This window comes from Salmo salar, chromosome ssa17, assembly GCF_905237065.1.
Source record: "Salmo salar chromosome ssa17, Ssal_v3.1, whole genome shotgun sequence".
Classification (NCBI taxonomy): Eukaryota; Metazoa; Chordata; class Actinopteri; order Salmoniformes; family Salmonidae; genus Salmo; species Salmo salar.
In genome coordinates, this window is record NC_059458.1 from 14,641,633 (window position 1) to 14,763,528 (window position 121,896).

General features: G+C 42.1%; 5 protein-coding genes and 1 long non-coding RNA gene across 8 annotated transcripts; 5 read left to right on the forward strand and 1 right to left on the reverse strand.

Moving 5' to 3' along the window:
- The first annotated feature begins 50,817 nt into the window (after positions 1–50,817).
- Positions 50,818–56,584, forward strand: LOC106575254 (oocyte zinc finger protein XlCOF8.4). The gene is made up of 2 exons (XM_045698872.1): positions 50,818–51,285; positions 55,345–56,584. Exons 1-2 carry the CDS (start codon positions 50,985–50,987, stop codon positions 56,190–56,192), a joined length of 1,149 nt encoding a protein of 382 aa, XP_045554828.1. The 5' UTR covers positions 50,818–50,984; the 3' UTR covers positions 56,193–56,584.
- Positions 56,585–64,952: 8,368 nt separating this feature from the next.
- Positions 64,953–75,860, forward strand: LOC123728155 (zinc finger protein 239). Of its 2 annotated transcripts, none has more exons than XM_045698873.1 (2): positions 64,953–65,221; positions 73,795–75,860. In XM_045698873.1, exons 1-2 carry the CDS (start codon positions 65,029–65,031, stop codon positions 74,691–74,693), a joined length of 1,092 nt encoding a protein of 363 aa, XP_045554829.1. In that variant the 5' UTR covers positions 64,953–65,028; the 3' UTR covers positions 74,694–75,860. The 2 variants fall into 2 exon arrangements, with proteins under 2 accessions (XP_045554829.1, XP_045554830.1); XM_045698874.1 differs by lacking the exon at positions 64,953–65,221 and adding an exon at positions 72,574–72,678.
- LOC123728156 (uncharacterized) lies at positions 65,228–67,063 on the forward strand. Its single transcript, XR_006759980.1, has 3 exons — positions 65,228–66,294; positions 66,551–66,689; positions 66,939–67,063. It is a non-coding gene; the product is annotated as an uncharacterized lncRNA (long non-coding RNA).
- An 8,766-nt stretch (positions 75,861–84,626) lies between the features above and the next one.
- On the forward strand, positions 84,627–101,283 carry LOC106575255 (zinc finger protein 181). Its single transcript, XM_014151648.2, has 3 exons — positions 84,627–85,094; positions 91,942–92,697; positions 100,106–101,283. Exons 1-3 carry the CDS (start codon positions 84,812–84,814, stop codon positions 100,309–100,311), a joined length of 1,245 nt encoding a protein of 414 aa, XP_014007123.1. The 5' UTR covers positions 84,627–84,811; the 3' UTR covers positions 100,312–101,283.
- A 332-nt stretch (positions 101,284–101,615) lies between these two features.
- Positions 101,616–112,383, reverse strand: LOC106575256 (oxysterol-binding protein-related protein 11). 2 transcript variants are annotated; one of them, XM_014151653.2, is made up of 13 exons: positions 112,180–112,383; positions 111,192–111,260; positions 110,691–110,866; positions 110,147–110,226; positions 108,876–109,070; positions 108,300–108,501; positions 106,993–107,135; positions 106,529–106,663; positions 105,364–105,841; positions 104,948–105,134; positions 104,378–104,560; positions 104,024–104,177; positions 101,616–103,627 (listed from the first exon to the last, which is right to left on the reverse strand). In XM_014151653.2, exons 1-13 carry the CDS (start codon positions 112,212–112,214, stop codon positions 103,571–103,573), a joined length of 2,094 nt encoding a protein of 697 aa, XP_014007128.2. In that variant the 5' UTR covers positions 112,215–112,383; the 3' UTR covers positions 101,616–103,570. The 2 variants fall into 2 exon arrangements, with proteins under 2 accessions (XP_014007128.2, XP_014007127.2); XM_014151652.2 differs by lacking the exon at positions 112,180–112,383 and adding an exon at positions 111,612–112,092.
- Positions 112,384–112,401: 18 nt separating this feature from the next.
- On the forward strand, positions 112,402–117,047 carry LOC106575257 (glycerol-3-phosphate dehydrogenase [NAD(+)], cytoplasmic). The gene is made up of 8 exons (XM_014151654.2): positions 112,402–112,581; positions 112,891–113,068; positions 114,478–114,618; positions 114,914–115,052; positions 115,175–115,287; positions 115,512–115,745; positions 115,932–116,038; positions 116,443–117,047. Exons 1-8 carry the CDS (start codon positions 112,541–112,543, stop codon positions 116,537–116,539), a joined length of 1,050 nt encoding a protein of 349 aa, XP_014007129.1. The 5' UTR covers positions 112,402–112,540; the 3' UTR covers positions 116,540–117,047.
- Positions 117,048–121,896: the final 4,849 nt, after the last annotated feature.

The following is a 121,896-nucleotide window of genomic DNA, read 5'->3' on the forward strand; positions in this document are numbered from 1 at the left end:
CATCACACCTCCTTCTCCATGCTTCATGGTGGGAAATAAACATGAGGAGATCATTAGTTTACCTACTCAGCGTCTCACAAAGACACGGCGGTTGGAACCAAAAATCTCAAATTTGGACTCATCAGACCAAAGGACAGATTTGCACCGGTCTAATGTCCATCGCTCGTGTTTCTTGGCCCAAGGAAGTCTCTTCTTCTTATTGGTGTCCTTTACTAGTGGTTTCTTTGCAGCAATTTGACCATGAAGGCCTGATTCACACAGTCTCCTCTGAACAGTGGAGACTGAGATATGTCTGTTACTTGAACATTTATTTGGGCTGCAATTTCTGAGCCTGGTAACTCTAATGAACTTATCCTCTGCGGCAGACGTAACTCTGTGTCTTCCTTTCCTGTGGCGGTCCTCATGAGAGCCAGCTTCCTCATAGGGTTTGATGTTTTTTTGCGTCTGCACTTGAAGAAACCTTCAAACTTCTTGACGTTTTCCGGATTGACTGACCTTCATGTCTTAAAGTAATGATGGACTGTTGTTTCTCTTTGCTTATTTGAGCTGTTCTTGCCATAATATGGAATTGGTATTTTACCAAATAGGGCTATCTTCTGTATACCAACTCTACCATGTCACAGCACAACCGTTTGGCTCAAACACATTAGGAAGGAAAGAAATTCCACAAATTAACTTTTAACAAGGGACACCGTTATAGAAGGTATAGTAAAAACCCAAACCGGTCTGTGCATCAATACAGGTATATAGTAAAACACGGTATACCGCCCAGCCCTAGTGTGATGGTGTGCGGGTGCTTTGCTGGTGACACTGTCAGTAATTTACTTAGAATTCAAGGCACACTTAACCAGCATGGCTACCACAGCATTCTGCAGTGATATGCCATTCCATCTGGTTTGTGCTTAGTGGGACTATAATTTGTATTTCAACAGGACAATGACACAAAACACACCTCCAGGCTGTGTAAGGGCTATTTGACCAAAAAGGATAGTGATCGAGTGCTGCATCAGATGACCTGCCCTCCACAATCACCCAACCTCAACCCAATTGAGATGGTTTGGGATGAGTTGTACAGAAAAGCAGCCAACAAGTGCTCAGCATATGTGGGAACTCCTACCAGACTGTTGGAACAGCATTCCAGGTTAAGCTGGCTGAGAGAATGCCAAGAGTGTGCAAAGCTTTCATCAAGGCAAAGGGTAGCTAAAATCTAAAATATACTTTGATTCGTTTAACACTTTTTTTGGTTACTACTTGATTCAATATGTGTTATTTCATAGATTTGATGTCTTCGCTATTATTCTACAATGTAGAAAATAGTCAAAATAAAGAGAAACCCTTGAATGAGTAGGTGTGTCCAAACTTTTGACTGGTACTGCTAATATAAAATTATATTCATATTGGTAGATTCATTGATTTCTACTGGATGCCATTTATGAAGATTATCGATTGTGTTTTTATTAGGGCTGTCAGAGTTAATCATTTAACTCGAGTTAACTTTGTATCATTTTAGTGCACTTTTTTTCTCCCTAATAATTTGCATTGTCTGAAAGCACTCAAAACACACTGAAAACATCAACATGCATAATCTGTACAGCTAAACACAACAATGCGCTGTCAAAACAAGTTGACATTGAGAATAAAGAAAGTGTGCTTTATCAATCCACCAGATTTTGCTTACCGTTACTTTGGACAGAATCAAGACTTCAATATTCTTGTAAAGCCTGGAGAAGTGTAACCACTATCAAATTATAGACAGAGCTATGGAGGCAAGAACTAACCATCCATAAGCATGTTTTGAGGCTATACAGTGTTTGTTTAAATTGACTTGTTTCGAAACATTGGAGTAAAAATAAGCTTATATTTGGGGTTCTGATAGGCTACAACAGTTTAACTAAGATCATGAGGCATTGATTTGAGTCAATGGGTACATATCATTACATTATAATTCTTCAAATTGATGTGGAAACTGCAGATTGTTCCTTTAAATTACAGCTCAATTTGAGAAAATTCGGAATTTGTGATTAATCATGATTAATCTCATCTTATCCTGCGATTAACTCGATTATTTTTTGAATCGTTGACAGCACTAGTTTTTATTTTTGTGCGTGTTGCGCTTGAAAAGCATTAAAAAAAAGTCTAAACGGAAATGGTCACACTTTTCCATCGTGTATCCTTCAGTTCTGAAAAATCTTCATCATGATTCTGAAGGATGGTCATCAGATGTATAAGCCTTCTGTTATGCTGGTGGGCTGAATCCAGAGCCCATTCCTCACTCAGGAGGGTGTACCATGCCAATGTCTAATGTAGTAAGCTGTCATCATCCCTCATCTACCCCCTCCAACAATTTTCATGTAGCTCTGCTCTCTGCAGCATTCTCTCTCTCCTCTTTCATCTTATTTAAGCTTCTATCTCTCTCTCGCCCTCTCTCTCGCACCATCAGCCAGGAATGTGAGGAACAGAACACAAAATCTCCCATCTTCGAATAACCTTGCAGCAGCTCAGTCCGAGCCATCCTTCCATCTCCTCTTTGCTGTGGGAGGCAGAAAATTACACCCTTCAGCTCTCCAGCCTACTCTGCCAATTACCTGTGACCTGTATTCATCTGTCCCTCCAGGGCGCCCAGCCGTCCTCCTCCAAATGGGTCGGAACTGAGCTTAGCATGGTGCCCAGTACTCTCCAGCTGTCTCTCACTCGCAACAAGGGCTGCGGAAGACAAGTTTCTCTCTCCATCGCAGTCTGAAAGCTCTCTGGGCCCATTAGTTTAGTGGGTGGGAGCTGTGTGCTACTTTGTGTGTGTGTGTGTGTGTGTGTGTGTGTGTGTGTGTGTGTGTGTGTGTGTGTGTGTGTGTGTGCAAGCCTACTTCTGCACTACTTCTCTCGATTTATTTGAAACCATACTATTATGATAATACCTTCTCATCCCCCGCTGTCTCTCAGAGAGCCCTTGTAAGTGACATGTTGTTGTCTGTCAGCACACAAATTCCATACAAAAAGCTCCTGTGAATAAAAGGGAGAGTATTGTTTCTGTCACACCCTGGCCATAGAGAGGTTTTTGTTCTCTATTTTGGTTAGGCCAGGGTGTGACTAGGGTGGGCATTCTATGTTCCGTTTTCTATGTTTTGTATATTTCTTTGTTTTGGCCGGGTATGGCTCTCAATCAGGGACAGCTGTCTATCGTTGTCTCTGATTGGGAGCCATACTTAGGCAGCCTGTTTTCCTTTGGGTTTTTGTGGGTAGTTGTTTTCTGTCTTGTGTTTTTCACCTGACAGAGCTGTTGTGTTTTGTTCCACTTTGTTTTTGATTTAGTGTTCAGATATAATAAATTCCATCATGAACACGTACCACGCTGCACCTTGGTCCTCTCCTTGCAACAACCGTTACAGAACCACCCACCAAAGAAGGACCAAGCAGCGTGGTAAGAAGGACTCCTGGACATGGGAGGATATCCTGAACGGCAAGGGATCCTACACATGGGAGGAGATCCTGGCTGGAAGGGAATCGCCTCCCATGGGAACAGGTGGAGGCAGTCAGGAGAGCGGAGGCAGCAGGAAAAGGGAGCGAACGTTATGCTGGAACACGGCTGGCAAAGAAGCCTGAGAGGCAGCCCCCAAAAATGTTTTGGGGGGGGGGGGCACACGGGGAGATTGGCGGAGTCAGGCAATAGACCTGAGCCAACTCCCCGTGCTTACAGTGGGGAGCGGTTGACGTGGAGAGCACCGTGCTACGCGGAAGTGCGCATGGTCTCGCCCATCCGGTGCGGTCGATACCAGCCCCCCGCAAGTGCCGTGCTAGAGTGGGCATCCAGCCAGGGTGGATTGTGCCAGCTCAGCGCATCTGGTCCCCAGTGCGCAGTTTCGGCCCAGGGTTTCCTGTGCCTGCACCTGCGACGGGCTACAGTGACAATTCAGCCAGGACGGGTTGTGCAGGCCGTGCGCTCCAGACCTCCAGTGCGTTTCCAAGACCCAGTGTGTCCATTGCCTGCTCCCAGAGCCAGGCCTCCTGCATGTCTCCCCAGCCTGGTGAGTCCTGTGCCTGCTCCCAGAGCCAGGCCTCCTGCATGTCTCCCCAGCCTGATGAATCCTGTGCCTGCTCCCAGTGCCAGGCCTCCTGCATGTCTCCCCAGTCTGGTGAGTCCTATGCCTGCTCCCAGAGCCAGGCCTCCTGCATGTCTCCCCAGCCTGGTGCGTCCTGTGCCTGAGTCGCCCGCCTGTCCGGAGCTGCCAGAGTCGCCCGCCTGTCCGGAGCTGCCAGAGTCGCCCGCCTGTCCGGAGCTGCCAGAGTCGCCCACATGTCCGGAGCTGCCAGAGTCGCCCACCTGTCCGGAGCTGCCAGAGTCGCCCACCTGTCCGGGGCCCGCTGCGAGGGTCCCCACTCCAGAGGCGCCACCTAAGTGGGCCAAGCCGAAGGTGGAGCGGGGTCCACATCCCGCACCAGGGCCGCCGCCGTAAGGAAGGCCCACCCGGACCCTCCCCTTTAGAGTCAGGTTTTGTGGCCGGAGTCCGCACCTTTGGGGGGGGGGTACTGTCACGCCCTGGCCATAGAGAGGTTTTTGTTCTCTATTTTGGTTAGGCCAGGGTGTGACTAGGGTGGACATTCTATGTTTTCTATGTTTTGTGTATTTCTTTGTTTTGGCCGGATATGGCTCTCAATCAGGGACAGCTGTCTATCGTTGTCTCTGATTGGGAGCCATACTTAGGTAGCCTTTTCCCACAGGGTTTTTGTGGGTAGTTGTTTTCTGTCTTGTGTTTTTCACCTGACAGAGCTGTTGCGTTTTGTTCCACTTTGTTTTTGATTCAGTGTTCAGATATAATAAATTCCATCATGAACACGTACCACACTGAACCTTGGTCCTCTCCTTGCAACATCTGTTAGTTTCTTTATGCATGTGTCAAATAAAAGAAACCTGCAGGACTGGATGGGCGACTGATAATTGGTCCAATGATTAGATCATGTTGACGACAAAGACTAAAGTGTTTTGTTTCATCGGGTGGAAACATTTTAAGTAAGAGTAAGTAGACAACAGCAGTCTCCTTCTCTCTCAAACACACACCCTCACACACTCTCCACCCACTCTGATGGGGCATTTAATTCAGTCAAACATATTCTATGCTCATTCTGCTGACTGAGGTGGGGCTTCTGCTGCCGCCCCTGTGTGCTGCAACTCAGAATATACATGAGTAGAAAGTAGTCTCACTGTACATTTCTGAAATGGAATTGCATTGTTAGGTGAAGAAATTATGCAGTCACTCGTGCATGAGCGTGTGCACATACATTATATACAAATATTTGTTATGCAAAAACGCACTGCAGAGAACACCAGAAGAAAAATGATCACTGTATTATCACATTTAATTATTGTAATGTTTTTTTACGTGTCAATTAATCCCATAAGGGATGGTTTGCCAACTGGCAATTTGTCATTCATTCATTCATTCATTCATTCATTCATTCATTCATTCATTCATTCATTCAAAAATGTAATTCATACACATTGCCCTCTATACACAGTACTGTCTGTCTTGCATGCTGCTGACACACAAACATCACAGCAAGTCATGGTTTACTTACCATGCAACACTCAAATTTATGAAATCCTCTTTGCTAACAGATGACAAAGATGTCAAACAGAATAACTCCTTTCCTCAAACACGTCAGCCTATTTTCCCAACACACACATGATGACGACAAAGTCTAATCCTTTGTCTTTCGCTTCTGCAGCATAGATTTACAAACTGGAGATTAACAAAGAAAATTGGCTACAGATTGTTTTTCTTCCTGTTTTAATATGATGTTTATTCCACCATACAAACTGTACAGTGCAGTACGCACAGATATGCAGGGACAGATTGCAGTTAGTCCGTGTCTCTGTGACAAGACAAGAAGTGACAGCTGGTGGGATTGTGAAAGAGGAGAGGAGGTTCAGTAGGAATGAACTGAGTCAGGCTGTTTGACTGACCGATCATCTGGAATAAACAGGAAGCATTCAATTTACAGTAGGAGCCGAAAAGTAAACTAGGCTACCCTGAGACGTTAGCTCAGTCAAGAACCCTCTGGGTGCATTGATCCTCACAAAATGGACTATGGCCTTATTACTATATCTTACTATATCTCAATGGGTTTGTTAACCTACAGTGGATGGGCACAGCAAAGCAGAAGTAAGTTCTACTTTACAAGAACTTACTGTATGCTCTGATAGTCACCTGTATTCTGCCATAGATAAGAGCTATACAGAGTCTGAATGTACAGAGCAGGAAGGGTTTAAGGGACAGGTAAATACAGTTGAAGTCGGAAGTTTACATACGCTTAGGTTGGAGTCATTAAAACTCATTTTTCAACCACTCCACAAATTTCTTGTTAACAAACTATGGTTTTGGCAAGTCGGTTAGGACATCTACTTTGTGCATGTGTAACCGATGTGAAATGGCTAGTTAGTTAGCGGTGGTGCGCGCTAATAGCGTTTCAATCAGTGACGTCACTCGCTCTGAGACCTGAAGTGGTTGTTCCCCTTGCGTTGCAAGAGCCGTGGCTTTTGTGGCGCGATGGGTAACGATGCTTCGTGGGTGTCAGTTGTTGATGTGCGCAGAGGGTCCCTGGTTCGAGCCCAGGTTGGGGCGAGGAGAGGGACAGAAGCTATACTGTTACACATGACACAAGTAATTTTTTCAAAAATTGTTTAAGGACAGATTATTTCACATTTAATTTACTGTATAACAATTCCAGTGGGTCAGAAATTTACATACACTAAGTTGACTGTGCCTTTAAACAGCTTGGAAAATTCCAGAAAATTATGTCATGGCTTTAAAAGCTACTGATAGGCTAATCATTTGAGTCAATTGGATGTGAACCTGTGGATGTATTTCAAGGCCTGCATTCAAACTCAGTGCCTCTTTGCTTGACATCATGGGGAAATCGAAAGAAATCAGCCAAGACCTCAGAAAAAATATTGTAGACCTCCACAACACTGGTTCTTGGGAGCAGTTTCTAAACGCCTGAAGGTACCACGTTAATCTGTACAAACAATAGTACACAGGTGTCACGCCCTGACCAGAGACTGCCCTTGGTTCTCTATGGTGTTTAGGTCAGAGCATGACTAGGGGGTTGTTCTAGTCATTCTATTTCTATGTTGGTGAGTTGTATGGTTCCAAATTAGAGGCAGCTGGTAATCATTGCCTCAGCTGGTAATCGTTGCCTCTAATCCCATTCCCACGGGGGACCAGTACGGAGAAAAAATGTATGAAATGTATGCATTCACTACTGTAAGTCGCTCTGGATAAGAGCGTCTGATAAATGACTAAAATGTAAATGTAAATCATATTTAAAAAGCCCTTTCTCCCACCTGCTTTGTGGGATATTGTTTTGTTGAGTGCTGATGTGCGCGCTTTGTTCACGGTCGGTTTATTGTAGTTTCACTTTGGATTAAAAGGATGTGGAACTCAAATCACACTGCGCCTTGGTCCGTCTTTCCTCACGACCGTGACAACAGGTATAAACCCCAATGGTACAACGCAGGCCTTGTACCGCTCATGAAGGAGACGCGTTCTGTCTCCTAGAGATGAATGTCTTTTGGTGCGAAAAGTGCCAATTAATCCCAGAACAACAGCAAAGGACCTTGTGAAGATGCTGGAGGAAACGGGTACAAAAGTATCTATATCCACAGTAAAACGAGTCCAATATCGACATAACCTGAAAGGCCGCTCAGAAAGGAAGAAGCCACTGCTCCAAAACCGCCATAAAAAGCCAGACTACGGTTTGCAACTGCACATGGGGACAAAAATCGTACTTTTTGGAGAAATGTCCTCCGGTCTGATGAAACAAAAATAGAACTGTTTGGCCATAATGATCATTGTTATGTTTGGAGGAAGAAGGGGGAGGCTTCCAAGCCGAAGAACACCATCCCGACCGTGAAGCACAGGGGTGGCAGTATCATGTTGTGGGGGTGCTTTGCTGCAGGAGGGACTGGTGCACTTCACAAAATAGATGGCATCATGAGGCAGGAAAATTATGTGGATATATTGAAGCAACATCTCAAGACATCAGTCAGAAAGTGAAAGCTTGGTCGCAAATGGGTCTTCCAAATGGACATTGACCCCAAGCATACTTCCAAAGTTGTGGCAAAATGGCTTAAGGACAACAAAGTCAAGGTATTGGTGTGGCCATCACAAAGCCCTGACCTCAATCCTACAGAACATTTGTGGGCAGAACTGAAAAAGCATGTGGGAGCAAGGAGGCCTACAAACCTGACTCAGTTACACCAGCTCTGTCAGGAGGAATGGGCCAGAATTCACCCAACTTATTGTGGGAAGCTTGTGGAAGGCTTCCCGAAACGTTTGACCCAAGTTAAACAATTTAAAGGCAATGCTACCAAATACTAATTGAGCCACTGGGAATGTGATGAAAGAAATAAAAGCTGAAATAAATCATTCTCTCCACTATTATTCTGACATTTCACATTCTTAAAATAAAGTGGTGATCCCAACTGACCTAAAACAGGGAATTTTTACTAGAATTAAATGTCAGGAATTGTGAAAACTGAGTTTGAATGTATTTGGCTAAGGTGTATGTAAACTTCCAACTTCAACTGTATGTAGTCTCAGATATCCCAGACCTTGGACCATTGTGAGCTAGGCAATGACCAGATCATTGGAATATTGAGGTAGGCAACATGTCTGTCTCTAGAGAGACTAGTAAATATGTGTAAAAGGAGTGAACGGATGCTCCAATGGAGACACAGTAGGAACTGATTTCCTGCCAAACACCTGCCATCTTGTTTGGAGGACAGGGATATTCATTACTCAATATTGAACCAATGTCTTATCTGTAGGAGAACAGACTAGCCTGGAAAGATTATATAGATCAACAACCTGTTTGTGTCTCCACATCCTTCTCTTTGTACTTCAGAGCGGAGATGATGGGAGAATGTAAACTGATTGATTACGGTCTGCCCCTTGGTCATAATAAGGATATTTGTGAGAGATGGAAGACAAAACTTACATAAAAAAAGCTTTCAAGCTGAATACCCAGGCAGGAATAGACAACTGGCACCAAGAAAAACCATCCAGATGACATGTTGTGTATACTCTGGGTAGATGCATTACAGTGTGGTCTATGTGATAACCATTCCACATATTTCCCTGTGATTCCTTTGCCTGTCCAGGGGTGAAGGTCAACATGAGAATACTAGATCTGATTGGACGGCTTTGACGTGACCTCCAGGAAGTAGAGTGATTTTCCCCAGAATCTCAGGCAGGGAGGGAAGGGTTGAGGGAGGAGAGAGAGTGTGGATAAAGGAAAAGGGTTGGTGAAAGACTGTATAATATTCTGCATGTAACCCTGTCTGTGTTGCAGATTAATATCATAGTTTGGATTCCATGAACAAAAGGAAGTTAGAGGAATTATTATTATTCCTCTACAGTGTTGGTGTGTACTACATGTAGTTGTAGTTTAGAAAGTAATTTAAGTACATTTTACAGTATCTTGGTGGTAAACTAAATTCTAATCTTGGTAATGTTTTAGTAGTTGATGACTTTTTTTGTTGCCATACAGCGGTATTGCTAATCAATGGAACTACACACAACTTTTTTTTTGCAAAAAATGTATAAAGAAATGATTAAGTTGAAGAAAACAAATGATTAAGAATTTCCTTTCTTTTTCTGCAGCAGACCCGTTTTAATTCTCAATTGAAATATAGTCGTTGTGTTTAATAGGCTAAATAACACATTCTGACTGCAGAGTGATCTGTTTTCTTGCAATTTGTAGTCTATGAAGTTTCAGATTTAGATATAATAGTTTTTCACAAAGTAGTTTGGATGTAGGGAACTACTTTTTCAAAGTAACTATAGTTAAATAAACTATATTTTTCTTAAGGGTAGCTGTAGTGGAGTTTAACTTCTTCCAGTGTGAAGTAATTGATAACTTGGTGAATTATGTTTTCAGAGTCAGTTCCCCAACACTTTTCCTAGGCTAGAACCTACTAACTGCTTATTATCGGAAACTGACAACAGGCTCCTCCTCCTTCTCCTCCTAGCTCACTAGTGATGTGAGGAAATGGTGATTGTGTAATAACACAGGGCTGAGGACCTTCTCAGAGTATGTAAGTGGCCAAGAAGCCCTGCTGTGTCTTCCAGCCGGCTTGTGTCAGAGCGCCAGACGGACTGATAGTAGCTGCCAACCTCAAATGAATGTAATATATCGACCGTCGGAGGCCGAGATTATAAATGGCTTCTATTGATTTACAGTCTGAGACAGAGATCACGTCTGTGTGTCTCTGTGGTTTTGAAAGACAGAAAGAGAGTGAAAGATGCTTCATCTGTGTCTCTGTATTGGAACGGGAGAGATGGAGAAAAATACTTCTAATGTCTCTCTCGGTATTGGGGGGGGGGTTGGGGGTAGAAGGCGAGAGAGAGAGACAGTATCGAGTGGCACATAGATCCCTCTACAAACACCTTCTCTCTCTGCCAGCCAGGCCTCAGCGGGTGTGTTTGGCACTGAAGGTCAGATGACATGCCAGTATAGCTTCAGAAAGAAGAGTAGCCACTCAGAACCGCAGAAAAAACAAACTCGTTTCTCCCTCAAAAGGATCATTTTCATTAGTTACACAGCAAAGTAATTAAGATATTGGGATTTAATATCTCTGCTCTGTTGAGCTAACAGCTTGAGTTGAGATAAGCTGGTGGATGAACATTAAATAACACGGAAGCGTGACATAGGACAGTCAAAAACACACTCTCCAGAATAGATTACCATCTTAGATATTGAGAAAAACGTATTAACAGAATGGACATAATGTTCAAGTGGACCATCTCCCAGCACCACAACCATACCCAGGGAAGATAGTAGTAGCCTACCCACCAAAGTTGGGGTCAATTCCATTCCCTGTCAGGTGGAACATGGAACCCTTCAAATAGAGAATAATCTAATTCCGTCTGAATTAACTTCAGATTGATAGAGTTGACATTCACTCTGTTGTTCACTTCAAACACACATGGCTAAAGGATTCCCATAGGAATTTGGGAGAAAAGAGACATCCTACATATATATATACAGTTGAAGTCAGAAGTTTACATACACCTTAGCCAAATACATTTCAACTCAGTTTTTCACAATTCCTGACATTTAATCCTAGTAAATATTCACTGTCTTAGGTCAGTTAGATCACCACTTTATTTTAAGAATGTGAAATGTCAGAATAATTGTAGAGAGAATGATTTATTTCAGCTTTTATTTCTTTCATCACATTCCCAGTGGGTCAGAAGTTTACATACACTCAATTAGTGTTTGGTAGCATTGTCTTTAAATTGTTTAACTTGGGTCAAACATTTCGGGTAGCCTTCCACAAGCTTCCTACAATAAGTTGGGTGAATTTTGGCCCATTCCTCCTGACAGAGCTGGTGTAACTGAGTCAGGTTTGTAGGCCTCCTTGCTCGCACATGCTTTTTCAGTTCTGCCCACACATTTTCTATAGGATTGAGGTCAGTGCTTTGTGAAGCCACACCAATACCTTGACTTTGTTGTCCTTAAGCCATTTTGCCACAACTTTGGAAGTATGCTTGAGGTCATTGTCCATTTGGAAGACCCATTTGTGACCAAGCTTTAACTTCCTGACTGATGTCTTGAGATGTTGCTTCAATACATCCACATAATTGTCCTTCCTCATGATGCCATCTATTTTGTGAAGTGCACCAGTCCCTCCTGCAGCAAAGCACCCCCACAACATGATGCTGCCCCCCCGTGCTTGGGATGGTGTTCTTCGGCTTGCAAGCCTCCCCCTTTTTCCTCCAAACATAACGGTGGTCATTGTGGCCAAACAGTTCTATTTTTGTTTCATCAGACCAGAGGACATTTCTCCAAAAAATGACGATCTTTGTCCCCATGTGCAGTTGCAAACCGTAGTCTGGATTTTTTATGGCGGTTTTGGAGCAGTGGCTTCTTCCTTGCTGAGCAGGCTTTCAGGTTATGTCAATATAGAACTCGTTTTACTGTGGATATAGATACTTTTGTACCAAAGTACGTTCATGTCTAGGAGACAGAACGCATCTCCTTCCTGAGCGGTATGACGGCTGTGTGGTCCCATGGTGTTTATACTTGCTTACTATTGTTTGTACAGATGAACGGGGTACCTTCAGGCGTTTTGAAATTACTCCCAAGGATGAACCAGACTTGTAGAGGTCTACATTTGGTTTTTTTCGGAGGTCTTGGCTGTTTTCTTTTGATTTCCCCATGATGTCAAGCAAAGAGGCACTGAGTTTGAAGGTAGGCCTTGAAATACATCCACAGGTACACCTCCAATTGACTGAAATTATGTCAATTAGTCTATCAGAAGCTTCTAAAGCCATGACATAATTTTCTGGAATTTTCCAAGCTGTTTAATGGCACAGTCAACTTCGTGTATGTAAACGTCTGACCCACTGGAATTGTGACACAGTGAATTAAAAGTGAAATAATCTATCTGTAAACAATTGTTGGAAAAATGACTTGTGTCACACACAAAGTAGATGTCCTAACCGACTTGCCAAAACTATAGTTTGTTAAAAAGAAATTTCTAGAGTGATTGAAAAACTAGTTTTAATGACTCCAACCTAAGTGTATGTAAACTTCCGACTTCAACTCCTCTGTCACGGCTGTCAGAATGATCGGACCAACTCGCAGCGTGTTTGTAGTTCCACATCTTTTTATTTATAGTGAAACGTTGCAATACACCAAATACTAGAAATAAAACAACAAACCGTGACGCAGAGAGGAAAACACACTACTCAAAATTATAATCACCCACAAAAACAGGTGGGACAAACGTCAACTTAAATATGACCTCCAATTAGAGTCAACGACGACCAGCTGCCTCTAATTGGAGATCATACCAAACAAAACAACATAGAAATACAAAACTAGAAACTGAACATAGAAATACAAAACATAGACAAACACCCCCGTCACGCCCTGACCTACTCTACCATAGAAAATATCCACTTACATTTACATTTACATTTAAGTCATTTAGCAGACTTAAATGCATCCACTTACTATGGTCAGGACGTGACATTCTCTCTCTCTCTCTCTCTCTCTCTATATATATATATATGTCTCTATCTATCTCTCTCTATCTATCTCATATATATATAATCCAATTAATGAGGAGATGGCAGCTGGTGTAATTACACATGGTCATGAAAGGCCCACAAAACTGCCAGACGAACAAGGATAGGACATAATCAGAGTGCATTGTACATTTTCATTGCGTTCATTTAGCACTCTAAGCCACAGTCCATTAAAAATGTGAACAACAGCACCGAGAGCGAAACGAGCATCTGAAGGAAACAGCTTCGAAGTACTGTAGCAAGTGGGAGAAAACAATTATAGGGCTGAAAATAGAATCAAATCAAGTCCAGAATTCAATCTCCACAACACAAACCTCAAGGTGCCTTTAACACTGGCAATACAGTATATTGTGTTCCTATATGAGATAGTAATACACTATTAGCTCAGTGATCCACTCTCCTGTTACACATACTGTAGTATTAGGACATGGCTTCAGCAGTTTGGAACTGTAATGTCCTTGAACATTCTATATAATGGAAAGCATTCATTCTCTGCTACCTCTCTCCTCACGTCTGCCCCCTCTGCCCCCCCGAATTCAATGGACTGTTCCTTCCAATTCCCTCGCTCTCTCCACCATGGCAAACTAAATCACTCCATTTCCTCGGCAAATTGAGCATTGACCACTTAAAGAGGTGCGAATGATGTACCTATTTTCTCCACGCACCGCATATAGATGTCAGACAGGCTCATTCGTTCCATCCCACTCCTCTCCTCTGAGTCTATCTATAGGACTTTGAAGGACGTGGAAGAATCGTGCGATCAAGGTAGTGGAAGGGTTAAACGGAGCTAGATTGTCCTCTAGGGTGGTGCTTTAGTAATTGAGTGTGAGGGAGACGGTGATGGAGGTGTTTACGGTGGGACTGGGACAGGTTAATAATAAAAGATCAGCCTGGCTGGATGGAATGAGAAGCCTGCAGCGAAAGAGAGAGAGAGAGGAAAACAAGTTGTGGAAAGGAATGAGAGGAAGAATCATGCTAAGCTGTTAACCCTTTCACTTCATGTTGGTTTCTCAGGCTACTCTGTGTGGTGGGATTGAGATACAGATGATATTTATTTGCTTCGATAATCAATGCTAGACAATTGTAGAGCCAAACACATGATATGCAAATATGGTGTTATCCTGAGTGCAACATCTTTAGCATGTTTATTGTGACAATACAATACTTTAGCTGCATGTTTGTAATATGTCTGAAACTTTGGCAAGCTGAGTTGCTGATTAACCCAGTGAACGGTTACAGGGTAGACCCCAGAGAGGCTAGATAGGGTCGACACTAGGAGCTCTGACTGTATTTCAATTTGGAAACTAACTGTGGGAACAGATGAGGATGACCCCAACACATGCGCTCTCTCTTCCTGGAGCCAGACTTTCCAGTGGGGGACAGGGAACACACACACACACACACACACACACACACACACACACACACACACACACACACACACACACACACACACACACACACACACACACACACACACACACACACGCACACACGCACACACGCACACACTGATCAGCACTGGGCTAGTGGCTGAAACACAGGAACAGTAACTAAAGTTAAAATCGGCCTCTCTGAGATTGACTGTACTCTGCAGTCAGGCTGCTCCCATCCTAGACAAGTGTTTGTTTGCTCATAATGATAGATGATTCAGCAGGAACGTGTTTGGCATGGCAGAATGATCATCTTTGTATGGAACACAGAGAGCTCTTAGTGCGGTAGCTAGACTAGTGGTTAGAGCGTTGGGCCAGTAACTGAAAGGTTGCTGGATTGAATCCCCAAGCTGACAAGGTAACACATCTGTCGTTCTGCCCCTGAACAAGGCAGTTAACCCACTGTAGGCCGTCATTGTAAATAAGAATTTGTTCTTAACTGACTTGCCTAGTTAAATAAAAGGTTAACAAATTAAATTTAAAAAAACATCTATTAGGGGTACTTGAGTCATGCAGCTCTACCATAATCACACCAAACATCACCCACTCTCTCTGTTCTGTACATCCTGCTGTGGTGACTCATACTCATAGATGCTGAGTGACCAGGCTTCTCCACCAGGATTCAATTCTCTCAAGGTTGCTTCGACCTGACAAATGTGTTTTGTATGAAAGGCACATTCAGTACATTCATACGGCTATCTGAACATGTACATGTTGCTCCATTGTAAATATTTTGGAATCCAAACCCAGAAATCTCAAATTATATTTTACTTGACCTTGTCACACTAACACTGATTGCGCCTTTAGACTACAAAAAAAACAGCTGTTTGTTAACCAATAACGTCACAGACAATACATGCTGAGTTGCATGAAAGTGCTTTAACTCTCTTTTCACCACTGACAAAGGCTGTGAGGAATACGGACTCACTCCAAGCATTGAGCCTGCCTTGATCCTCTCCAATGTAACCATTCTTTGACGCAGTCACTTTTTTTTCTCTATAAGCACCCTATTAATTCCACAAACATTGTGAAAGGCAACATCAGCTGTGGATGGAGTCCAACGTTCTAACCATTTATGGACTTGTCACACTATTAATAGTCTATCCTATTTTTTGCAGTAACACATGTAGCTTTTCAGACTGTTATTGAGATGAAAGCTGATGATGATGACGATGATTGTGTGTGTGTGTGTGTGTGTGTGTGTGTGTGTGTGTGTGTGTGTGTGTGTGTGTGTGTGTGTGTGTGTGTGTGTGTGTGTGTGTGTGTGTGTGTGTGTGTGTGTGTGTGTAATGAGGTGGCTTTAGAATCTCTCTCAAAACCACTGAAAGCTCCACAACCACAATAGAAGCCACTGGAGAGCACATTAGGCACACCCCATTAGGCCTGCGGTTTGATCACTAAACACGCTCGCCGCCTAATGCAAACAGGTGATATGACCGCAATGATCTCTCACCCTTTTAAAAGCCACATATCCCTGGCTACACCTTGTACTATCCGACACACAGTGTACTGTAACAGAGACAAGTCAATAAGTAGCCTATAATCGGGGGTTTCACCCCAGTGTAATACACGCTGACTGATAATGGATGAGGGGTCGAGAGGCAAGTTAAAACTCGGAAGACTTTTTACTTTGAAAAAAATGAGAAAAAAAGTCCAATCTTCTTGTGTGAAGACTACACATTGACATTGTAGTAGACAGAAAACCTCCTTCAGTTCTTTTGAAAAATATTGTGGCGCTTCAAGCCTGAAGGTCCTGGCAGAGAGAGGAAGGAAGTGTTTTGTTGAAAGGAGCTGCAGCCACACGGTCAGATAACCACTAACAGGGAGAGGCTAGGGGGGATTACTGGAGACGACAGCAAGTAAGGGCATATTTGGTTTTGGGGCCATGCAGGGTAACTGCTGGGAGTTCCATGACAATAAGTAATTGGAGAAACACACACACACACAGACACACACACATACATCCCTACTGATAGATTAGATGATGGCTCTGTTATTATAAAAGTGCTAACTATAGGGTAAAGTCTGAGTATGTACCTGCTTTGACATGGTAGTGGCTGGTGGTTATGTTTTTATTTATGACTGGCCAACTAGTCAAGACTTCAGGACTGGAGCTTCTTAGTGTTTAGCAAACCTGATCCAAACGCCTGCAGGCAGGTTTTAATCGCTCTGGTGATGGGTCACACTCAAGGCGTATTGGAAGTCAGGCTGTTTGCATGCAATAGTACTTGCATGTTACAACAGAAAGGCATCTTAACTGCCATACACCCTAATCAGAATGCACAACCGCTCATCACATCTCTGGAAAATATAGCACATTGACTTTAAACACAGTTTTTTCTCTCTCTCTGAGACAGGAAGGTACCCACATGAAAGAATACTACAGTTTACTATTGAATATTACAGAACTTACTGTAGTATACTGTAGAATACTATACTACACACTGTTTTATCCCTCGATCACGTGTAGTACTTACTATAGAATGTTGTAGCATACTGTAGAATACTATAGTAAATACTACTGTATTATCCACAAAAAAAACACTATAGCAAATACTAACGTCTGCAAAAACACTACAGTCTGCAAAAACACTACAATTCTTTAACTAGAGAAAATACTATAGTTTTGAATTTGCATTTACCCCTGCCCATTCCTCTCCCCATATCGCAATTTGTGCCTACCATAAGTGAGAAATCTACATGCCAAGTAAAGACCATATATTGTGTTTACTACATGTTATAGAAAAGAGCAGAAGCTCTGAACTATCTGTTCAGAGCCCAGTTCTTCCTTCCTTCCTACCTACATTTCTTGAGTTGGTTTCCTGAAGGAGAAAGCCTCCACTTCTATTTTTTTAAATTTAACCAGGCAAGTCAGTTAAGAACAAATTCCCATTTACAATGACGGCCTACCTCGGCCGAACCCAGACGACGCTGGGCCAACTGTGCGCCTATGTCAAAGATAATAAAACAAAAACCCTATAATATTACAATAATATCTGCAAAAACACTTGAGTAAATACTACAATATAGTATAGTCCACAAAAACACTACAGTAGTTACTATAGTGTATACTACAATTTTCTTAGGCTACAGTATTTATACTATACTTAACTGTAAATACTACAGTAAATATTACACTTTAGTGCTTTAGTATGCAAAAACACTACAGTGAATAGTATTTATAAAAAAAATTATGTGGGTAGGTGTCTGTAGGTCTACCTTCTATGCGAGGAACCATACCATTCAGTGGTTATGAATATAGATTATTATTAATAAAATAACATTTAAAAAAATCACCTTTATTTAACTAGGCAAGTCGGTTAAGAACACATTCTTATTTACAATGACGGCCTACCAAAAGGCAAAAGGCCTCCTGCGGGGAGAGGGGCCTGGGATTAAAAATAAAAAAATAAATACAATATAAATATAGGACAAAACACACATCACAACACTAGATAAAGAGAGACCTAAGACAACAACATAGCAAGGCAGCAACACATGACAACATAGCATAGTAGCAACACAACATAATAACAACATAGTAGCAACACAACATGGTAGCAGAACAAAACATGGTACAAACATTATTGGAAGACAACAGCACAAAGGGCAAGAAGGTAGAGACAACAATACATCACACAAAGCAGCCACAACTGTCAGTAAGAGTGTCCATGATTGAGTCTTTGAATGAAGAGATTGAGATAAAACTATCCAGTTTGAGTGTTTGTTGCAGCTCGTTCCAGTCGCTAGCTGCAGCGAACTGAAAAGAGGAGCGACCCAGGGATGTGTGTGCTTTGGGGACTTTTAACAGAATATGACTGGTAGGACGTTTGTTGTATGTGGAGGATGAGGGCTGTAGTAGATATCTCAGATAGGGGGGAGTGAGGCCTAAGAGGGTTTTATGAATAAGCATCAACCAGTGGGTCTTGAGCCTGGTATACAGAGATGACCAGTTTACAGAGGAGTATAGAGTGCAGTGATGTGTCCTATAAGGAGCATTGGTGGCAATGGTAAACATTTAGCCGCTCGAGAGCACCCTAACCTGCTGATGTATAAATTATGTCTCCGTAATCTAGCAAGGGTAGGATGGTCATCTGAATCAGGGTTAGTTTGGCAGCTGGGGTGAAAGAGGAGCGATTACGATAGAGGAAACCAAGTCTAGATTTAACTTTAGCCTGCAGCTTTGATATGTGCTGAGAGAAACACAGTGCAGCGTCTAGCCATACTCCCAAGTACTTGTATGAGGTGACTACCTCAAGCTCTAAACCCTCAGAGGTAGTAATAACACCTGTGAGAGGGGTATTATTCTTGCAAAACTACATTACCTTTGTTTTGGAGGTGTTCAGAACAAGGTTAAGTGTAGAGAAAGCTTGTTGGACACTAAGAAAGCTTTGTTGTAGAGCATTTAACACAAAATTCGGGGAGGGGCCAGCTGAGTATAAGACTGTATCATCTGCATATAAATGGATGAGAGAGCTTCCTACTGCCTGAGCTATGTTGTTGATGTAAATTGAGAAGAGCGTGGGGCCAAGGATCGAGCCTTGGGGTACTCCCTTGGTGACAGGTAGTGGCTGAGACAGCAGATTTTCTGACTTTATACACTGCACTCTTTGAGAGTTAGTTAGCAAACCAGCCCAAAGACCCCTCAGAGACACCAATATTCCTTAGCCGGCCCACAAGAATGGAATGGTCTACCGTATCAAAAGCTTTGGCCAAGTCAATACAAATAGCAGCACAATATTGCTTAGAATCAAGTGTAATGGCGTAATCATTGAGGACCTTTAAGGTTGCAGTGACACACCCATAACCTGAGCGGAAACCAGATTGCATACCCGAGAGAATACAATAGACATCAAGAAAGCCAGTCAGTTGATTGTTGCCAAGTTTTTCCAACACTTTTGATAAACAGGGCAAAATAGAAATAGGCCTTTAACAGTTAGGATCAGCTTGATCTCCCCTTTAAACAAAGGACAAACCCTGGCTGCCTTCCAAGCAATGGGAACCTCCCCAGAAAGGAGAGACAGGTTAAAAAGGTTGGAGATAGGCTTGGCGATGATAGGGGTAGCAACCTTAAAACCTCTTAGTGCTAAGGGGCAGTATTTACACCGCCGGATAAAAAACGTACCCGATTTAATCTGGTTACTACTCCGACCCAGTAACTAGAATATGCATATACTTATTAAATATGGATAGAAAACACCCTAAAGTTTCTAAAACAGTTTGAATGGTGTCTGTGAGTATAACAGAACTCATATGGCAGGCAAAAACCTGAGAGATTCCTTTACAGGAAGTGGCCTGTCTGACCATTTATTGGCTTTCTTTGACATCTCTTTCCAAAACAAAGGATCTCTGCGGTAACGTGACACTTCCCACGGCTCCAATAGGCTCTCAGAGCCCGGGAAAAAGCTGAATGTCGTCATTCCAGCCCCAGGCTGAAACACATTATCGCCTTTCTCAAGTGGCCGATCAGGGGACAGTGGGCTTAGGCGCTGGCCGCCCCCGTCTTTCTTTTTTTCCCTCTGTTTACCGAAACGCAGATTCCCGGTCGGAATATTATCGCTTTTTTTACGAGATAAATTGCATAAAAATTGATTTTAAACAGCGGTTGACATGCTTCGAAGTACGGTAATGGAATATTTAGACATTTTTTGTCACGAATTGCGCCATGCTCGTAACCCTTATTTACCATTTCGGATAGTGTCTAGAACGCACGAACAAAACGCCGCTATTTGGATATAACGATGAATTATTTTGGACCAAACCAACATTTGTTATTGAAGTAGAAGTCCTGGGAGTGCATTCTGACGAAGAACACCAAAGGTAATAAAATTTTTGTTATAGTAAATCTGATTTTGGTGAAGGCTAAACTTGCTGGGTGTCTAAATAGCTAGCCCGTGATGGCTGGGCTATGTACTTAGAATATTGCAAAATGTGCTTTCACCAAAAAGCTATTTTAAAATCGGACATATCGAGTGTATAGAGGAGTTCTGTATCTATAATTCTTAAAATGATTGTTATGCTTTTTGTGAACGTTTATCGTGAGTAATTTAGTAAATTGTTAGTAAATTCCCCGGAAGTTTGCGGGGGGTATGCTAGTTCTGAACGTCACATGCTAATGTAAAAAGCTGTTTTTTGATATAAATATGAACTTGATTGAACAAAACATGCATGTATGTATAACATAATGTCCTAGGGTTGTCATCTGATGAAGATCATCAAAGGTTAGTGCTGCATTTAGCTGTGGTTTGGGTTTATGTGACATTATATGCTAGCTTGAAAAATGGGTGTCTGATTATTTCTGTCTGGGTACTCTGCTGACATAATCTAATGTTTTGCTTTCGTTGTAAAGCCTTTTTGAAATCGGACAGTGTGGTTAGATTAACGAGAGTCTTGTCTTTAAATAGCTGTAAAATAGTAATATGTTTGAGAAATTGAAGTAATAGCATTTCTAAGGTATTTGAAAATCGCGCCACAGGATTCAACTGGCTGTTATGTAGGTGGGACGATTTGGTGCCACCTAGCCCAGAGAGGTTAAAGAAGAAAGGGTCTAAGCCATCTGACCCAAATGGTTTTTTGGGTCAAGTTTAAGGAGCTTCTTTAGCACCTCGGACACAGTGACTGCCTGCAGGGAGAAACTTTGTAGCGGGGCAGAGGGAAAAGAAGGAGAAGCATCGGGGATACTCGCATTAGAACGGGTGGGAGATGAGGAAATGTTGGACGGGCAAGGAGGCATGGCTGAGTCAAATAGGAATCCTGACTTAATGAAGTGGTGATTAAAGAGCTCAGCCATGTGCTTCTTGTCAGTAACAACCACATCAGCAACATTAAGGGACATGGGCAGCTGTGAGGAGGATTTATTCTCCAGGTCGTTAACCGTTTTCCAGAACTTCTTGGGGTTAGACCCTCAGAGAGAGAACTGCTCCTTAAGGTAACTCACCTTGGCCTACTTTTGGATAGCCTGAGTGCACTTATTTCTTATTTGCCTGAATGATAGCCAGTCAGCCTGCGTATGCGTGTACTGAGCCTTTCGCCAAATGCAATTCTTGAGGTGGAGTAACTCTGCAAGATCACGGTCGATCCAGGGGCTGAACCTGTTTTTAATTCTCATTTTCTTTGTGGCGGTATGTTTGTTAACAATACCACTGAAAATCTTTAAAAAAAGGTCAAAGCGTTTTCGACAGAGGGGATCAAGCTGATTCTATACCATTTTACAGGCCAGTTCATGAAGGAAGGCTTGCTCATTACAGTTTTTTAGCAAGCGTCTATGACAAATCAGGACAGGTCGTTTCACTGAGCAGCCATTACGAACACAGGCTGTAAAACAGTGATCACTAAGGTCATTACAGAAAACACCAGACTGATACCTATCAGGATTATTTGTGAGGATAACATCGAGGAGAGTAGCCTTTTCCTGGTGTTTGGAGTCATACCTTGTGGGATTGGTAATAATCTGAGAAAGATTTAGGCAGTCCCATTGCTTTAGGACTTGGCCAGGTGGTTTAAGCATGTCCCAGTTTAGGTCACCAAGCTGGACAAATTCAGACTTAGTGTAAGGGGCCAGGAGAGAGCTTAGGGCAGGTAGGGTACAGGCTGGTGCTGATGGAGGACGATAGCACCCAGCAACAGTCAACAAAGAGCTATTTGAAAGTTTAATGCTTAAAACCAGCAAATCAAGTTGTTTAGGGACAAACTTGGTGGAGACAACCAAGCATTGAAGGTGATCCTTGGTAAAGATTGCCACTCCCCCACCTTTGGAAGATCTGTCTTGCCGAAAAAGGTTATAAGCAGAAAGGTTAACATCAGTATTCAAAACACTCTTCCTTAACCACATCTCAGTAATGACCAACAAATCTAGATTGGAGCTGCGAACCCACACTTGAAATTGATCAATTTTAGGTAATATGCTTCTAGTGTTAATTATGTATAGCTTTCCTGGAACTGGGTTAGTGGTAATCAGATAAATGGCATCTTGGCTGTTTTCTGAAAGTCATTCGGGGGAAAAATAAATCTGAGCTCAAATTACATCTAAGACCAGCCAGGGAACCATGGAGCCTTTTCTCCCATCATGCTTAGAAATCGATATTCTTTCTCCCTAGGTTCTTTAGAAAGAGAGCGGCTAACTAGGATGATGACAGAATCCATTGTGAACACAATACAGAGGCCTGTACAAGATTACAAATCGGCACCACACTGGAGAAAGGAATAATGGTGTGACCGTGTCAAAAACAAATCCTGTCATGTTCAAAATGTCCTTGTTCTCAAATAAAAAAATTTCTAAAGTGAAGCTACATTCTGCTTATAAACATGGACCGTGTTTCTCTTCATTGTCCCTTCATATGTGAAAAGATAACCGTAATTTCCAGAAGCCATTCAGATATGAATGTTTCATGCCTTACTGACTTAGAGCCAGATGTGCCCCTGCCAGGCAGATAGTCTGTCTAGCTTGCCTTCCTGTCTTCAGACTTCTACATCAACAGCCCAGGGAGGGAGAGATGCTGCTGCCATTACTCTAGCATCCCAACCCGCAGCCTGCAGTCTGAGTGGCCCATCCCCATAGTAGCCTTTATGTAGCTTGGTCAACCCTGATGAAAAAAACAGCATAGACCAGCCTTCATTTAGTTTTCTATGGTGGCTAGTCATTGCTGTATTTTTAATGGTGACCAGCGTAAATTGGTTACCCACAAAACCGGCATCAAGTCACATTATGCTGGCTTGCAAAGTGATATCTAATTTCTATTGGAATCCAGCCTGAATGGAGATACCCAACAATTGGAACTTTATCTTCACCCACAATCTGCATTCTGACTGACTGTAATGTAAAATAGATGAATGAGACTAGCTAAGCCATCTAAACTGGAACAACCATTTCAGTAATAGGTGCAATAAATCCAACTAAAAGATTGGATTAGCTTAGTAAAATGGGAAATATGATAATAATGGGTGCGGCTAGACCAGGGATGCACAACCCCAATCCTCGGGGGCCGAAGTGGTGTCACACCTTTTCCCCATCCCTAGCGAACACAGCTGATTAAACTCATTTCATTCTAAACTGATTAGTTGATTATTGGAATACAGTGGATTAGTTGGGGCTGGGGCAAAAGTGTGACACCAATCAGGCCCCCTGAGGACTGGAGTTTCCCATCCCTGAGCTAGACCATGCTGGACCAGCATACACAAAACAATACAAAAAAGGGGTACTTTGTCAGGGGTGAGGGTGATATGTGTAAAAAAAGAAATGCATATCAGGAAGGGTTCTTTACTGCTGTGATGGTGGTGAACAACCATCGTGTTCTTTCCTTCACTGTGTTTTCCGTTTATGCCATGAAATGCTACACTGATAAAAAAGTTCCTGTAATTTTACGGTACAACATGCTACTGGTTGCTATGAAAGTAAGGTAAACAACAACAAGTTACTGATTTTTTTTTACAGCTGAATTAAGGTGTTATTGCTGTAAAATGACAGTATGATGCTGAATGCTGATTACTTGAGTCTATACCTCACTTGGGATTTGAACCCAAAACCGCTTGCACACTAATGAACCGAATTTCCTGCTACACCACCAGATCTGTGGCAGAACAGACAACATCACAGATTTCATGGCAAAAATACATTCATGCACTTTGCTAAAAGTTGCCCTGAATCAAGTAAATCCTTTTCTGATTATCTGACAACACCAACATAAAAAATAGCAGTGCTCAGGGACATGTGATGTAAAGTGTGTATAGATGCTTTGGGGATTTCAACTTGCAAGCTTTTGGGTGGAAGGGCATTAATGTGTTAGCAGTGCCACCAGGTAATTTATTACCAAGAACATACATCCACACAATCTCAAAATTAGAGTACGGTTAGGGTACAGTGTTGTTCCCTGGGGTACAAAAAAGTCAAAGGTACACATAAGGTAGGAACACATAGGAACTCATGGAACTGGTCTATAATCTAGTATAATGGTACATTTTTCTACCCAATACTTTTAATAAAAGGTACAATCATCTGCTTTGAAATGTAGGTAGGGGCAATGAACCAGTGGGGCCCATTATCATATTTGGGGGCATAATTGATTGTTATGTTGTCAGAAGTTAAGCACCTCTTTTAACACTGTCGGTTCTGCAATTGTTGTAACAGCACATGACATTTAAGAGCGTCCTTGGCATTTCACAGTAACCTAATGGGAGTACGTTGCCTGGAAATTGCTCTAATTTTGTATTACTACATGGCAACCAGCTGGCAGTAAGTTATTGAAAATTAAACATGAACATCCCAGTGACCAACTAAGTTACTGGAAAATGAACAGTAGCCGGCAACTTATCGTAAAATTACAGGTAATTTTTTAACAGTGTGTGCCTAAAGCACATCTGAAGTATCCTATAAGTATAAATGTAGAACCTGTCATTGGTTCTAACTGGAACCAGAGGGGTCTTCATTACAGGGTTCTGTGTAGAATCCAAAAGGGTTCCCCTACAGGGACAAATGACAGAATGTCTATTGGTTCTAAACTTTTAATTTGTATCATACCCACAGATCCAGTGACATAACAGGAAATGCAGGTTGCTAGCAACCAAGAGGTTGTGATTTCAACTCCCAAGTAATGAGAATTTTGATGTGATTGTTCAAAAAACCTGTTAGCTGAAAAAATATCAGAAATGGGCTGCCTGCGTAAACACAGTGGCTCCCTCTCTCTCCAGAAGAAACAGAACTAGACCAGTGGCTCCCTCTCTCTCCAGAAGAAACAGAGCTAGACCAGTGTCTCTCTCTCTCTCCAGAAGAAACAGAACTAGACCAGTGGCTCCCTCTCTCTCCAGAAGAAACGGAGCTAGACAAGTGTCTCTCTCTCTCTCTCTGTCTCCAGAAGAGACAGAGCTAGACCAGTGGCTCCCTCTCTCTCCAGAAGAAACAGAGCTAGACCAGTGTCTCTCTCTCCCTCCAGAAGAGACAGAGCTAGACCAGTGTCTCTCTCTCCCTCCAGAAGAGACAGAGCTAGACCAGTGTCTCCCTCTCTCTCCAGAAGAAACAGAGCTAGACCAGTGTCTCTCTCTCTCTCCAGAAGAGACAGAGCTAGACCAGTGGCTCCCTCTCTCTCCAGAAGAAACAGAGCTAGACAAGTGTCTCTCTCTCTCTCTCTCTCTCTCTCGCTCTCTCTCTCTCCAGAAGAAACAGAGCTAGACCAGTGTCTCCCTCTCTCTCCAGAAGACACAGAACTAGACCTGTGGCTCCCTCTCCCTCCAGAAGAAACAGAGCTAGACAAGTGTCTCTCTCTCTCTCTCTCTCTCTCTCGCTCTCTCTCTCTCCAGAAGAAACAGAGCTAGACCAGTGTCTCCCTCTCTCTCCAGAAGACACAGAACTAGACCAGTGGCTCCCTCTCTCTCCTGAAGAAACAGAACTAGACCTGTGGCTCCCTCTCTCTCCAGAAGAAACAGAGCTTGACCAGTCTCTCTCTCTCTCTCTCTCTCTCTCTCTCTCTCTCTCTCTCGCTCTCTCTCTCTCTCTCCAGAAGAAACAGAGCTAGACCAGTGTCTCCCTCTCTCTCCAGAAGAAACAGAGCTAGACCAGTGGCTCCCTCTCACTCCTGAAGAAACAGAGCTAGACCTGTGGCTCCCTCTCTCTCCAGAAGAAACAGAGCTAGACCAGTGTTCTCTCTCTCTCTCTCTCTCTCTCTCTCTCGCTCTCTCTCTCTCTCCAGAAGAAACAGAGCTAGACCAGTGGCTCCCTCTCTCTCCAGAAGAAACAGAACTAGACCAGTGACTCCCTCTCTCTCTCTCTCCGTCCCTCTCTCCAGAAGAAACAGAGCTAGACCAGTGTCTCCCTCTCTCTCCAGAAGAAACAGAACTAGACCAGTGGCTCCCTCTCTCTCCAGAAGAAATGGAGCTAGACAAGTGTCTCTCTCTCTCTCTCTCTCTCTCTCTCTCTCTCTCGCTCTCTCTCTCTCTCCAGAAGAAACAGAGCTAGACCAGTGGCTCCCTCTCTCTCCAGACGAAACAGAGCTAGACCAGTGGCTCCCTCTCTCTCTCTCTCTCCAGAAGAGACAGAGCTAGACCAGTGGCTCCCTCTCTCTCCAGAAGAAACAGAGCTAGACAAGTGTCTCTCTCTCTCTCTCTCTCTCTCTCTCTCTCTCTCTCGCTCTCTCTCTCTCTCCAGAAGAAACAGAGCTAGACCAGTGTCTCCCTCTCTCTCCAGAAGAAACAGAGCTAGACCAGTGGCTCCCTCTCTCTCTCTCTCTCCAGAAGAAACAGAGCTAGACCAGTGGCTCCCTCTCTCTCCAGAAGAAATGGAGCTAGACAAGTGTCTCTCTCTCTCTCTCTCTCTCTCTCTCTCTCGCTCTCTCTCTCTCTCCAGAAGAAACAGAGCTAGACCAGTGGCTCCCTCTCTCTCCAGACGAAACAGAGCTAGACCAGTGTCTCCCTCTCTCTCCAGAAGAGACAGAGCTAGACCAGTGGCTCCCTCTCTCTCCAGAAGAAACAGAGCTAGACAAGTGTCTCTCTCTCTCTCTCTCTCTCTCTCTCTCTCTCTCTCTCTCTCGCTCTCTCTCTCTCTCCAGAAGAAACAGAGCTAGACCAGTGTCTCCCTCTCTCTCCAGAAGAAACAGAGCTAGACCAGTGGCTCCCTCTCTCTCTCTCTCTCCAGAAGAAACAGAGCTAGACCAGTGGCTCCCTCTCTCTCCAGAAGAAACGGAGCTAGACCAGTGGCTCTCTCTCTCTCTCTCTCCAGAAGAAACAGAGTTAGACCAGTGGCTCCCTCTCTCTCCAGAAGAAACAGAGCTAGAGCAGTGTCTCTCTCTCTCTCCAGAAGAAACAGAACTAGACCAGTGTCTCCCTCTCTCTCCAGAAGAAACAGAGCTAGACCAGTGTCTCCCTCTCTCTCCAGAAGAAACAGAGCTAGACCAGTGTCTCTCTCTCTCTCCAGAAGAAACAGAACTAGACCAGTGTCTCCCTCTCTCTCCAGAAGAAACAGAGCTAGAGCAGTGTCTCTCTCTCTCTCCAGAAGAGACAGAGCTAGACCAGTGGCTCCCTCTCTCTCCAGAAGAAACAGAGCTAGACCAGTGGCTCCCTCTCTCTCCAGAAGAAAAGGACCTAGACCAGTGTGTCTCTCTCTCTCTCTCTCTCGCTCTCTCTCTCCAGAAGAAACAGAGCTAGACCAGTGTCTCCCTCTCTCTCCAGAAGAAACAGAGCTAGACCAGTTTCTCTCTCTCTCTCTCTCTCTCTCTCTCGCTCTCTCTCTCTCCAGAAGAAACAGAGCTAGACCAGTGGCTCCTCTCTCTCCAGAAGAAACAGAGCTAGACCAGTGGCATCCCAGGGGATGTACCCGCCATTCCACTTCACTCGAGAGAACGCTCAGCCAATGGAGAGCTGTCAGACAAGAGGCGCTAAATCACTTTGTCTGCGTACCAAAAATCACCCTATTCCCTACATAGTGCACTACCTTTGACTAGGGGCTATAGGGCTCTGGTCAAAAGTAGTGCACTATGTAAGGAGTGGGTTGCCATTTGGAACTTACCTCTCTGCCTCTGTCAATGGCAGCTCTTCAAAGGCAGTGTTAACACACTTTCCCAAACTTCCTGCTTTCATTAATGCTGTCCTCTCAGTCGCCACTGACACAGTCCGACAGCTGGATGAGTAAATTTAGTTTAATAGAGAAGTGCTTTGTGTCAGGACGCACACTCTGGAATGGCTTGGGTGCCTAGGGAAAGACTTACTCCATTATAAGTACATTAGAACAATCATGAAGTTAGTAAATGGTGTGTGTGTGACTGTGGTGTGAAGAAGTGTACTAACAGTGGTGTAAAGTACTTAAGTAAAAATACTTGAAAGTACTATTAAAGTAGGTTTTAGTGGGTATCTGTACTTAACTTTATTTATATTTTTGACTACTTTTACTTTTATTTCACTACATCCCTAAAGAAAAGTATGTAATTTTTACTCCATACATTTTCCCTGACACCCAAAAATACTTGTTACATTTTGAATGCTTAGCAGGACATAAAATGGTCAAATTCACGCACTTATCAAGAAAAGAACATCACTTGTCATTCTTACTGCCTCTGGTCTGGCAGACTCACTAAACAACACATGCTTCGTTTGTAAATTATGTCTGAGTGTTGGAGTGTGCCCCTGTCCGTAAATAAAAAAACAAGAAAATAGTGTGGTCTGGTTTGCTCAATATAATGAATTTGAAATAATGTATACTTTTACTTCTGTACTTAAGTATATTTAAGCAATATGATTTACTTTTGATCCTTAAGTATATTTAAAACCAAATAGTTTTAGACTTTTACTCAAGTACTATTTTACTTGGTGACTTTCACTTTTACTTGAGTCATTTTCTATGAAGGTATCTTTACTTTTACTCAAGTATGACAATAGGGCTCTTTTTCTACCAATTTGTACTAGTTTCATAACCACACTGTATGTGCTGTCTTCTACCATTTCCATGTCTTCTACCATTTCCATCTCTTCTACCATTGCGGCCCCAAGTGGCAAGGAGAGGTAGTGCCACAAGTTACAGAGCGCATGAGAGAGAGAGAGAGAGAGATAATACACTTTTATTTATTATCTACTTAACTTGCTTTGGCAATGTTACATATGTTTCCCATGCCAATAAAGCCCTTAAATTGAGAGAGAGAGAGAGAGAGAGAGAGAGAGATTGAAGATTGGGAAGGAATACGTTTTGAGAGGGATCATGATGGCACAGGGCAACTTAAAGCTGGAATCAGTAATGGTAAAACTACTACGTCAGTTTCAGATATTACAACAACAAAGACATTACTTCAAACAGCGAACACTTTATCCCCCTCGGAAATCATTGCACATAATTGCATGCGCGATAGAACAGTAGAGTAGCCTATGTATTGCGATTTTTTTTTTTACCATGATGCTATTCGGCTCAGTCTTATAAACGAAACACAAACAATAATACATGTGCAGAAGCGAACAGTGTCGATATTCCCTTCACAATTTAGTGGAGGACTCCAGCCCATAGGACAGGCTTTGGTTAGATGGGATGCCGCCAATGTCAGAAGTGACAGGTTAGGAGAACTTAGAGATCTAGTCAAAATGAAAAAAATCTCCCTGACGCGACTCAAACACGCAACTTTTGACATCACTTTGCCATTAGCGCCATCATTTCTAGACATGACCCAGAGGACAGTCATTGAGGAGTGTTGCTAGTGCGGCATATTCCATTGGTGGCCTGAAGATATTTTATTTCTGTCTCTTCTGCACTGCCCCAATTATGCAATCAGGACGTCACCCAGTCCTATGCTCTGAGTCCAGGCACACTTTGGCGAGTCACTGGATTGCTTTTGTCCTTTATACTGCACAGATAATAGTGCCGAATCTGTGATTGTTACGATATGCATGGGAATGTTCCATAGAGCTTTTGTTCCAAGTCCTCGCTTGGTTTGAATTGTCTGGTTGTGTGTTAGTGAGTGGCTGTCTGGCAGATAGGTCAAAGTGCAAAGATCCACGAGAGGTCAGAGATGCACATATCCAAGGCAACCAGGAAGTGCATCACTGTGTGGCCAATAAGGCGCACCGATTGGCCCTCACCCTCTCCGGGAAGTTCGGCCAGGTGACTGTTGCTTGGCATTTACATGCTCCTCAGATGGGGAAAACTTCACAATAAAGAGGTCTTAAGTCAAACATGATTGTTTTCAGGTAATTTTGAAGTCGGTACAATTCTTCAACCAATGCGATTTTAGCTAGCTAGATAAGCTAGCAAACGTTGCCAATAATAAAGTTAGCTATGTCGCTTAACATTGACAATATGGTCAAACGAGCTACATTATCCACATTGATAAATACGTTTGTGATTGTCAAAAACGGAGTTGTTGTCATCTTTAGGTTGAAAAGGTGAAAGGCCAGTGGCGAAACATCACCACTTGGCAACTCAGGTAACAACATATTTTCTCAGAGTTTCACACTTGTAATTACAACTTGGAGGGTTGTTAAAGTGAAATTCCCCAGTCGGAACTCCAAACTTCCAATAACTCCGAATGCATGTGAATGCCCCGAAACAAAATGATCTATGCGAGACTCAGTATGCAAAACTAACTATGCAATACATTTTGTTGTAGGCAGAACGCATCGGAGTAGGATTCTATTGCATTGACAGGTTCGACTCAGGCCCGTACTCTACACAGACCGGTGAGCCATAACCAGCCAGAGCTGCAGTAGTACTATATGCAAATAGACTATTACCATATATAGATCTGTGCCATTCACTTTGAACTGGACTGTGTTTACAGCATGAGCGGTTGTGAGTAGATGCTGTTGTTTTGAGATCAGAGTGAGAGCTACATGTAGCCTCGTGTGCACATTTGTTCATGTCCTTTGCTAGTTAGTGAGTTATTAGCCCAGTTATAGATCATTTGTAGTCAGTAACGGGGGAGTGATTGTTTCCTACAAGAGCACAAAACGTGTGCATTTCTAGCCATCTTTGAAAAGTGAGTCGGGTAAAGAGCTTTTTTTTGTCTTAAAGGGACCGTGTTACATTTTGAGACGGGCTTGAATAAGCTAAGTAGTCAACAGGCAGAGGGGAGCATCATTTGTCTGATTCTCTGTAATAATGGTATGGGAATAATAATGCATTTTGTTTTGTAAAGTGGTTTCTTGCATCAAACAACATAACAACATTTTAAGTCACCTCCTTGTCTGAAGGACCAGTGGAGAAACAGGTTAATGTCAAGCCCTGCATGTTTTTTTTCAGTAGAATATAGGCCTACATTGAACACCACACATTGTCTACTACTGTAGGCTGAATGATAGAACAGCTATTTCCATGTTAAAATGTTATGGGATGCATTTTCTCCATTTGTTTATGATGGTAGGCCACTCTGGTAGGCCTACATTACAATCAAATAGCTACAGCAGCATACTTGACCACTGTTAAAACTGTAATTTAAAGCAGATACAGCCTCAGTGTTCACAGTAAATGCTGAATTTTCACAACGTTCAAGTTTGCACTCAGCAGACCTGAAATTTGCTCAGCGCCGAAAGAATTTGGAGGGAACATTGGCTGCACTTCATGTGCGCAACTCAGAAATCAAGCGTTGCTTTTCAATGATCAATGAGAGAAGACAAATATACTCTAAAATGGCAGCGCAGCCTATACATTGTTGGATTATTTAATGGAGCAAACATTTATTTTATTTAATAACGGAGCATTTTCTAAATTCAAACGTTCTACCTGCAACTAGCAATGACAGTTTAGAAGACACTGGTTACTTCCAAGTCGAGAATGAAGAAAATATTGCCATGTAAATGTTGGTCAAACATCTGCTGCTTGCGGCTAAATATCACCATGTTGTCAATTGCTAATGATGAGAGCCGTTTTACTCCATCAGCTAATGCACTTTACTAGTGCCACATCTGGCATACAGTTGCCGGCCCGCAGCTGTCAGCTGTTTGTGGTCTGTCTGCGCTACAGCCCTTCAACTGCAGGTCACTGTTAATCAAGCTATCCTGATATTTGACTGGCATTGCCCTGGTCTGATCAGGGTTTGGGGTTGAATATTCTAACTCTTCGATCCATACTGGTTTCATATAGCTAAATAAATGAAAAAGTCACAAATCTAGTGAATATCTATCATGATTCTCATCACAAATTTAGTCAATATTAATCGTTTTAATTGTAAATAGAATAAACAATTGAAATGATATACAACCTCTGAAGACAAAGTCGCTCGCTGTTACTACCCTTGCGTTTTTTTAAATGGACCATTAATGGTGTTTAGACCAGTATTGAGCTATGCGCCTTCCATTATCAGTAGAGTCAGATTGCGGCTGCTGGTAAAATGATTGCTCTGTTTGGGTCAATCAACAACAGTACAGGTAAGATGCCAATTCCTGAACATATCCTATCCTAGACCCCATGAGCTTATGTTAGATAGTCCATCAACGTCTGTCTCATCACCGTGTAAGTTCTAACTTGCGCTTTCTCCTTCAGGTTTCCAGCAGTTCATTGTCTCTGAAGAGGAGCTCTCCCCTGGGCAGCAGCACTGTAAGCAGGAGTGGAGCCCCAGTCTGACAAGGCATATGAGGATTCACATGAGATAAATCCTTTCATTGCCACTTTAGTGGCAGGTCTTTTAGCACTGGTGTTAATCACATTAGTGAGAAACTATATTTCTATATATCTTTCACTCCTTCCAATCTGAATCGTCTGGGGAGACGGAGGGGAGGAACCACATTAATACCATGACTGGCAAATCTTTCACAACTGCCTTTCATTTGACACAGTGTATGAGACATTCACACAGGGGAGGAATCTTCCATGTTTTCTGTAGAAAATGCTTTAGTGCCAGAAGTGCGTTGAATGGTCATCAGAGAACACACAGAGGAGGAACCATACAAGTCAAATGATTGCTTCAAAACAAAGCCAAAATCCTAAAGCCTACAGGCTGAAGGCTCACCTGAGGACATACTTGATTGACCTTTACTCTGGTAGCTCTGAGGCCCGCTCTCCATTAAAGGCTATAATCAGGACATATTCTACATAACCTGTCATTTTCCATTCTGTGAAACAATTTGTCCTCTGAGATCAGAACTTGTATAGTTCATTGTGTAGCCCACCGGAAACATGATTGTGCCTTGTGTGGGAGAAGGGCATCAGACAGAAGGTTGAGAGGCACATTTTGTAACTTCCACCTGTGAGTGGAGACCCGGTTCTTGGGGGAATAATATACTGTATGCCTTTGGCTATTTGTAATACTTCAAATACAGTTACTATTGTTCATAGTTTTTAACTTGATTATGTTGTATGGTCATCTTCTATAACTGGCAGTTTCACTTCCCGATTGTGTTATTTTTCTGTTTGTATCAGCAGGTGGTAAGACCACAAACGCACCACAGCGTAGGAGGACGGGCTCATGGAACAGAGTCAAACGTGGTTTCCATGTGTTTGATACCATTCCATTGATTCCATTGATTCCATTCCAGCCATTACAATGAGAGAGCTTCCTATAGCTCCTCCCACCAGCCTCCTCTGGTCCCCATGCACTATAAGGTATAGACCAGAGATAATGGAACTATATAACTAACTACATGTGGGAAACAGTTATAAGTAATAAGGTGATCTGGAATTATCATTTCTTGCATGAACTCAATTTGAAAGACAACACATTGGGCGCGTTCGAGTGGATCACCTTTGTCGAGCCTTTCAAAATATATTGCATTATGGGGACAAAAAGGATCTGACTTGAGCCTACATGAACTTTACAACAACCATGTGATCAAAGGTCATGAAGTTTCGACTGCAGTCGACTTCAATCTTTTACAGTTGCTCCTCACCAGCTGCAATTTGCAGTCATCGCCTGTATTGTAGGAGGCACTACTTGTCAACCAATCATTAGTGTTTTTGTTTGACCCGCACGAGTGGGACGGAAGACATGAATGAAAGAGGAAGCAGCTTTGCTGCAATTCATATGTATACAGCAGATATGTACAAATTAATGTGATTTTTGAGACTCTCTCTCCCCAATTGATGGTACAATGTACAGTGGGGGAAAAAAGTATTTGATCCCCTGCTGATTTTGTACATTTGCCCACTTACAAAGAAATGATCAGTCTATAATTTTAATGGTAGGTTTATTTGAACAGTGAGAGACAGAATAACAACAAAAAAATCCAGAAAAACGCATGTCAAAAATGTTATAAAATTATTTGCATTTTAATGAGGGAAATAAGTATTTGACCCCTCTGCAAAACATGACTTAGTACTTGGTGGCAAAACCCTTGTTGGCAATCACAGAGGTCAGATGTTTCTTGTAGTTGGCCACCAGGTTTGCACACATCTCAGGAGGGATTTTGTCCCACTCCTCTTTGCAGATCTTCTCCAAGTCATTAAGGTTTTGAGGCTGACGTTTGGCAACTCGAACCTTCAGCTCCCTCCACAGATTTTCTATGGGATTAAGGTCTGGAGACTGGCTAGGCCACTCCAGGACCTTAATGTGCTTCTTCTTGAGCCACTCCTTTGTTGCCTTGGCCGTGTGTTTTGGGTCATTGTCATGCTGGAATACCCATCCATGACCCATTTTCAATGCCCTGGCTGAGAGAAGGATGTTCTCACCCGAGATTTGACGGTACATGGCCCCGTCCATCGTCCCTTTGATGTGGTAAAGTTGTCCTGTCCCCTTAGCAGAAAAACACCCCCAAAGCATAATGTTTCCACCTCCATGTTTGATGGTGGAGATGGTGTTCTTGGGGTCATAGGCAGCATTCCTCCTCCAAACACGGCGAGTTGAGTTGATGCCAAAGAGCTCCATTTTGGTCTCATCTGACCACAACACTTTCACCAGTTGTCCTCTGAATCATTCAGATGTTCATTGGCAAACTTCAGACGGGCATGTATATGTATTCTTGAACAGGGGGACATTGCGGCCGCTGCAGGATTTCAGTCCTTCATGGCGTAGTGTGTTACCAATTGTTTTCTTGGTGACAATGGTCCCAGCTGCCTTGAGATCATTGACAAGATCCTCCCGTGTAGTTCTGGGTTGATTCTTCACCGTTCTCATGATCATTGCAACCCCACGAGGTGAGATCTTGCATGGAGCCCCCGGCCGAGGGATATTGACAGTTCTTTTGTGTTTCTTCCATTTGCGAATAATCGCACCAACTGTTGTCACCTTCTCACCAAGCTGCTTGGCGATGGTCTTGTAGCCCATTCCAGCCTTGTGTAGGTCTACAATCTTGTCCCTGACATCCTTGGAGAGCTCTTTGGTCTTGGCCATGGTGGAGAGTTTGGAATCTGATTGATTGATTGCTTCTGTGGACAGGTGTCTTTTTTACAGGTAACAAGCTGCGGTTAGGAGCAGTCCCTTTAAGAGTGTGCTCCTAATCTTGCTCGTTACCTGTATAAAAGACACCTGGGAGCCAGAAATCTTTCTGATTGAGAGGGGGTCAAATACTTATTTCCCTCATTAAAATGCAAATAAATTGATAACATTTTTGACATGCGTTTTTCTGGATATTTTTGTTGTTATTCTGTCTCTCACTGTTCAAATAAATCTACAATTAAAATGATAGACTGATCCTTTCTTTATCAGTGGGAAAACGTACAAAATCAGCAGGGGATCAAATACTTTTTTTCCCTCACTGTACACACATTCAGTATATTTACAGTTTGTGAGTGTGAGATATGGGGGTTGGAGACATGTTTATTTCAACATTACAAAGAAAAACTTTTATAAACAATGGCAACACTGCCATGTTGCACTGAGCCTTGCTGCTGGAAACCACATTAGTGTCCAACTTTCGGCTGGAGCAGATGCACCTCCCCAACTTGACTCCTCGACTTTCGTCTGCGGTCGGTTGCTTCAGCCTTTCCACTCAAACAAGTCCATTGTAACACACGTGACTCCAGAAAAACTGGCTTGGGACTGATGTGACAGTGTGTGCTGAACCAGAGAATGCCGATATAAATAATTACAAAGAATGTTGTTGAATTGGGACTGGAAAAATTGTGTAATACACTTGACACAGAGGGTTTTATTCATCTGTATCGCTGAAGCCTCACAGATTTAGCAACATAAATGTGAAAGGTCGAGCCGACGTATACACCGTTTATCATGATCGCAGTCTCCGCTAACATTGTCTTTACATTTCAATCGCGCTGTAACGCTGAACTTCCGCGACACTGATTCAATAGAGCCCAGAGTTTGCACTTATATAAAATGCACTTGACAGGAGTCGACTGTAAATCATTACATAATAATAATCATTTGCATTTTAAGCAGCTCTTTTCAAGACACCCAAAGTCACTTTAAATGAGGCTCTATTTGATCCGTATTGCGGAAGTTCAGCTTTACTGCGTGATTACCTTTACATTTCAATGTCCCCACATTAGCGGAAACTGCATTCAGGGTAAACAATGCGTATGTCGGCTAATCGGAAATTACCTTCAAATGTCTATCATACAATCTGTAACACTTCAACGAGAGGGCTTGAACACAGCCCATAGCGAGATAATCAGCACATTAAAAAAAAAGCTATAAAATCACATTAAAATAAGCAAGTACATAAAAGTACACGAAACATAGGGACAGACTAACCATTTAAGTGAACTAGACAGAGGATAAAAGCTAAGACAAGCCTGTGTGAAGATGTCTCTTTAGTGTGGACTTAAAATGTGTGTATGGATGGAGAGGGAGTTCCAGAATTGGGGGCTGCACTACTAAAAGCACGGTCGGTCTCCCATGGAGCAAAATCTGGTGCGAGGGATGGTGGCGAGGCCAGTGTCAGAGGAGCGCAGTGAACGGGTGGGAGTGTATGGGTGCAGGGGGTCAGTGAGGTATGTGTCCATTGAACGCTTTGTATGCGAGCAAGAGCAGTCTGAAGATGATCCTGTAGTGAACTGGGAGCCGGTGAAGTTTTATGAGAGTTGTGGTCAAGGTCTGGTGTGTGAGAGGACTTGTGCGGCTGAGTTTTCAATGTGTTGAAGTCTGTCCAGTGTTTTGGCGGGGAGTCGGTAGAGAATGGCGTTGCAGTAGTCCAGGCGGGATAAAACAAAAGGTGTGAATGAGGGTTTCAGCAGTGGGGTCAGTAAGAGAGGGTCTCAGTCATGAAATGTTTGTGAGGTGGAAGAAGGCTGACTTGGTGATTACTTCCCAAAAGATTCAATCAATATCATGAACGAGCAGCATTAGGTCAAATTAATGAGAAATACTCTTGGACAGAAGGAAGAGACTGCTTTCAGAATATGGAGATCAATGAAAGACAGGCATATTTATCTGTTTCAGAACCCAAGGGTAGATTTAAAACCACACTGATATTGCACATTATATGTTAAAGGGAAGTATTTATGAATCCTAGGCTACTAAAGAGGAAAAATATGGTTGCAGAGCCTTTATGCAACAAAAAACAAATACTATGGTTCATTCTAAAAGTTGACACATTCAGTTCTTCAATGGTAATGTTTGAAGTATTGTACAATATAATTATAATAGTGTACATTATCAGCAATCCTGCAAGTTATAAGCATACAATTACAATTCTTCATAAAGACAGCATTCCATACGTCACAGTGGGAAAGGGGCAGAAATACCATTCATGTTGATTTGCTTCGGAGTTTGCTTCACAGGTGTTTTCCGCAATAATAAGGTATATGCTCTTATCAATATCCATTATCAGTTTATAAATAACTGTGCATGGAGAATGGTGCCATTTTCATTTTTTTAATTTAACCTTTATTTAACTAGGCAAGTCAGTTAAGAACAAATTATTATTTATAATGACGGCCTACCCCAGCCAAACCCTAACAACGCTGGGAAATTGTGAGCCGCCCTATGGGACTCCCAATCACATCCGGTTGTGATACAGCCTGGAATCGAACCAGGGTCTGTAGCGACGCCTTGAGCACTGAGATGCCGTGACTTAGACCGCTGCGCCACTCGGGAGCCCTAAATACCTATGCCATACCTATGTGGAAAAAATGAAAGCAGCAATATTGAACTTTTTGCTGACCTGACCAAATTCACATAGAAATGTAAGTTATAAATGTGTCATTTTCATTGAAAGCAAGTCTAAAAAGTGGTAGATCTGTTCTATGTGCGAAATTTCTATGCTTCTGTTCTTAAGTTTAGTTTATTGCGTCTTTTACTTTCGGTATTGTACACCAGCTTCAAAACAGCTGAAAATACAATATTTGGGGTTTTTGAAATGATATTTCACAGCTGTTTAGATGGTATAATGATTCTCTACACTATACATTGCTTGTTTTATCACATAGGGCTCTATATTGGGCTGGTGTTTAGGCGGCGCTAATGTAAAATGCACTTTAGTTTGCAATTTCCTCATAAAAAAAGGCCCAATGGCATTTTCCAGCCCTAACGCCAGGTTTGGCAATTTACTTGTCTCACATCAGCTCGCTTGGGCTCAGATGGGAGGGGTTGAAATATGAGGCATGTCCTTAAAAATATGATCCAAAGTGCTAATCTCAGTTAGCGCTGGTAAGGATATTTAAGACCAACCAAAAGCTGGATTAGCGGTAATGCAATTGGTTATGGTAGGAATATTGACAGCGGAAATGCAGCCTATCCGGCCGTGACGCACACTGTCCATGTCACGGGTGTCGTAGGGATTGCACCAAAACGCAGCGGAAACGTGTAAATTCATCTTCTTATTTTATTAAAGAAGGAAAACAAAAGAAACACGTTTACAAAAACAACAAACGACACTAAACAGTCCTGTCAGGTGCACGAACACAAAACAGGAAACAACTACCCACAAATCCCATAGGAAAAACACCCCTCTTAAATAGGACCTTCAATTAGAAGCAACGAGGAGCAGCTGCTTCCAATTGAAGGTCAACCCAATAAACACCACATAGAAAGACATACTAGAACTAACATAGAAATAGACTAACAAGAACATAGCCCAACAAACCCCAAAACACTCTAAACAAACACCCCCTGCCACGCCCTGACCAAACTACAATAACAAACAACCTCTTTTACTGGTCAGGACGTGACAGTCCATACAGTGCATTCGGAAAGTATTCAGACCCTTGAGTTTTTCCACAATTTGTTACGTTACAGCCTTATTCTAAAATGTATATATAAATAAATACATTTAAAAAAGTATCAATCTACACACAATACCCCATAATTATAAAGCGAAAACAGGTTTTTACAAATGTTTGCAGATTTATTAAATATAAAAAACATACCTTACATACATAAGTAGTTAGACCCTTTGCTATGAGACTCAAAATTGAGGTCAGGTGCATCCAGTTTCCATTGATCATCCTTGAGATGTTTCTACAACTTGATTGGAGTCCACCTGTGGTAAATTCAAGGAGGGCGTCAGGGAGGTGACCAAGAACCTGATGGTCACTCTGACAGAGCTCCAGAGTTCCTCTGTGGAGATGGGAGAACCTTCCAGAAGGACAACCATTTCTGCAGCACTCCACTAATCAGGCCTTCATGGTAGAGGGTAGAGTGGCCAGACGGAAGCCACACCTCAGTAAAAGCACATAACAGCCCGCTTGGAGTTTGCCAAAAGGCACCTAAAGGACTCTCAGTCCATGAGAAACAAGATGCTGTGGTCTGAGGAAACCAAGATTTAACTCTTTGGCCTGAATGCCAAGCGTCACGTCTGAAGGAAACCTGGCACCATCCCTACGGTGAAGTATGGTGGTGGCAGCATCATGCAGTGGATGATTTTCAGCTGCAGGGTCTGGGAGACTAGTCAGGATCGAGGGAGAGATGAACGGAGCAAAGTACAGAGAGATCCTTGATGAAAACCTGCTCCAGAGTGCTCAGGACCTCACACTGGGGCGAAGGTTCACCTTCTAACAGGATAATGACCCTAAGCACACGGCCAAGACAACGCAGGAGTGGCTTCGGGACAAGTCCCTGACTGTCCTTGAGTGGCCCAGCCAGAAACCGGACTTGAACCAGATTGAACATCTCTGGAGAAACCTGAAAATAGCTGTGCAGCGACGCTCCCCATTGAAACTGACAGAGCTAGAGAGGATCTTCAAAGAATGGGGGAAACTCACCCAAATACAGGTGTGCCAAGCTTGTAGCGTCATACCCTAGAAGACTCGAGACACCGACAGTGTCACCAACAATCAACCCACACCATTACACCTCCTCCATGCTTTACGGTGGGAACCACACATGCAGAGTTCATCCGTTCACCGACTCCGCGTCTCAAAGACACGGCGGTTGGAACCACAAATCTCAAATTTGGCCTCATCAGACCAAAGGACAGATTTCCACTGTTCTAATGGCCATTGGTCGTGTTTCTTGGTCCAAGCAAATCTCTTATTATTATTGGTATCCTTTAGTAGTGGTTTCATTGCAGCAATTTGACCATGAAGGCCTGACTTACGCAGTCTCCTCTGAACAGTTGATGTTGAGATGTGTCTGTTACTTGAACTCCGTGAAGCATTTATTTGGGCTGCAATTTCTGAGGCTGGTAACTCTAATGAACTTATCCTCTGCAGCAGAGGTAACTCTGGCTATTCCTTTCCTGTGGCGTTCCTCATGAGAGCCAGTTTCATCATAGCGCTTGATGGTTTTTGCGACTGCACTTTTCTGGATTGACTGAACTTCATGTCTTAAAGTAATGATGGACTGTCGTTTCCCTTTGCTTATTTGAGCCGTTCTTGCCATAATACGGACTTGGTCTTTTACCAAATAGGGCTATCGTCTGTATACCACCTCTACCTTGTCACAACACAACTGATTGGCTCAAACGCATTAAGAATGAAAGAAATTCCACAAATTAACTTTCAACAAGGCACACCTGTTAATTTAAATGCATTCCAGGTGACTACTTTTTGAAGCTAGTTGAGAATGCCAAGAGTGTGCAAAGATATCATTAAGGCAGAGGGTGGGTACTTTGAAAAAAACTCAAATATAAAATATATTTTAATTTGTGTACACTTTTTTGGTTACGACATGATTACATATGTGTTATATCATGTTTTGATGTCTTAACTATTATTCTACAATGTAGAAAATAGTAAAAATAAACAAAAACCCTGGAATGATTAGGTATGTTCAAACTTTTGACTGGTACTGTATATAAAACATAATATTTGGAAGCAGTAAAACGGTGAGTGGACAATCTCCCTTTCTATTTACAGTTGAAGTCTGAAGTTTACATACACCTTAGCCAAATACATTCAAACTCAGTTTTTCACAATTCCTGACATTTAATACTAGTAAAAATTCCTGTCTTAGGTCAGTTAAAATAAAGTGGTGATTCTAAGAATGTGAAATGTCAGAATAATAGTGGAGAAAATGATTTTTTCAGCATTTATTTCTTTCATCACATTCCCAGTGGGTCAGAAGTTTACATACACTCAATTAGTACTTGGTAGCATTGCCTTTAAATTGTTTAACTTGGGTCAAATTTTTCGGGTAGCCTTCGACAAGCGTCCCACAATAAGTTGGGTGAATTTTGGCCCATTCCTCCTGACAGAGCAGGTGGAACTGAGTCAGGTTTGTAAGGCCTCCTTGCTCGCACACGCTCTTTCAGTTCTGCCCACACATTTTCTATAGGATTGAGGTCAGGGCTTTGTGATGGCCACTCCAATACCTTGACTTTGTTGTCCTTAAGCCATTTTGCCACAACTTTGGAAGTATGCTTGGGGTCATTGACCATTTGGAAGACCCATTTGCGACCCAGCTATAACTTCCTGACTGATGTCTTGAGATGTTGCTTCAATATATCCACATAATTTCCCTTCCTCATGAAGCCAACTATTTTGTGAAGTGCACCAGTCCCTCCTGCAGCAAAGCACCCCCACAACATGATGCTGTCACCCCCGTGCTTCACGGTTGGGATGGTGTTGTTCAGCTTGCAAGCCTCCCCCTTTTTCCTCCAAACATAACAATGGTCATTATGGCCAAACAGTTCTATTTTTGTTTCATCAGACCAGAGGACATTTCTCCAAAAAGTACGATCTTTGTCCCCATGTGCAGTTGCAAACCGTAGTCTGGCTTTTTTTATGGCAGTTTTGGAGCAGTGGCTTCTTCCTTGCTGAGCGACCTTTCAGGTATGTCGATATAGGACTCGTTTTACTGTGGATATAGATACTTTTGTACCTGTTTTCTTCAGCATCTTCACAAGGTCCTTTGCTATTGTTCTGGGATTGATTTGCACTTTTCGCACCAAAGTACATTCATCTCTAGGAGACAGAACACGTCTCCTTCCTGACCGGTGTGACGGCTGCGTGGTCCCATGGTGTTTATACTTCCGTACTATTGTTTGTACAGATGAACGTGGTACCTTCAGGCGTTTGGAAATTGCTTCCAAAGATGAACCAGATTTATGGAGGTCTATAATTTTTTTCTGAGGTCTTGGCTGATTTCTTTAGATGTTCCCATAATGTCAAGCAAAGAGGCACTGAGATTGAAGGTAGGCCTTGAAATACATCCACAGGTACACCTCCAATTGACTCAAATGATGTCAATTAGCCTATCAGAAGCTTCTAAAGCATGACATCATTTTCTGGAACTTTCCAAGCTGTTTAAAGGCACAGTCAACTTAGTGTATGTAAACTTCTGACCCACTGGAATTGTGATACAGTGAATTATAAGTGAAATAATCTGTCTGTAAACAATTGTTGGAAAAATTACTAGTGTCATGCACAAAGTAGATGTCCTAACTGACTTGAGAAAACTATAGTTTGTTAACAAGAAATGTGTGGAGTGGTTGAAAAAACGAGTTCTAATGACTCCAACCTAAGTGTATGTAAACTTCCGACTTCAACTGTATATTGGATCTTTGTCCAGCTGCTGTGAAAAGTTTGGATATACATAAAACTCTCCACAGTCAGCTTTGTTTTAATATTATATGCCCACGGGAAGCAATTATGGTGCCTGTAAAGTGTATTTAAACAGCCTATTTAAAACAATGTTTCATTTTGTTTAGAATTATTCGCTCTCTATAGCCCCATAGAATGTTTTACAAACGTAAATATCACATCTAGAGCATGTATTATCCAGAGTTTACATTACTTTTTATACATTTGACTTTTTATTTCCATCTCCTGATGCAGGTTGGTGTTTTTTTCCATATTGAATCTTATTTTTGAGGCATCTCTGCAGAGTGGTCACGAGCTAGCACAGCCACAAAGTCATAAAATCTGATTTGAAACCCAACCTTACATTTTTGTTTTCATACATTTTTACAATATAGCCAATTTTGACTTTGCAGCTGGCCCATATAAGCGGAGATTGCTCAGTTCTGCCTCAAGGACAAGACTCATCCAAATAAATGTCAACCTGCTCTGACAGAAGATCTCTTTCTCCCCCCCAAAATTCAGTTTTAGTCCTGTTCTCTTTATTTGTACTTTATTCATATGTTTCAGCAGCTGAACCTTTACGACTGAATCACAGCCTGAGCAGCAGTCAGTCTGTGCATGGTTTAGTTCCCCTTGACATGAAAGCTTTTCCCACAGCTAAAAAGTTTCTCTCCTGTGTGAGTCAGTTTGAGCAGATAAAAGCTTTTCCCACAGTCATCACAGCTAAATGGATTCTCTCCTGTGTGAGTCAGTTTATGCATGTTTAGGGACTGCTTGCGATTTAAGCTCTTCCCGCAGTCACCACAGCTAAATGGTTCCTCTCCTGTGTGATTCCGAACATGTTTGGTTGGGTCCTCTTGCGACTGAAGCTTTTCCCACAGTCACCACAACTAAATGATTTCTCCCCTGTGTGAGTCTGTATACGTTGAGTTAGGTTCCCATTGCAGTTAAAGCTTTTCTCGCAGTCACCACAGCTAAATTGTTAATCTCCTGTTTGAATCATCATGTGCTTGGACAGACCTCCTTCAAGTTTGAAGGTCTTGTCAAAAAAGGGTTAGGTGCTGGTTTTCCCACCATGACACAGTCTGACATGGGCCTTAAGTTTGCAGGTAGAGTTGTAGGAATTTTGCAGAATTGGCATTCACTGGGTTTCTTCTTTGTGAGAGTCACATGCATCTGCAGGTCAGCTTTTAGAGCAAAGGTTTCACCACAGTCACAGCAGCGGAGAGTTTTTATAGCTGTGTTGCTGGGTTTGGATCTGTGTTTCTTAAATGATGGGTTGTGATCCAATGGTGGGCTGGGATCTAATGTTGGGCTGCTGTCGAGTCCCATTGGGTCGCTGCTTTCGGCTGTGCTGGTGCTGGATGCATTGTTTTGGTTATTTGGAGGGTGACAGGGAATGTTGAGAGCCTTTAGCTGAGTCACAGTACCAAAAGGTGTGAGATTCACTTGTTTAGGGTCACACTCTCTGTTCTCCACAGTCTGGATTTGAGGAGGAGTCAAGGGGTCCTCCTGACCACATTTACTTGTCACACAGGCAGGAGTGAATATTGTGTTTTTGGTATCAAAGAGCTCTTGAAGCTGTTCTTCCTCCTGACTGATTTGCTCCTCTTCCTCTTTAATCTGTGTGGCTTCAGTGTTCTCTTGCGCCAGACTGAAGCTCCACTCCTGCTCACAGTGCTGATGCTCAGGGAAAACCTCCTCTTCAAAGACAGCGAGAGAGAGCTGCAAGGAATCTGGAAGGAATGAGAGGGGGGGCTAAGGTTATCCAACCTTTAGACATCAGGGTTACAGTGAATTTGAATTGAAAGGAGCAATCTGCAGTTCAAACAATAACAAAGCGGGTACCCCGTCATTGTTTTGGTAAAGGGGTGAGGCTTGCTAAATGGAACCACTCTCAAATTCATAGACAGAGCTATGGGTGTAAGGACTGACCAGCTATGATATCAAAATGACAGTTTTAAACATGTTGAGGCTATAAAGTGTATGTTTACAATTACATTGTAGTAAAACAAGCTTATATTTGGGGTCCTGTTGGGGTACGAGGCATCGATCAATTATATTCTTCAAGAATCCATGGGAATATTATTAATTTTAAGGTAAAAAAAATGTTTATGTACCAATCACAAATTGCAAATCTAGAATCTATTTCCAATTACTTCTCAATAAACTAAAGAGAAAAAGCGATTTATTTCAAAAGTTTGTCCATTTTTTTAAATTATAAATTCAAATCACTTCCAGGTTTTTGTGATAAACCACCACCTCCAGAGGTAAACATGTTAAATGATTAAATAGTTACTGTTATGCATGTGTTTTATAAGCTGCTATGTTTAACACTTATTTTCTTCATACATCTATAGCCCTTAGCACCAGTTCCCACCTCCTTCAAAAACCCCTGCAGCTTCCTCTAGAGGTATTGATGTAAAAAAGTGAAATGCTTTTCATGAAACATGCTCTGCCTAATAGGGCTGTTGCGATAGGGCAGTATCGCAATATGCTTTCCATGGCAAAAATGAAAACACGAAGCAGATAATAGTTTGGTCCTTTAAAAACCTTCTGTATGTTAAATATTGTGTGCTAAAGCTTGGAAAATAAATAAATGTGAATCTGGATGGAAATATAATGATGTTTGTTTCCACATGTTACATTAGGTCTGTTTTCCTGAAGAAGTTAAATCCGCTCCGTATTTTGGTTCCTTGCCACGATACTAACGAGAAAAGAAACGCTCCAATGGCCACCTCTGTCACGCCACCCTCAGGTACTTCATAATCTTCTCTCAGTTGTATCAACTACTATTGTTGACGTAATACCTCCACGTTCATCAATGTGATTTTGTTTTTCAAATACAAGTAGATGAAAACACCATCTGCTGTGCCCGCTGCGGGAGCGTGTTCCATCTGCAAGCTCCCCTCAGGAGCGTGAGTCGGAGGTGCCAAGTGTGTCCTGCGACTCCTGCCAGCACTGGATCCACTGCTGCTGTTTGAAGTGGGTCCCAGAGAGGGCGATGGAGCTGGACTTTTACTGCGATATGTGTGACAATATAGGGATGGAGGTCGAGATTTAGTTGTCGTTTTGTTTGCTTTGATGTATGTATTTATGAATCTAATATATGCAATATAATATATATTTACTCAACCCATGTCTTGTCTTTTTCCTTCACTAAGATTCCAAGTGTATCACTGCAACACCAACACAGTGTTTTACTGTTCATGTCAATACTCATCACTGAAATTGATGTTTTATTTAATGTAGATTATTCATATTCCTTTATATTTTAGCATTAAACTACTATCTACTTTGTCAAAACATAAGATGCATCTGTAAACCAAATAAGACATTTGGTTCCAACTATGAAAACTATGTTGGTGAGGAATCATGTTTTAACACTCAGTCAGCAGGAGACCGCATAAAGGTAGGAAAGGTGGACATGCAAGTAAATGTTTTTAAACCGAAAAGCTAACCAACTAGCCAGTTATCTACTAAACACTTGGGAGAAGAGATCGATGTCTCTTTTTTAACACAATTAAACGGATGTAATAAGGTGGCCAATAACTGGGGACCAAATGCCGATTAAATGTTTATTTAGCTTAACCGCTTATCAAATACCCGATAATAGTAGCTAGTATTTCCAAAGAAATGTCAAAACAGGCAAAATGCTAACGTTAACCAGTTAGCTACATGTTTACGACACCAATAATCACAAAACATTGACGGCTTATTAATAACACTGTCGGAAATAATATATTTCTAAAACATTGTAGAATGAGGAGATCATACACGGTTGTGTTGTACATACAAACCTATCCGCAGTAAGTCTCCGTAGCCGATTATTCTCCTCTTGGTACTCAGGTACGGTTCTCTCAACTGCTCCGAAAACTTCGACAGCAGCAGCCATTACACGCTAATTTAAAAACTCACGCAGAAACTGTAGTTGAGACATTTTCAATCGATTGATAGTTGAGGATTCAACGAATATGGCTTTATCCACGAAAAAAATATATGTTGATCACAAACAAAACAAATCCCCAGTTTCTGTGTTGTGGTTTTGTATGTATGTGTGTTTCAGGATGGCTTCCTGAAATTCCCGCAAGCAGCTTATTGGTCGACCCCCTTTGCTAATTGGAGAGCTGACCACGCCCCCTCGTCAGGATACAGCTGTATCCCATTACAGACTCCTCCAGCTATATAAGCCAGTGTTCTGTTGCTCAGAAGAGAGCTGAGGTTTATATCCTGGGTTGGTTGTTTCTCAGATAGAGCTGAGGGTTATATTCTGTGCTGGTTGTTTCTCAGATAGAGATGTGTGTGTCCTGTGTTTGTTATTGCTGAGAGACAGGTTTTTTGTTAAGAACTTTGTAGCTGCTACTTCTAAGGTATGTGTGTCCCCATTGGAGGCAGTGTTTTTGATTATTGAAATTGTTTGTGTTATTCTGTTTCATTTATTCCCAGGGAGGGGAAGGCACCGAGGGAGTGTTTAGGCAAGAGGCCTGCGGGCATACATAACCCGTAGTATTCACTGTCTATGCACACTAGGTAAGACCTGGGCGGACCACCCCCTGTATTTTGGTTAGCGCACCAGGTGGTGCTAAAGGTTAGGTAAGTAGTGGTAAGGTAGGAGAGGGGGCTTTGACATTTACTTTCTTTGCTTTGGTTCCGTTCAGCCCCTTTCCCCCAAAATGACCGTGTGACGGAATAAATTCCTTGTGAATGGTACCACTCTCTGCCTTTTGTCATCCTTACTCGCACCTACAGTCCCATACCTCTTTCAAACAACGGGGAGTTGAGTTGTAGCAGGGTGTTGCGTTCCCTCTTCCGAGAGGCGTACGTAACTAATTACATAAAAAGTAATACATTTATTTTTCTTCCTTTAGGAACCTAAATGTCACTTTTGCTTCGTTGCCAGCAATACTAAATATATCACATGATTACTTAATGAAATCCATGTGTTTATAGCTAGTATACTTTATTGTGCGTATGTTCCATAATTTATATTTTATTCATTTTACACAGTTCACAGGACATCTTATTTTGAAGGATTAAAAAACGTGACCTGTAAGTGCCTTGTAACTCTTGTTGCATTCAAATGAATGTAAAATAACCATAAAGATAAGACTCATCTTTATATTTGTGTCATTATAGCGTCTGTGACAGCATGGGCAGTGCCATTGAGGCTATAACCCATAGGAATACCCACCCATTTGACTACTTTAAAATGGCGGAAGCCCTCAATGGCGCTGCCTATGCTTAAATGGCCTTTTGGCCGCATCTGAGAATAGTATGGAAGTATACACTGACTCGGTGACTGGGTTAATCAGCAAGTGCATAGAAGATGCTGTTCCCACTGTGACGATTAGAACTTATCCAAACCAAAAACTGTGGCTAGATGGCAGCATTTGAGCAAAACTGAAAGCGAGAACCACTGCATTTAACCATGGCAAGGTGACTGGGAACATGGACATATACTGTACAAACAGACTAGCCCTGACTTCCGTAAGGCAATCAAAGAGGCAAAGGGACAAAGTGGATACTGCCCCAACAGATCCACGGATGACGTTATTACACTGCCCTATCCCACCTGGACAAGAGAAATACCTATGTAAGAATACCTACAGTACCAGTCAAAAGTTTGAACACACCTACTCATTCAAGGGTTTTTCTATATTTTTACTATTTTCTACATTGTAGAATAATAGTGAAGACATCAAAAATATGAAATAACATATGGAATCATGTAGTAACCAAAAAAGTGTTAAACAAATAAATCTATTTTATATTTGAGATTCTTCAAAGTAGCCACCCTTTGCCTTGATGACAGCTTTGCGCACTCTTGGCATTCTCTCAACCAGCTTCACCTGGAATGCTTGTCCAACAGTCCGAAGGAGTTCCCACATGCTGAGCACTTGTTGGCTGCGTTTCCTTCACTCTGCAATCCAACTCATCCCAAACCTTCTCAATTGGGTTGAGGTAGGGTGAGTAAATCAGATGCACCATTGAACGTATCCTGTATCCTGTCAGCCTTTCTCACCACCTGGTATGGCAATTGCACAGTCTGCAACTGCATGGCTCTCCAGAGGGTGGTGCAGTCAAAGGCACACTGCCTTCCCTCCAGGACATCGACAGCACCCGGTGTCACAGGAAGGCCAAGAAGATCATCAAGGACCTCAGCCACCCGAGCCACAGCCTGTTCACCCCGCTACCATCTAGAAGGAGGAGACAGTTCAGCTTTAATCTCCAGTCCATCAGACTGTAAAAGTCAACACTAGCCAGCCTCCGCTCAGTACCCTGCCCTGAACCTTAGTCACTGTTACTAGCCGGATACCACCCAGTACTCTATCCTACACCTTAGAGACTGCTTCACCCTATGTACATAGAGTCATTGAACACTGGTCACTTTAATTTTGTTTACATACTGTTTTACTGTATTCTAGTCAAACCAGCAACAGTTGCATCAAATACAGTCCTTTTACCACCACAACTCTGATATATATCAGAGTTTTGGTGGTAAAAGGACTGTATTTGATGCAACTGTTGCTGGTTTGAGTTGGGGCTATCATGTTGGTTGCCATTAAAACAGAGAGGAGGATTGCAGTTGAATGGTCTGGTGCCGTTTTATTATTGCAGTTTGAATCATGAAAGGATATTGCAGGATGAATGATGAATGGATATTAGGATGAATGATGAATGGATGTTAGGATGAATGAATTTTAGGATGGTTAACTGGGAAAACAAGGAAAGAAAACATACCCCTTACTACAAAGTCCCACGGGAATCTTACAGGAATTTGGGCCACTATGAAGGAATTGCGCTGGTACCTGCAGGACTAATGCAATCCTGCAGGGCAAAAGTTGATAATTGTCAGAAGTTTTGTATACGCTTCTGCAGGACTTCTGCATTTTGTTTTGCACCAGATCTTGAGACTAATACAACCTCATAGTTTGTCTGAGGTTAAGATTACTCCAGTGCTAATTCCTGTCTGAGTTGCCCCCCCCCCCTTGGGTTGTGCCGTGGCGGAGATCTTTGTGGGCTATACTCGGCCTTTTCTTAGTGGTTGAAGACATCCCTCTAGTGGTGTGGGGGCTGTGCTTTGGCAAAGTGGGTGGGGTTATATCCTGCCTGTTTGGCCCTGTCCGGGGGTATCATCGGATGGGGCCACAGTGTCTTCTGATCCCTCCTGTCTCAGCCTCCAGTATTTATGCTTGTAGTTTATGTGTCGGGGGGCTAGGGTCAGTCTGTTACATCTGGAGTATTTCTCTTGTCTTATCCGGTGTCCTGTGTGAATTTAAATATGCTCTCTCTAATTCTCTCTTTCTCTCTTTCTTTCTTTCTTTCTTTCTTTCTTTCTCTCGGAGGACCTGAGCCCTAGGACCATGCCTCAGGACTACCTGGCATGATGACTCCTTGCTGTTCCCAGTCCACCTGGCCGTGCTGCTGCTCCAGTTTCAACTGTTCTGCCTGCGGCTATGGAACCCTGACCTGTTCCCCGGACGTACTTGTTGCACCCTCGACAACTACCATGATTATTATTATTTGACCATGCTGGTCATTTATGAACATTTTAACATCTTGACCATGTTCTGTTATAATATCCACCCGGCACAGCCAGAAGAGGACTGGCCACCCCTCATAGCCTGGTTCCTCTCTAGGTTTCTTCCTAGGTTTTTGGCCTTTCTAGGGAGTTTTTCCTAGGGAGTTTTTCCTAGCCACCGTGCTTCTTTCACATGCATTGCTTGCTGTTTGGGGTTTTAGGCTGGGTTTCTGTACAGCACTTTGAGATATCAGCTGATGTACGAAGGGCTATATAACTAAATTTGATTTGATTTGATTTATTCAAGTTGATAACATGATAACCAATAACCATAATACAAGCCATGATTTACTCAATATTAAACAGCGATTCTGTCAGCTATAGGAATAATTCCTACCGTAAGAGAATTCTACAAATATAATGTTAAGTACTCAAATATTTATCTGAGTAATGGGCCTCCTAGTCTCCACGCGGTAGGTGGCGCTTTCTGTCTATCTTAACTAACCGGATGCGCTCGCAAGGAAGGTCACAGTTATCGAAGATGGTGGGGTGTTGACAATAAGACAGATATTCTTACCAATATTAGTATTTATTGAACAAGCTGGGTAAAACATTTTTTTAAAGGTTTTTAATCATCATAATAGTTCTACAGTAATTGTGACCGGTAAAAAAAAAAACAAGGGTTTAAAATGTCTGAGACGAGTGTTTTACGTCAACGGATAAGCTCTGTCATGGACATTCTAACCTCCGCTGCCGTGACAGAGATTTGCAAATTAGTAGAGGATTGCTGTGGAGCGTTAAGTGTAGAAGTCTCTCAAAGCAAAGAGCAAATCAAAATGCTAGAGAAGCAACTCAGCCTGACCGAGTCGAGGTACAGGTCGGTGAGTTGCAAAGAAGGGCAGACGCCCGGCTCACCAATAAACAACAGTCCTTCCGGCAATTCCCCCGCGGCCAATGCGGATGATGCGGACGACACTCACGATGACAAAGGTGGGCTATCGATTTGAAACTGGCTGTTGTCAGCCTTTGAGCTAATCATAAACGAAGTAATGGTCAAGTTGATTTCCCTCTATCTCCCCGGAAGCGCTGTACTCCAAATAGAGAGCAATAGTAATGGCAGTGGTGTAAAATACTTTAAAGTACTACTTAAGTAGTTTTGTATGGGTATCTGTACTTTACTATTTATATTTTTGACAACTTTTACTTCACTACATTTCTAATGAAAAGAATGTACTTTTTACTTTTACTCCATACATTGACACTCAAAAGTACTAGTTTCATTTTGAATGACAGGAAGATGGTGAAATTAACGCACTTATCAAGAGAACATCCCTGGTCATGCCTTCTGCCTCTGATCTGGCGGACTCACTAAACACATGCTTCTTTTGTAAATAATGTCTGAGTGTTGGAGTGTGCTCCAGGCTATCTGTAAAAAAGAACAAGAAAATTGTGCCGTTTGGTTTGCTTAATATAAGGAATTTTAATGATGATGAATATGAAGTATAGAAATGCCCCTTTTAGAGATTTTTATACCTTTTTTTGTTTTGAGATAATCTTCATCAGCTAACGTAACTTTTTGTGAATTTGAAGCATTAATTTAATAAAAACAAGCACAAAGAATTCATAAAGGTAATGTTAACTGACTGATATTATCTCCTAGAACAAAATGTATAAGATCTCCTATGAAAAAATTTATTTGTTCCAAGACCAATGCAGTGTGATCATTGTAAAGATTTTGGACATGTTTCAAGTGTTTGCAGAAAGGAGAAGCCGAGATGTTCAAGTTGTGGAAAAGATCATATCATGTGTTTTAAAAGTGATGGAAAATGTAACATGTTGCAATTGTGGTGTGAACCATGAATGCCCATGCCCAACAAGGGTGAAAAAGTATGAGGTGGCCAAAGTCAGGGCTATCCAGAGCATTTCATATGCAGCGACTGTTTAAAGGGTTGAGGGTTCGAATGGTGCTCCTGAAGAATCCATGGTGTTGGATAGGCCTTCACTGAAGGCTGCAGGGGTTGCTGATATGTTAAAGGTTAACAATGTGGCCTTTATAGCTATGGGGATTAATGGCACCGCCAAGGTGGAGAGGAAGTCCAGGAAAATAGATGTCATTGTGGACGGGGCAGAACGGTTCCTGGGAGTGAAAGACTTCTCGGCGAAGGAGTTGCATGGAGTATTGTCGCAAGCCAAACCACCCTCTCAGGTCATAGAGCCTGAGAAGGGAGATATGGAGATTTGAAGGAAGAAGTGGGAGATTTGGGGTTTTGTCAATGTGGTGTTTTATTGTGGGTGGATTAAGTACATTTTCCCTATCACGTATGGGTTTTATTTATACCTTGTTTTTTTTCAGCCCCGTCTAGTTGGTGCCAGTAATACACCTTTTGGGGTTGTAGTCTGCCATAAAACCCACAGAAGAAGATCTCCTAAGCCTGTGTTAACCTCTATTTCTGGCATTTATCCCAAAACCCTTTTCTTTCTCCATGAATTTCTCTTATAGGAATGGCTGAACGAACCAGACTTAACTCATTTCCGTCTTATAGGCCTACAAGCTGGCGAGCTCTATTATCCCATTATCCACACTGACAAATTGAGAAGTTTGGCAAGCTGACAAAAGAAATAGAATTTCATTCTCGATTTGTCAGTGGGGATAATGGGATTGAGGTGTGTTTTCCAAGCCATATCTCGCGCCGGTTCCATGCTGTCCTGATCGTGGCATAGCACCTTTCTGACGAGAGATAAGTCGTCCTAATGAACGTCTAGTTGGACTCTTATGGCTAGCAAGCTCCCACTGGGCCACTAGCGCTACAATTGTGAGGTGAGCAACATTAACAATAGGGAAATTGGATGTTCGCCTTCCAGTTTAAAAGTCCTGTATTGAAACTAATGCAAACACATGATGAGAAAGGGGAATACCTAGTCAGTTGTACAACTGAATGCATTCAACTGAAATGTGTCTTTCCGCATTTAACCCAACCCATGGAATACTAATGCTAAACAATGTTGGAATGTCGTTCCATAAGTTCAACTAAATACGATAATGAATGTATTTGACAATAAACAGAACACATCTTTTAATCTCACTCTGGATGTATTTGACTGCATAATGCTGTCTCCAGCAAACAGTTGCAGACCCACTGCTGGCAGCCGTTTGTGGCCTGTGTGTACTACAGCCCTTCCAGTGCAGACCGCTGTTAATCAGCAGCAACCTACCTCCCACTAGCCTGAGTACTCATCCACATTGTTCCGGCAAAACCCCACGCCCACTAACATTTCATTGCCATGATGAGTCTGGATCATAAAGAATGATTGAGGCATCTAGTGGCCAAAAGGCCCTATTAGCATGGGCAAAACCTTTTGAGGGCTTCCATCATTTTAATGTAGTCAACTGAGTGGGATTTCCAACTTCATTGGCTGATCGCTCCTGGTGACCCTGTTGGAGTTATGTCAAACTGGGTCATCAGGAGGGATCAGCCAATCGTGAAGAAAATTGACTACTTCAAAATGGAGATTGCCTCAATGGCGCTGCCCTGCTGTCACAAAGGCTATAATGACACAGATACAAGTATGAGTCCTCTATCTATCTCTATTGTCTAGATTTTCTTTCCTCCCTGACCTCTTCTAGAATGCAAACACATTCTGACCGTTCTGATTGGTCCCAGAAACCCGATAGCTTAGGCCAGATACGGCCGACATGAATCACGTCACGTCTTTGATACTCCGATTGGTTAGAGACAATCCGATCGTTGATGAATTTGTTTTGTACAACACCCCTCATTTTAACATGAACCCAAAAGACTTCCAGGATGTCCGTTTCAGACTGAATGTATGGCGCTGTCGATTTAGAGCAGTGGAATTAAATTCAGGATGAGTCGTCAGGCAAACCTCCCTCCTGATATTTTACAGGAAATGTCTGTGGTTTGATCGAGGGGGTTGGGCTTTGTCCACTCTACCATTCTAACTCTACAATCAATACCGCAGGTTTCATATAACGAGAGAAATTAAGAATTAATTTGCATCACAAATCCAATCAATATTCATCATTTTACATGTAGTAGAATAAACGATCCGCTCCTCGTTCTAGCATCTCTTCACATTTATGGATCCAGAACTTAATGGAAGAGCTGACCAATTATGCAAAACTTTAGTTCTGGGTAACAGAGATTACTGAATACAGTCGCTCGCTGTTACTACCCTTGCATTTTTTAAATGGACCATTAGTGGTGTTTAGACCAGTATTGAGATCTGCGCCTTCCATTATAATCAGTAGAGTCAGATTGTGGCTGCTGGTAAAATGATTGCCCTTTATACACACTTCAAGAACTGTTTGGGTCAATCGACAACAATACAGATGAGAGCGAAATCCTGAACTATCTTAAAAAAAGGAAAAAAGATTGTGCCATCCTATCCTAGACCCCGTTATGTCAGATGGTGCATAAGCACCTGTCTAATCAGTGTGTAAATGTTCTTAGCAGCGCTAGTATTTGCACAACAGCGTTGATGGGAATTAGCTTGCAAAAAAGCTGAATATTGAAATAAAATAATATTTCTACTTTGTCCACTGTCTGTAAGTTTGGTCCATATGCAGGGGGGAATAAAAAAATAAAACATCGAATGGAATGTATAAATAAACAGAATTTCCAAACATGGGTCTGTTCCTCTCTGCTTACCTCATGTCAAAATAAAAGTCCCCCACAACTTCTTGAATTTTTTCTTTGTTGTGCAGGTATGGCGCACGTGCAGGACTTTTATTTTGACATGAGGTAAGCGAAGAGGAAGTGGGTCTACAACAGACCCATGTTTGGAAAGTCTGTTTAATTTATGTTCTATTGGGGGGGGGGGGGGTTCTCCAAAATCCCCCCCTGCATAAGCTCCACGCCTACAGAAAATCTTCAGAGTAAGTTTACATTTAATTTAACTTCTGTCCTCTGGCAGACTTCTGTTTTTTTTCAAACTAATTCCTAGCATTGCTAGTGTGTAAATACTAGCGTTGCTAAAACCAGCTAATCAGCATTTCAGTTCTAACTCATCCGTTCTCCTTCCCTTCAGATTTTCAGCAGTTCATTGTCTCTGAAGTGGAGTTTCACCCTGAGCAGCAGCATTGTAAGCAGGAGTTGAGCCCCAGTCTGGGGCAAGATGAGTGGAACCCCATACACATTAAAGAGGAACAGGAGGAATTCAGGATCATCCAGGAGGAGGAAGACTCTGTTTTCACTCCTGCCTGGGTGAAAAGTGACTATGATCAGTACCCAACTCAGTCCTCACAAACCCAAAGTGAAGAATACAAAAACAGAATGGCCTCAACTGAACAGATCAAAACAGAACCTAAGGAAGATAATTCCTCAGAGCCAACCAGTGACTGTCAGTCCCAGTGCAAATTGAAGAAGACATGGACAGAAATAGGACAAAGCTCAAAGGGTAGAAAAACCATGGCTCTAAGGTCACCAGTGCAAAGGAGTCACACAGAAGAGAAACCATTTTGCTGTAGTGATTGTGGTGAACGTTTCACTCAGATGGGAAAACTGGATGCTCATAGGAAGGCCCACAAAGGAAAGAAACCGCATCGCTGTGATGAATGTGGCAAATGTTTTACTCAAGTTGGGTATCTGAACTATCACAGAAAAACTCACACAGGGGAGAAACCTCATCGCTGTCATGATTGTGGCAAATGTTTCTATCGAGTTGGTGATCTGACACTTCATATGAGGATTCACACAGGGGAAAAACCACTTTGCTGCCAGGTCTGTGGCAAATGTTTTGCTCGTCCTAGTAATCTGAGGTCTCACATTAGGATTCACACAGAGAAATGTTATTGCTGTCATTATTGTGGCAAATATTTTCGTCGTAAAGATAGTCTGACCACGCATATGAGGATTCACACAAGGGAAATCATATAATTGTTGCTATAGTAGCAGATCTTTCAGCACTGGTGGTAGTCACATGAGTTCATATGAGGATAAATCCCATGAACTATAAACTATATCGCTGTCAGGATTGTTGTAAATGTTTCAATAATTGTTCGAATATGAGGAGACCAAGGGGAGGAACCACATGCTACCATGACTGGCAAATATTTCCTAACTGCCTTTCTTTAACATTAGCTAGGTTTCCATCCAATTGGCAATAGATATTAATGTGACTATTCTCAAATCTGCATAAAGAAAATATGCGCGTGTTTCCACCAAGCAGACTTGTTGTTGATTAAAAATCCGTGTGTGATGACGTGGTGCACACAATGTACATTTTGGCCTAAGTTTTCATGTACCGAATAAAAATCTAACTCTGCGAATAGTTTTGTCACAAACTGTTGCGTTAAATAGCAAATGTGCCTACTCTGGTCTTGGCTCGTGCACTCTAACCAACAGGTCGCAGAGACAGGGTAGGCCGTGCGGGTAGGCTAGCCTACATGATGATATTTATTATAGATAAGAGTGAGAATATTTGAATTTATCGATCTTCATGCCAATAAGACCCTCAATATTTTTGAGAAAGGAGCATCAAGCTCATACCATGCACTTTCACCACCCTGTGAAGTTCATCATAACATGACATGTTCTACTCTAATTTAGCCACTGTCTCCTGTGTTCCTGACCCTGAGTTGGCTTTAGAAAATTTCTCCTCCATATTTCTTCCTCTGGCAGATATACACACACCCCTTTTAAACAATTCAGAGTCAAAGATCTAACCCTTGGCTTTCATCTGAGTTATCTGAGCTCATTCAGATGAGAAATCAGGCCTGGGCCAATTCAAGGAAACGGACTCTGTAGTGGACTGACAATCTTTCAGACAATTGAGAAACAGATGTCCTATCTCGATTTAAGAAAGCGATTTTAAGAAAAGCTTAATCAAGCTATCTCTGACTGCTGGGGATCCTTCTAAGTTTTGGAAAACAGTCAATGCACTGAAGAGAATAAATTCCTCTTCCCTGCCAAAGCAAGTTCTGTCTGCCTCTGGCATCATAACTGAGAAGAATTGGATAAGTGATGCTTTTAATCATCTTTTTATCTCAGCAGGCTTTTTACTTGAGGTAAACTGGTTTAATTGACCCTGGTCATTCAATCGACTGCTCTTCCCTCTGCCAGCCTCCAGCAGACACAACGGTTAACCCGTCAACTTATAGTGAATCTTTGTTTATTTCAACAATTTACTATCTGTGATGTGCTAGATGCCTTGCTTAAGATTGATGTAAACATGATGATAACACCACCCCAACGGGTGTTGCCGGCAGCCTCAATATGGTGCTCCAATTCTTCTCACTTTGCTTGGTGAGGTAGATTGCTGCAATAACTTGATGACCCTAAACATACCTAACCATTTCCTTGGCTCTCTTGTTGAGTGTATCCATTGATTTCAGTGCCATGATGTCCTTGTGGAGCAGATTCAATGCATGAGCAGCACAGCCAATGGGCGTGATGTGAGGGTAGGACTCCTCCACTTTAAACCAAGCACCCTTCATGTTCACAGCATTGTCTGGCACCAGTGCAAATACCTTCTGTGGTCCAAGGTTATTGATGACTGCCTTCAGCTCATCTGCAATGTAGAGACTGGTGTGTCTGTTGTCCCTTGTGTCTGTGCTCTTGTAGAATACTGGTTGAGGGGTGGAGATGATGTAGTTAATTATTCCTTGCACACGAGCATGTGACCACCCATTAGAGACGATTGCAATACAGTCTGCTTTCTCTATGATGGGCTTGACCTTCACTTGAACTCTGCATCTAGCAAATGAGTAGATAAAGCATGTCTGGGTAGAGAGGTATATGCTGGGAGATTAACATTCAGAAATCTCTTCCAATACACATTGCTTATGAGCATCAGAGGTGAACCTGTTGCATACACCGCTCGAGCAAGACATTCATCAGCATTTCTGACTACGTTCCTCCATTGAGTAAAAAAACCGTCTGATTCTAGGAGGACCATGAGCTGTTGCTATCGATAAGGTATCTGATTCATCATTTTCACCTCGAATAGAAGTAAAGGGACTTTTGTCAGAGGTTGCTTGTTGGGAACGCTGAGGGAACTTTATGCACTTGGCCCTATGATTCTGCATCTTTGTTGTATTCTTCACATATGATTTGGCACAGTATTTGTAAATGTACACAGCTTTTCCTTCTACATTAGCTGCAGTGAAATGTCTCCACACATCAGATAGTGCCTGTGGCATTTTCCTGTAAAGATTAGAAAAAAATAAGTATAAAAATACAATTCCATGTACAGATAAATAGTTAAGCAGTTAGATTAAACAACTCCTTTGTAAGATAAATGTTTTAAAATGAAACATGTATGGAAACGGGTGAATTAACACTCCTCGGTTAGCAGTCTCAAGCAAGCTAAAAACCACATGGTAGCAAAAACTAACTAGCAGAAATTGTTAACAAGTCAGAAATGACTTAAACACACTTTGCTGTAGGCTACTATACCCCACTACTGTAGGCTACTATACCCCACCCAGTATTGTAATCAAAACTTACCAGAAAGCATGTAGTCCTTAGTTCAGACAGTGTAGTAGTGTGGGCTCAATAGCATCTCATTAGTGTGCAAGATCTTGAGAATCAGCTGCACATGTGATGGAAGAATGCACTGTGCATGCAGAGGGTTGCACTTCCATTGAATTGGGGGATAGTTTAACCAAAATATGCCACAAGACCTAGAATTGCCTTATGTGTATCCCACAAAAAAGGTTCACTGTAAAAAGCAAACTTTTTTTTAATGAATTTAAGCAAAATTCCCCAAATTCCAGGGCTTAACTTCCCATTCCGGAAATTTGCCGGAAAGTTTCCGACCCTTTGCAATCCTAAATAATTATTGGCCTATTTCTAAACTTTCTTGCCTAGCTAAAATATTAGAACCCTTGATTAATTCTCAGCTAAGAACTTTCTTATCTTTGAAGTGTATTCTAAATGTACATCAGTTGGGTTTTAGACCAGGTCGTAGCACTATCTCTGCTGCATCTCTAGTTATAAATTGTGGTTAGTTGTATAGATAAAAGGCAACATTGTGCTTCCCTCTTCATTGACCTGCCAAAGGCTTTCAATACTGTTAATCACTCACTGCTAATTCAGAGGCTTTCCTCAATTGGCCAAGACCAGGCTGCATGTAACTGGTTTAAAAATTACTTGACAGATTTAACTCGATGTATATCTACTGATGGTGTTAAATCAGGTTAAATAGGAAAGGTGTCCTTCTGGATCAATTCTGGGTCCTGTACTTTTTACTATTTGCATTAACAATATCAACTTGTCTGTAAAAAAATTGTAACCTGCACTTGTATGCCAATGATACTGTTGTGTATGCTATTGTCCCCACGGTTGACCAGGCTCTATCTGAACTACAGTCTGCCTTCATTGTATTACAGAAGAACTTTACTGACCTGAAATTAGTACTGAAAATTAAGTAATATGTTGTTCTCTAGAGCGCATAAAAATAAGTCTGATTCAAGCATATGTACTTCGGATGGTGTCCAGCTTGATCGTGTCCCTGCTTACAAATATCTGGGCATCTGGATGGATGAAAAGCTGTCTTTTTAAAAAGCATATTGATGAGCTAAGATGCTGAGAATAAAAATGTGCTTCTTCTATAGAAATAGGTCCTGCCTCTCGCTAAATAGTAGAAAGCAGATTATTCAGTCGACATTCCTATTGGTCCTAGACTTTAGTGACATCTATATGAACGCAGCTGCCACTTCATTAAAGCTGTTCGATGCAGTTTATCATAGCGCACTGCGCTTTTTTACAAGTGACAATTTTAGTGCTCATCACTGCATTCTCTACCAGGAAGTTGGTTGGCTTTCTGATGTCACGTAGGTTGACAATTTGCTATGTTTTCATTTCTAAAGCTCTTTTACAAAAAGTCCCACTGTACCTACCTAACATAATTACTAGAATTTAGACATACAAGTTACCACACCCGGTCTCATGACTGGCTAAATGCATATTCCTTTGGTCTCTCATAGTTTTCTTGCACCTTATTTGTGGAACGATCATGAAAATGTTTTAAATTTGATGTTCTGGTGCCTCTAGGGCAATTCAGAAGGCTGATTGAGGAACTTATTACTGATAAATGTTTTTCTTTCTGCATGCATTTATATATATTTTTTTTCATTTTCTATCATTTATGTAATTCAGGGCTCATCTGTAAAAGAGACCTTTGTCTCAGTATGACCCCCTGATCAAATAAAGGTTATTTAAAAACATATTTAATCTAGCCTAATAAACTGCATGGTTTCCTGAGTCGTAGTGGGAGGAGCACACACCATATCATCGCGTGACTCCCAAGTTTACTTCCATATGATGGTTATTATATCAATATTTGCACATAAAGCCGTATCCACTGCCATTTCTCACATAATTAATGTAGGCATTTATAAAATTGTCCAGAAACTTCCAGTTTCCATCACAGCTGTTGTGATTACATTTTTTTAATATATATGGTATGATCCAAAACACTGCCGGTGGAGAAGAGGTATTCGGAGTGGACTTCTAGTCTGACTCAGGAGGCGCTTCAGAGCAGATTGAATACGCTTCAGAGCAGATTGAATTACTCGCTAATGTTCAGTCTCTGGATAATAAAGTAGACAAGCTCAGGGCGAGAATCTCCTTCCAGAGAGACATCAGGGATTGTAACATACTCTGTTACACGGAAACATGGCTCTCTCGAGATATACTGTCTTTGTCCATACAGCCAGCTGGGTTCTCAGTATATCGCACAGACAAGAATAAAGAACTCTACGGGAAGAAGAAAGGCGGGGGGTGTATGTTTCATGATTAACCACTCATGGTGTGATTGTGATAACATACATAAACTCCAGACCTTTTGTTCACTCAACCTTGAATACCTCACAATCAAATGCCGACCGTATTACCTCCCAAGATAATTATCTTCGGTTATAGTCACAGCTGTGTATATTCCCCCTCCCCCCCTGTGCAGCCGTCTTCATCGACCTGGCCAAGGCTTTCGACTCTGTCATTCACCGTATTCTTATCGGCAGACTAAACAGCCTTGGTTTCTCAAATGACTGCCTCTCCTGGTTCTCCAACACCTTCTCAGACAGAGTTCAGTGTGTCAAATCGGAGGGCCTGTTGTCCGGACCCCTGGCAGTATCTATGGGGGTACCACAGGGTTCAATTCTCGAGCCGACTCCTCTTTTCTCTGTATATATCAATGATGTCGCTCTTTCTGCGGGCCCTTCTTTGGACACTGTGTTAACAAACCTCCAAACGAGCTTCAATGCCATACAACACTCCTTCCGTGGCCTCCAACTGCTCTTAAACGCTAGTAAAACTAAATGAATGCTTATCAAAAAAATCGCTGCCCGCCTGACTAGCATCACTACTCTGGACGGTTCTGACTTAGAATATGTGGACAACTACAAATATCTAGGTGTCTGGCTAGACTGTAAACTCTCCTTCCAGACTCATATTAAGCATCTCCAATCCAAAATTAAATCTAGAATCGGCTTCCTATTTCGCAACAAAGCCTCCTTCACTCACGCTGCCAAACATACCCTCGTAAAACTGACTATCCTATCGATCCTCGACTTCGGCAATGTCATTTACGAAATAGTCATCAACACTCTACTCAGCAAATTGGATGCAGTCTATCACAGTGCCATCCGTTTTGTCACCAAAGCCCCATATACCACCCACCGCTGCGACCTGTATGCTCTCGTCGGCTGGCCCTCGCTACATATTCATCGCCAGACCCACTGGCTCGAAGTCGTCTATAAGTCTTTGCTAGGTAAAGCTCCGCCTTATCTCAGCTCACTGGTCACCATAACAACACCCACCCGTAGCACGCGCTTCAGCAGGTAGATCTCACTGGTCATCCCCAAAGCCAACACCCACTTTGGCCGCCTTTCCTTTCAGTTCTCTGCTCAGTTCTCTACCAATGACTGTAACGAATTGCAAAAATCGCTGAAGTTGGAGACTTATATTGTTTTTATTAACTTTTTTGCTCTTTTGCACACCAGTATTTCTACTTGCACATCATCATCTGCACATCTATCACTTCAGGGTTAATTTGCGAAATTGTAATTACCTCGCTACTATGGCCTATTTATTGCCTTACCTCCTTACTCCATTTGCACACACTGTATATAGATGTTTATATTGTGTTATTGACTGTACTTTTTTTATCCTATGTGTAACTCTGTTGTTTTTGTCGCACTGCTTTGCTTTATCTTAGCCAGGTCGCAGTTGTAAATGAGAACTTGGTCTCAACTGGCCTACCTGGTTAAATAAAGGTGAGGAAAAAAAAAAAAAATAATAATAAATGTAAAACAATTGACTATAGCTCAGCATTCAACACCATAGTACCCTCCAAGCTCATCCTTAAGCTCGGGGCCCTGAGTCTGAACCCTGCCCTGTGCAACTGGGTCCTGGACTTCCTGACGGACCACCCCCAGCTAGGAAACAACACCTCCACTTCGCTGATCCTCAACACAGGGGCCCCACAAGGGTGCGTGCTCAGCCCCCTCATGTTCTCCCTGTTCACCCATGACTGCGTGGCCACACACACCTCCAAGTCGATCATCAAGCTTGCAGACGACACAACCGTAGTAGGCTTGATTACCATCAATGACGAGACAGCCTACAGAGAGGAGGTGATGGCCCTGGGAGAGTGGTGCCAGGAAAATAACCTCTCACTCAATGTTGACAAAACAAATGAGATGATCGTGGACTTCAGAAAACAGCAGAGGGAGCACGCCCCTATCCACAGCGATGGGACCACAGTGGAGGAGGTGGAAAGCTTCAAGTTCCTCAGCGTACACATCACTGACGATCTGAAATGGTCCACCCACACAGACAGTGTGGTGAAGAAGGCGCAACAGTGCCTCTTCTCAACCTCAGGAGGCTGAAGAAATTTGGCTTGGCATCTGAAACCCTCACAAACTTTTACAGATGCACAATTGAAAGCATCCTGTCGGGTTGTATCACCGCCTGTTACGGCAACTGCACCGCCCTCAACCGCAGGACTCTCCAGAGGGTAGTGCGATCTGCCCAACGCATTACTGGGAGCAAACTACCTGCCCTACAGCACCCAATGTCACAGGAAGGCCAAAAAGATCAAGGACGATAACCACCCGAGCCACTGCCTGTTCACCCCGCTATCATCTAAAAGGCATGGTCAGTACAGGTGCTTCAAAGCTGGGACCGAGAGGAGCTGTTTTTCAGTCTATCTCAAGGCCATTAAACTGTTAAATCACTATGCGGCTTCCACCCGGTTACAAATCACTATGCGGCTTCCATCACTATGCGACTTCCACCCGGTTACATAACCCTACTCCTTTAGAGGCTGCTTCCCCATATACATAGACTTGAAATGGCCACTTTAATAATAGAACACTAGTCACTTTACTCATGTTTAATGTTTACATACTGCTTTACTCATCTCATGTGTATATACTGTATTCTATTCTACTGTATTTTAGTCTATGCCACTCTGACATTGCACATCTTAATATTTATATATTCCTTAATTCCATTATTTTACTTTTAGGTTGTGTGTATTGTTGTGAATTGTTAGATGTTACTGCACGGTTGGAGCTAGAAACACATGCACCACAATAACATCTGCTAAACATGTGTATGTGACAAATAACATTAAAACTGTGGATGGAAATGTGGCTACTGTGTATGAGACATTCACACAGGAGGAATCTTACAAGTGTCTTTCAAATGCTTAAGTGCCAAAAGTGCATTGAATAGTCTTTAGAGAATACAAACTAAGAAGAAACGAAATAGGCTAAGTGATGATTGCTTCAAAGCAAAGGCTTAAGCAGACACATGGAGAGAATGTACGGGAACATGACTTTGCCCTGTGTAGGGAAGGGCATCAGACAGACAAGTTACTATTGTTCATAGATTTTAACTTGATTATATTAGTCTCCTTTTATAACTTTCCATGTGAACCCTGCCAGGCAATCACTGCACAATATCTGTCAAATAATTGGTCCAACTATAGTGATATAATTATATCTTGATCTGATGAAATCCACATTGATGCAAGCTGTAACCGAGTCTAGCTCAAACGGTCACTTAAACTGGTCCTATTGAATCCAGTAGAAACCATTAGATACCAGTTCAGCCCACTAGACACCAGTAGCCATTCTCTACCTGAACAAACTGGATTTTCACCTAGGGAATTGATACATTGTTTATCTACACATACATGTATGATACCTACTTCGGTGTGTAGTTATCGTGTGTTTTTCCCCCTATTTTTATTTTTTTTTTATATAAAAAAAAGTATTGATATTTTTTTTTAAGTGTAATATATATATATATATATCTTAAAAAATAACCCCAGCCCCCCATCTCCGCAGGAGGTCTTTTGCCTTTTGGTAGGCCATAGTTGTAAATAGGAATTTGTTCTTAACTTAACTGACTTGCCTAGTTAAATAAAGGTTAAATAAATAAAAAATGAGTATTTTCATCCTTGTAAGTCATAAAACATTTTATGGAAAAGTTATGGAATGATTTCTTGAAGAGTGGGCATCCTGTTTTAAAAAACTAAACAATAATCACATGACTTCAAGAGATCCGTGTGTTTTCTAACTAGTATAAAATGTTGATAATTCAATTTTTGCTTTTATTGTTAATTTTACAGTTTCACATAACATTACTCTTACTTTGAAGGATTAAAAAAACTTGCCCCGGAAGTTCTTCATTACTCTTGTAGGCTTCATGGGTGACAGAACGCAACACAAGCTAGCCATTGGCATTATCTGAAAAGAAAATGTCTAAATTGGAGTTGTTGAGAGTGATTTTTAACCAACGATGTACAGGCGCTGCGGAGGAGATATTCAGAGCCGTTGCAAAAACGATATCAGAGTACCAGGACAACGTTTATCTATCGAAAGAGGACAACCGACGTCTACAGGGGCTGCTTGACATCATCCTGAAACCTGAGATAAAGTTGTATAGAGCAGGTGTGTTACTTTCTCAGTATTCAACATAAATGTTATACACATTTGCATTGTTGAGGATTTAATTCAGTGGAGCAGGAAGCTAGCCTGACGTGGCTAGAAAACCTATGTGCCTACAGCTAGCAAACCCGGCAGCCATGTTGCAGTTGCACACGATCAGGGGTTGTCACTAGTTACCACAGCCACACAACCAATCGGCTCTATCGTAAACATTTATGGTATTAATTTAAGGTTAGGTATAAGGTTAGCATTGGGTTAGGGTTAAAAACCTATTTTAAGAAGATAAATTGTAGAATAGGCGGTGTTTCTGACTTTGAAACAGAGACTGTGGAGTATGTATTGCAACAGTGTGGGCAGTATCAGTGGGAGGGGTTGCGATCTAGAATGAGGGAGAAGGGGAAACAGGAAATGAGTTTAACCAGTATATTGAGTAGAACATCCTTAGATATAGTCTCAAATATTTTATATTTTTTTAAGAACAATGGAGCTGGCAGGTAGGTTTTAGTTTCACCCTGTCACTGGCCCACACTCCAGGACAGTAGGTGGCGGTAATGCACCACAACGTTAGATGCCAAGATAAACCACACCAAATAAGACGTTTATGACTGGCTGTGGTAACTAGTGACGCAACTATGGCTGGGGACATCTTCATTACGCCAATTCTGTTGCAAAACAGTTATTAAACAGAAGCGAATGTAACGGGAAGAACCTACAGACGAAGAACCATATATGTGACATTTTTCAACCAAAAAAAAGAGATATACATGAAAAATCATTATTGGACCCCCTTTTTCTATAGTGAACCGGTTTCACAAGCTTTCCACGCGCTAATTAACAATATTTTTACATTTAAAGATAGGCTCTCGTGGAATAACCGTTTATGTGCACCACTCAGAATGGACGGACAAGCGCACAACTTTTCTGTTGCTGATGAAAATCGCCGAAATGTGGGAAAGAAACGTAAAACAAAACTAAAAGAATGGAAAGACAGGCAAAGGAAGATCTTACGGGATGTGGGAAAACCCTATACAAATCGTAAGGGTCAAGAAAAAAATGGGAAAAGCTGTCCAAAAGAGGTATGTGGAAGAACCGTATATCAAACAATCAAGCTAGCTAGCTATAGAGTACAGTAACTAACATTAATGTTCTGTAACTATAGAGAAAACATATTAGCTAAAGTTCGTTGGCTACTAACTTATACACTATCGTTACAAATGTTATTGCTAGATTATAGAAGAAACATAGCTAGCTACTTTTTCTCCATCCACCGGATGATTCGACATGGCTACAGTAGCTAGCTAGTTATATGTAACGTTACACTGTATCCTGCAGGGAAGAGCGTGTTTGTTCCACGACGTGCAGAAAGGATTGTGGAAAGTTGACTGATGAGCGCAAGCTGCATCTGTTCAACACTTTCTACACTGTCCCATACGAGAAACAACAAGCGTTGATTCTCTCCGGCTTAGAACAGGTTAGAAATAGGACAAAACTCCTATTATTATAATAGCTATATTGAACACTTGCATAGTTTAACTTTGACAGTAATGATACGTACATTAACGTTAACTCTAAAAGTGCAGTGTTACACAATGGTGCAATACAAACTCATTCTGTGTATAGGTTGGGAGTGTGTGAAAGATGGACGTCCTGATCAAGCAATACCCCGAATGTGCTACGGTATATTAAATTCTGAATTTATCATTGTCAATTTTTATTGCAGCATGAGGATACAAAGGAGAACAAACGACGGAAACAAACCTTCAAATACCATGTACAGCAAGCAGCCAGAGATTTAATGTGTGCAAGGTCACTTTCATGTCTGTGTTCCAGCTAACCAACAGCCGTCTTCAGGCAAGTGAAAATATGAATTAATGTCTATATGAATATCAATTACAAACATATTGTATTCTAACATCCCATCAACATGCAACATGTTGTTCTAACAATAAAATATCCTAATGCTTGACTGTGAAAGTTGTTTATTGATGTCAGGAACTTAAAATGTTTCTGTTGTAATTTCAGTTGAGGATCCTTGGAATCTGTACGCCAGACAGAGCCACAGTCTATTTGAGGGATGGAAATCGTGGCTCATCTCCAAACCAAAACAAGGAGCTACACCTCAACCTCCCTATTTTGCAAGCCACTACCCTAGAGCATATGAGAGTCCTCTGCCCATCAAAAAAAAAACAAGTACCAAAATCTGATGACCATGCTCAACTACTTGCCAGCTGCTGCACGCTCTTTTTATAAATCACTGCAGAGTGAATCATTTGTTGTTAAACCAAGCTACATAATGAACCGTTTTTTCAGTGAGTTTATGATCCCCCGAACCTGTATAGTATGATGAATCTGAATACATTTCAGAAGACATGTCACCCCTACTGTAGGAAATTAAATGTATAGTAGGTGTTTTCTATGTGAATCAATTTGTGTATGATTTCAACCAGCACAATATAGTGAATTAATTTAATTTTAAGATGTTGTTCCTAGTGTAGAAAATGTTATGTACAATGTGTTCTGTTGAGAATGATTTTGTGTGTGATCATTTGAACCTTTTTTGAATCTGAATGAATTAAAAACAAACAAGTCATCACATACAGTATGTGAGTATTCATTTGATCTTGATTCCCTTGTTTTATTCATTACAATATACAGTACATCTCTCTGTCACCACATTTAGCATCAACTCTAAGCAGTTAATACTTATTTACTGCTGTCACCTCAGTACAGAAGGACATTTCTTGCCTTTAGCATGGGTTTAGCGCAATTCAAAACTTAATTGCTGATCATAGTGTTATACGCAAAGAGAATGGTTTTCTGAACGTTTTGTAATATTGACCTTAGGGACCTGCATAATGGATATGCATATTGGCACATCACATTGATCCATATTTGATATGTACAAGTTGGGCTTCTTTTGATTGAATTAATTTAATTGTATTCTATTTTTGTAGTTATTCTATGGTATGTTCACATTGAGGGCTTCATTTTAAATGAGACTAAGATTTCATGACTCAACTTTTAAGAGAAGTCATCAGTGCTAAAGTTGATAGACCACCTTTAAATGAACCTCCATACAAATGAATTAACTACATATTGCATTTAAGTTATTTACATGAAGGGCATCTGTACTTAAAACATATCAGGTGTTAAAAAAGGACATCTTACAAGTGTCATGCAACATGTCACATATACTGTTCTTCCACAAACTGAAATCATCACTGGAGATATACTGTTCTTCCACAAACTGAAATCATCACTGGAGATATACTGTTCTTCCACAAACTGAAATCATCACTGGAGATATACTGTTCTTCCACAAACTGAAATCATCACTGGAGATATACTGTTCTTCCACATTCTAAAAATTAAAACGGCAATAAAAAAAGTATTTTTTGAAATAACAAAAAAATATCAATTGTTGGAAGATATGAGTATGGTGAATTATTTGTCAACCATAAAACACCTAATGTGGTACACACAATTGATAATATAAAAATAACTGAATAATATCTTAAAATGGAAAAAATGTCACATATATGGTTCTTCGTTTGGTTCTTAAAAACGGTGAACGGTTTCCATAATGAAAACGCCGCAGATATACTGTATGAGGAGATGCTTGTCTTCTCCCTAACAATTGGATTTGATGTCCACAGAGCAGAACGGCGGGCTGTCAAGCTCATGCCTGTTCCTCTCTTTGGATTGGTGGATATATCTCGTTATTTGAATACTTTTTTGAATATTTGACGAAGGGTGTTGAAGTCAATGGACTGTATTCAATGCAGAATGAGATGCTATGCTATCCTCATGAATATGCATTGAAGTCTTGAATTTCAACAGGGACAACTCTGATATAAAGTGTTTTTTCTCAAAGTTACCAGGATGTCAGTGCATCATATTTATATCAGTGGCACCACATGTATTAAGGTATGTGTTTCTTATCATTCCATTTACTCCATTCCAGCCAATATTATTAGCGGTCCTCCACCCACCAGCCTCCTGTGGTACACCTGTAATAACCTAAGTGTTACAAAACTTTTATATTACATTTGACATTTTAGTAATTTAGCAGACGCTCTTATCCAGAGCGACTTACAGTAGTGAAAACATACATTTCATTTTCATTTCATGCATTTTTTGTGGGAATCGAACCCACAACCCTGGTGTTGCACACACCATGCTCTACCAACTGAGCCACAGGGAAGGCGATAATATATATTTTTTTAAAAGCCTAATTTATCAAAATGGCAATACATTTTTATCTTGACAAAATTCCACACTCATTGCCCCCCATGCAAAAACTGCTCACTTGCGTAATAATTAATGACCTGCTTAATGTGGACAGATTTGGGGTGGAGTAAACCCTCTCGCTTCACCTCTTCCCCTCTGCCATGACTCCACTAGCAGCCTGCCTCTGCATCATTTCTAGCCTGAACAGCTGCTAGTAGTCGCTGTTTCTGTCTTTTGACGTTCCAGCTATCGTTTCAACAGACATTGTGCATTGGCTAGCACACTGATTTCCCTGCTACCAGTGAATACATTAAACATCCTCCATTCAGGTTGCAAAATATGCGGGTGTCCTCCTTACTAACTTAAAATGGATAGAGGCAAAAAAACAAAAACGGACAGAACATGCCTCCTGTCTTAATGAAACACTTTTCCAGTTAATAGCCAAATCAACTGAAATCAACACAATTATTGGATTTAGGGCTGTCCCTGACAACAACAAAAAATATTGGTTGACCGAGTGTATCTTTTTTTATATATAGACACCCCATGTGTTTTAATAAAATCAACTATATGCATTGAGCTTGTCTGATGCTTTAAGCTTACGATTTCATGCCTCGAGGGCGACATAGATCGAGATAACCAGAAGAACTTAACCTGACCCAACTATTCTCCTCCAGCTCCTGCCATTACTCTCCTGAAGTTGCCGGTAATAGGCTACACGAGGAGTAGGCAACCTTTCTCATGTGGAATGACCATTTATCTTACCATTTCAGCAGATCTGTGTGCCAGTTATGGTTTTCATATGCACATTTTCATGAAACAGTTGAATTTGAATTTATAATAACGTCTTCATATCTTAATCATTGTCATGTAGTTAATCAAAATTCTATCCAAATGAAAATGATACTTTTTAGGTTTGTAACGTCTATTGCCATTGCCAACTATGTAAAAATTGCCTACATAAAGCCATCAAATAAAAATATTGCAGCCTGCAGGTAAAAAATATCCTGATAAAAATAAATATCCTATAAATCACATTGGCTACATTTGGCCTGTTTGCAACAAACTTGAAACATTGTATTAATTGGGTCCAGCTGGAAGCTTGCTACTTGCAACATTGTATAAAATATAGTGAGCTCGGGACAGACACAGCTGTAGGCTATTTGCGCAAGTGATAAGAAGCAGTGGTTGACTTGGACAGAAGCTCATCAGAGCTGAGTACGACACCCTCAAATTTTCAACCGCTTGAGCTACTGTTCCTCTTATAGAATATTAGCTCAAAGGTATTGTGGAGCTCCTGCACCTAAATATAAACAGTACCATGACCCAAAATGAGTAGCGGAACCTATTTCAGTCCAAGTCAAGCACTAATAAGAAGCCTATTTGTATGACGTTTCCACTGGATCAGAGCATGACATTTTCCCCTTTCACGCCGAGTGGTTATCGAAAGAGAGAGAGCTGGAAAGATTTTATTGTAAAAGACTTTTAGTTTGCTTGCTGTTTGAGGTGAAGAAAACATTACTTTGAGAAGCTCCACAGGTCATTCGTGGTGGTGCATTAAGCCAGTCAGAAATACTTTCAGATCCCCAACTGGGCACCTTTCTATGCCTACATTTGCACGCAGGCCAGGTAGCCTATAGGGCGACTTCCATGCGTGCACATCCTTACTCAACATTGACAGCAGCACTTCAAACAAAACACAGTGACTAAATTGACAGAACTCAAATGGAATTCAATTAACCAAAACTTGTTTCTCACAAGTGTAGTATAGGTTGTGCACTGTGCAAACAATGTGTCCACTCTGACAATGAGAACAGGAAGACTGGAATAATAATATTGAATGCATTAAAATAAATGACCGTAAACCAAAGTAAAACATTGAAGATTAGTAATTATAAGAATGAATGGTAAATGTACTACTGGTGATATACACTACCGGTCAAAAGTTTTAGAACACCTACTCATTCAAGACTTTTTTTTCTTTATTTGTACTATTTTCTACATTGTAGAATAATAGTGACAACATCAAACCTATGAAATAACACATGGAATAGTAACCAAAAAAGTGTTAAACAAATCAAAATAAATGTTGATTCTTCAAAGTAGCCACCTTTTGCCTTGATGACAGCTTTGCACACTCTTGGCATTCTTTCAACCAGCTTCATGAGGTAGTCACCTGGAATGCATTTCAATTAACAGGTGTGCCTTGTTAATTTGTGGAATGTCTTTCCTTAATGTGTTTGAGCCAATCAGTTGTGTTGTGACAAGGTAGGGGTGGTATACAGAAGATAGCCCTATTTGGTAAAAGACCAAGTCCATATTATGGCAAGAACAGCTCAAATAAGCAAAGAGAAACGACAGTCCATCATTACTTTAAGACATGAAGGTCAGTCAATACGGAAAATTAAAAGTTTCATCAAGTGCAGTCGCAAAACCATCAAGCGGTATGATGAAACTGGCTCTTATGAGGACAGTCACTTAAGGAAGACCCAGAGTTACACCTGCTGCAGAGGATAAGTTCATTAGAGTTAGTGGCCTCAGAAATTGCAGCCCAAATAAATGCTTCAAAGTTCAAGTAACAGACACATCTCAGCATCAACTGTTCAGAGGAGACTGTGTGAATCAGGCCTTCAGGGTTGAATTGCTGCAAAGAAACCACTACTAAAGGACACCAATAAGAAGAAGAGACTTGCTTGGGCCAAGATACATGAGCAATGGACATTCGACCGGTGGAAATCTGTCCTTTGGTCTGGAGTCCAAATTGGAGATTTTGGGTTTCAACCGCCGTGTCTTTGTGAGACGGGGTGTGGGTGAAGGGGATTATCTCTGCATGTGTATTTCCCACCATAAAGCATGGAAGACGAGGTGTTATGGTGTGGGGGTGCTTTGCTGTTGACACTGACTGTGATTTATTTACAATTCAAGACACACTTAACCAGCATGGTAACCACAGCATTATGCAGCAATATGCCATCTGGTTTGCACTTAGTCCCACTATCATTTGTTTTTCAACAGGACAATGACCCAACACACCTCCAGGCTGTGTAAGGTCTATTTGACCAAGAAGGAGAGTGGTGGAGTGCTGCATCAGATGACCTGGCCTCCACAATCACCCAACCTCAATCCAATTGAGATGGTTTGAGATGAGTCAGACCACAGAGTGAAGGAAAAGCAGCCAACAAGTGCTCAGCATATGTGGGAACTCCTAGACTGTTGGAAAAGTATTCCAGGTGAAGCTGGTTGAGAGAATACCAAGAGTGTGCAAAGCTGTCATCAAGGCAAAGGGTGGCTACTTTGAAGAGTCTAAAATATATTTTGATTGAACAGTTTTGGTTACTACATGATTCCATATGTGTTATTTCATAGTTTTGATGTCTTCACTATTATTCTACAATGTAGAAAATAGTACAAATAAAGAAAAACCCTTGAACGTGTAGGTGTTCTAAAACTTTTGACCGGTAGTGTATGTAATGGGGAATTGATATACACTAACAATCAAAAGCAAACAATTCACACAATGAAGTTATGAAACAATGAATGTGCACAAATTGCCGGGAGAGAGCGCATTCTGGAGAGCGAAGTGCATTGTGCATCTGGGCGCATGTTCAATCTGACGTTTGCATTGGCCATGCAGCATTTACGGGGATATGACCTCAGCAGAAGTCAGGGCATTCATACTTCTTGCGCTTCACAGAGCAGTGCGGAGATGTTGTCAAGGAAGTGAGTTTGTGTTTATACAGGATGTACCACCCCCACCAACTGTCAACCAATCATGTCAATGCGGAGCTATACAGAGCCCTCCGCATTGTTACAAAATTTGGGAGGCGCATGGCGATGCGGTACAGAGCTCGATTTGGCCTCTGCATGACCTCTGCGTCCACACCCTCCATATGGAGTCTCCGACCACATTTTCAAATCAAGCATAGATTGGCTTTAGTCTAGGCCTCCGCAATGGATTAGTTCACAGAGATGGGCGCAGATATATATTTGTTACTGCTCGACTAAAACAATCTCGGTCGACCAACAGCCTAACGACCAAACAATCGACCAGTCGATTAATTGGGGTCAGCCCTAATTTGATTTGACATTGCACAGTTGCCTATCACTTCCATAGATGTTTTGCTAGTTGTGGCTTAAGTTAGCCAATGTTTGTAGTGGCTGTTTAAAGATTTATAGACTACTTTCAAGGTGAAGAACCAACTAGTATTACATCGTAAAAGGTTGAACTTATCCTTAAACAGGGACCCCAGAATTTGTCTACACTGTCAGTTGAGGATGAAACACTGCCTGACATAAGACAATGCATCAGCTTATAAATCTAACTCATCTTTTCTCCTTCCCTTCAGATTTTGAGCAGTTCATTGTCTCTGAAGTGGAGTTTCCCCCTGAGCAGCAGCACTTTGAACAAGAGTGGAGCCCCGATCTGGGGCAAGATGACTGGAACCCCATACAGATTAAAGAGGAACAGGAGGAATTCAGGATCATCCAGGAGGAGGAAGACTCTGTATTCACTCCTGCCTGGGTGAAAAGTGACTATGATCAGTACCCAACTCAGTCCTCACAAACCCAAAGTGAAGAATACAAAGACAGAACAAAACCTAAACCAACCAGTGGCTCTCGGCCCCAGGCCAAGTCGAGGAGGACACAGGCAGAAAAGGGAAAAAGCTTTATCAGCTCCAAGGGTAGAAAATCAATGGATCTGAAATCACCAGTGCAAAGGAAGTGTCAGACAGAAAATAAATCATTTTGCTGTAGTGATTGTGGTGAACGTTTCACTCAGATGGGAAAACTGAATTCTCATAGGATCATGATACACTCCGGAGGTAATCAGTTTCGCTGTGATGAATGTGGCAAATGTTTTGCTCAGTGGGGATATCTGGATTCTCATATGAGGATTCACACAAGGGTGAATTGTGGCAAAGTATTCACTCAGTCTGACCGCTTCAAACCCTCCTTGACCACTTTGAAGGATCACACAGGAGAGAAGTGTTATTGCTGTGGTGAATGTGGCAAATATTTTTCTAATGCTGGGTCCCTGAATTATCATAGGAGGTCGCACACAGAGGAGAAATCGCATCGCTGCCATGATTGTGGCAAATGTTTTTTTAAATTTAGGGATCTGAATATTCACAGGAGGATTCACACAGGGGAGAAACGTTTTCGCTGCCAGTTCTGTGGAAAATGTTATAATCAGCACACTTCTCTAAGTTATCACATGAAGAATCACACAGGAGACATCTTATAACTGTCATTGTGGCAAATATTTTTGTCATAAAGGTAATCTGACAGTGCATATGAGGATTCACACGAGGGAAATCAGATAATTGTTGCTATAGTAGCAGATCTTTAAGCACTGGCAGTCACAAGTGCATATGAGGATAATCAGATGAGCAATAAACTATTTTGCTGTCAGGATTGTTGTAAATGGTTCACTCCTTCCAATCTAAATCGTCTTGGGAGACGGAGGGGAGGAACCACAATACCATGACTGGCAAATCTTACACAACTGCCTTTCATTTGACACTGCGTATGAGACATTCACACATGCGAGGAATCTTCCACGTTTTCTGTAGAAAATGCTTTAGTGCCAGAAGTGCGTTGAATTGTCATCGGAGAACACACAGCGAAGAACAACCTTCAAAGCCTGAAAGGGTCACCTGAGGACATGATTGAATAACCTTTACTCTGGTAGTCCTGAAGCCTGATTCTCTATTCAAATCACATTTTATTGGTCACATACACATATTTAGCAGATGTTATTGCGGGTGTAGCGAAATGCTTGTGTTCCTAGCTCCAACAGTGCAGTAGTATCTAACAGTTAAAAAAAATGCCCTGGGGGGTAAGAAACAGGATCCAATTCGGGAAAGTTGTGATGCTGGGGCTTTACCGCCGCTCTGATATCCAAAAGTACTTTCCGGCTGTATGTAATAACACAAAACGTTCTGGGCCAGTAATTTAAGAAATAACACACAAAAAAACAAAATACTGCAAAGTTACTTAGCTAGAAGCAAAGCTGCCATGTCTGTCGGCACCATCTACGCATAACTATTAAAGGCCATAATCAGGACATATTCTGCTTAACTTGTCATTTTCCATTCTGTATTGGCTGTAATTTTCATTAAGTGTGAAGCTGTATTTTCCCACTGAGAACAGCACTTGTATGGTTAATTGTGTAGCCTGTCTCTTCCAGAAACCATTTAGTGCGTTTCATTGTTCAGTATCACACATCGTCTATAATGATGCACGTATGTCTCATTCAGAATTAATATTCTTGTCACTCCGAATAATAATTTGCCTTTGAGCCATTTTCCATTTTAGCAGTTGTATCTTGAAGAGGTTGCTGACTTTGTGCAGAGTGATCTCCCAGTAGGCCTCTACTGTTTGCAACATTAAATACTTTTTCTGAACTTGATGACCACCTGATTTGTCTCTTTTCACACTGAAAATCTTCATTGGAGCCTTTAAGGTCATGATACACGTGGAATTTGTGGACGTAATGTTGCTACTGTATCATGGGCTTAAGAGTGCACATGGAGAGAAACATTACTGTGTCCTGTGTGGGGGAAGGCCATCACAGAAGATGTTTAGTGGAGACATGCCACAGTTCTTAATTTAAAAGTCATCCAGTTTTTCAGAAGTATCTAATCGGATTACAATATTTTTGTAATCAGATTAGTTTTCAATGTGTTGAAGTCTGTCCAGTGTTTTGGCGGGGAGTCGGTAGAGAATGGCGAGGCCAGATAAAACAAAGGCGTGAATGAGGGTTTCAGCAGTGGGGTCAGTAAGAGAGGGTCTCAGTCGTGAACTTTTTTGGAGTGGAAGAAGGCTGACTTGGTGATTTACTTCCCAAAAGATTCAATCAATATCATGAATGAACAGCATTAGGTCAAAATGAATGAGAAATACTCTTGGACATAAAGAAGGCAATATTATCTGGAAAGTATGCATTTTGAACGTACAAACCGGAATCCCTGTTTTTGATAACGTGAAAACAGAATTTGAACCAGAGCTGTGAGTTTCCTACAATACTCTGTACTGTTTAATAATTACATAATTCAAATCAAAGATTTGTGGCTCCCTTGCGCGCACTGAATACATTTTGTTCAACCCCAGAAAACACACCCACTTGAGCGGCAGGCTGAATCGATCAGGTAATTTGTTCAATAATTTTTTTCTGTTCATGTATCTAAAGCAAACCCTTTAAATACTGTGTACCTTTAATTTAAATTTGATCGGCACAACTAATCTAGCCTACGGAGAATGCGTTCAGAATATGGAGATCAATGAAAGATAGCCATCAAAACATGAATATTTGTCTCTGTTTCAGAACCCACGGGTACATTTTTTTTTTTTTAACTGATATTACACATTTATCGTAAGGTAAGTATTCATGAATCCTAGGTTACTTCCAGGAAAAATAGGGTTGGAGAGCTTTTATGCGTAAAAGAAAACTAATGAGTGTACATTATTAGAGCACTGATCATGGAACTATGTGACAATAAGGTCCAAGTCTCGCGCTGCATGTCAAGTTCAAACTATAATGATTTGGTCTGCGCTCTATTATTGTTTTATAAGCTTAGATGTCCCGATTTACACTACAATTTGTATGAGGCCTTCATGAAATAATATCCACTTTTACTAGCGACCCTCCGTAACAACCACAAGCACGTGACAGCGTTTACAGAGGAAACAAATTAAGGTAGTCTACTAAACCAAACAATGTTATGGAATTATACGAAATGTATGGTACCAACTAAAGGGAACTAACACTAAAAGTGTTAAATAAGAGTGGTTAATACTGACGGTCACTACCTATATAGCGGCGAATAACATTTGACATAAAACAAATGTAGGAAACAGGAAATGTCGTAGCATATAATAATTAAAGCATTCTAGAGAGCACATTTGGCACGACTGTCAACTGTGCTCGGCTTTTCCTTGTCATCCCATTTGGCTTGCGTCTCCAAGTTTAGTCCTGAAAGTTATAGGAGCATCCAATTACAATTCTTTATAAAGGCACAGCATTCCATACTTCACAGTAGGAAGGGGGCAGAAATACCATTCATGTTGATTTGCTTCTGAGTTTGCTTCACATTTGTCTTCAGAAATCATAAAGGTAAATGCTCTTATCAGTTTATAAATTACAGTGCATGGAGAACGGTGTCATACATATGGGGGAAAATTAAGTATATGTTTTTCCACTTGAAACTGACAGACAGAAAGGTACAACCTTATTCTTGGGATTCTCAAGGTAAAGTGGTGACATTATGAGGGAATGAAGTCAAGGACAGAATATGGGTTATCTTTAAACACACCTCCATTTCTTTGATCTCCACCCCAAACACGTGCCTGGATGGCACTGGCGTTTACCCATGCTTCAGTTCAAGGTCAGACTTCCACTGGCGTTGCCCCATGCTTCAGTTCAAGGTCAGACTTCCACTGACATTTCCCCATGCTTCAGTTCAAGGTCAGACTTCCACTGGTGTTTTCCATGCTTCAGTTCAAGGTCAGGCTGGCACTGGCGTTTCACCATGCTTCAGTTCAAGGTCAGACTTCCACTGACATTTCCCCATGCTTCAGTTCAAGGTCACAATACGCATAAAGAGAGCAGTGCAAAAAAAAGGGAATTAAGTTCCATTTACATGTGCAACTCGGTCTGAATTACCCCAATAGAACGTTTTACAAAACTAAATCTATCACATCTAGAACATGTATTATCCAGAGTTTACATGACTTTTTTTTTCAGTTGTCCAAACCCTGCCTTTTAATTTCCATCTTCTGATGCAGGTCAGTGTTTTTCTTCATAAATCTTGTTCTGGAGGCAGCTCTGCAGAGTGGTCACTAGCTCGCACAGCCACAAAGTCATAAAATCTGATTTGACCTCAACCTTAATTTGCAATAAAATGCAAATTAATTACTTAAAAATCATACAATGTGATTTTCTGGATTTTTGTTTTAGATTCCGTCTCTCACAGTTGAAGTGTAACTATGCTAAAAATTACAGACCTCTACATGCTTTGTAAGTAGGAAAACCTGCAAAATCTGCAGTGTATCAAATACTTGTTCTCCCCACTGTAGGCCTTCAGTTTACAGGTAGAGTTGTAGCATTCACTGGGTCTCTTCTTGGCGAGAGTCACATGCATCTGCAGGTCAGATTTTAGAGCAAACGTTTCACCACAGTCACGGCAGCGGAGAGTTTTTCTAGCTGTGGTGCTGGGTTTGGAACAGTGTTTCTCCAATGGTGGGCTGGGATCTAATGTTGGGCTGCTGTCGAGTCCCATAGGGTCGCTGCTTTCGGCTGTGCTGGATGCATTGTTTTGATTATTTGGAGGGTGACAGGGAATGCTGAGAGCCTTTAAGCAGAGTCACAGTGCCAAAAGGTGTGAGATTCACTTGTTTAGGATCACACTCTCGGTTCTCCAGTCTGGATTTGAGGAGGAATGAAGGACTGAAGTGGGTCCTCCTGATCACATTCACTTATCACACAGGGAGGCGCGAATATGGATTATTTGGTATCAAAGAGTTCTTGAAGTGGTTCTTCCTCCTGACTGGTCCCGACTTCCTCCTCTTTAATCTGTGTGGGCTCAGTTTTCTCCTGCCCCAGACTTAGGCTCCGCTCCTGCTCACAGTGCTCAGGGAGAACCTCTTCAGAGACAGCAGGAGAGAGCTGCAGGGAGTCTGGAGGGAAGGAGATGGGGAGTAGAGGTTATACAGTCTTTACACATCAGGGTTGGGGTGAATACGAATTAAAAGTGGAAATCTGCAAACAATAACAAAGTGGACACACTGCCATTGTTTTGGTAAAGAGCTGAGGGATGGGCCTGGAGAAATGTAAGCGCTGTCAAATCCAGACAGAGTTATGGGTGCAAGGATTGACCAGCTATGATATCAAAATTATAGTTTTAACCATGTTTTAAGGCTGTACTGTTTTTGATAACAGTCACATTGTGTAGAAACACTGTGGTAAACAAGCTTATATTTGGGGTTCTGATTGGGTACGACAGTTGAAGTAAGCTAATGAAGCATTATATTAGGGTTAGTTATATTCTTCAAGAGTTAATGGGTATATACACTGAGTGTACAAAAACATTAGGAATACTTTCATAATATTGAGTTGCAGAACAGTCTCAATTCGTAAGGGCATGAACTCTACAAGGTGACTCATGTTGACTCCAATGCTTCCAACAGTTGTGTCAAGTTGGCTGGATGTCCTTTGGCTGGATGTCCACACGGAAACTGTTGAGCGTGAAAAGCCCAGCAACGTTGCAGTTTGACACAAACCAGTGCACCTGGCACCTACTACCCCGTTCAAAGGCACTTAAAAGTGTTGTCTTGCCCATTCACCATCAATGGCACACATACACAATCCATGTCTCAAAAATCTTTCTTTAACCAGTCTCCTCCCCTTCATCTACACTGAATGAAGTGGATTTAACAAGTCACATCAATAAGGGATCATAACTTTCATCTGGTCAATCTATATCATGGAAAAGTGTATAATTTAGGTGTTCCTAATGTTTTGTTTTGTATAATCGGTGTATAATTAATTTAAAAGGAAAAAAAAATACCAATCGCAGTAAATTCGATTAGTCAACTGAAATTCCAATTCAATAATTTGAAAACCTTAAGCTATTTTTGATAACTTCTCAAAAATCAATTTCAAAAGTTTTGACTGTCAAAACATACGATTCATCTGTAAAACTAATGAGACATTATTCGGTTGCAACACACAAAAAGTGGACGAGGAAGCATGTTTTAATTAAGCAATAAGGCACAAGGCGCAGTGCTATATAATGAATACAGTCAGGTAAATGGCGTTGTTCGGCCCGACGCGAAGCAGTCATTATATAGCATTATATATATTATGTAGTCATTATATAGCACTGACTCGCATGCCTTATTGCTTTTATAAAACGATTACCAACATATTGTTCAGGTTGTCCATGTTACAGACGTGTGCGTGTCAGTCGTATTTTCGTTTGTTTTAGCTTTTTTTCTATTGGCATTTACTTGGACATATCCATAATAATCAAGTTGATGTGTGATTTCGCCTGGCTCAGAAAAAAATGTCTGGACACTTCACTTTTTTTTGGCACAGGGGAAATCACAATTCAAGAGTGAAACAGGCAAATACCGTGTTCATGTGCTATCAGAAACCCGGAACCTCAGAGTTAAAACGAAACGGACACTTTGTTGCATAGAGCTTCCTATTGGTTGAATCTGTTACTTCCCAAGTGGAAAACTTATCTTTCTACAATGAGTTAGTAAGTCAAACATTTTAGAGTTTCCTAGTTCCGACTAGGACGTGAACGTTACATTATAGTAATCCCCGCTGTCACAAACCAAATAGTAGGTTAGAAGCAAGGAGAAATAATGTACAGGTTGAGATACATTCAATAGATGATTCGGTCAGCAACATGATCTCATGAAGTGGAAGCGCAGGGATGCAGATGGAACTGTTAGCAGGCAAAGGTGTGCCTGTGTCTGCGAATATAGCACGGCTTGGACCGCTGCTCGTCCAATCAGTATCCAGGATACATACAAACCATTTTACAAGTCCACAAGAAGGCGCAGCAGGGTATGCAATGTTGAAAAGTTGACGGGTCAGTAATTGTTTTTACCGGAAAACTAACCAACTAGTCAGAGATCAAGGAAACACTTCAGAGAAGAGGTTCATGTCTCTTTTTTTAACAAAATGAAAACGGATATGTCTCATTATTTAACAAAATATTAAGGTGGCAACTAACTGTGGACAATATGCCGATGGAAATATGCTAGTCGATAATCGTAGTATTTCCAAAGAAATGTCAAACATGCTAATTGATAACCCGTTAGCTAAGGTTTTTATGACACCATAATCACAAAACATGAGGCAGGTTTTTATTGACCCAAGTTTATACGACAAACTCAATGTCGCAAAAAAATACACAGCTATAGGATACTTTTTTTTAAAGCTCAACAAAAATTGTATAATCTGTTCGACAGGGGTGAATTTTTCTTTTGTCAAACTTTATTGCGACAAATGATAGAAATGGTGTTTTTCAAATAAGTGATTGCCTAATAATAAGGTAATAAGGTCAAGAGATGTCATCTCGTATCTAACTATACATTAGTAAATTATTGCGTTCTATCCATGCTCGCTTTTGCAGCTACCTGAGACATGAAGCAGATACACTACATGGCCAAAAGTATTTGGACACCTGCTCGTCGAACATCTCATTCCAAAATCATGGGCATTAATATGGAGTTGGTCCCTCCATTGCTGCTATAACAGCCTCCACTCTTCTGGGAAGGCTTTCCACTAGATGTTGGAACATTGCTGCGGGGACATGCTTCCATTCAGCCACAAGAGCATTAGTGAGGTCGGGCACTGATGTTGGGCAATTGGGCCTGGCTCACAGTCGGCGTTCCAATTCATCCCAAAGGTGTTTGATGGGGTTAAAGTCAGGTCTCAGTGTTGGCCAGTCAAGTTATTCCACATCGATCTCGACAAACCATTTCTGTATGGCCGTCGCTTTGTGCCCGGAGGCATTGTCTTGCTGAAACAGGAAAGGGCCTTCCCTAAACTGTTTCCATAAAGTTGGAAGCACATGATCGTCTAGAATGTCATTGTATGCTGTACCGTTAAGATTTCCCTTCACTAGAACTAGGGCCTAGCTCAAACCATGAAAAACAGTCCCAGACCATTATTCCTCCTCCACCACCAAACTTTACATTGGAGCTGCTAGTGTTCTCCTGACATCCACTAAACCCAGATTTGTCCGTTGGACTGCCAGATGGTGAAGTGTGATTCATCACTCCAGAGGTTGGATGGGGAATGTTGCTGCACAGCTATTTTCAGGTCTCTCCAGAGATGTTAGATCAGGTTCAAGTCTGGGCTGTGGCTGGGCCACTCAAGGACATTCAGAGACTTGTCCCAAGCCACTCCTGTGTTGTCTTGGCTGTGTGCTTAAAGTCGTTGTTTTGTTGGAGCGCTTAGGACCTCAGACTGGACCTTCATTTTAGTCTGAGGTCCTGAGCGCTCTAGAGCAGGTTTTCATCAAGGATCTCTCTGTACTTTGCTCTGTTCATCTTTGCCTCGATCCTGACTAGTCTCCCAGTCCCTGCCTCTGAAAAACATCCCCACAGCAAGATGCTGCCTCCACCATGCTTCACCGTAGGGATGGTGCCAGGTTTCCTCCAGACGTCATTCTTGGCATACAGGCCAAAGAGTTCAATCTTGGTTTCATCAGACCAGAAAATCTTGTTTCTCATGGTCTGTGAGTCTTTAGGTGCCTTTTGGCAAACTCCAAGCGGGCTGTCATGTGCCTTTTACTGAAGAGTGGCTTCCGTCTGGCCACTCTACCATAAAGGCCTTATTGGTTGAGTGCTGGAAAGATGGTTGACCTTCTGGAAGGTTCTCCCATCCTTACAGAGGAACTCTAGAGCTCTGTCAGAGGAACCTTGGGGACCTTCAATGCTGCAGACATCTTTTGGTTCCCTTCCTCAGATTTGTGCCTCGACACAATCCTGTCTCGGAGCTCTACGGACAATTCCTTCAACCTCATGACTTTGTTTTTGCTCTGACATACAGGTGTGTGCCTATCCAATCAATTGAATTTTCCCAAGGTTGACTACAATCAATGGAAACAGGATGCACCTGAGCTCATTTGAGTCTCAGAGCAAAGGGTCTGAATACTTATGTAAATAAGGTATGTTTTTTATTTTGAATAAATTCCCTCTCCAAAAAATGTCTAAAAATGTGTTTTCGCTATTATGTGTAGATTCTGTATTGTGTGTAGATTGCTGAGGAAATTGTTTTATTTAATCAATTTTAGAATAAGGCTGTAATGTAACAAAATGTGGAAAAAGTCAAGGCACTGGTGGGGGGTTCCAGGAATAGGGCACAGTGTAGTCGATGGTGCTGAGTCTGAGGGTTTGGAGGATGGGGGTGGCAAAGTACCGTTCGAAAAAGCTGGCTTCCCTGTCTGTCTTGTGGATATTGGTGACCAAGTTGGATAGTCCCTGTGCCCTAATGATGTTAAGGATGTCTGGGACCCACTTCCCCCCGTTCTCACCTGCTTTATACAGGGTGCTGCGTTTGAGTCGCTCCATCTGGCTCCCCCAGACAAAGGTGAACATCATACGTTCTATCTTCTTGCTGGTTGCTCTGTCTGGAGGAAACACCCTGCCTAGGTACAGGAGAATGGGGAGATCGATTGCCTTCAAGAGCAGGATCTTAGCCGTCATTGTGAGGGACCGAGCGCTCTATTCGCAGATTTTCTGTTGGACATGGTAGATGGTCTCCTCCCAGCTGACGGAGCATTATTTTACTGCAAACTGTAAATTACTTTAAATAAGTGTTCGCCAACGGGTTAAATGTGTTGTAATTTCTATAAAAATGTATTTCTATGTACTTAAACTGGTATTATTGTTTTCAAGTAAAACACTTTTCAAGGGCCATAGATGATCGTAGACAATACTGTTATCTTCCTGAAAGTACTAGCCCATACAATGTCATATATATATATATATATATATATCATCTATGGCCCTTGAAAGGTATAATATGACAACAAAAAACATTGGATATGGTGCTTTTGGTTTTCAGCATAAAATGGGATGACAAAAGATTTAAGATGAGAACAGAAAGTCTAGAATCCTCCATTTTATTTATTGAGCCTCAATTTACCTGTTTACTGAGACCTGTCTTAGGCTCAGCTAAGGCTCTGTTAAATACAGTAAAGGGTGTGGACTGGATATAGGGGTGTGTTTGGATGAGAAATGTTGCATGGAATGTTTTTACAGCCTTATTTGGATAAGAGCGTTTCCAGTAAGTGATGGTGTAAAAAAGACTGACCATATTCTATATCTATGGTAAAAACAATAAGCATATGTAGTAGAAATTAACAACATTAATAAAGTTTTCCTCAAGATCTTGAAACTAATACAAGCCCATAGTTTGTCTGAGGTTAAGATTACTCCAGTGCTAAATCCTTTATTCAAGTTGATAACCATTAACCATAATAAAAAACATTATTTACTAAGTTATTAAACAATGATTCTGCAAACAATTGGAATAATTCCTACTGTCAGAGAATACACGAAATTCAATTAGTGCTCAAAGATTTGACTAAGTAATGCGCCTTTTAGTCTCCACGCGGTAGGTGGCGCTTTCTAGTTTTTTGTCTATCTAAAATCTGACCGGATGCGCGCCCAAGAAACAACACAGTTATCAAAGATGGCGAAACATTGATAACAAGAAGCCACATGTTATTTACAAATATTACTATTTCGTGAATAAGCTGCTGCAAAAAAACGTTCAGAATCTTCATAGCTAGCTAAGTAATTGTGACCGGTAAAAAAAAAAAACAAGGGTTTAAAATGTCTGAGACGAGTGTTTTACGTCAACGGATAAGCTCTGTCATGGACATTCTAACCTCCGCTGCCGTGACAGAGATTTGCAAATTAGTAGAGGATTGCTGTGGAGCGTTAAGTGTAGAAGTCTCTCAAAGCAAAGAGCAAATCAAAATGCTAGAGAAGCAACTCAGCCTGACCGAGTCGAGGTACAGGTCGGTGAGTTGCAAAGAAGGGCAAACGCTTGTTACCAGTGGTTCATCGAGAACCAACAGTCCTTCCGGCAATTCCCCCGCGGCTGATGATGAAGGTGGGCTATCGATTTGTAACTGTCTTTAGGGTTGCCAGGTTGCTAAAAGGGTGGGCCTAATCCTGAATGCTGATTGGTTAAAACCGCATTCCAGCCGTTGTCTATTTAAGCAATAAGGCCTGAGGGGTGTGGTATTTGGTTAATATACCACGTGTAAGGGCTGTTCTTGAACTGCCTGGATACAGCCCATAGCCGTGGTATATTGGCCATATACCACAAACCCCAGAGCTGCCTTATTGCTATTATAAACTGGTTACCAAGGCAATTAGAGCAGTAACAATACATATTTTGTCATACCTGTGGTGTAGGTCTGATGTAGCACGGCTGTCAGCCAATCAGCATTCAGGGCTCGAACCGCCCAGTTTATAATCCACAAGTTGCCACAGGCATTTTAATGTCATAGATTTAGTCAATTTACTCTGTTCCATCTGACTGCGATCCACTGTCTCAGCAGCCCAGCCAGGCAATTTATACACTTGGATCTCCACTATAAAAAGCATCTAGACATTATCTCACATTTCTTTCAGACTAACATGTTTTCAACAGCGGAGATTTGTATATACCTTGCTGTCTGTCTCTCCGACATTTGCAAAATTGTTTCAATATTCAAATTCGATCACCTGCTGTCCCATAGTAATGAACGTGTCTGGACGAAACAGACAGGCAGGCAGTGTTTCTCAGCCAGTCGAAATCATGAATCAACTGGCATCATTTTTATTGATATATATATATATATATATGATTTATTTATATGATATATATATATATGATATTGATATATATGATTTTTTTTTTTTTTAACTATTGAAAGAAAAACGAAAAGGTGCTGCTAGTTTGCAGTTTGAAGTGATTGTGTTAGCTGTGTTGTTGGCTAGCTCCTCTGAACAAGTGTCCTGACGAGAGAGCACATTTTCTATGCCAGGCAAATTGCACCTCATTAGCTCGTTATGGATGTATCCAAATAAATGTCACTAGAAAACAGCTTAAACAAATGCAAATGCGGCTACGTTGCTGTTAATCTGGCTGCACATTTTGACGTGACTAAATTAGCCTTAGTTGGCTATCTAGCAAGTAAGGGATAAGAACATACACAATGAAACATTTAGAACAAACAACTGGGTCACGTCCATAGATACAGAACAAAAAGACTGATCGACTGGGTCACGTCCATAGATACAGAACAAAAAGACTGATCGACTGGGTCGTGTCTCTAGTAACCGAACCAATAGAACAAACGACCGCCCCCGGCTTGGGTAGCAACCCTAGATTTGTGTCGTCGGGACTATCTTGTGGAAAGATGAAATAGTATGAATAAATGTATCAAAATAACATTTTAATGAAAATATGTCAATCATTATTTGAATAGGTTGGTAACCCGTTGTATAAAAGTGATAATGCCCTCAAAGCCGGTGTTTGGAGGATATATTGGCACGGTTTGCAACACCCCGTGTCAATCTATCCTCCAAACACCGGCTTCTCAGGCATTATCACTTAAATGACTACTTAAAATCAGCCAAAAAGGCCTGAGAACTAGCTCCAGCAGCAAGAGAGGAGTTGCCATATTAATCCAATAGGTGTCTCCATAATGAATCTAAATCCAACTGCTTTACCTTGTTCTCTGCATTTCTCCCTTTGTTATTGGTTCATGATAGTGAATGGTTAAAACGTATGTTGTTTTTTCGGAACATTCTTGTAAAATGGTATTAATACAAGGCACATTGCACTAAAATAATCATATTTTCAACTGGAGTATAGAAATCCAAAAGCTCCAACAGTTTGCTTTTTGTCATGTTTTATGAAAAAATAAAAGAATGTGTGGCTGCAGACTTCCATCCCTCTGAACAGCCAGTAATGGAGTTAATAGGTTCCTCTCTGTCCTCACCTCTGCTTCGCTGTGCACAGCTTTCTCTCCTCTATCTGGCCAATGCTAGCTAGGTTACGACATACAGGGCTCAAGATTAACCTTTTTCATCATCCCAGAATCGTCCCAAATTGAAGATGAACTGTCCCAAATTTAAAATACTTATTAAAAAAAAAAAAAAATGTAATTCTCCATATGCCGACATGGACGAAGGTCATTCACAATGATTTAATAGGCTGTCATGACTTATTTATCTAATCAACTGACTGTTTCATTGTTCCCCGATTTAAATGAATCATGTAACAATTAACTCATTAGGATTTGGGGCACCACGAGAGTGGTTGTTTAAAGACTTACCATCGCCTGAATTAAACTCTAAGTCTTTACCTATCACATCCATAAAACAGTCAACGTATTAATCATAACCTCATCACAATTTTGAACAGTCGTAACCTGCATCTGCAAAAAACCCAGCCTTACTTATGATTCAGTAGTACACAAATTGGTTTATTTATTTACTAACTAACTAAATGGTAACACAGGATAAACATACACACTTAATACATTAAAACAGGTCACTAGCGGTCTGACGCAATATGGCGGCTTGTTACAAAGGAGATGGGGAGGACGAGAGAGAGGGACAGAGACATAATACTTTGGAACATTTGGAAACTACTCTCACAGTTATCATATACTTTACACACGAACTGCCGCCCATTTGGAGTAAGAAATCATGAATGTATTTACGTGTAAATGTCTTGGTTTTTTGTGGATTTTTGTCGGAACCAGGCCTTCTTGGAAAGGGTGTTGGGCATTTGTGTGGCACGCTTGTCAGGCTCTGATTGTCCAAAAGGAGTCTCCACGTGTCTCTTCTACTGTTATTCTTCCATTCACTCTGGAGGATGATCCTTTGAAGATAGGCTAGCCAGCCGTGTCGATGGTTCCCATGGTGGTGAAGAGAGTAGCGTACTACGGTGATTTGAGAAGAGTAGTAGAATGGTCCCACATAAATTTACTTTTCTAGATACTTAGGACAACTAATCATATCACTGATTATCCGAGAGGTGACGTTATTGTCTCTGCCTCGTGTTGAGATTTCAGAGTTCGAACCACTTTGGACGTGAGCTGCAGCTCAACGCCTCTCTGGTCTGATATGTTAATTCTTAACCCCTCATTTTATACAGTTCTTCATAAGGGGCAGTTCATGAGGCTGACACGCTCTCTGATCTCACTCAAGGGGTCGGTGACTACTCACTTGTACAAAGTTATAGAAACAATTTCCTTTTATAGTTTGCTAAGATCACATCCCTCTCTTAAAAACCTCTTAAGTATCGGACCCTTTTTTTCCATTTTCGCCTAAAATGACATACCCAAATCTAACTGCCTGTAGCTCAGGACCTGAAGCAAGGATATGCATATTCTTGATACCATTTGAAAGGAAACACTGAAGTTTGTGGAAATGTGAAATTAATGTAGAAGAATATAACACATTAGATCTGGTAAAAGATGATACAAAGAAAAAATCATTTGTTTTTTTTTATATCATCTTTGAAATGCAAGAGAATGGCCACAATGTATTATTCCAGTTTAGGCGCAATTTAGATGTTGGCCACTAGATGGCAGCAGTATATGTGCAAAGTTTTTTATCCTGATCCAATGAACCATTGCATTTACGTTCAAAATGTTGTCAAGTCTGCCCAAATGTGCCTAATTGGTTTATTGATACATTTAAGTTCATAACTGTACACTCTCCTCAAACAATAGCATGGCATTCTTTCACTGTAATAGCTACTTACATTTACATTTAAGTCATTTAGCAGACGCTCTTATCCAGAGCGACTTACAAATTGGTGCATTCACCTTATGATATCCAGTGGAACAACCACTTTACAATAGTGCATCTAAATCTTTTAAGGGGGGGGTTAGAAGGATTACTTTATCCTATCCTAGGTATTCCTTAAAGAGGTGGGGTTTCAGGTGTCTCCGGAAGGTGGTGACTGACTCCGCTGTCCTGGCGTCGTGAGGGAGCTTGTTACTTAAATTGGACAGTGCAGTTAGATTAACAAGAATTTAAGCCCAAATCAGATATGTCTATGTCCAGGGAAATGTTCTTGTTACTTACAACCTCATGCTAATCACATTAGCGCACGTTAGCTCAACCGTCCTCACGGGGGGACACCGATCCCATAGAGGTTAACCCCTTGGTGTGTGTCGGCAGTTTTGTTAAGCAGGCATTTCAGTGCAATGACAGAGGGTATCACGTCTGTGCAGACGCAGTTGATGAGCTTATTTCTCGAGTCAGTTGTTCGTATGGAGCTAGGATTGTGTTCGTGTTTCAAACATGTTCTCAATTGCCGTTGAAATGGCAGCAATGGTATGAGAACCAGCATATTCTTGAGCATGTAATACGACTTTCCTCAGTACAAAATCCTCGTTGACCCACTGTGCTGTCAGACTCAGCATGCTCATGGGGCTGACATCGCTGGTCCAAATGTCGGTCGTGAAGCTAATCGCAGTGACGCCCATAGCAAGTCACTCACGGATGTGCGTTTATACAATACTGTATAACTCCGGGAGGGCAACATCTAAAAAATAGCGCCTACTTGGTAGTGTGTACCAGGGCTCGAGGTGCTCGACCAGTCGTTGAAAGCAAACATCACCCACGACAGAGAACGGTTGATTGTCAAGGGCAATTAATTCCATTATCTTGGCGTTAATGGATTTCACCTTTGAGTTGTCTCGCAGAAATTTTCTTACTCTTTCAAATGACTGCTCAAAGTTGTTTAGTTGTTGGAAGTGTGCGCTTAGTATTTTTCTGCTTTTGTTCTGTGTAGCGCTGTATTTTTGTGGCGTCATTACGTCATCTACCTACATTATATAGGTATGCACGTTAGCTTTCACGTCGGTTTTGCACATCGGCGTTAAACTAGATATTGGGCCGGTGGCATTTTTAGCAATATCGTCCGATTCCGATATGCTTACCGATATTATAAACTCAGCAAAAAAAGAAACGTCCCCTTTTCAGGACCCTGTCTTTCAAAGATAATTTGTAAAAATCCAAATAACTTCATAGATCTTTATTGTAAAGGGTTTAAACACTGTTTCCCATGCTTGTTCAATGACCAATAAACAATTAATGAACAGGCACCTGTGGAACGGTCGTTAAGACACTAACAGCTTACAGACGGTAGGCAATTAAGGTCACAGTTATGAAAACTTAGGGCACTAAAGAGGCCTTTCTACTGACTCTGAAAAACACCAAAAGAAAGATGCCCAGGGTCCCTACTCATCTGCGTGAATGTGCCTTAGGCATGCTGCAAGGAGGCATGAGGACTGCAGATGTGGCCAGGGCAATAAATTGCAATGTACAGGATGGCAACAACAACTGCCCGAGTTAGACCAGGAATGCACAGTCCCTCCATCAGTGCTCAGACTGTCTGCAATAGGCTGAGAGAGGTTGGACTGAGGGCTTGTAGGCCTGTTGTAAGGCAGGTCCTCACCGGCAACAACGTCGCCTATGGGCACAAACCCACTGTCGCTGGACCAGACAGGACTGGCAAAAGGTGCTCTTCACTGACGAGTCGCGGTTTTGTCTCACCAGGACTGATGGTTGGATTTGCGTTTATCGTCGAAGGAATGAGCGTTCCACCGAGGCCTGTACTCTGGAGCGGGATCGATTTGGAGGTGGAGGGTCTGTCATGGTCTGGGGCGGTGAGTCACAGAATCATCGGACTGAGCTTGTTGTCATTGCAGACAATCTCAACGCTGTGTGTTACAGGGAAGACATCCTCCTCCCTCATGTGGTACCCTTCCTGCAGGCTAATCCTGACATGACCCTCCAGCATGACAATGCCACCAGCCATACTGCTTGTTCTGTGCGTGATTTCCTGCAAGACAGGAATGTCAGTGTTCTGCTATGGCCAGCGAAGAGCTCTGATCTCAATCCCATTGAGCACGTCTGGTACCTGTTGGATCGGAGGGTGAAGGCTAGGGCCATTTTCCCCCAGAAAACTCAGGGAACTTGTAGGTGCCTGGTGGAAGAGTGAGGTAACATTTCACAGCAAGAACTGGCAAATCTGGTGCAGTCCATGAGGAGGAGATGCACTGCAGTACTTAATGCAGCTGGTGGCCATCTCTGTCACATGAAACCACTCTCATGTGCGGTGTGCAGTCAAATATCAGGTTTGGTCGGGGGTTTGGGCTTTGTCCGCTCTAGGATTCTAATTCTACAATCAATAGTGCAGGTTTCATATAGCGAGAGAAATTTAAGAAGTAATTTGCAGTCAATAATAATAATTTTAAATATGAATAGAATAAACAATATAAAATCCATGTTTATTAAGTACAACCTCTGTAGACGTTCTCTCGTGGACAGACTACATAAACAGAAATGATACCGTAGATGTCTTCGTACTATGGGCACTGATAGTTAATGAGCAGGAATGGTTCTGGTGCTTGGATTTTTCCTCACTATTTTTTGGGGGACAAATCACGATTTCACAGGTGGATAGCATCTTTAGAATTTCGGGAGGGGACTTTTGGCCCGTAACTTGCAAAGAGAGAGGGTGGAGCTCCTCGTTCTTGTTCCTCTCCTTATTCTAGTATCTCTTCTCTTAACACGTATGGACCCAGAACTTAATCGAGCAGCGGACCAATTACGCAAGACTTGAGTTCTGAGTTAACAGAGATTACTGAAGACAAAGTTGCTTGCTGTACTACCCTTGTGTTTTTTATGGATCATTAGTGTTGTTTAGACCAAAAATGAGCTATGCCCTCTCCATTATAATCATTAGAGTCAGATTGCGGCTGTTGGTAAAAATGATTGACTATTATATACGCAAACTGTTTGGGCCAATCAACAACAGCACAGATGAGTGCAAAATCCTGAACATAAGATAAATGGGGTCTAAGACAGCCTATGTCAGATCATCAGTACCTAGCTCATCAGCTTGTAACTTCTAACTCATCTTTTCTCCTTCCCTTCAGATTTCCAGCAGTTCATTGTCTCTGAGGAGGAGTTTTCCCCTGAGCAGCAGCATTATAAGCAGGATTGGAGCCCCAGTCTGGGGCAATATAATTGGAACCCCATACAGATTAAAGAGGAACAGGAGGAATTCAGCGTCATCCAGGAGGAGGAAGACTCAGTATTCACTCCTGCCTGGGTGAAAAGTGACTATGATCAGTACCCAACTCAGTCCTCACAAACCCAAAGTGAAGAATACAAAGACACAATGGCCTTTACTGAAGAGATCAAAACAGAACCTAAGGAAGATGATTCCTCAGAGCCAACCAGTGACTCTCATCCCCAGTGCAAATTGAAGAAGACATGGACAGAAAAAGGACAAAGCTCGAATGGTGGAAAATCCCTGGATCTGAAATCACCAGTGCAAAGGAGAAGTCACACAGAAGATAAATCATTTTGCTGTAGTGATTGTGGTGAATGTTTCACTCAGATGGGAACACTGGATTCTCATATGAGGACCCACATACGGGAGAAATCGTATCACTGTCAGGATTGTGACAAAGTGTTCACTCGGCTTGACCGCTTCAAATTGCATAGGAAGGCCCACACAGGAGAGAAACCACATCGTTGTGGTGAATGTGGCAAATGTTTTTCTCAAGTTGGATATCTGAACTATCACATAAAGACTCACACAGGGGAGAAACCTCATCGCTGTCATGATTGTGGCAAATGTTTCTTTCGAGTTGGTGAGCTGACACTTCATAGGAGGATTCACACAGGTGAGAAACCACATCGCTGCCTGGTCTGTGGCAAATGTTTTGCTCGTCCTAGTAATCTGAGTTCTCACATTAGGATTCACACAGGGGAGAAATCTTATAGCTGTCATCATTGTGGCAAATATTTTCGTCATAAAGGTAATCTGACAACGCATATGAGGATCCACACGAGGAAAATCACATCATTGTCGCTATAGTAGCAGATCTTTCAGCACTGGCGGTAGTCACATGAGTTCATATGAGGATAATCACATGAGCGATAAACTATATTGCTGTCAGGATTGTTGTAAATATTTCACAAATTGTTTGAATCTGAATCGGCTGGGGAGACGGAGAGGAGAGACCACATTACTGCCACGACTAGAAAATATTTCACGACTGCCTTTTTTCGACATCGTGTATGAGACATTCACACGGGAGGAATCTTACAAGTGTCTGTCAAATGCATTGAATTGTCATCAGAATACACACTGAGAAGAAACTATTTAGGCTAAGTGATGATTGCTTCAAAACAAAGGCTTAAGCAGACACATGGAGAGAATGTACGGGAACATGACTTTGCCCTGTGTAGGGAAGGGCATCAGACAGACAAGTTACTATTGTTCATAGATTTTAACTTGATTATATTAGTCTCCTTTTAGAACTTTCCATGTGAACCCTGCCAGGCAATCACTGCACAATATCTGTCAAATAAATTGGTCCAACTATAGTGATATAATTATCTTGATCTGATGAAATCCACATTGATGCAAGCTGTAAAAGAGTCTAGCTCAAACGGTCACTTAAACTGGTCCTATTGAATCCAGTAGAAACCATAGATAACAGTTCAGCCCACTAGACACCAGTAGCCATTCTCTACCTGAACAAACTGGATTTTCACCTAGGGAATTGATACATTGTTTATGCATGTATAATACCTACTTCGGTGTGTAGTTATTGTGTGTTTTGCCACCTATTGAGTACCGTCTTCCTTGTAAATCATGATAAAACATTTTATGGAAAAGTTTGAAAGTGTGGGAGCCCTGTTCAAAAAATGAAAAAAAAAAAATTCAGAATCACTTCGAGGTCCATGTGTTTTGTAACTAGTATAAGATATGTTGATAATAATCATTTTAGCCTTTTATTCATTTTACAGTTTCACATGACTAACTTTGAAATAATTACACTTGACCCGGAAGTGCTTCATTACTCTTGTTGGCTTCACGGGTGACGGAACGCAACACAAGCTAGCCATTGGCATTATCTGAAAAATGTCTAAATTGGAGTTGTTGAGAGTGATTTTTAACCAACGATGTACAGGCGCTGCGGAGGAGATATTCAGAGCCGTTGCAAAAAACGATATCAGAGTACCAGGACAACGTTTATCTATCGAAAGAGGACAACCGACGTCTACAGGGGCTGCTTGACATCATCCTGAAACCTGAGATAAAGTTGTATAGAGCAGGTGTGTTACTTTTTTTTTTTCTTTTTTCCTCCGTTATTCAACATTCATTCTAGAAACATTGACAATGTTGGTTTAATTCGGTTAGCAGGAATCTAAGCAACATTATTTTTATGCCTAGGCTACATCTAGCAAGCTCACGCTGGGTCACTAGCAGCCTACCTCTGCATCATTTATAGCCTGAACAGCCGCTTGTGATCGCTGCAAGGTTATTACAGTTTTGTGATTTAACATTCGTTTTTTGTTTTGATTAGAAATGTAGTTTATTTGGAGTTAGTTTGACTTGTTTTGCAAGTTTTTATTTTGTTTGAGTTTTGATAGGTTACTAAAAACAAAATAAACATTTCTATGTGTGGAAGGTCAGGAGACATTTTGTTGTTGGCCTATAGTTTAGTTTTTTAGGATGTCATGTGATGGGCCTGGACCGTAGACATAACATCTCTGTATCTGTGTCACGATGGCATCTGTGAGAGAATGGGCAGTGCCGTTGAGGTCATCTCGTCTAAAAAGTCAATTTTCTTCTTCATGAGTAAAATTCATAGGCTGATTATTCCTGATGACCTGGCATCAGGACTCCAACTGGGTCATCAGGAAGGAACAGACAATGAATTGGGAAGTTGATGAAATCAAAATGGCGAAAGTCCTCAAAGACACTGCCCATGCTAACACAGGCTTTTAGCCAGTAGAGACGACTCCATACAACTTGATGGCCAGGACATAGGTTTGGTTTCAATTATAAATTGAAAGGATAAGCGCCTAGACTGGTCAAAGAAATATGGTGGAAGAAAACTGTTTCCCAAGTTTACACCAATCCAATGTCTTTTTAACTTTAGTAGTAATTGTAAGAATAATGAAGTACCTTAACCCGACAGAGAGGGAAAAAGTCATGGCATATTTTACATGTTATGTTTATGTAATATTAAACATATACAGTGCATTCGGAAAGTATTCAGACCCCTTGGCCTTTTCCACATTTCGTTACATTACAGCCTTATTCTAAAATAGATAATCATTTTTTCCCCCTCAATCTATACACAATACGCTATAATGACGAAGCAAAAACATTTTTGCAAATTATTAAAGGTAAAAAACGATCACATTTTCATAAGTATTGAGACTCTTTACTTAGTACTTTGTCGAAGCTACAAGCTTGGCATAACTGTTTTTGGGGAGTTTCTCCCATTCTTCTCTGCAGATCCTCTCAAGCTCTGTCAGGTTGGATGGGGAGCGTCGCTGCACAGCTATTTTCAGGTCTCTCCAGAGATGTTGGATCGGGTTCAAGTCTGGGCTCTGGCTGGGCCACTCAAGAACATTCAGAGACTTGTCCCGAAGCCACTCCTGTGTTGTCTTGGCTGTGTGCTTAGAGTTTTTGTCCTGTTGGAAGGTGATCCTTTGCCCCAGTTTGAGGTCCTGAAACAGCTTTTCATCAAAGATCTCTGTACTTTGCTCTGTTTATCTTTCCCTCGATCCTGACTAGTCACCCAGTCCCTGCCACTGAAAAACATCCCCACAGCATGATGCTCCCACCACCATGCTTCATCGTAGGGATGGTGCCAGGTTTCCTGCAGACGTGATGCTTGGCATCCAGGCCAAATGGTTAAATCTTATTTATCAGACCAGGGAATCTTGTATCTCATGGTCTGAAAGTCCTCTGGGTGCCTTTTTGCAAATTCCAAGCGGGCTGTCATGTGCCTTTTACTGAGGGGTGACTTCCATCTGGCCATTCTACCATAAAGGCCTGATTGATGGAGTGTTGCAGAGATGGTTGTCCTTCTGGAAGGTTCTCCCATTTCCACAGATGAAGTCTGGAGCTCTGTCAGAGTGACCATCGGGTTCTAAGTCGCCTCCCTGACCAAGGCCCTTATCACCCAATTGCTCCGTTTTTGGCCGGGCGGCCAGCTCGAGAGAGTGTTGGTGGTTCCAAACTTCTCCCATTTAAGAAAGATGGAGGCCACCGTGCTCTTGGGGACCTTCAATGCTGCAGCCATTTTTTGGTACCCTTCCTCAGATGTGTTCCTCGACACAATGCTGTCACGGAGCTCTACAGAGAATTTCTTCCACCTCATGGCTTGGTTTTTGCTCTGACATGCACTGTCATCTGTACAAAGTCTGTTTTTACATCCAATGAAAATGACAATTCCTCAATGTATTTAAAAAAAAAAATCCAGCTCTCACCCTTTTCGATAACCACTCAGCGTGAAAAGTGTCATTCTCTGATCCAGTGGAAACATAAAATAGGCCTAGCTGATTACTTCTTGTTCCTTGCACAAATAACCTACAGCTTGGTCTGCATGGGAAACTTAGGGCCCAGATCATTTTTTACAGTGTTGCAAGGAACTTCAGGCTGGACCCAAGTTAGTAGTTGATACAATGTTTCAAGTTCGTTGCAGATTGGCTATGCATGGCCAATGTGATTTAATTTGTAAGTCGCTCTGGATAAGAGCGTCTGCTAAATGACGTAAATGTAAATTTATAGGATATTTATTTTTAGCAGCATATTTTTTTGTGTGGGCTTTCTAGTCTATTTTTACATTGTTGGCAATGGAAATAAGTTATTTTTTAGTTTTGTATAATTTTCATTTAGATACAATTGACTGACCACATGACAATGATTTTGAGATATGAAGATGTTATTATAAATGAAATGAAACAACTGTTCCACGAAAATGTGCATATGAAAACCATAACTGGCACACAGATCTGCTGAAATGGTAAGATAAATGGTCATTCCACATGAGAAAGGTTGCCTACTCCTCGTGTAGCCTATTACTGGCAACTTCAGGAGAGTAATGGCAGGAGCTGGAGGAGAATAGTTGGGTCAGGTTAAGTTTTTTTTTTTCTTCTGGTAATCTTGGTCTTTGGCTCCCTCTTGAGTCATTAGTGTCTTATTTAATCAAACAGGGAGCTTAAAGCATCAGACAAGCGCAATGCATATATCGTTGATTCTATTAAAACACATAGGGTGTGTCTGGTCCCGTGTGGCTCAGTTGGTAGCGCATGGGTCGTGGGTTCGATTCCCACGGGGGACCAGTACGAAAGGACAAATGTATGCATTCACTACTGTAAGTCCATCTGGATAAGAGTGTCTGCTAAATGACTAAAATGTAAATGTCTATATGCACATACATTTGAAAATTTCAACCAATTGATTGATATTTGTTTGGGTCGGAGATAGCCCTACTTAGGTCAATTCTTTTCCCCATTGTAATGTTCAAAAGAACAGCAACTGAATGCCTCGATGCCTGCTTTATACAGCAAGCCACAACCACGTGACTCATGGTCTGTAAGAGCTAACCATTTTTGTGAACGGTGGTGTACCTAATAAACTGGCCACTGAGTGTATATCATCACATGTATCTACAGATTAAGATCTGATCGCAAGATGCAGCTTCCACCACCACACAGAAGAGACCTACACCAGAGGATACCGAAATTGATACCTCAACGAAGGAAACCAGGTCATTGAAATGGGTGTGTGCCGCATTCATTGCCACAGATCTTATGCAGCGGGCCGGCAGGAAATGCAACAAAAAAACGCAGTCCAGATTGCTTTTGTTCTCCCACTTTTCTGCATCAAAGTGGACAGGCTAGGGGAAGGTCATTGTTACACCTGACAAAGAATCACATCACGGCATCCTTGTGATTCCCATCTGTCCCATAATTTGGTAGCAGTGCTCACGATTAGGTTTGAGAGCGTAGGTCTCATCAGCTTTTGGACAGAGGTAATGACAACCTGTAAACCTTTATTGGTCTGGGCACTTCATCTTGGGCTCTCCAAAGGTCCAGGGTATGGATTAGCCCAGCCACATAAAAGCAGTAACCAGTGGAGCTAGCATGAAACGGTATGTTTGTTAACGTTAACCGCCAATTTGACTTACAGCATAAACTGATGTACACAATATAGTATGCGCTTGCTTTTTAAATTATGGTGAGACATACCCTGCAGCGCAGGAACATTGCTGCTCCATTTCATTCTCGATTGTCAGCTGGTGGGGTTTTTCTCTCTTACTGGGACCGCTAGGCGTTTGACTCTTAGTCCTCATTTTATTTAATTCAGACAGAGCCTTTTCATCGTTAAAATATAACCGCGTCACCAACGGTTATGGATGAAGACCGTCATGAAAATTAAAATGTGTGGAAGGAACAGCTGACTGAAGACGGGACGGCGGGCATTTTGTACGTTTAACGTGTTAACTTGTTGTTTCTCCTTGCTGAAACAACCAAGGTGTTGTAGAAAACAAGTCTACAGTTGCCTAGGCGACACCCCCCTCCATGCAGCACACACATGAATGGGCTTGGAATCTAACCCTGTCAATTTGACTGGTAAACGCATGGGTACACTTACAATGGCTGACAGGTATTGTGATGATCCATGGTAATGTACAATGTTCATTCAAATGATGTTAACTGATGTGGCTCATGCAAAGTGTGCTGTATTCACTAAAGCCTTGCACCCATTGATCAAATTTTTAGCTACACAGCCAGCTTAAACTCTTCCACTAAATGTTCCATAAACCAGGCTGGACCTGTCTTAAATCCATTTAAAGACATGAACCGGCACTTTGACTAGTAAGTCTTTCTTAAACCTCCTACTTTTGACTGGATGTGTAAATGTTTACTTCATACATGCATAATCTGATCATAATTACTTTTTTTTTTACCTCAATTAAGCACAAAATCTGTAGTTTTAAAGCAACTGTTTTTCTGGATGCTGTGCTGCGCCCTTTTCCCCCACGTGGGCCAACCCCTAGCAATTTGAGTTCTAGCCAATGAGCTTCAGCCCCTCGCCATTTGAGTGACAGCTAACAAGTTGCACACACAGCAGAGGAAAGGTGTGGTACACGTCACATAGTATGCAATTTTCAGGGACCACTTTCTTTCCTATATAAGAGATAAGTATCCAGATTTTGGGGGGGGAACACATTTATCCCCTTTTCTTAGGCACTAAACTACTACCATATATTCTTCCATAAAAAAAAGTTAAACTGGTACCAGGCTACCTTCAGACGAGGCTCGTGGGCGTCCTAGAGTGATTGGTCATCCAAAATTCCATGACCGTCACAGCCCTGTCGGATATTAATACCCGTTACTTACATATTCCGATATGTGGCGTTAGTCGGCTGTACCAAACTGGAGTTTATCCTATAGCTTTTTCTCCATCTTTTTAAATATTGAGCTAACATGCACTTTTACTTCCATGACTGATCAAAAACTAAAATGCTCTCGTCTCTCTGCAGCAGACATACAATATATTGATCATTATGCTTGGAACATTGAATCACAATACATATCGTATCGGCACCTAAGAATCGTATCGTGAGAAACCTGAATTCCCAGCCCTAATGCCTACCCAACGAGCAAGCTCCACTGGGTCACTAGCAGCCCACCTCTGCATAATTTGTAGCCTGAACAGCCACTAATGGTCGCTGTTTACCGGTCTGAGAGTTCCACTATCATTTAGAAAGGCATTGTACATTTGCTAGCACACTCATTTCCCTGCTACCAGAGAGTACATTAAACATCCTCCATTCAGACTGCAAAAAAGACGCCGGTGTCCTCTTTACTAACTTAACTGGATAGAGGCAAAAAAACAAAAACGGGCAGAATATGCCTCCTGTCTTAATGAAAAACTTTTCCACAACAACAGCACAGATCAAAAGTTCAAGGCCATATCCTCTGAAGTCAACAATTATTTGATTTGGCATTGCACAGTTGCCTCTATCCCTTCCATAGATTTTTAGCTAGTTGTGGTATAAGTTTGCTGAAGTTTGTAACTACTTTCAAGGTGAGGAACCAACTTGCATTACGCTGTAAAAGGCTGAACCTATCCTGTAACAGAGACCCCATTGTCTTATGTCAGTTCAAAAATCACCTACACTGTCGGTTAAAGGACGAGCACCGCCTGACAAGACAATTCAGAAACCCCTATCTTATCGGCTTTTCAGTTCTAATTCATCCTTTTTCCTTCAGCTTTCCAGCAGATCATCGTCTCTGAAGAGGAGTTTTCCCCTGAGCAGCAGCACTGTAAGCAGGAGTTGAGCCCCAGTCTGGGGCAAGATGACTGGAACCCCATACAGATTAAAGAGGAACAGGAGGAATTCAGGATCTTCCAGGAGGAGGAAGAATCAGTATTCACTCCTGCCTGGGTGAACTCAGTCCTCACACACCCAAAGTGAAGAATATGAAGACAAAATGGCCTCTACTGAACAGATCAAAACAGAATCTAAGGAAGAGGATTCCACAGAGAAAACAAGTGACTCTCAGCCCCTGCGCAAATCGTAGAAGTTGGCTATCTGAATTATCACGAGGATCCACACAGGGGATACATATTTAGCTGTAACGATTGTGGCAATTGTTTTCATTTTGGCACTTGTCTGAAAATCCACATGAGGATTCACACAGGGGAGAAATATCGCTGCCAGGTCTGTAGAAAATGTTTTGCTCAGTGGTGATCGGGAGTTCTCACGTTAGGATTCAAAAAAGGGGGGAAGCCTTATCGCTGTCATTAGTGGCAAATCATAATCCGACTACGCTATGAGGGAAATCATATTGCCGCTTTAGTAGCAGATCTTTGAGCACTAGCGGTCACGTGACAGATGAGCGATACACCATCATGCTGTCAGGATTGTTGGAAACGTTTCACGAATTGTTCCAATCTGAACTGGCATGTGAGGAGACCAAGGGGAGAAACCACATTCTACCATGACTGTTGCACAGCTTTCACAATTGTCTGTTATTTGACATTGCATATGGAAATTCCCAGGATAAATCTGTCATGCTTTAGTGCCAGAAGTACATTGATTTGTCAGAGAATACCCACTGAGAAAAAAAAACAAATGATTGCTACAAAGCAATGCCTAAGAAGACATGTGGAAAGAATGCGCAGAAACATGACTGTGCCCTGTATGGGGGAAGGGCATCAAACAAGTTTGAGGCACATTTTGTAACTTCTACCTGTGAGTGGCGATGAGGATATGACTGGCTGTTAGTAAGACTACCAATATTGTTTATAGTTTAACTTTCAATGTGAACACCGCCAGACAATCACTGCACAAGTGGGCTCCTATCAAAGCTTGTTGGTGGAGGGATAACCTCCATCTTAATCTGTCCTGTATCAATAAACTCGTTCATAGCCCTTTTTCTCACTCCCACACTTTAGCGGTGGTTCATTCTGATTTAGAACAAAAATATTTGAACATGTGCTTCTTTTCATAAGGAATAGAGGGATTCGAACTTCTGCCCAACCTAAACTGTTAGCCATGTAAGGTAAAGAAAGTTAGCTTCTCTGTATTGATTGTGGCTCACTACACACCCATTTGAAGAGTATTGAGATGCACCCGTTGTCAGCAAGGAATCCACTTTAAAATACTGAGCCGTTCCATGATGTAAGTAATACACGGCCAATAAGGAAAATGTATCGGGTTACCAAATATTACTCTTGTATGAGCAGTTATTTTTTGGCGAAAGAGTTAACACGATACTCAATTGATAGGCAATTTATTTAAATGTCATTACCACACATATCTTAGTCTACAAGGAGAGTCATGTTTCCTTCAATGTCAGTGCATTTCACAGGTCAGCAAGACAAACGAGTAATATTCCAAACCACCAAGTCAACGTGAATAACACCATTCAGGGGTCTGTGCTACTAATATGTCTTTCTTCAAAACAGGAAAGAACACAACAAATACCCCAAAACTAATCAATATTTACATACCATTGCATCATTCATAGCGGTGACGGGGAAACAAACAGGGCTGGATTACAGAACTGGCACGCAGGGCATATGCCCCGGGGTCCCCGACCTCAACGGGTTGCTTCCCCTTGGAGGTCAGGGGCCCCCAGATATATGTATAATTGCCCAAAATGAGCTTTAAAAACAGCAAAATGTTCTCAGGCTCATGCCAAAATGTGTAGAATAGCAGTATGAAACTGCTATAAATTAGCTGACTTCCAAATGCAGTAATCCAGCCCTGGGGGGGGGTGCTATAATCTTGGACTGGAAGAAGCACATAAGCAATCTCTCTTAAGGCACCATGACGTGGAGAGAGTAGCTTATCAATGCAGAGTTAAAATCACATGCAGGTCTTCTCTTTGCATTCTACCTATCAAAAAAAAGGGTTGGGGGAACCTTTCCAGGCTGATATTGACTGCATTAGTGTTCATGACTCCACTTCTGCTGTGTATTTCACATACATTTGGGGAGGGGAATGAAAATTTGAGAACTGTAGCATTTGAAAAGAAACACCACATGGGCGCAATCACATTCAAAACCAACAAATATTAGATATTAGTTATTCTGTTCTCAAAATCAGAAGACTGACTGAGAAATCCAGGAGATTAACATTCATTCTTAAACAGAAAAATAAGTAAAACATTTGTTTGCATATGAAAACAAATGCATTTGGTTAAAAGCTTTAATAACAAAACATTAAATTGTGGAATTCAGACATAGTAACCAGAGTATAATACTTGCAGTACCCCCCCCCCAAAAAAAAGAATGCTCATCATGCGTTCCATTTTCCAAAATTCCTCAAGCAAGGAAGGAGGACTATATCCCTTTGGGACTGCGAAAGGAATGATTGTTACTTTATCATACATCTCATATCAACAAATGCATTCACTTTGGGGGTCTAAATCATTCAAATACTATCTGTATCATGCCAAGCCTTGTCAATCATTCTGAACGATGGAATCATCCAAATAGAGACGTCGGAGCAAAACCAAAGGAGTAATGTCATTCATTTCCTACAGTATGAATTCAGGAACATTGTCCCCATTTTAAACTTGTTCATTGTAGTGACAGGTTGTGTGCGTCTTATCCACGCTGTGTCATTAGGCACCAAACGGAAGAAAACTCACTGACACGGAGGGACTGTATGCACTTATCCAATAAGAACTCATTTTCCATTGTAATGTGTTTTAAAACATTCTGTCACATGCTCTAATGAACATGTCCCAAAGTATGGCTATCCAGTTCACACCGTCGAAACGTCAATCGTGTACTTTGAAGATGCACTTCGATTCTCGGTCTCGTGTGCGACGTCACTGTAAAACAAAAAACAAACCTCCCTCTGCTGAATCGTGATTCCTGAACACTTTAAACAACCCAAACGAGCGCGTCGTCATACGATTGTTAAGGCGGCGTAAATGGAGTACCTTTTATCTGTGCAAGGAGAAATGTCCTCATTCAGAGTCGATTATACAAAACGTGATCATCAGTACAAAAGCCTGTACAGCGAGCGTGAGATGAAACTATATAGCCTGTCGTCACGTTACAGGGCTTCCCCAATACTTTTGCAGCCGTATGCATGTAAGTGGAGGTCGCTCTTTACCTCGACCATTTAGGAAATAACCCCACACACAAACCAAAAGAGAGCGTCAGTCTCGTGGCTACACCCGTTCTCGATGATAGGATCTCGCTGACCGGTAGGACTAAGTTTTCAGAGTGGGTGTTTTCCACAGTGGTTTGTGATACATCCAGCCTTCGCCCTAGCACAGAGAGAAGACAATAGAAAACATGACAACAACAAAAAATAAAGTACAATCTGTGAGATTTCCTGCTACTCAATTGTCATTTCATCCTATAAATGTCTGACAGAAGAGAATCCATTATAAATATCCATATTAAAATCCATTTATTCCCGAATATAAACTGTAAATGCCTCATTAGATATCATGTGTTCATTATCCTTGCATTCTTCTCGGAAATGTGGGTGTCAAAATGTCTGACCGCTTAACGAAACAATAATAATAGAACGTTTCCTGAAGAAAGTGTGTGTGCTTGCTTCAGCTGTACAAAAGCATGTCTGTCCAAAGCTCCCCCAGGTCTTGCTGAAGCAAGCACGCTAAATATGAAGAGGTTTGTCAAGATGATGTCCTACGTACCTCGCTCTCAAAATATCTGGTCCTCCATGGGGTCTCGGTCTCAGTGCGGTGTCTCTCCTCGGTCCTCTGTCTCTCCTCCAGGATCCTCTTGTACTCCGTGGCCTTCTCAATGTCCTTCTGACGCAGCGACTCAGTCACGTGCTGCCACAGGCGCCTAAAAAAAAAAAACTGAGTGATCTATTTGTATCATGACTATTAATGGGGCAAGGCACAATAAATCAACAATACAGAGGCGACAGAATTAACTAAAAATCTTATTTTATTCTACAGTCCTATGCCACAACCTCACCTGAAAGCATTGAAAACAAATCTGAGCATATTAATGCAAATATGAATTCCCTTTTTTTGTCTAACCTTGATTCAGTTGGTCCTTGCTTGTCGTTGGGGCGCACCCGCTTCTTGGTGACGGGCAGGTTGGTGACGTCCACCATGCGCGTGTCGCCGTTCTGGTAGCTGAACTCGAGCACGCCGTTCCATTCGCCCTGCACGCGGCACACCACGGCGTTGGTGGCGTTGTGCTTTACCTCCGCCGTCACCCTGCATGAGGCGCCACGAGAGCAGAAGGACACATGGCCAACGATATCAACCAATCACAGCCTCTCCACGCAAACAATTTGAGGTCACTTCAATCCAAAGAGTTGTGGCTTTTGTAAATTATTCAAACACATTAACTCAATATCAATTAATCTTTCTTTAGCCAGGATAATCCACTACTCAACAGTCAGTGTTCCAGGGAGTACTAGGATCCATAAAAATTAAATAGTTTAAATCTAAAAACACAGTAACATGGAAATAACTATATGAAGCTGTAATGGCACAGGGTCATAAACCTAACCAAAAGCCAATGCAACAATTTAATGACAGCATTAGAAATTCCTCTGCAGGTGTGTGTGTGTGCGCGCACGCTCTGTGAGGGGCACTCACTTGTGCAGTTTGCCTCCGTAGAAGGGCTTGGTCTGGAAGGTGATGACTGCGGAGTATCCCGACTTGGTGCAGTTCACATTTACCTTTCCCCCCAATTCCACCCAGGGCACGGTAAGGATGGAGCGGGCGTAGGCACAGGGCAGCGTGAACATGTACTCCTCGTCATGCTCCAGCAGGTACAGGCAGCCTACACATACAGGTTACAAGATGGTTTATACTTTATATCCTGTTAGCATTAGACAGAAGCATATTACAGGCCATTTTTAGCCGAAAGACTCAACAATAATAACTTCCTGTCAGTAACTAGTATGGAAGAAATGTCCACTCTAGGCCTAATCCCTTACCGAGTCTCTCCATTTCAAACCGTTCTGCACAGACGGTGCAATAACCGATACCCCGTCTCTGGCCGGCCTTACCTTCCCCGATCATGGACACCCCGATAGACATGCCCATGAACTTGCTCTTGGTCCACACGTGGGTGTTGACGCACATCCGCCTCTCGGGGCACTCGGCATAGAAGCCCGACACGGGTGGGTGGTGGGACACCTGCTCAGCCACGAAGCGCAACTGGTAACTGCCGTCCTCCCCCTCGGTGGTGGGGCTTCCCTGGGGAGGAGAGGGGAGCGAGGGGGCATCCTTGGCGGGTTCCCCTGACCTGGGCACCTTCCAGGAGCAGTGGAAGCTCTCACCGATGATGGGGTTGTAGGGCTTCTTGGCGATGGCGCCCTTGCGGCCTTCGTGGAAGGAGGTGAGGTAGTACTCGACGAAGCGCACCATGCGCTCCTCGGGCCCTTGGCCGTCTGTGATGGCTACGAACAGGTCCGGGTGGGACATGAAGTCAGCGTACATCTCTAGCAAGGAGCGCTTCTCCAGGATGAAGGTGGGCAGCACCACCTGAGGAGACAGAACTATTTATGACCTTAAATAAAGAAGGTGGGTCATTGACAACTGTTCAATAACCTAGTGTGTGATCTACAATGACATGTAGCTATGAGGTAAAGATGATTTTAAAGAAAGGTTCAATTTGAGGTCATTGAGAACACATCTTTTTATGACTTGACTAACCACCACCAGACACCCAACAGGCTTTGAGCCTACACTAGCTGCTGCTAACCACGGGAAACTGAATTTCACTGAAGTAGAGCTGGGACGATAACCGAAAATCAACACCGATCACTTAGCGCAGGAATTTTGTAACCTATACTAGAGAAATGAAGTTTGAAACGAAATAAGTTTGGAGGATTGTTAATGGGAAAACTGATGGCTAAAACTATCACACTAGTAGTATTAGTATAAAAGATAATACCAATAAAAACTGGTGCACATTAACTTTAAAACGTATCATTCTATTTATTGTTATTGTATCAATTCGTCACCCAGCTCCACGATGAAGTCAACAAGAAGAACGAAACGACAAACCGAGGCATTTCTAAACTCCAGTAATGCAGTCCTTTACATTAGCCAATCAGAGGACGGGAAACAAGGCACCACTATGGTCTGTCTAGCTGGGCCTTGGTCCAGCCCGACGTATGTTTCAGGCTGTGTCCGGGGGGTGGGGCAGCTTTGTGGAACTCGACCTACCCGCGTGAGGTCCATGCCCAGCTTGAGCTGCGAGAGCAGGTGTAGAACGACACTGCGCTCCTCCTCCACCGCCACCAGTTCCTCCTCCTTTTCCGTGAAGGCGTCCTCTACCTCGTCCTCCCCGTCAATCTCCTCCTGGCAGGGGATACAATATTTACTTTGAGAACAACAAAAGTTGTGGCTTGCATCTTGAAAAACAGTCAAGCTGAAGAACCAACAATAAAAAGCCATGATTGAAAATAAAAGGCCTTTATTTAGTTATATTTACTTTACCATCCTCCTGATCATTAGAAACATTGATATTTATTTAATTATTAAATGAAAGGTACTGAAGTCAAACTGTCCTGTCCAAAGAGATACACCTATATCACTTTTCACGTCGCCCTATACAGCCTCAGGTCAGTACAGTTTGGCTCGATAGTGTGAAAAGCCCTTTTGGGTCTCGTAATGTTCCATGTCCATACCCCAGAGAAACTGCAGGGCTCCGAGGCACTCAGCTCCAGGAGGCCGCCCTCCAGCAGCCCTCCCTCGGTGCTGAAGCTGTCCAAGGGCCCGCCGTTCTTCAGGATGTCCGGCAGCTTGGGTTCCAGCCACTCGATGGTGGGCCCTGTAACAATTGACACAGCGGTGGCCGCAGCGGCCTTCAGCTCAGAGGTACTCATGCTAGGCTACAAGGCTACACTACGAGGCCCCTTGAAACTACCGGACCAAAACAACTAGGTTGTATGCAGTGACCATTCAAAAAACACCCAGGCTGGCTAGATGGGGTGGCTGGCTGGCTCATTCCTCTGACAGTTCCCCAGGACCACAGAATGGAGACGTTAACCCGATCCCCGGTGAGTATCGAGATACGTTTCATGCCCCGCCAACAGGAAACATCCTTGCCTGATTGGTGGGTTAGCATTAGCGCCACATAGGGTATTTCTATGGGTGTTTGGGTGGGAGGCGACGCCCATTCAAATTAGCACGGCCCACACAATCCTTGACAACTTTTCCTGATTGGCTCGTCCCCAGGTTCCGTCCTGTTCGTGGGCCTAATGAAATATGGATGCCAGGTAACAAGATCTTACGATCTCCTACGTCAAACTGGGAACTTGTGACGGATTTTCCCCATTTCCACAATGTCTGGTTGGCTCTGTCAAAAGAAATGCCTGAGATCGTAGCAGCCATACTACTTTTGGTAAGTCTCTTGGCTGTCAGTATGGTGCTGTGTGAGCAAAAAGGAAGAAAGGCGGTTCATTGGGAGAGCTGTTATTACTCAGTTACCCAATGAGAGATCTGGTTACCACCCTAGACAGCCGGTAAGAATAAGTACCGCTCCTTCATCAATTATGGAAAATAATTCCACTGTCGGCTTTCGGAGTACATCTGGACTGGGAGTGTCTACATGTGCAATTCCATGATTTGTGAGGTAGAATTGTGCAAGCGCACGATGGGTGTCTAGCACATGTCGCATACAAACTAAACACGACTAAAACCATTCTTGGAAACAAAACACCTTTAATCCATGTAGACTTCCATGGCTAACTTTGAGAAATGGGTCAAAGAAAAGGTAAGTGAAACAGTTTCTACCTTGCTCTCGTCAGTGGTAAATTAACCGGCATCTGGAAGGCAAATCTGAGAAAGCCTGGCAAGAAAGATGTAAAACTAACAGTGCATGCACACAGATACCCTTCTTTTCATTGGAGTTCATCCATAAATGAACACTCATTACTGTCACCAGTAGTGACCTACTCCCCCTCCCCTCCAGGCCCCCAGCGGTCACCCTCACCTCCCAGGGAGATCCTCTGGCGGGCCACCTGCTGCAGCTGCAGGATGTGCAGGCAATCGTTGAGGCAGTTCATGGTGGCCATGGAGGTGGCCTTGAGCATCAGCAGGTCCTGGTTCAGCGGGGAGAGGGGGCCCGCGGCCGGGGGCAGGCCCTCGATGGTCTGGATCAGGTCTCGGTGCAGGCCCTGGGCCTGGGTCATCATCTGGGAGTAAGAAGAGAGGAAGGAACCGGAGGATTGAGTTGATACAGATGTAAAAATGTGCTTACCGTATCAGTCATTAGATTAAAACAAGAAGTCCCTGTAACCTAGTCCTAGATGAAAGGTCTTCATAAAATGACAAAAAAGCTGGGTAAAAAGACTAGAGAATACCCTCTAAGACAAAATATATTTCAAATAAGGCAGAAGCGATATTCTTCTCTTTACCACCGGCTATTCCTGTTGAGACGCAAAGTTATTAAAAAAAACATTGCTGGAAAATAAATACAAAACACGGAGAAAAAAACTTCGAGCTATGCTAAACCCCAGTTCTATTTTGGTTCATGAGGTAATAGCTACCGTCCCTATCCCCAGCCTACCTCTCTGGCGTCAAGCAGATGGTCGGGCAGCAGGGACCTCTTGGAGGAGTACAGCGAGGAGCCCTTGTGGAGCTGAGTCATGCTGAAGAAGGAGGCAGCGTTCTGGTTCTGGCTAGGCCTGCGCTGGGACAGGGGCGAGCTGGCGCTCCCCTGAGACGCCATGGAGTAGCTGCGAGACTTGGGCGGAGGGTTACTCTGGACAAAGACAGAACAAATCTTTCATACAGTGCATCTCATCTGTGATAGGATGTTGGGAAAAGTATATTTTGATCATTGGAGCTTGTGGAATGTAAGTAAAGTTACCCCTAGACGCTGATATTGGGTCAGTTTAGCATTTCCCCCACTAATGGTTACAGCATAGAGATAGAGGACTCATCTTTGTATATGTGCCATTATAGTGTGTGTGACAGCATGGGCAGTGACATTAAGCTTAGTCCATTGTCTTCTTCAGCTGATTGCACCCAACTTATAGGAATCCCTACCAGTTGACTACTTTCAAAATGGTGGAAGCCCTCAATGAAAATGTCCATGTTAAAACAAGTTACATCAATGATGAGTCCTCTCTCTATTAGTTACAGTTAGGATTGTGGGAGGGGAAGAGGATCCTAGATATGTACCTAGGGGAAGTTGAACCTATGGAGCCATCTTGTTTGTGACTATTTGTGTGACCTTATGGTGTCATGTCAATGTGCAATGTAAATGTTGATTGTCTTCAACTCAAGTGCTCAAGATGCGAGACGAATTAAGGCCAATAATGTGAAGTACTGAATCAAGTTGTTATGGTTACGCCACAATTTATCCAAGAATAGAGTTAGCATCATTCTTGTGGTTTGTCACATTCTGTCTTATCAGTATTTCAATAGAAAGTGTACATATGATGCAGCCAGGCGTGTCTTTGGCTCATTACAACACTACACTCAAAGGCTGGCATCTAACTAAGCTAACTGAATAGTAACTCAAGTTCCCCCATCATTGTGTTATCATTATCAAGCAAAAACACTACTACCCCTAATCTATATACAAGACATCCCCTCTGCACTTCTGTTATGACGCTCATGTTACAGGCAACCATGGACACGATCAATGGGATTGCATAACAAAACGAGCTAGTAGAGTGTTTGGATCAAGGGAAAACATTGTTGTGAGTGAGAAAGAGCTTGTGATGGGGAGTGCGTGTGCCGGTCTGTGTACGCATGCAACTGTGTGTATATATGCAGGTATATGCTTCTGCGAAAGTGGGTGTGTGTCAGATGAAAAGCCCTTGCCTTTACCTTCCCCATGGCCTCAGTGTGGTGCTGCGTGCAGATCTGCAGCCGGCTCACCCAGTGCTGTCTCTCTTTGGCATCCGTGGCTGGGAGACACACCACCACAGGGTCACATTCATTAGTGCACACCGTTGCAAAATGTTTTGCAACTGAAAATTAGTTTCCTATTGGATATGTTCAGTTAGTGCATTCCTGTTTCTGCCAGTTTTCTTTAGTTTGTTGCCTGAACAGTGAGAGCTCATTACAGTGCAGCCGAGTGAATCTCTGCATGGATCAATAACGACAACGTTATCCCTCTCCGACCGAGGATAACGTTTTACATGCTGTCTCCACTTCCTAAAGTCTTGGTCCAATAGTCTGACAGTGACTATATGTGCATCTTGCCTGTCTAACAACTGACTGATGCATTGAGGATATAATAACATTGTGCTGAAATGCAAACCATACATGTCCTGTAATAGACAACTCATACAGCATGACACTCTTGTAGGAGTTGTTTTAGCTGTTTTGATTGGTGAGTGTGAGAGACAGACAATAGTGTGTGTTTTACCTCTGAGCTTGTATTGTTCCCCACTTATGGCATTGACCGTGAAGGTGTGTGAGTCCTCGTCGCTGGGGGATATGACCGCCCCTGCCAAGGGGAGTGTCCCGCGAGGTTTCTGGGGCCTGGACTGCTCATTGACAAAGTACTCCAACAACCCTGCCTCATTGTTGAGGACAAAGAACCTGCATGAAGAGCAGAACGTTCAATCAAAAGATTTACATTTGAGTAATTTAGCAGACGCTCTTATACAGAGCGACTTACATGAGAAAATTGGGTTGAGTGCCTTGCTCAAGGGCATATACAGATTTTTCATCTAGTCAGCTCAGGGATTCAAACTAGTGACCTTTTGGTTACTGGCCCAATGCCCTTGAGCTCAAGATGCTTGTTGGCAAAACATTGAATCAATTCAATAGTACGTGTAGTTGATTTGATCATATTGTAAATACTTTAACTAAATGCACATAGCACAGTTTAATCAATGTTCTTCAACCTGGGCTGCCCACTCACCTATATTGCCATCCTGTTACCAGGTTGGTGTATTTCATCAGGTAACCATCAATATTTTCCATGTGGTCACTGAACAGAGCAGAGATTGAGAATGATTGACAGTTAGCAAAAAAGCTAGTTATGCTACAATAACAGCAGTGGGTTGGCAAAGTTCAACTCCAATGAACCTCTGATTCAACTCTGGCTAGCCTGTTAACTAATAGCTAAGTCAGTAAGCTCAGCTAGAAAAGCTAGAAACCATAGCTGGCCAGCCAGCTAACATTTGACCAAGGGCTTGCTAATTATAGTTACCAACTGAAGATGTGTGTTGCACTGCCTATTAGCCAAACACATCACTGCAGCTAACTAGGTTAGCACGATTGGTTAGCCAGATATGGCTAAACCAGAGAATTAGCCTAGCTAGCTAGACAGTCATCATACCTGTACTGCCAGCCTTTAGAACTCCCTCTCCCAGAACTACCAGGCGTCCCTTTCTGGGGAAAGACATCCAGTTTCCCTTCACTGTCCGATATTCGTATTGCCGTGGCGGTTTCACCTTGCATAGTCATAGCCAACGTTATAGCTAGCAAACAAGCTACAAACCTTGCCAGAAACGCTAGCTAGCTGGCTAGCTAGCTTGAGAGCTAGCCACACATCAATCGCTAGTCTGATTTGCTAACTTGAAGGCCTTGCTCACAGATGGATTTCTTCTGTTTATGGCTTATCAAAACACATAACTATCGTTCATGGGAAAACTCTGGTTAAACGACGGATTAAGTAATCCATCACAATATATTCTTATACAAACAGTGGCGTGCTAGGTTGTTAGCTTGGTGTTTACATGATCCAAATCGCTGCTAACGGGCTTCTCGATGACGCGCCCGGTACTGAAGTCATGTGATTCAATGCCATGAAAGGACTTCCGCATTGGCCAAAAAAGGGAATATTTTACCATACAAAGTTTGTCGAAATTCTACAAATGCTATCTTCAAATATATCCTGCACATACCCCCTCGAGCTACCGCCAGCATATATTCCAGTCATGTTGCATGACAGACAGTGAGAATTTTGTTTCTCCTCCGAGCTCTGCAAATCGAGAAAACTATAGGACTTTCTCCATGCGTTAATGCCTCTCCATACTTGTCATGACAGGTTCGTCGTGGTGGCACACCCAGCATAACCCTACTGTCATCTAACATGTACAAACCTTTCCCTTCTTTTATAAACAGGTAAAAAAAGGGCGGTGAGATAAAAAAAGAATGTGCTGACCACACGACTATGGCGTATAAGGAAATTATGGTTATAAACACGGCATTTTACTGATCTGTTAACACCGTTAAAGGAATCGTGCCTGCTACTCCACCTTAAAAATGCCTGCTAAGAAAGTGTGCATCGTTGGATCTGGAAACTGGTATATTTATGCGCTTTCTCTATTTGCATGTGCCTGCATTTGACAACATTGTATCATCATTAATTCCACTGATTGATTCATAATGTAGCCAACTAAGTGCTGATATTAGGCAAAATATACAACTTGCGTGTAGTTTCATAGAATATCAAACAGAAGTTTGATTTACATTCAAGCCATTCCGTGTACTGTTATAATCTGGTTATGGTACCCCCCCAGGATATATTTAGCATGTTCATTTTGCGACTGGGATTTTGAAAATATGAATGGTGTTATTTCATTTGCGTCCAATCTGTTTTCATCATCTCCTAGGGGCTCTGCGATAGCCAAAATCGTCGGTCACAATGCAAAGGGATCCAACAGGTTTGACCCCATTGTCAACATGTGGGTGTTTGAAGAGATGATCGATGGCAAAAAGTTAACAGAAATCATCAACACGGAGCATGAGAACGTCAAATACCTACCGGGTCACAAGCTTCCCAAAAATGTGGTTGGTATTGTGTTTTGTTTAATATGAGATTTTTTTCCTCAAGATTACAAATCACTGAGTTGGGCAATACATCTGGATTTAACATCATCTCCTATCTCCGGACATGCTTTGTGGTTGTGTAAAAGGACACACACGGATAAGATGAGTGAAGTTTGACCTATACAGAGCTAACAACATATCCTTCTGGGTTGTTCTCAAGAACCCAAGGCATTCTGCCTTATCCCAAGGGTTCTCGGCTGTAAGCACCGTTTACCGGTGGGCCCGTGTAAACTACAATCCCATCTCTTTGTTTTAAAGTTTAGAAAACGGCAATAATCATTGCTTGCAATGCGGTTTTTGAAACATGGAATTGAAACATGGAATTATCTTTCATATCAGCGAGAAATAATCTATAAAATATAACACTTACTGTATCAGGTTTGCACAGAACCATAGGGCTGTGTGTATGCGCAGTATGGGATCAATATCATATATGGGATCAATATCAGTTGCATATCAGGATATTATTTTTTACAATATATCATGCAGTTTTGAAAATATCGCAATATGATTTTTTTGCTAGTTGTCTGTAGCTAAACCAAAACTCCAGTACTTTTCCTTCATAGCTTGTTCTCCATCTTCTTTTTAAATAGGGAGCCAATTTGTTTTCAGCACTTTTATTCCCATGAGTGATCCAAACTTGTTTTCTCATGTTCTTGCTTGTCCCTCTGCAGCTATGGTGAACAGTTTGGAACATTGAATCGCAATAAAATCACAGTGTCGAATCGCAATACATAGAAATGTGAGAATCGCAATACATATTGTATTGGCACCTAAATATTGTGATAATATGGTATTGTGAGGTCCCTGGAAATTCCCAGACATACTATAAAGGTGTGTAGGAATTAAGACTTTAGGTTTTTGGGTAATTATTTCTCGCTGCTATATGAGCAACGGGGCTCTTAACAAAACTCCCCCAGCCAGAATATACCTTCATGAATAGATGCTAAAGGTAGTTGGCATCTTTGATGAATGGCCTACCAGTCTGACATACCTTGCTTTCCACTGTGTCAAAACTTAATGTGTGTATTATTGTATCCAGCCGCCCCTTATGTCAATTCCTTAACCGACCATGTAACAAAATAACATCACATAACATCTTGTAATCATAGGAGGTTGGTGGCACCTTGATTGGGGAGGACGGGATCGTGGTAATGGCTGGAGCGGAAAAAATGGAAGGGCATCAAACCCATGGTCTCAACGTGTTTGATTCCATTCCATTCACTCCGTTCCAGCCATTAATATGAGCAGTCCTCCTCTCAGCAGCCTCCACTGCGTAATGTAGATTCATGATAAATGCTACTACACAGTAACATCCATCATGAATAGTACAATGTATCATGCTATCTTTTCCCGCTCCAATTTACCAGGTTGCTGTTCCAGAAATCACAGAAGCGGTGAAAGGAGCCAGCATACTGATCTTTGTCATTCCACATCAGTTCATTGGGAAGCTATGTGATCAGATGAAACCTCATATTACACAGGGAACCATTGGGATATCCCTCATCAAAGTAATGACATTTACCTATTTTTCACACCAGCTCTCACTTAGAAAAACCATCGCTAAAATCTATACAATTTTTAAGTGTGACTTTACTCTGGCTTTATATCGGGCTTCTTATCACTCAGGGAAAGTCTCAGCTGTATGAATTTATCATCATGGCTATGATTTTACACTCATTATGAAGCAGCAGCATAGTCCCAAAAAAATGCAGCCACCCAAATGCTGGTAACTAGGGTTATATGTTACAAAATGAGTGATTGAAGGCAGCTTAAGATCTATTTTCTGCCCTGCTCCTTATTCAGGGCATCGATGAAGGCCCAAAGGGCTTGAAGCTCATCTCTGACATCATCCGTGAGAAACTAGAAATTGAGGTTAGCGTCCTGATGGGGGCCAACATTGCCAACGAAGTGGCTGATGAGAAGTTCTGTGAGACCACAATTGGTAAGACATTTTTAGATCATTTTAGATCATCACATTGCTGTAATGTTTTGTGTCCTCACTTGTGTTGCAACTCCCACTGATGCATTTATGTGTACCTTGACTTTCTATCACTACCTAAACAGGAGCTAAGAACGAAGCAAACGGACATATCTTTAAAGAGCTGCTGCAGACTCCCAACTTCAGGATCACCGTGGTGCAAGAGAGTGACACAGTAGAACTCTGTGGGGCTCTCAAGGTACAATTTACATTTCAACTCAAAGAGAACAACTTTTGCTACATATAGCTACATCGTTAACGTAACTTACACAGAAGGCCTATGTTTCGTTGCACTGTACCTCTGTTTTATTTGCTCACATTGTCAAATCATTTTTTACAAGCCATGAATCATAATATTGCTAGAAAAAGAGTAGAGAACTGCACATACCACTTATGGTTCCTTTCCCACTCTCTCCTTCCCAGAATATTGTAGCGGTGGGCGCTGGGTTCTGTGATGGTCTGGGCTTTGGGGACAACACCAAGGCTGCGGTGATCCGGCTGGGGCTGATGGAGATGATTGCCTTCACCAAGCTGTTCTGTAAGGGCCAGGTGTCCTCCGTGACCTTCCTGGAGAGCTGTGGGGTCGCCGACCTGATCACCACCTGCTACGGGGGGCGCAACCGCAAGGTGGCCGAGGCCTTCGCCAAGACGTCCAAGGTGACATATCTAGACAAATACGACTCAAGGATGTGACTCTGCTGTGACCAGTACAACTTCCACCCGTTTTGTCTGGTTGATAACAGTTAAGATATTAATATCCATCATTTCAAGAAACCCATGAAATGTTTGTGTGTGTATACATGCTTTAAGTAAAGTAACTAGCTATGTTGTATACTTCTCCAGTCTATTGAAGAGCTAGAGGCTGAGATGCTCAATGGCCAGAAGCTGCAAGGCCCACAAACCTCTGCTGAGGTGTTCAAAATTCTCAAGAAGAGAGACATGGTCAGCAAGTGAGTACAAACTCTTTCACCTTAAAGTGAGACTCAGCGCTATGACTTTGCTTGCTCTCACACAGTCACACAGAGTATCTGCGCCTGTGCACGTGTCCGCTTCACGCTGCTACAACATGATGGCTATGGGACCAAAATAGTGAAGAAGTTTAGCCTCGTGCTTCAACGCTCTTGCGGAAATTGGCCCGACGTTTTTTGTTTACTTCGTGCATCGCTGAGCCTACCTTTAATACATTTAATGACCTGAAAATGTTCCTCCAATATTTCTCTACTCATTCACTACATACATTTTCATCAAATTACCTGCAAGTTTGAACTGAAGCTCTCCTCAACATATGTGTGAGTGCTGCTAATGGAACCACTTCTTGCTGCATTGAGATTTAGTGCAATGTTTTGTCTTGTAGGTTTCCGTTGTTTGCCTCTGTGTATCAGATCTGCTTTGAGGGAAAAGCTGTGCAGGAGTTTATCACATGTCTGCAGAACCACCCTGAACATATGTGATCACTCTGGAACCTGCAGCCACGGAATCTGCAGCCACGGAGCCTGCAGCTCCTCCAATGGTGTTGAGTGAAGTTTCACCTAGATGCTGATCTTGTCAGTTTTGCATTCCCCTATGGTTAGGTTGGGATTGGAGAGGGGAAGCTGATCCTAGATCTGTACCTATAGGGAAACTTCACCCCGGGGCCACTTCCAATAGCACCATCATACCATCAGAGGGCAGCAGTGCTGCACGAATGCTCATTATAATACTGTAACTACATAAAAATGTAACTGTAACCACTAAATATTCCTTATCATTTGATACTAAGTCTGAAGAACCACTACTTAACGTGCTTTGTCGCATATTCATATGTTTTGTGTTTTGATTGTGTATCAGCTTATCAACTATAGCGCTTGACAAATGTTAAGTAATCATTCTTGGTTACAAAAAAAAATTCTATTCATTTGACATTTTTACAATTTGTGGAACAAATATTCTCAAAATAATAATTTTGATTGAAAAAACAAATGTATTGTGATTGTTTTGTTTCACTTCATCTTGTCACATGGGGGCACGCTTACTCTAGCTGCAAAGAAATGGATGTCACTTGCCCTTTAACTTTGAAAGCCTTTCAGAGGATAACAGTGAACAATTACATATTTGAAATAGTTAAGATGAGGAAGGAATAACAAAGAACAAAGAGAAGTTTATTTGATTGTCTAATGTTGTCCGTGCTCATGTTTTGAAAGAAAATGAAAGATCATATTATATTTATTTGAATTAGATGTTCCCCTGATGAAAGAAGGATTGCTTATGTTTAACTGATTGGTCAGCTTTTAATAACAATTACATTTATCTAGTTCTTGCCTTCACTTCAAAGATGTCCTACTTATCCTAGAGAACGCAGATGTAAATGTAGCACAGATATTCCACAAACCCTATTCCCGGGAGTCTTCTGTGACACAACCATATCAGTCCCAGGATTAAAGAACAATCGTGGCCCTTGTCTCTTCTGGCCGTATCACAGCGAGAAGAACAGAGGCTTAGTGGGATAGCGAGTAATCAGCTCGGCCTTTCAATGTCCCATCAGATCAGAGGGACCTTGATGCTTCCATCCATCCCTCCACGCTTCCACCTTGTCAGTAGCCACGACGTGTCCAGCCACGATTCACTCTTTCCTGGGTAACCTGACGAGGAGGAGGCCTCTTTTCTGGTTGACAGCTCCACAGACAGGGCTGCCCCAGATCCCACACATCCCTGGACATCAAAGAGCCCAACGGCAGGGAGCCATGGAGATGGCAGAAGCCCAGGTTGAGGCACCCTGTCCTCTCCAGGTTCCCGTGGGACATGGGGCCCCAGGAGAGGACTTGTGTGGGGTCTTCCAGCAGGTTAGGCTCCCCCTCATCTCCCTTCACCTCCAACTGAACTCTCATGTGTTTTGATGTGAGAGCCTTGTGCAGGTTGAGACCCTGATCCTTTGTCACAAAGAGAAGAGGTGCACATTCAGTCCTGGGCCTGAAAGAGCAGCTTAATCACCAAGGTAACTGCACCGAGGCCAACCAGTCCCTGCACAACACTGTCCCGTTGTGAGAGAGAGTGAGTCTTGGACTCAGGAGGAGAAAGTGAGCAAAACAGAGTGTGAGGTCCGGATAGTTCATGGTTGAGATATCACTGAGTCTGCATGCTGCTGACAAATACATCTACTTATCCAATTATAACAGAACAAGTTGACAGTGTGACTGACTGGGGTTCAAACTTGGCTCTGCTGGCTGACACAAGACTGTGTTAGCCCGCTGAGCTAAAGCCTAGGCATTAGCTTGAGGAACTAACACAAGTTGTCAAGTCTCAGGCAAGGTTACTAATTTAACCAGTGCGGTTCTGAACCACCTCTGTTACAGCATCAACAAATCAAGGCTGTCATTACATGAGGATTAATTCAACACTTTGCAATATTGAGTTACAACAAATAGTGTTCGCTGTGATTTACTGCGTGTAATGAGGTGGGGTGAGTTATTCACAGTTGGTTGATCACACCTGTGTCTCACATGGATGGTTTGTCAGTGTTCCTCCTCCAAATGTTTCCCCTAGGCCTTGCAAGCTCTATATGGGCCACCCCAGCCCTCAACCACCTGGCTCTCACAACCTTAGATTTATAACAGTCGTATAATTCTAGTTCTGTGTGAAATCCCACACAGACTTTTGCAGAGGTTGATGGTTTTAAGTCCTCCCTTCTCTCAGTCTAGTTCTGTGTGAAATCCCATGCAGACTAGAATATCTGGCTGGGTAAGCTATATAACCTGTGTCAAATAGGATGTATTTTCTTTCAATTACTTGATTATTTCACTTGTACTTCATCGAACACAGTGCGAAGGAAGCAAAGGAGTAGGGCAAACCTGCACCCTATACTTAAAATGTATGTATGCATGACTGTAAGTTGCTTTGGATAAAAGCGTCTGCTTAATGGCATATATTGTTATATTATAAACTGGGTGGTTAGAGCCCTGAATGCTGATTGGCTGACAGCTGTGGTATATCAGACTGTATACCACGGGTATGACAAACATTTATTTTTACTGCTCTAATTATATTGATAACCAGTTATAATAGCAATAAGGCACCTCGGGGGTTTGTGGTATATGGGCAATATACCACGGCTAAAGGCTGTGCGATGCGTCGTGCCTAAGAACAGCCCTTAGCCATGGTATATTGGCCATATACAGTTGAAGTCCGAAGTTTACATATACCTTAGCCAAATACATTTAAACTCAGTTTTTCAGAATTCCTGACATTTAATCCGGTAAAAATTCCCTTAGGTCAGTTAGGATCACCACTTTATTTTAAGAATGTGAAATGTCAGAATAATAGTAGAGAGTGATTTATTTCAGCTTTTATTCCTTTCATCACATTCCCAGTGGGTCAGAAGTTTACATACACTCAATTAGTATTTGGTAGCATTGCCTTTAAATTGTTTAACTTCGGTCAAATGTTTTGGGTAGCCTTCCACAAGCTTCCCCCAATAAGTTGGATGAATTTTGGCCCATTCCTCCTGACAGAGCTGGTGTAACTGAGTCAGGTTTGTAGGCCTCCTTGCTCGCACACGCTTTTTCAGTCCTGCCTCAAATTGTCTATAGGATTGAGGTCAGGGCTTTGTGATGGCCACTCCAATACCTTGACTTTGTTGTCCTTAAGCCATTTTGCCACAACTTTGGAAGTATGCTTGGGGTCACTGTCCATTTGGAAGACCCATTTGCGACCAAGCTTTAACTTCCTGACTGATGTCTTGAGATGTTGCTTTAATATATCCACATAATTTTCCTCCCTCATGATGCCATCTATTTTGTGAAGTGCACCAGTCCCTCCTGCAGCAAAGCACCCCCACAACATGATGCTGCCACCCCTGTGCTTCACGGTTGGGATGGTGTTCTTCGGCTTGCAAGCATCCCCCTTTTTCCTCCAAACATGACGATGGTCATTATGGCCAAACAGTTCTATTTTCATTAACCATCAGGAAATTTCTCCAAAAAGTACGATCTTTGTCCCCATGTGCAGTTGCAAACCGTAGTCTGGCTTTTTTATGGTGGTTTTGGAGCAGTGGCTTCTTCCTTGCTGAGCGGCCTTTCAGGTTATGTCGATATAGGACTCGTTTTACTGTGGATATAGATACTTTTGTACCTGTTTCCTCCAGCATCTTCACAAGGTCCTTTGCTGATGTTCTGGGATTGATTTGCACTTTTCGCACCAAAGTACGTTCATCTCTAGGAGACAGACTGTGTCTCCTTCCTGACCGGTATGACGGCTGCGGGGTCCCATGGTGTTTATACTTGCATACTATTGTTTGTACAGATGAATGTGGTTCCTTCAGGCGTTTGGAAATTGCTGCCAAGGATGAACCAGACTTATGGAGGTGTACAATCAGGTCTTGGCTGATTTCTTTTGATTTTCCCATGATGTCAAGCTAAGAGGCACTGAGATTGAAGGTAGGCCTTGAAATACATCCACAGCCACACCTCCAATTGACTCAAATGATGTCAATTAGCCTATCAGAAGCTTCTAACGCCATGACATAATTTTATGGAATTTTCCAAGCTGTGTAAAGGCACAGTCAACTTAGTGTATGTAAACTTCTGACCCACTGGAATTGTGATACAGTGACTTATAAGTGAAATAATCTGTCTGTAAACAATTGTTGGAAAAATGACTTGTCATGCACAAAATAGATGTCCTAACCGACTTGCCAAAACTATAGTTTGTTAACAAGACATTTGTGGAGTGGTTGAAAAACAAGTTTTAATGACGCCAACCTAAGTGTATGTAAACTTCCGACTTCAACTGTACCACACCCCTCATGCCTTACTGCTTGATTATGGTATTACTGTACCTGGCATTTCAGATAGGCTCAATTAAACGCTCAAAGTATTTGAAAGAAAACAAACACTAGTTGAATCCAGGTCTGCTATAGCCAGTTTGTCTGTTTTTCAGAATATGATCAGTGACGCTGAATGTCAAAGGGTGGGGGAGAGGGGGAAGCAACGGCCCATCCTACATCCTCTCTGTACACACACAGCTAATTACAGGGCCTGCTCTCCTCAGCTGTCACTGACACAGTCTCTTTACATGTCAATGCCAGCCGAATGGGCCCTCATCACCGGCACACCCTCCCTGTCCCAGGGCCCTCATAGGAAAATAAAACAGACAAAAATGCCTTGTCCTCGCCCCAGCTGCCAGTCTCACAGGGCAAACATGGCACAATGGCGCAGGGCACTGAGGCTCAGTCACAGGGCACACACACACCCCTCTCTCCACCCTGCCCTACCCTTCATCTGCACCCACCCTATCCTACTCCATTCACAGGGGCATAACGTAGTCTTTCTGGGGGCCTCTCATCACGCCACGCCCCACAACCACCCTCCTTTGTGTTGGTCTTGCACTCTGAGGAAATGATAAAGTACAAGGAGTGGGTGTGTATTTGTAGCGGGAACTTGTGTGTTTTTTTTGTCTGCCATTTGCCATTTGTGGAAGGGGAGGTAGAGCCTTGGCTAGGAGCCCGGCTGTGGTGTGGTGTTGTTGGCTGCATACAAACATCGAGGGTGAACACAGGCACATTTGTTTAGGCCTCCTCCCCCTCACCTCAGGCAGCCTTGGGAGGAACAGTTGACAATTCCTAACCACACTAGCCTGGACTGCATACCCATCCACACACTGGGGATAGACAAGGCCAGTTGTGGACTGGAGGAAGAAAGGAAGTTTACCTGAAGACTGGACAAAAGAGGCAATATATATATATATATATATATATATTCTTAAAGTAAGTTGACTTTTACTGTTGATTTGTTGACTTTGATATAGTTTAAAAAACAAATGCATGACTTATCACTCA

Coding starts and splice junctions, on each gene's coding strand:
- LOC106575254 (XM_045698872.1), top strand. CDS start 50,985: ATGTCTGAGACGAGTGTTTTACGTCAACGGATAAGCTCTGTCATGGAC. Junction 51,286..55,344: donor CGACACTCACGATGACAAAG/GTGGGCTATCGA, acceptor CCTTCCCTTCAG/ATTTTCAGCAGTTCATTGTC.
- LOC123728155 (XM_045698873.1), top strand. CDS start 65,029: ATGTCTAAATTGGAGTTGTTGAGAGTGATTTTTAACCAACGATGTACA. Junction 65,222..73,794: donor GATAAAGTTGTATAGAGCAG/GTGTGTTACTTT, acceptor CCTTCCCTTCAG/ATTTTGAGCAGTTCATTGTC.
- LOC106575255 (XM_014151648.2), top strand. CDS start 84,812: ATGTCTGAGACGAGTGTTTTACGTCAACGGATAAGCTCTGTCATGGAC. Junction 85,095..91,941: donor CCCCGCGGCTGATGATGAAG/GTGGGCTATCGA, acceptor CCTTCCCTTCAG/ATTTCCAGCAGTTCATTGTC. Junction 92,698..100,105: donor TCATAGGAGGATTCACACAG/GTGAGAAACCAC, acceptor TTTTTCCTTCAG/CTTTCCAGCAGATCATCGTC.
- LOC106575256 (XM_014151652.2), bottom strand. CDS start 111,739: ATGACTATGCAAGGTGAAACCGCCACGGCAATACGAATATCGGACAGT. Junction 110,227..110,690: donor GGAACAATACAAGCTCAGAG/GTAAAACACACA, acceptor TGTGTCTCCCAG/CCACGGATGCCAAAGAGAGA. Junction 107,136..108,299: donor CCAGAGGATCTCCCTGGGAG/GTGAGGGTGACC, acceptor CAATTGTTACAG/GGCCCACCATCGAGTGGCTG.
- LOC106575257 (XM_014151654.2), top strand. CDS start 112,541: ATGCCTGCTAAGAAAGTGTGCATCGTTGGATCTGGAAACTG. Junction 113,069..114,477: donor ACAAGCTTCCCAAAAATGTG/GTTGGTATTGTG, acceptor CCAATTTACCAG/GTTGCTGTTCCAGAAATCAC. Junction 115,288..115,511: donor AACTCTGTGGGGCTCTCAAG/GTACAATTTACA, acceptor TCTCCTTCCCAG/AATATTGTAGCGGTGGGCGC.